The sequence below is a fragment of the Corapipo altera genome, unplaced genomic scaffold, assembly GCF_003945725.1.
Source record: "Corapipo altera isolate COAL_440 unplaced genomic scaffold, ASM394572v1 118, whole genome shotgun sequence".
NCBI classification, from domain to species: Eukaryota; Metazoa; Chordata; class Aves; order Passeriformes; family Pipridae; genus Corapipo; species Corapipo altera.
In genome coordinates, this window is record NW_020884991.1 from 803201 (window position 1) to 947379 (window position 144179).

At 40.3% G+C, this 144179-nt stretch overlaps 1 protein-coding gene and 2 long non-coding RNA genes across 4 annotated transcripts; 2 read left to right on the forward strand and 1 right to left on the reverse strand.

The window, feature by feature from the left end:
* Positions 1 to 1545: 1545 nt before the first annotated feature.
* FOXQ1 (forkhead box Q1) lies at positions 1546 to 3742 on the reverse strand. Its single transcript, XM_027666310.1, has one exon. It carries the CDS (start codon positions 2950 to 2952, stop codon positions 1738 to 1740), a length of 1215 nt encoding a protein of 404 aa, XP_027522111.1. The 5' UTR covers positions 2953 to 3742; the 3' UTR covers positions 1546 to 1737.
* A 1473-nt stretch (positions 3743 to 5215) lies between these two features.
* On the forward strand, positions 5216 to 59278 carry LOC113958207. Of its 2 annotated transcripts, XR_003531450.1 has the most exons (4): positions 5216 to 10556; positions 13075 to 13222; positions 57625 to 57706; positions 59156 to 59278. It is a non-coding gene; the product is annotated as an uncharacterized LOC113958207 (long non-coding RNA). The 2 variants fall into 2 exon arrangements; XR_003531451.1 differs by lacking the exon at positions 57625 to 57706.
* Positions 59279 to 60998: 1720 nt separating this feature from the next.
* LOC113958208 lies at positions 60999 to 117400 on the forward strand. The gene is made up of 2 exons (XR_003531452.1): positions 60999 to 61167; positions 117278 to 117400. It is a non-coding gene; the product is annotated as an uncharacterized LOC113958208 (long non-coding RNA).
* Positions 117401 to 144179: the final 26779 nt, after the last annotated feature.

Genomic DNA, 144179 nt, shown 5'->3' on the forward strand with positions numbered 1-144179 from the left:
GATTTTCATACCTTTTAAAGGTTTAATTAAACCAAACCAACAAACAAACGAGCCCTGAATTATCATTTCGGCACTTGTATAAACTCTTCGAGTGCGGGGACGCCACTAATTCGTAATTCAGTACCACGGGCAGCTAGAACCCTCACTTTCCTTTTTCAGACTTAGCCTTTACGAGGCTTTCCTGATCACTTCTGACAATACGAATCAGCATTAACGCCTGTCGGGAGAAGGCAACGCGTGCAAACTGCTTATTGCCAGCAAATACCCCATAGTCTTCATTCCCCTAAGGTTTCACCCGCTTCAGGTGCCTCCACTAGAAGCAGCTGGAGCCCGGTAGTGCCAATGACCTTCCTGAAGCGAGTTTTCTTTGGACTGAAAGATGACAACAGGATCACATGTCGTCTGCTGTCCTTCGTAGGGGAAAAAAAAAAAAAAAAAGAAAAAAGAAAAAAAAAGAAAAGGCGGAGAAGAAAAAAAAGGCAGGCAGATGATCAGGATTTCCGCAGGCTGCCCCCAAGTCGGGCAGCCCGCCGCACAAATCTACCTGCCTGCAAATCGCCAGCCTTTCTGGAGGGCTGAGCTCCGGCGCCAAAATCTGACCTGACTCGAGGAATTGCAGAGGACTTCTAAAACTGGCGGCAGCTCAAGAGGAGAACCTCTCTCATCTCCCGTGACCGAAATAAGGCGGGTCCGTACGAGGCATCTCTACCCCCTGGCAGGGATATAGATGAAAGGGCGGGCAGCCCGGCTGCCCCTGCAGCCAGAGCCAAGCTTCTCGGCCAAGGTTGTCTCACGACAGGCTTCCCTCCCTCCACGCCAGCACAGACATTACGCTCTTCTCTTTACTACTTTATTTAGTGGGCAGCTTTTATTCGGGGGAAAGGGAGAAAGGAAAAAAATGGAAAAATCATGGCCGAGTGTCAATAAAATGCATACGCACATATATTATATACAAACACAGAAATAAAATACGAAAAAAATTACTTTTCTCTTTCCAGTAGCAGTGGTCTTGGCCATAAACGTAGAACGCCAGCCAGTAAAGGAGACAACGCCTGACATTTCCTTAAGCCCTTTCCCCTGTCTCGCCCCGCCCACCCCCCCAATAATTAAAAAAGCTGCACTCTCTTTTTGTTAAAAACACTACTTTTATAAATAATTTAATGTCCTGCCTTCCCACGAAATGCTAGTTGCTGGACAGGAGAAAAGATTTACTTTTGGCACAGTGATGCATTGCTTTGCAGTACAGACCTACGGCTCCACAGCAGCCCCCGGCCCCCTCCCTTCCTCTCTCCCTGCTCTTCCCGGCAGGCTTCCCTGGCCCCGTTCCTCCACCCCCCACAAGCGCACAGCGCATTCCCTGCGGCCGCCACCGCACTCCTCCGCGGGGCACTCCCCGTTGTGCTGCCCAAGGCTTCGGTAGCAGATGTGGGAACAAGACGGGGGGAATAGAAAGGAGGTGGCTGAAGTCAAGTAGTCTCAACGAACAGTAAGAAGCACTTGAGGCTCATGGCTATGTCCAAACCGACAGTTGTTTGATTTTTTTCTTTTTTTTTTTTTCCTTTTTTTTTTTTTTGGTTTAAGTTAAACCCACTGTCTTTTCACTAAGGCACAGTCACCGAGGCTTTTGCTTGGAGGCTTTGGTCGCCTCTGGAGTTAAAGTGCGGGATTCAGAGCCTCCTCCTTCCCCCCTCCACGCCTCCCCGGGCAGGTCCCTCGCAGGGGAGGAGGGGGGCTCCATTAAGCCAGGGGGGTCTCCACGGCGTACGGCTGGAACGAGGCCGAGCCCCCCGCCGCCGGCGGCAGCGGCCCGGTCAGCCGGAGGGGCCCGTACAGCGGGGAGCCGGGCGGCGGCCCCCGCCCGCCCTTGACGAGGGCGGCGGGGAAGAGCGGCACCCGCGGTCGCTCTGCCGGCGGCGGCTCCCCCGGGGACAGAGCCTGCCGCCCGCCCCCCAGCAGCAGCGGCGACGGCTCCCCCAGCCCGTATGCGCAGAGCTGCAGGAGGCCGCCGCCGTAGAGGGCGGTGGCGGGCGGGGGCTGCGCGGCAGGCGGGTAGGGAAGCAGCGGGTAGTGGCCGGGCAGCAGGTGCGGGGGCGCGGGCGGCGCCGGCCAGAGGAGGCGTGCGTGCGGTGTCGGTGGCGGCTGCGGGGCGGCGCGGGGTCCTGCCGGCCGCTGGAGTAGGCTCTCGATGGCGAAGGAGCTGGAGAACTTGGCGCTGCCGCCCGGCGCCCTCGCCCCGCCGCCCCCCACCGCTGCCTCCTTGGCACCCGGCGCGCAGTTGCAGGGCGAGGAGGCGCAGCAGCACCGCGGGGAACCGCCGGGGGACGCGGCTCCCGCTCTGGCCGCCTCCTGCGGCGCTTGCGGCGAGGAGGCGGCGGCGGAGCGGGCAGGCTGCGGCGGCGGGGCGGCGCGGCTGAGGCGCTTGCGGCGGCGGCGGAAGACGCCGTCGGCGAAGGTGTACTCGCTGCTGGGGTTGAGCATCCAGTAGTTGTCCTTGCCCCAGGGCCGCGCCGGGTCGCGCAGCACCTTGACGAAGCAGTCATTGAGCGAGAGGTTGTGGCGCACCGAGTTGCGCCAGCCGGTGTAGGCGCCGCGGAAGAAGGGGAAGCGGCTCATCAGGTAGTCGTTTATCTCGGCCAGGGTCAGGCGGCCGCCGGCCGAGTCCCGGATGGCCATAGCAATGAGCGCGATGTAGGAGTAGGGCGGCTTCGGCCGCCGCGTGTAGGGTTTCCCCTTGGCGCTCTCGGCCGGCGGTGGCGGCGGCTGCGGCGTCCGTGGCGGCGGCGGGGGGTGCCCCGATCGCCCGGCCCCGCCGCCCGGGCTGTTGGCCGCGCAGTCACCGTCGGAGCCCAGCTCGCTGTCAGCCGGAGCCGGAGAGAGCGAGCCGCTGCCTTCCTGGTCGCTGCCGGCGCTCAGCTTGTCCTCATAGTGCTGCGAGAACACCTCCAGCTTCATGGCGGCGGCGCCGGCGGCCCCCCCGCACCCCGCGGCTCCGCTGGGTGGGCGCGACCCCTGCCCCTCGGCGCGGCCTCGCGGAAGGCGGCGAGGCGACCCAGGGGCTTTCTGACCCCGCGCCGGCTTGGACAGCTCCGCGGCGGCTGGCAAGGCGGGCAGGGCACAGCAGGGCAGCGGGGCTCCGCGCCCGCCTCAGCCAGCCGGCCCGGGGTCGCTGGCAGGGGGCTGCCCCTTTCCGGCCGGTGGGCGCCCGAGGACGGGCGGCGGTGCCCTGCCGCCCGATTCCTCCGGCTTCCACCTCCTTCTCCTCTACTGGGGCGCTCGCTCTCTTTTCGCCCCCCTTTTTGTCCTTCTCGCTCTTTACTCTCGCTGCTCCATGGGGCTGAAGGAGAGGGGCGAGCTGGTCCCACTGGAGCCGGTGCGAGAGGACGGGCGGGCGGCTGCTGGAGCCGGCTCTTCTCCGCGTCCGCCCGAGCCCGGTTCTTCTCGGGGGCGCTGCCGCTGTTACCGTTCGGCGCTCCCCCGGCGCGGGGAGAAGCTCTCTCGGGCCGTCGGCGTTACTCCGCTCTCTCCGGCTTCGGCTCCCGTCAGTGCCGGGACGCCGGGCTGGCTCCTCGCTGCGACGCGGGCAGCAGCCGGGTTATTAGGGTTATTAGTGTTATTGTCATTATCTCTCCATTCCCCTGTGGTTCTGTGTCTCTCCACCACTTTCAGACCAGCGCATTATAACGCCGGCGAGAGGCGGAGCCAGGACAAAGATCTGAAAGGGTGGTGGGTGGAGAAGCAAGGTAGCAAAGGTGGGTATGCCCTAATAAGCCGTATCAGAGCCGTAATTAGCCAAGATGACAGCGCGGTCTTGTTGGAAAGTTATTTTACGCAACTTGTTTGTATTTTCTCCTGCCAGGTCCCTCCCCTTCCCGGGTATTTCGAACGAAGCCGCAGTTCCGCGCGACTTCGCAGAGCCGGCCCGCCTCCCAGGTGTAAAATGCAAAATGACTTATAGGTGGCAGAGCTGAACCTGTTACGTGCAGTGATTTATTTTAATAGCGCCGTATAAAGCAACAAGTTGTAATATGACAGCTCGACAACCTGTTGGAAAATAATACATGGCTTCGCAATTGTGAATTCCTAATGATTTATGTAGTCTGACAAAATAGTTTCAGTCCTGGTCCCTCTTTCTTTCTGTCATAAGCACACCTGGTGCAGAGGTAGAATGGGGACAGGTAGGCAATGCTTTGGGATTTTGCTACAAGGGATTTAGTCAAAACCTTAACCTTAGTTTTAGGTGTGTTATTCTGCATATAGTAGTGTTGCTTGATCTCTTCTGGATGATGTGTTTGTAACCTCTCTCTTACAACTGTCACTCTCCAGTAAAATCTTTTGTGTGTGTGTGTGTGGTTTTTTGGTTTTGTTGGTTTGTTTGTTTTCTTTTTTAAAAAATAATAACTTTAACATTTTTTTTAAACACTGGTGTATCTATAAATTTTCCGTAAAACCTGAGAGAAAAAGTGTTCTGTAATTTGACCCAGACACTTTTGTTTCTAGAAAAATTAGTTATTGGGTTTGGGTTTGTTTTTAGGTTTAAGTTGTCAGGGTCTTACCCTCAACATTACGCTAGAGAGAACAACTCAATGAAGAGAGCTATATGGCAGTAGCCTCTCTGAAAACTCCCTGTTCTGCTCACTGTTCAAAGTCAATTGCAAAATGCCGTTTGACTTCATAGGGCAGTAGCGCTAGCATCTGCAAAACAGTAACAAAAACATCAGCAGAAATCTACTGGGGTGCTTATGTTTTATTTCTCGTATGTACACTTTGAATTTTGTGTCCTGGAGTAAGAGTTGGATTGCTCCATATTTTCCAAAAGCAGTCTTTCTAAATCCAACCTTATTTTAGCCTAAATACATGATGCAGAGTCACTCTGGTTAGGACAATGCTGTTGTGGTCTGACTTTCACAAAGTGTTGGAGTTGAAGATGAAAAAAAGGCAGATTTAGAAGACTAAGAGGAGAAACAGACTGTGCTACTTTCTGTCTCGATCTCTCTTGAATGGAATATACGTTTCCACACACACCTACATTTTGTTTCAAAGTGTTCCCATTTTTTCAGTCTGCATGAGTCTTATATGGTAAATATTGAACAGTGACAGGTTCTTCTGTCCCTCTGGTTGCACTTTTGACAACTTTAATAATAACAGTTTTGCTGTTCTCACTCTACCAGTTCAGAAAAACAGGCAATTCAGTGACTTGAAAGACAAAAATAAGAGGAGGGAGACCTCTCTTGGTTCCTTGTTGTTGTTGTTGTCTCCATGTAATGTAAACCAAAATCTTTCAGTAAAGTGTTGCCTTAGCTGTAGGTGCCAATGTTTGTGTTTAAGGGTATGGGAAAAAGGTATCATTCCTTCCAAAACTCATATTTTCTAAGATGATGCCAATGGCAAGGGTAGGTTTTTTTCCTCTTCCTGCTTTTGTTGTAAATAGCACTGAAGTAGTGATGATTTGCTAGCTTGCCTTTGATGTTTATTTTATTACCGTTCCACTATTTGTGTGGAAAATGTACACATTGTCTCTTATCTTTATTCAAAGAACTTAAAAAGTCATTCAAATGCTGTAGGTAAACACGTCAGACATAACAGAAGCTTTTTCACAGCTGTACTTCAAGACTAGGAGTGGATGGCAAAGCTGGTTTTGCAAGATTTAAGAGGGGACAGAAGCTTGTACTCAAAATAATACTAAGATAGCTATTAATGGCTGGGAGGAGGGAACCTTTCTAAGATCAGCACTGCTTCTTGTTGCGGCTCAAGGCCTCTTTGGTATCTCCGAGCCAGTGCATGCTGTAAACTGAACCTTGAAATCTGTGGTGACTCTTAGCTGAGAAAACATACAAAAGTGCTTGTGAAAGGGCCATGCATGGTTTAAGCAGAGCCTTCTTGGCCCGAGTGAGAGCAGTGTCAAGCTCATTGCTGTTGCTGCCCATGAAACAACGAGCAAAGTTGTAAGAAAGGGTGAAATAGTACAACTACTCGTGTCTCTCACCACTGAGAGTATATGTAACCTCAAGCCTTTTCCTGCCATAGTTTTTTAAAAGGCACAGTATCGCCTTCAGGTTTATAAAGATTAACACAATCATCGGAAAAACTGATTCTGTTAAGTAAACTTCACATCAAAAGCACTTTGATGTGCTGTATTATAGCAAAGCCAAACACCCCACCCCCATCACCCCAAGAAAAACCTCCAAAAACCTCCAGTGAAGCAATGTAAAAAAAAAAAAATCTAATTCTTTGTTCTAAAATGAAATGTCTCTTCCTCTTTAGATCAACAGAGCAGGACTTTTTGATGTATGACCCCCTCTTTTCCTACCCAAAACAGTACCGACTTAAAGACAAATGAAGAAATGTGAATGGTTGCTTGAAAATCACGTGCTCAGCTTTGCATCCCATTTTCTATAGTATTTGACTAATTTATTTCAGAAATAGTAAGAGTGTTCCAGTGGATATTTGGAGATAAGGTAGTGTAGTCCTTTGCAGTTTGTTCGAACTACAAATTATAAAAACGTTTGTTACTAAATGTAGCAAAATGCTACACTCTCTGGTGGTTGTGGATATATTTTTGGTTGACCCAGTTATGTTGTCTCTGTAGTATTTTAAACCATGGAGACATGGATTTTTCAGTTCAGCAAACATCGTGCAAAGGTGTGTCATAATATGGTCTTGCTTTTAAATATTTAAAAAATGATTTCTTTTAATTCTTTTCACACAGTCCTTTCTTACCATCTTTTCTGCCTTCTGTCTCTCCAGACCACTGACTAGAATAGAGAGATTTTCCAAGTAAGCTCCTATGGGCACAACTGGTAAATAAAGGTCATGCTGGTGACCGGGAAAGTCCTATGGTTAGTGGTAGGCATGCGTATTTGTGCATCTGAGATGTCCGGCACACCAGCTGGACAAAGTGCTTCATCATCTCTTCTCCTCATCCTGTGGCAAAGCTGCAGGAGGGCACTGCCTTGCCAGGAATGATGAAATTGGACAATGCAATACTCTACATGAGCAACAATAGACCAGTTCAAAGAGTTCACTTTGGATGGGCTGCTCACAGCAGGAGATGTACCTAGCATGCATAAATGAACTACAGAGTCTGTGAAGGTTGGCTAATTGCACTATGTATATTTTTATAGTTGAAGGAAATCCAGCTGGAGACTGAGCTGTAAGAAGGGAGGTTAGTGGAAATTCCTTTAGACCTTGTGAGGAAAAGTTTGATCACTGAAGCAGAATGTATGTCTGTGTGAATTCCCTCATTGGGAAAGATTGGCACTTTTTCACAAGGACAGCCATTCCCTGTGGGTAGAGATTCTCTCATGTCTTTGGCAGGTACTAAGAGCTGAATTTACAATGGGGAGTTCCATTTCAACTTTGTTTCATGCAGTCTTTATTTTCTTGGGAGCCGTTGCTCAGAATAAAATTTTCCCATGCTGAGAGCTTAGTATCACTTCCTCCCTATGCACACTTCATGTTCCATAAAAAAGTCCATCTAAGCAAATTTTTTTAACCAGAGTCCTGGATTGTGACAGAATGGGCAGGGGAAGACTTTCTCCTGTGAAGACAGTGACATTATTGCTCTTGTTACTAATGCTTAGTGCTGGAGAAATAGTTCCAGGTTCCTACACCATCATTTTCACCCAGAGATCTCAGAGCTCTCCCTTCTTACAGGCAATGAGGAGTGAAGGGGAGTCCTGTTGAAAATAATTTGGTAAGTTGGTTGCCACCCCATCTGTAGAACTGAGCTCTTTGGAGCCCTTGTCCTGCACTATGTCCACTGAGGTATCCATCACAAGGCATCATCAGAAAGCATTGTATCATTTGGCAAGGAGCTGTCAAAATGGAGATTGTTATGTCCTGAGACTCAGATAATTTATAGCTAATTCTCTGTTTTTACTAGTGCTATGTTAAGTCTCAGGAGCTTGAATGGAGTTCCACACCAGCATAAGATGAACCTCTCTGGAATACATTGCTGGTTTGCAGTCTGAGAAAGTGCATGACGTAAAAGAGTGCAGGGTGAGGTTAAATTAACATAGTATTTACAACATATTTTGTGATGACAATTCAATAACTTTCCCTGTAGGCTCTTCTCATAGCTGATTGCCTGCTTTCATGTAACTGCACCGAGAGAGAAAATCCAAATGGTGTTGGACTTACAGGATTGTGGATCTCTTCAAAGAGATTTTTCTTATAGCAAGAAAGAACTGGTATTGGAAAGGCAGCACATGTATTGATAAGTCTGGAGGTAATTGTCAGGACAGAATTGCTTGTGAAGAGACAGACTCCACCGCAATTAGAAGTTATGCTGCGTTATGTTTGTTGTGAAGTTCTGATGCAGAAGCCATTTGGTGAATTCTGTGGCTCTCTGCCAGGAATAGTGAATATTTTTTGCTAGTGGTGCCAAACAAACTTAAAAAGAAACCATCATAGCTTGTTATTGTTGGTGCCAGACCAAATATCTGCTGGCGCCAAACTTGGTATTGATGCCAGAGGCTTGCTGTCACTGGCCCATGATATGAGGAAACACCATGTGAGCTGTTACAATAGCCTCTTATTGCCTTCAAGCCCATGCATTGATGGAGTAGAGTGAACAACTTCGTAAGAGAAGTACAGCAGAATTAACCAAGAAATGAAGGGCTTTGAGTCATTGAACTTTGCTAGCCCTTCCTGGAGTACACCTAAGCCAGCTCAAAACCACATATATTTTACATGGGTAAACAGTGACTGGAGATATGAAGGATATGTTTCAATTCAACTAAAACTATTTTTAGCACTGTGGATCAACAAATTAATCACATTGCCAATAATATTCCAGTTGAACAGCAATAAGTATTTACCGTTCTTACTTCTGGATTGGATTTCTTTTGTTGTTTCTTTGTTTTCAAAAAGCTATTTATGGGTGAAATCCCATGATTTATATAAGCACTAGCCAAATCCATAAATAAATAATGGTGTTAAAATCTTCTTGATTTTTTTTTTCTAAGACCAAGTCAACTGCTCCATTGTAATGGAGCTATTTGGGAGCAAGGTGCTGACACCCAGACCTTCCAGTGGCAGGCAGGATTTTGCAGTATTGCCTTCAAATTATATCTCTCTTGTGTGTCTTTTGTCCCCTATTTTCTGTGTTCCATCTTCCTTCCCTGCAACGCCCTGGACAGCTCCAGAACACTACTAGTGTCTTTGAAAATCTGGTCCATGCTGCTGCTTGCTTACTCCTGGAAAATGTAGCATAGTTACAGGGTACATCCACTACACTATACCTCAGCTGGTGGGGGATGAGGATTTATATTCTCCAAACTGTGTTCCAGAAATTGGGTATGTTTTCACCACTTTTTGGATGGCAAAGAAATGCAGTAAAAGCTGAGGGGGCTGGTTCTTCAGTTGCTGCAGATCTAACAAAATCATTAGTTTGTTGAGTTGCATGCACTGTGTATTTGATTTCCAGCTCCTAGGTGAGTTCTTAAGGGATTAACCGAGTTTCAATCTCTTGAAGGTGTGAATAAACATCCTGTTGCCTCACACCCATGAAATTTCTTCCCTAAAGATGTCAAAGTGCTTTGTGCAGAGTGTTGCTATTTTGGTTCTGTAAGTAAAGGTTCGCAGGTTCCAAATGTCTTGGCCAAACTTAAATGATCTAAGATGGGAATAGGACATGGGTTTCCAAATTCCTCCACTACTGTTCTACCCACTAACCCTGTTTTTTTCTCTGAACCTTTACATATACTTTAATAGATTAATAATTAACCTCCAAGTGGGGCACTTTGAGGCAAATGTAAAATGAAACCAAACACTTGTCATGGTTTTTAGTCATACCAGATTTGTAAGTAGGGTGTGTTTAAATGATGCAGGTAGATAAAGTCTTGTTAATTTAGATTAGAGTAAAAGTCAGTGCCTTATCAAAGCAAGTGACTAATTAGGAAAACTATTACCTTTTGGAAAAGAAACAGTTGAACTATCACTCAAAATTATTTTAACTAATTGAACAGTACTAGTATTTATGCTGAATAAAGGCTCTTGCAACTGCTGGGAAAGGAGAAATACAGAGAGCTTTTCCCAGAAATTGCTCGTGTTTTGGTGGGTTTTTTTGATAATTTTGCTTTTAGAAACTTAACAGTACTTGTCATCATTGTGTAAACATGGGGAAGGGAGGAGAGTCCTGTGAGTCATGAGGGAGCCAAACTTAAAGAATTTAGGTGAAGAGCTGGAGCATTTATGTTAAATATACTACCTTCGGTCTCTTCACCTTACCAAGCCAACAGGACAGCAAAGTTCTCGTGAATGGTTTGAAATGATGCAGTGAATCTCACGTCTGTAATAACAGACATTGGGCATTTGAAAACCTGCAAGAGTGGAAACACTAGGGCAAATTCATGGTGTGAAAAGAAAGATTATGATCAGACTGTGTTTATGTTCAGACAGATACATGCAATTGTGAGGAATCATTAAATAACTGTTAACCACACCTGCACAGAGCCTCTGGCAATGCTGGCTTATACAGAATCTCAAGAACTGCCATGTACCTGACATCATACCTTTGCAAGGAAAGAAAAGTCCTAGGTGTTAGCCCAAGACTGGTAAGTAAAACATAATCCACAGACTTGCGCCAGTTTAATGTCTGTAAGTGATTTTTTGGTGTGTCACACCCAGTACCTTCTGCCCTGTAAACCTGTCACTAGTCCTGATTTGTTTGCTTATGACCAGGTCTTACTAAACATCTCCAAATCTGCTTTAATGCAATTGCTACTTACCTCTAAGTCAGTCAGGACCGTGAGGAGGGAGTAAGTATGCGTGTACATAGGGAGTCTAACACAAACAGTATCTCGACTTCTCCGGGATTGTAATTGCTGCTGTGACACACAGCTGCGTGTTTGGGTTTGTTTTTACATGGATCATTTTCCTTTTTAAGAACATCTTTTGACATCTTTTCGTGATGGTAATGACATTTCAGAACCTTTTTACTGTTAAAAAATAATTAAATGGAAGCCTATGGGGAAGGGAATCAAGCAGGGCAAAGGTAGCAGAGGAAAAGGGGGCTGGAGCAAAGCTGAGATGAAGAGATGGAGATATGGAGAAAGTTGAAGTAAATAGCTCCAACTGAGAACACATTACAGAGCAGTTCCTTTTAGACTGTAGAATATTTTCAGGATACTCAACGATCTCCAATTCGACTGCTTCTACTGGTGGAATTTTTTGGACTGCTCACCTCTACAGCTTTCCTCAGGCTAGGGAGTTCTCTGGCTTTTCATTTCACAGGTTCTTTTGGAAGCAATTGTCTTTCATCTGCATTTTCTCTCTTTGAGTATGCTTTTCCTGTCTTTCATGGCTAGGGGTGGTTGAGGAGTGGGGGTTTTTTTGTGATGGTTTTTTGTTTTGTTTTAAATTGAATAAAAATGATAAAAAATGCAAAAGTGAAGGTTGTACATCTGTGTGTAATTCCTGAAAGGGGCTGGGTGCATCAGTTTGATATCTCTTTCTACTTGCAATTTCTGTACAAAATATTTCCTTCTATAATCTTTTTTTCGTAATGAAAATCTCTAGCAACTGTGAAGAATAGGAGACTATGAAACAGAAACAGAGTATGACTATGCACAAAGGGATTCAAAGATTTACAGATTTCAGTATCTGTTTCTGAGAATTGTGAGCTCTGGCACTTGACATTGATGGATCAAACAATAGAGATATTTACTTATCGCTTACGAGAGTCCTTATTCATAACTTGAATTATTTATGCCATAAGGCTTTGAAAGACAGTCCATTTTTAATTTCCTTAGCTGTCATGCAATCAATGCTGAGAAACTTAGCAAAGCCCAACATATATTAATGCTTTTTTAAGAGTTATCAAAGTGTTGTGGGAAAAAAGGCTTCCCTCAGTTCTACTTTAAAAACCGGTAATCTCTCTGTAAGTAAATCTTGGTGATTTGGACAGATTTTATTTTGAAGGCAGGATGTGACACCTTGTACCCTCTTACCCCTACTTTAGCCTTTAAATGTACTGTCATTAAAGGTTGGCCCCTTGAGGAAGATAGGTGTAGTCTGATGCAGAGGCAAACTGAATAGATGGGGCTTTCACTCCAGTGGGCCTGCATTCAAACCTTCAAAACTTTGGCCAGACTCATGACTATTCCCAGTTGAGACTTTAATTAAATGGTGTTGGATATGAGCGTTAAATGTGGAAACTGTGTTCTATTATACTAGCTCGTGTTGCTGAAAGAAATAGAGCCACGCTTCTTGATTGAAGAGACAGAGTTAAGTGAATAATTCGCAACAAATAATTAATCTAAATGTTTCTAAATTATTTCTTACAGAATCTGATTATGGTTGAGAAAGATCCCTATTTATTAGTGCCATGGGACTCCCTTTCACAAGGGGAGAGTTTATTTATATAAGATGAATGAGTTAAGGTATAGACTTGCAAGTTCTTCCTGAGTCATCAGACCCAGAAAACATGTCTTTTATATTAAGGTTAATACAATCTTTCAAACAAAAACATTTATGAGTGTACTTTAACTGATGTGTATATGATGACTGACATTCCAAAACCTCTTCTGCACACACCTACGCTGGCATTCTTTTATACATAGGAGTAATCCTAATTAATTTGAGAAAATTACTCTTGTGCATGAATGTATTCATCAGTATTTGAAACATCACAGTGTGATGTGTTCTAGATACAATCTTGACCTTACACTTAAAGATGCCCACAACGTCCCATCCGGTCTTTATGGCTACCTTAGCCCTAGTAAAAACAGACCAGTACCCAGTGCTTGCCCCTGAGGGCTTGTGTCCACATGGCCAAATTCTCTTACCTAGAAAGAAGTGGCCTCACCTGTACTGTCTAGAGGCAACTGTCCTTTGTCCATGTTATATTCTGAATATAGGCATCTGTGTTGCATGAAAAAGTACTAGGTACAGGGGAAGGCCCATGTTGGGAAGCTTGTTGGTAGTTAAACAGTGTGGACAATCACATGCCTGAGTCCATGTCCTGGCTCTTTTGAATTTACAAGTGCAAAATGTAACTTACATGAATATTTGTGTTCATTTCACATCTGGAAGCTTTAATAAGGTATTACTGCTCTCATCTGTTCTTTACAGGAAAGAGCAATACTGTTGTTCTCTTCAGCAGTGTACTTCTGGGGATGTGTTGGCTGGATTTCTGTCCCATTAGCACTGAAGAGTTTTGCCCAAGAACATTGCAGGGAATCTGTCTTTCTCAGTGTGTTGTGAGTCTTCCCTTTCAGAGGTAAGATTTGATGCAACCTAAATAATATTTTTTTTTATAAATACCATTTCAATTTGTCACAAGGAAACTATTGGCTAGGGCATTGAAGGATTGGAAAGGTATAGCACTAAGGAGAGTGGCTTTATTTTGAATAGTGGAGAAGGTTGAAAATTTCAAAAGCAAGAAGAAAATAAAATGTATGAACCAAAGGCATAATAAGGAGTTTGAACTGAAAACTTCTGTCTTTAAAAATTGCCAAGTATGTAGATTCTGCTTTGCAGATAGTGAGTTCTGAGAGCTGCTGCCTGAAATTTTAAGTGCCTGCACATATTGTCACACCAGGGAATTGTTATAATCTCATCCCAAAACAGGTGCCTGTAGTACGTGTAGTGGTTTTCACCTTGTAGTGTTCATTTCTGTTAGCTGAAAGGAAGTCTAAGGCTTCCTGAGTGATCACCTGGAATGTATTACAGAGCTCTAAAAGTAAGGTGAAGTCAACTCTGTCTTCTCTTAGGAAGCACCTAAAATGCAGTTGCCCCAGTTTTTAGTGTTTGAGACACTTTGATTATTTATGAAGAGATTAGTTATGTAAGATAATTGATTGTGTAAAGAAAAGCTACTTTCATCATTAATCAAACTTCATCCTGAAGTTAAGATAGGATTTAACATAGTGAGCTAGACCAAAACATTGTGTAAGGTAAGAGGGATTGCCTCTCCAAAATTTATTTACTGTTAAAAACTTCACGCTGTGTTCTATCTCGAGCATTGTAGTTACTCTCTTCCTTTACCTGGCTACAGCTCGCTTATCATCCTTCTGATATGACTTGAGCAGAAGGACGTTTCACATTAGGCTGTTTTGTAACATCTTTCTGTGAAATCCTAGAACATTAGTGCTTGCTCCAGGAAAAGATGAGTTAATATGTGGTTTTGTGAGTCCTGATAGTTGCCTTGCTTAATCAATACTGGAAAGGATGTCTTTATTGACACTGAGTGCTTTCCAAAAGTGTTCTTTCCACTGTTAGTGGTATGTTGCTTAACAGAGCCAGCTTAAGCTTGCCACACTGAGTTTTGTGTTGTTTGCGTTGCATTGGTTGGTTACCTCTTTCTGTTAACTTTCCATGTACAATTTAATTAAGCTGTGAATAATAGGATGTTTTATCAGATGGTATGGAATTATTAACTTCAGTGAAGTGTTGTGTGATGAACCAGCTAAAGATCTGGACAATAATTTATACATTCTTCATATTTAATGTCTGTGCATTTTGGATGAAGATAGCTACCAGCATAACTGATTGCAACCCTGCTGCCGAAAGAGGTGTGTCTGTTTATGCCTGTGAAGTGCTTGACTGTTGTTATAAATATAATGACATGGTAATTACTGGTTATAGATACAATAAAGATCAAACTTTTTTTTTTAGTTCAGAATGCTTTTATTATCCTGGAAGCATGCTCCCTATCTTTTCACATAAAGGATGAGTATGACATTTCAGAGTTAGAAAACTGAGTGAAAGAAGTTGTAATGATTTATTTCTGCAAATATTTTTGTGTGTATTAATTGCCCATGAGCTGTGAACAGTGTTCTCTGGTGTCATATTACACAAATTAATCATACTTATTTTGGCCAAAAACACAACAACTAAGAGAACCCCTTCATAATGCCTGTAATGCTCATACTTGCTATTTGTGTAAGAAAAATGCTATGGTTTCTTTTCTCTGATTAGATATCTTATGGAATAAATTAATCTGGTGCATATGTGAATAATATGAAAAATTGTAAATATGCCAACAATATCTAGTTTTAAAGTTGCATTTCTTATGTATCTGCAAATTTAAATAAGTCTAGTCTGATTTCTTAGCAAAGCAAATAAAATGTTTTTATTGATAGAAATCAAACTGTTAACAAATGTTTTCAGATGGAAGTTGGCTTTCAGCAGCAAATGGTAATCCAAAGTTTTCCTACTCTATTTAGTTCACACTTCTCACTGAAAGGTGTATTCAGTGTGACACAACATGTTGTCACTCCTCAGCAAAATGTTGCAATTCATACTGGTCAAAGTACGTAGTATTTCAGAGCTATGCATAATTTGTGATTGCAACAATCTCAAATAGGATTCAAGCAATGGGAGCATAAAATGTATTCGGTGTTTCCATCTCATTCATAATTTTGGCTCAGCAGATCCAGCTGATTATTAACAGTTTCTCCAACTAGCCTGGATTGACTAAGGGAATTCACTTTAACATATTGAAGTGTTTTCATTAACCTTGACCTATGCAAAAGTGGCTTTCTAAATTGGATTCACTGCACTAAGCTTGGTGCCTGCGATATTGTGTATTGCACCAAGCAACAAAATAAGCAAGAAACAAAGTGGTAAAAGATATTATTTAAACTGGAAGTGAGGCAGAATTCATTAAAAGGAGAATATGGACCATGCTCATTATAGGATTTGCTAATGCTCTCAAGTTCTTCCAGCTAAATTTAATGTATGCAAATGATTATTTATGAACAGTTATTATCAACAATACTAATAACTTCAATAGTACTAATAATAGCAATCTGGACTAATTAACTGTTTTAAATAGAATTTTGTAATATTTGCAAATTTTCTCAGTTTTATGGGAACTAAATAAAATCAGCCCCATTGCTTAACGTAAAACTCCATGTCATACAAAACGATTCTGGTTTTGGAGACAAGATTTGAAGCAGAATGAAATGACTGAAGTGGTGGTGGTGAAGAAAGTTTCTGCTTGTGCCAACAAAATAGATAGAGGAATAAATGCAACATAAATACACTGAGCATGTTTTCCCTATTTGTATGAAACCAATTCATTCTAGTCAAGTGCAAAAGCCTCAGTTGAGAGTTTTGTGTTGGAAACACTGTGTTTGGATGGTTACAAATAGTGTGGGGGAATGCTGCTCTTGTGTTGGTTCTTTTCTGTTTTTTTTCTGGTTAAAAAATTACTTTATGATCTATAAGAATGGGGATTTTTTTATTCTTTCCTGGCTGTGAGGGGAAAAAAAAATAAAGAGAAGAAATATCCTGACCTTGCTATAAACAGAAAGTAGAAGGCAAGTTCATGGGAGCACAGAAAAGGGGATCTCCTAGCTTTTACAATGACCTGTTCAAAATGGTTTAAGGAGGGCAATATTGTGTGTTAGTCTGCAGATTCCACGGGACCTTGTTCTGTCTGCTTGGGCAGTGAGGTACCATGCATATGAGTCCTATTCAAGGCATAAAAATAAGTATGAATGATAGCAATGCAGATAATATTGCTTCTTATAAATAATAATTAATGCTAATTAATGTTGACTCTATATGTTGTGGCTTGGATGAAACTCCAGCAGGAATTGGCAGACATGCTGATATGAAATCTCCACCCACAAAGATCTGCTGAAAGAGCAGTATCTGGTGTAAAGGGATCTACCCTTGTAAGTGCAAAGAATACAAAGGTTTTCTAATTGTTTTTCCTGTCTACAGAGAAAACAGGCTTACAGCTTTAAAATCGGTCTGCATGCATGTCTCTAGGAGCTACAGACGTGGTACTAATGCAAGATCAGATCGTGTTCTTTATATAAGTTTATAAATAGTGTTTCATGTTCACCGAAAATAGCACATATAATACAATGTTCTCCAATAGTACTGGCCCCTTCCTATGTGAAGCTGTAGATGCCAATGGAGTTGTTCAGGACTGGCGATGCCCTTTCCTGAGTCGAGTGGGAGGCTGCTGAGCTCTGCTGCTGTGTGGCTCTACCACAGAGTGCAGGAAGACATGCTACACAACCTAGTGCTGATAGGGAGGCTGACGCCTCCTCACCAGGCTTTGGTAAATCTGTATCTGCATATGTGTCCACATATATGCATATGATTTTTCCTCTACCACTTCCCTCCCACTCTGAGCTGCTTTCCTTTCCACACTGCTCTTGAGCCAAGAGGTCAGTGCTACCACTTCTTTTTTGCCAGTCATGATTTTCTTTCTGTATTTTATCCTCTAGTTGTTACTTCCCTTCTTATCAGTGGAGGGGCAGCAAGAGCCATTTGGCTGATTTAATGTTTTTCTAAAAGGAAAGGATGAGACTTAGAAAAATAGGTTGCTGATTTTTGCCTTCAGGTAAAATATGTAGAGGGGGACATTCTTTCTCTTAAGGGAGGATATTTTTATTACAAGGGAGAGAATTCGCCCCAACAGAGCAGTTTTACCTGTGTTCATCTGAGACACAGGAGTCAGTCTGCGTGCTGTTGATGTCATGGGGGATCTGGGACTGAACGACCAGTTGCCATCACAAAATAATCCAGCTTCCCAGAGGGAGAGAAAGGGCTTGTGTGTGACCTTGAAAACAAGAAGGAAAAGGAGAGGAGGAAGTACCTGGTTGTTCCTGCCTTGATAGGGAGAGCTGCAGGGTCCCTGGTCACTGTGTGACCAGCAAACATCCTTGCTGAGAGCTGTAGACCAGGCCATTTGATAGAGCAGCTCTGTGACTCCATCGGCATATACTCACGGGGAGTATATGCTAGAGAAGAATATGGAGCTGTATTAACTGGCATTTCAAAGGTTAGATATTCTGTTTTCTTGTTTGTTTATTTGCTTCCTGCTGGGGGATCAGTTATATGTTGAGATGACTTGACTTGATACACACCTCCTTAGCAAACACGTTGATTCAGCATTTAGAGGATCGTGTTTCTTTGTGGTGCGGAGTTATTTATTACAATATTTGTGGTAGGCTGATGACACTTGTGATGATCAAAAAGAATAAGTTCTGTATTTTTTTAAGAATGTGTTAAACTAGTTCTGTCAAAATAGAGATAATAAATACCAGTAATTGTTTAGTCAGTTGAAAAGGAATAATTCTCCACAATTTTTGAAAACCCTGTGGATAATGATTTGGCTGAATGTGTATGAAGAACCTATACTTACCTCTGCATTTCTGAAACTGTGTGTAGAGTACTGTACTTGTTTTGTATGACTCTGGAATCTGAAAAACTAGATTTTTTCCATGATCATGAAAAAGAGTATCTGCGTAAAGTAGGCTAACTTTACGTGTTCGGATTTCATCTGCAGAACTGCTTTGGCAGGAGCAAAACGCTACGATAGCAAAGATAGACTCGCCTTCCTTCTTAAACCAAGGAAGGTGGTAGGAAGGTGGGCAGGGACCAGAGAGATGGCACAGGTTCTGCCAGTTTGGTGGAAGGTTATTAGTGGAAATCCTAACAGACCAGCCTGTGACTGATCTTACTTAACATTTTCCTTAATGCTTTAGGTGTCGAAGGTTGGAACTGACTAATGAAATTCTGTGCTGACACAAGACAAGGAGGCTTTATCAAGGTAGAGATGATGTCCAATTCTTCCCATACTGGGAGTGTGAGGGCAGGAGCGATGAAAAAAGACTAAATGTTTAATAGCTGAGGGCTTCTGCCTGTTAACGGAAGTTGTTGGTCCCTAGAAGACAAGCAGCACAAGGTGGGAAAGAAAGTGGTAGAGAAAGACTTGGATGTGATAATTGGCTACAGAATAACTGTGAGCTTGTGGTGCAATATGGGAAAAGACAAATGGAAACAGAGTGGTCATTAATGGATTAGGTTTGCACTTGCAAGGTTATTAAAAATGAGATTCTCTAATAACCTTCCAGTGTGAGTAGGAAGAGCAGCAAATCTAACTGGAACTTCATGAACTAATGAACAGGGCTCCGGATGCGGAAATTAGTAGTATCAAGGGATAGTTTAATGACACAAAGCTAACTCAGACCTTATTTCCAATCAAAAAGGCAGGTGTGCTTTATTTAGCTATGTAGTGCCTATAGAAAGGGAAATTACTGTAGACATTACTGATTAAAATTCTGCAATCCAATAAATAATATTGAATGGTAATTATGATGATGATGTACCATTTTATTCATCCTAATTTTCATTAATTTCTCCATATATGACATATTTTCTACTTTATGGAACTCATTATTTATAATTAGTCTTGTGTCAACAAGCAGCGAAGATCAGGCTCTCTGCCTTTACTGACAGTTGGCTTAATTTAGTAATAGTACTTAGCAGTTATGTGGTGCTTTGAAATTTCAAATATTAGCTAATTAGTCATCACACCAATTGCTTTAAATATTATCAGCCTTCTATAAAGATGGGTAAATAGCTGTCGTTATCCGTATTTCAGAGATGAGCAAACTGAGACATAGATGGGCTAGTTATGTCCCTGTGCATATTTTTATATAGGTATTTCAAAGGCACATATTGTTTGAAGGTCCAACAAGTCTATCAACTTGTTAGACTTGATTTGGTGTCCACTGGAGCCAAGGGAAATGAACGTCAAAGGTTCCCCTTGCTGCCTAATTGAATTACCCTGCAAAATCCAGCTTCCTAATATTACCTCGTTGGTATGGTACCCTTTGAGATTGGTGTATGAAAAGCAAATCTGTCCTGGCAGTCAGCACCCTCACTGTGGCTATGGGGGACAAACAAGCACCAAAAATGATGAGATTTGCTCAGCACCCAGTGAGTGAGTCCCAGAGGTGACTCCTGGATTCTTGGGGGCTCTGTTTTCTAGGAAAATAATTTAAGAGTTTGAAAATATTGACTATATGATTATGAGATTTGTCAGATATTCATAAGGAAGCATCACCTGTTGATTTTTGGAAGAAGTAGCCACTTATTTTGGCAGTCTCAACATATATTTCTCAGTCTATTGAGACATCCAGATGACTTTAAAAACCTATCCCTACTCTTCAGTGATATGTGGGAGTTAAAACTTAGATAGACACGTGGGTTGAGCTTTTCCTGAAAACTCTAAAACTCAGCAACATGTTTTTTATATTGCTTTTTAAAACCTGAAGTTCTGTGGAGAAGAAAAAAGGAAAAGGAAGGAAAAAATCTTAACCTCAAGCTGAAGTGTCATAGAAATCCTTTACTATAGCTTTGTAATGTCACCTAAGTGTGACATACCTAGTTACAGTTTGACCAGTTATGTGTAGCCTTATGGTTCAGCTGTGTTCCTTGAAAGATGGAAATACCCCTTGACAAATTCAGTAACATGTTGTCGTGTATTAATTCAGAGTTTTCATTCCTTGAACATTTATTATGTTTTACATAAGAACTACTTGTTTCTGCAAATGTTCCTGCCCTTCAACTTGTTAGTATTTGTGTCAGATAGAATAAAACAAGAGTAAAAGCATATAAAACCCAGGTTTTTATCAAAATATTTAAATTTATTTTAATGTTCACATTTACTTGGATCTGCTAGTCAATAGTGTAGTATAGCCCAAGCTTTGAAAGACAAGCTTACGGAAAGTAGCACAGACAACATTTTCTTTGCTATCCTTCCACATGCTGCTAAATACATGCTTCTTTTTCCTGCCTTCCCAGCCAGAAATATGTTGGTATATAAGAAATATTGCAGTAACAAGAACATACAGAATAATCCTCTCTCTGGGTGCAAGCCTTATACTGTGCTCCTAAATAAAACTTTTCCTGTTTGTTACTTGTTACTCAACAGCAATTGGAAAATGACAGACATTGTAAGGAAAACCCCTCCTTAGGCTTATTTCTGTAAAGAAAGAAATTATGAGAGTCATGTTCCTCCCCATGCTTCAAGGTGTCAGATATTATTGGGGCATTGTGGTCAAAACAGCGTGTTTACAGCAGATCAAAGAGGTGAAATGAGCCAGAGAGATGAAGGCTGCTAGACCAAATTCCTACCTGCTCTTGGCATGTTAGCTGCCTATGTTATCAGGCTTTGTACTCGGCAATGTCTGATTGATACTAATGCAGCAACATGGTAGCTGTTGTACTCAGTTTCTGTTTCCAGGTACCCATCAGTATATGAGGGGTTGTTTCTTTCTGACCTTGTGAATCTTGTTAAGAATAATAGAACCATAGGGTTGGAAGGGACCTTAAAGACCATCTAGTTCCAACCCCCCTGCCATGGGCAGGAATAGCTTCCACTAGACCAGGTTGCTCAAAGCCCCATCCAATCTGTACTTGAAGACTTCTAGGGACAGGGCATCCACACTTCTCTGGGCAACCTGTTTCAGTGCCTCACCACCCTCTCAGTAAAGATTTTTTCCCCTAATATCTAATCTAAACCTACTCTCAGTTTGAAGCCATTCCCCCTCACCCTGTCACTACATGCCCTTGTAAAAAGTCCTTTTCCATCTGTCTTGTAGGCTCCCTTCAAGTACTGGAAGGCTGCAATTAGGTCACCCCTAAACCTTCTCTTCTTCAGGTTGAACAATCCCAATTCTCTCAGGCTTTTCTCAGAGGATAGGTGCTCCATTCCTCTGATCTTCTTTGTGGCCCTCCTCTGGATTCGCTCCAGCAGGTTGGTGTCCTTCCTATGCTGGGGACCCCAGACCTGGATGCAGTACTCCATGTGGGGTCTCACCAGAGCAGAGCAGAGGGGCAGAATCACCTTCCTAGACCTGCTGGCCACACTTCAATGCAGCCTAGGATTTGGCTTTCTGGGCTGCAAGCGCACATTGCTGGGTTATGTCCAGTTTCTCATCCACCAGCACCCCCAGGTCCTTCTTGTCAGGCCTCCTCTCAATCAGTTCATCCCCCAGCCTGTACTGGGGATTGCCCTGACTCAGTTGCAGCACCTTGCAGTTGGTCTTGTTAAACCTCATGGGATTCCAGTGGGCCACTTCTTGAGCTTGTCAAGGTCCCTGTGGATGGCAGCCCATCCTTTAGGTGTGCCACACCGTCAGCTTGGTGTCACCTGCAAACTTGCTGAGGGTGCACTCAGTCCCTCTGTCTATGTAATTAGTGAAGATATTAAACAGTACTGGTCCCCATATGGATCCCTGAGGGACAACACTTGTCAGGATCTCTATGGCCACAGGCACCAGCCTCCAGTGTGGGAGCAGAGGAAGGCCTGGATCTCTTCACTAGGATGGCTGTTTGCTCTTCAGAGCAGCTGCTTTCCCTGTTTCCCTTTACTTCTGGCTATGATGTTCCTGTGTCTCAGTTGCTGTTCCAGAGGGGATCGTGCAGCGGGAATTCAGAATGGCAGATATTTTACACTGTGTCTGATAGAAGAGTGGCAGTTAAGGTCTGGCCATGCTAGCAGTTTTATTGACTGCTTTACCACTTCTCCCCCTGTTCTCCTTGTTCTAAGCCCTGGAGGGGAGGTCCCCCTTCATCCTTTTGGGTCCACTCAATACCAAAATTCCTCCACATATCTTTGCATTCTTTCCTTGTAACTTATATCTGTTTAAGTATTTTTTCTGAATGGTTCAGAAGTAAATTAGATTAAGGTTTCATTTCCTCACTCCTCCATTCTGCTTTTTTTAAGCCACGTGGGATTTGTTTTTCCTCCTTATGTGTTTTCTCCATTAGCAATATTGTTGTTTTTTGATTAAAAGATATTTTGAAGGACAATCTCATTCCTGCCACCCAGACCCAGTATACGTTTCAGACACCACAACCTTCTTCCACAGTTCTACTCTCCCGTTGTGTTCCTGCCTCTGTGATAAAAGATTTGTCCTAACAGAACACCACAAAGTAGTTGTAGTGGAGAGACTATTTTTAGTTTGACAATGTGATGGAGTACAGATGACACAAGGGAAAAGCATGACTTCAGAACATGGCTAGGGCCAAAAATTTGTTTCCCAAATCTGACTTGTTTCTCCCAGCCCTTGAGCTGAGCACATCGTTTAACTCTGTGCCCCATTTATCCAACATGCAACCTGAGGATAATGGTAAGGATTCACATGTCTCAAAAGACTTAGAATGAAAGTACAATATAGATGGCTCCTTTTCCAGATGAAAAGGAGGTCTCAATCATCTGACCTTTCTAATGGCCAATCTTATGCCATGAAAAACTATTAAAATAAGGCTGATTTTTACTATGAGACCAAAGTCACATCATGAATTATAGAGAAAATGAAAAATCAGGTGGAGTTGTTGTCCTGGAATGTTGTGCAGTTCGCAAAATTGTTTTTTTGAAAAACTTGGCTATTATTCCAAATTGTCCAAAAACTGTAAAGGGATAATAATTTCTAGGTTTCCTTGGAATGAAGCTTGCTAGGGGCAGTCTCATGCTGTCTTCCGTTGTCAAGCAAATTTCTTATTGGGAAAATGAATAGGGGTTTATTGAAGTTATTAGATTGGAGTCGTCAGTTCTTTCTTTTCTGGTAGTCCTTCAGTTCCTCTCCCACAGTGCCTGAAACTGTACGCAAATTTCATGAATCTACATATGCAGAGAGAGAAATGAGATTATTGTGCAAAAGATCACTGTCTCCATAGAATCACACACACATATACACATACTCTGAGATGAATATGCATAAAGAAAGAAAAGATGATGGCTTACTGTAAATTAGTGTAGCTTAATTGAAGTCAATCAACCTGCTAATTTGATTTAGTCAAAGTGTACTAATTTACACCAGCAGCTGAGATTTTGGCCCTTACTGGTTTAATTTCATACAAATCTGTTTATAGCTTTCAAATATTTGGAGCCAGTTGATTGCTAAACTGTTTATTGGGTGTGGTTCCAGGATTACAACAGTAATTATTTTACTGAAGCCCTTTATTTTCAAAAATGCATGTTTCAGATTTACATAATAGGACTAGACAATGACTAAGGGGCAAATTATACCGAGATTATTGCATGCACTTACTCATGTGTTATGTTTTTATGACTCAGAATAGAACTTGTTTGTGTTCCACCTTTGGACAGAGGTCTCTTAGTGGTGGTGGGGGGGGACAACATTGTAGAGCACAGAATTACAAAAGAGTCTCAGCCTGTGGAATTCTGTGCCAAGACACGATGCTAGACGATAAAATATTACTTAAGTGTGAAGGTGAGGGACTTGGTTATGAAATGCCAAACGGTTTTCCACAGCTCTGCTCCTTCAATATGGTGTTTATTCCATCCTGAGAACTGAGGCCTTCAGTGCTGATCCTAACTGCAACACACCTCTTTTTGCTACCTGATTTCAAGTGCAGCCAGAGGAGCATTCAGAATGGTATTTTGGGTGGTGTGTGCCTGGAATTACCTGATCTGAGTGCCTTCCCCCATGCCAAAGGATTGTGTTGATAAGGACAGTGGCATGTTGCTTTGAACAGACTTTGAAATAGTTTTCTTCCTTTTTCTTTGGTATGCTTCACAGAATAGTTTGCATCCATTTGATATGCAGGAAAGCTGCCAGCAATCTTGTCTGAAGAACCATCACAGCAAGAGCTGCAATTCAGTACAGTTCCCAGTGCCTACTGTACTGATGGATCCCACTGCTCCCTCCCTGTGTGGTGATTAGGCTTAGTCCTCTACTTCCCTGTGGAGCCTTGTCAGTCAGTGAGCCACTTACCAGTTACTAGATTTGATGGATGCTGGTGATGGTGAGTGTAGGCTGGATACTCGAATGAACCTGTTTAGCCTGGTTGGTGGTAGGACCTGCAGTCTGAAGGTGAAAGGCTTTAGACTCTTATCTTTTGAGCTCTACAGCTTCTCTCCTGGCTTCTCTCCTGGTTTCTTGGTGTTTACAATAATTACCTTTATGAAACCATTGCCCGTCATCTACTTGATGTCATCAAGTGTGCAAAATGGTTGTTGGAGAGTTCAGGACTGCGAGATTTGCTTTCTTGCAGTAAGGAAAGAAATTAATGAAAACATTGCTCTAATAATCACCATCCCTGACCTCTTTAATGCATCCTCAAAACTAAATGCGTATAAATAATTATCTAGGTTTTGTAAACAGAGCTAAGTAGAAAGATACAACCCACTTTGTGTTCACCAACTTTGACAGCACTTCTTAAAAAAAGAATTGTGTGTGAAACAACTTACTGTAACTCTTATAAGTTTGCAAAATGACCTCAATCTTCATAAATGCTTGTTAAAGGATTTTCTAAAAAGAGCAGCAACACCTGGAGACTCATTTATCACTGTCTCTGCCTACTGGCAATCCCACCTACATGCTGAAGAATGACTGCTAACATAATATTTATGCAATAAACCAGCTGAAATGTGTAAAAAGAAAAGTCTTCTGTAGGGATGGTAGAGATTAAAGAACTATTTGAAGTCATTGGTTATTTTTTGCTGCTTGATAAACAGGGAGGATTCTTTTGGTTTCATGGCACAGTTCTCTTGGAAAGAAAAAACTTCTTGGTATTCATTCTGACACAGAAAGGCCACCTAAGACTAAGAAGATTTTCCTGTTATGAAAAAGGTTCTTTTTCCCCCTCATCTTCATGTTTATAAACTGTACTTTCATCTTCTGTAACTCAGCTATGGAGCAGGGCCACTGAAAATTTCTTGAAGCCATTTGAGTCTCAAGAATCTCAAGACTCTTCAATAACATCCAAAGGCATCCATTGTGCAAATACCAGTGTCATAAATCCTAGAGATCTTAACTTCTCTAACTGGAAAATGCTACCAAGACTCCACCTAAGACCCAGGTGTTTAAAGTGTCCAGTAAGAAGTGCAAGGCTTATAGAGGAGTCAAAGCCACAGGAAGAACTGAAGCCCTGAAGGTGCATTTAGCAAGCACAGGCTCAGCCTGAAACCTACAGATTTGAGTGGAATGGTGTTGTGTTAACTTCAGTCAGTCCAGCAGTTTTGATTATGAATGACAACTGGTTCTCTAAAGTAGTTCTGTCTTTCTATTTGCAAGCATAAGGCCTCTCTCTCTCCTAGGCTTCTGTCTCTCCTGCACAGTGGACCTGTGCATTGAAATTCAGGAATGTCCATGGAAACCAAATTTTATTTTAAATCTCTGGGTCATCAACCCCTGGAGTTCTTAAACAATGAGTCTGTTAGTGGTAGTACAAAATATACAGTAGCTATGTTGGTCAGTATAAATGAAGGGGACTATCACTTCAGATCACATTGGTCAGTCTAAACTATGTTGATCAGTCTAAATAAAAAGGACTTTCTCTTCAGATCTAGGAAGCTGGTCACCACAGGACTATTACTTTAAAACCATGTATGATAACTCTGTTGAGTCATATGGTCATGCCCAGTGCAAGTACATGAATTATACAAAGGATGAGCAATTTGTATGCAAATGGTCAGCAAAGAATGGCTCTGTCAGAGCACAGGACACATTGCCATTGAAGACGAGCTGAGGGACACAGTCCTCATGGCCTCATGAAATTATTAATGACTGACCATGCAGTAGCTATGCAGGTATGTTGTAGTCAGCAAGAACACTGACTGAATGGCACGATTCCTCTTCTGTATGTATCTTCTCCCTCCCCACCAGCCTTGCTTAAAACAAACAAACAAAAAAGCCAATAAAACTAAAACAAAGCACAAACAAAACTAAGCAAAGAAACTTCCCAGAACATACAGAAGTAACATGTTAGATCTCTGCATCAAGGTTTTGACCAGGGTTAATTTGCCCTTTAGTTATGTCACTTTAGTAGTGTTTGTCAGTGAAGAACATCATCAGATCGTCAGCTGGCATGAATAAGTATCTGGGAAATACTTCCTCAGAAAAAAGCCTTGCAGAGGATCACATGTGTGAACATGAGTTGGGAATGTTGTTTAAAAAGGAAAAATAAAAATAGTTGCCAACCTGGGACATACAAACAGGAATACAGCTGACAAGACACATGAAGTAATCTTACTTCACTCAATGCTGATAAGGCATCAGCTGGAGCGCTGGAACTGATTTTGGGCCGTGCCTTCCTAATGAATAGGATGTGAGCTTATTGGAGAGAATCCAAAGCGAACAACAGAATGATCAAAAATCTGCAAAACCTAATGGTAAGAAGAGATTTAATTAATTGATTGGCCCAAAGAATGGAGGATTTCAAGGGGAGAGGGAGTTTAATAAGGATCCTCAAATACATAAAAAGCTCTGGCGAAGAGGGGACTAATCAGAATATAATTATGTCTAGTATAATCCTACACTGTTATTGTTCATATCAGGCTAACTGGTTCTAATTGCAGTATGTTAAACAACTGAGTTATTCAGGAATACTTTGTAGCAATAAGAATAGTGATTGCCTGGAGAAGTAGCAGACTTTTTCTATAAGTGCAAGGAATTATTTTAGAAAAGGTAGGTAAATATCCTTGAAGAAGGATGTAGGAGCAGATGCTTTTGCCTTGGGCCACCAAAATGAAGTTTATTAGGTTGTTTTTATTGTTATTTTTTCTATTATTTTATGGGAAAGTGAAAAAACAGAGAACAAGACTGCCAAAGGCAGTGGTTTGTGCAAATGTTAAGGTGCAATTCTAATGCAATGCCACGTATATAGACAGCTTCATCATCATGCATGGCCGTCCACATAGACCTATCTCCTTGATATACCCAGCTGTCTGTATGGGGTAAAGGAGGAGTATCGCAGGGTGGTAGCTGGCACAGCACAGAAGATGTGGTTTAGGTTAATCGCAGAATGTTGTAGCTCAGCCAGTTTTGTCTAGAGCATCTCCATGTGGTATAACTCCAGGGATTTACTTTTTCTGCGTAAGAAAATAGATAAGGATTCAAGTGAAACTGGTAGAGAAGAGATTGACTAGATACTGGCCATATGTTGTGCCGAAGATGCTACTTGCAAGTGCTACTGGGAACTTGTGTTAAATACATAGAAGCCATCAATTTAATGCTTAGTGCCAGCAAATAAGGGAAAGGCAGAACTCGAAACTAGGCATCCTTCTTGGCAGACAGCATTTAGCTAAGATTGTCCTTTGGAAACTTCTCTTCTTTTTTGTTGCAGGAATGAGGAAGAAGAAGGTGATAAAAGTTAGGTTTTGACTAAAGCAGAAAGAGTTGAAAATTTTCGGAAAAATAATGTTTCAAAAAATTACTAGGAATCTATTAGTTTTCATTTTCAGATAATAACAGCAGATTGACTGAACATGGGAAATATTATGTCACAGTCCTCAAGAAATGTGAGGACAGGTACCTCAATGTGCCCTATTATACATCAGAGTTGAAGTTACTGGACAAATGTTTCTCTCCTATGATGAAATACTATAGGTCAACAGCAAGTGAGACCATCAGGTGTTACAACAGAGGGAGGCTGACCAGACAGTCTGATTGATAAAGGGAAACGCATACAAGTCACAGGCAGTATAACCATAAAGATCAATGTCAATAAGTAAAAATCTTCAGTATTCAGACACAAGTTGGAAGGTTTTTGAAAGACCTTATTTCCTTTAAGGAAAACGTTTTTCTGATCAGCTCTACTTGAGAAGAAAAAATGCAGATTATATGGTTTGTTTGTAGGATAAAAGGCTCCTCCTACATGTCTGACCAACTCCAGTTTTCTTTGGGAGACAGTAAAATGGACACAGTGCTGCACAAGAGTTTTCCACTGGTTTGTTTATCTTGAAAAGCTTGCACAGGTGAGAGTGAGCTGTTCAATTCTTTCAAGTTTTTAACTCATTCTGTATCATGCACTACTGATAGTGGGAAATAACTAGATATCACCTTTAGGTGTCTACTTTGCTGTCCTAAAGAGTTGCATTTGACTAGCCTAAGAGAAAATGTTAGATGGATCACACCTATGACATGGGATCCTGTGGTGGGTTGACCCTGGCCAGCAGCCCAGCAGTCACCCTGCCCCTTGCTCACTCCTCTCTCCTATATTATAGGAAGAAAAAAGAAAGAAGGTGAAAAGACTTGTACATTGAGATAATGACAGCTTGACAAGGAAAGCAAAAGGTGAGTGTGTAGTCAAAGGAGAAAGGAATTCATTCACTACTTCCCATCCAGTATTTTCCTGGGAAACAGGGCCTCAGCATGAGTAACAGTTGCTTGAGAAGGCAAATACCATAATAGTGAATGACCCCTTTCCTCCTCCTTTCCCCTGAGCTTTTATATGCTGACCACAATGTCATGTGGAGGGAATATCTCTTTGTTCACTTGGTGTCAGCTGTCCTGTCTTCATCCCTTCCCAATCTTATGCCCACCCCCAGCCTACTTGCTTTGCGTGGAAGAGAAAAAGCTTTGATGCTGTGCCAGCACAGCCAAAACGCTGGTGTAGATGCAAAAGCATGGCATCACGAGAGCAGCTGTTTAGAAAGTTGACTCCATCCCAGCCAGAATGTAAGAAGAGGCACTGATTCTGTGTGTATATAGCTCCTTTGCATCACTGTTTCAGTTGTTTGATACTTTTTAATTTTATCTCTTTCTTTTTTCTTTTTTTTTTTTTTTTGACAAGATGTCAGTGGAGAGGCCTTGAATGCATGCTAAAAATCTACACGTAGAGTTGTGTATACAAAATTCATTTGCAGGAAGCTCTAAATGTGATGAAATGGCAGTCAAAAGAAAACCTGCTGCAACACTTGTCCTTTAAATAAACAAATGAGAAATGCAGATATTGAAACACTCTTATTTTCTTCAGAGATTAGAATAACTTTTTAAAATACAGAGATTTTTTCTTTTTAAATAATGAAACAATTGTCTTTCAATTATCTTTGTGTAAAAGGAGAAAGAAGCTTAGTTTTAACCTCAGTTTCTCTAGCAACACTACTAGCTTTTCAAATTGCTTGATCTCTGAACATTATGAAATACAATTGTCCAAGGAGAAGCAAAATCATTTCAGGAAAAGTGATGTGTAAATGTTTCCACTCGAATGACAGAATGGAGATGTGCTCAGCCTCAAACACCAGCAATATCATAATGTTATTCTCTATAATTAGGCATTATTGTGCTAAATGTAAGGATTTACTGTTTTGTTCCTGTTTTGGCCTCTCTAAAGCAACTTCACTACTGGGCTGACATGAACTAGTTTATCATATTTTGCCAAAAATCAGCAGAAACAGCCACATTTTCCCCAAAAGAGAGGTTTCAGTAAAACACGAGAGCATTTCAAGTGTTTTTTTCTTTCGTTTCTTCTCCTAACCTTTCTGTGAAGGTGCAGCATGTATTTAGCTTTTGTCTAGAGTTTTTGAAAATCAATTACAAAATAGGGCATCTTTCAATAAAATCTGAGACCTACATGTAGAGGGGGAAAAAAGGCTGGTGGATGCTTAAGGAGCAAGCATAGGACTTCACAGCCTCAAAGCAGAGCCTCTGCTCTGCCACAGCCTTCACCTGAGAGCCTTGTCAGGGAATTTAATTTTCCCATGCCTCTGTGCTCCATCTGTAGATTGGATAACAGCTTTGTTGCCTCACAGTCATCATTACCTGAGTGTTTCAAGGGGTGATGACTAGAAAATCTCACTTGTCCCCCTGAATCTGCTGCATTGCACAAAGATATCAAAACAGTGGAAATATTTAAAGACTCTACTCACCTGTGTGACAAAATGGGATCCTTCTTTTAGAGCAATTTAAGTTTGATAATTGGCCTTCTTTTCATTGCATGATTTAAAATTTGCAGCAATAACAATGGGTATTCTTAGACCATTATTCTTGATGGAAATGTAAACGGGGATATAATTTTAATCTCATAATGAAATGATGACAGATATGCATAAACATATAGTAACACATTAAATATTCCCACAGAATTGTAAGTCAGGTGTCATCTAGAAGGGGCTGAGCTACCATGTTATTACAGGCAGACATGGTAATGACACAGACAATTAAGACTGACTAACTTTTTTCATTATATGATTTTTGTTGCAGTTGCTGATAACACTGCCAAAGTCTAAGCCACTTGGACTCAGATTTTCTCGGCCAGCTATTTGGCCAAGATAAATTTTTGTTGTAATTTTTGAGGAACATTTAGTAAAAAATTATTCAACTCTTTCTGAGAATGAAGTAAGGAGGAAAATACACTGATTTTGAGCAAAGGCTTGAATCTTAACTTTGGAAGCTGGCCTGAGCTGAGATATATGCCTTTAACTGATCTTGTAAGAAGACTAGATAGATGAATAGGTATTAAGACAATCTGCAGTTGGACGCTAAGGTTAGAGAGCCTGAAGAGAAAGCAATGGAAAGAAATGTTCTTAAAAATTAGACTCTGCCGAACTTGTAAGAGTCATCTGTTGTCCTTCAGTGACTGTATAATGTGCCTGCAGAAAGATGCCTAGAGCAGCCCATACTGAGGGCAGCAACCAACCATCAGTTATCCATAACTCCCTGTTAAAATTGTAAAGATTGCTGCTGGTTTGTTGTTTGTTTTTTTTTTCCTGTGGAAGCATTTAGATGCTCAAATGACAAATATGACAGAGAACCCTGTGAATCCATTCATGAATGCTGGTTTTAGTGTTGTTTTAAGAGGTTGTACTTGCAGTTCTGGGTGCTACATGAGGCAGAGCTCCTGGGGAAAATCAGGTACCATCATGTCTTTGCAGAACACACATACAAGGAAGGCTTACATGAATTTACACAAGCAATCATTAAGCCTGGTGCTCTCAATCCTATTAATTTTTGCTCTCTCATATTTTCTTTAATGCATTTTATCGTTCATTGTAGGGCGGTTATGTGAAGTTTTCAACGTAAGGCTGGACAATTGACAATAAAAATCTAGAAAGTTCTCCTCATGTTTAGAATTAATAGAATAATGTTAACAGAGCCTTGAGTGAGGCTTCTCAGCCTGCAAGTGATCCAGATATGACTAAACTACAATTTGAATTGTATGTGATGAGGAGGTAGGGGATGGACTTTTGGAGCATCTCTACTGATTCCACTTATTTCATACAGTGGCTTTGAGCTACATTATGCAACATATTAGATGCATATTTGGTTATAATGCACCCACTGGTGGATTCCCATCCATGTATGTGAGATAGAATAAAGCCTCATAGAAAGCTTATGAAGGCCATTCAAAGGCCTACCTCTACTCATTGCCTTTATATTACTGCAGTTTGCTCCAATGGCTTGTGCTATGTGTGGTAGGAAAACAGTGAAAGGCAGTCCTTCTCTCAAAGATTTTACAATAGAACCAAAAGGCAAAGGAAAACAGGTGGAGACAAATCACGTGAAAAGGGAGGAGTATAAGCAGAAAATGGGGCAATATTGGCTAATATGGTAGGTAGTCTGAAGGCAATTTGGTAGCATCACTAACAAAGCATTATCAATGTTTTGATAGTTTTTGCAAGCAAGTGAACAACAGAGGACAGCTGTGGAGAAAGACATCAGAGAGATCCTCTTAGAAAAATGCAGCAATGTGAGAAAGCCCTAAATGACTCATTTGAAAACCTACCTAGTACAATGATGGAGTCCCATCTCCTGGGCTAATGTCAGGCAGAGTCCCTTTGCATGAGGGTGGTGAGAAATCTGTGGTAAAGCTTTCATAGTCTACTAGTAGCTTGCTCCATGAAAAAGAAGGGGTCTCTGAGACAAACAGCTTCTTTTCTATTTCCTTTTGGAGTTTTTTGAGCTTGCTGCAGCAAGGCTAAATCCTTCTGTTGGTATGAAACATGTAATAGTGGCACTGCTTTTCAGGAGCAATGATATGACAGACCTTGAACTCTGTAGGTTTTGAGGCAGTGCACCACTGAATTGTGTTCCAAGAGAAATGGAGAAGTTTGTAAAAGAGGTGTCAAACAGAAAAAAAAATTAGAAAATATATGAAAAGGGAACAAACATAGAAAGATAATAAAGGGGAAATTGGAAAGAGAAAAAGGAGTGTGTCAGATCCTCAAAGAGTACCATGCATTGTGGAAGATTAGTTTCTGGAGGTAACAGGTATTTACTTTGATGTCTTTCATTCATGTAGAAAAATGTTGATTTTTCTCTTCTCCTTTTAATTGAACCACCTTTGCAAAAAATACAGGATTAAGTTACAAAAGTAAGGCCTATTGTAGTCAAACAAGTTTTGCAGACGCAAACATTACTCAGAAGCTTGCAAAACCTGAAACTGTGAAAGATTCATATGTTCTAAGTGAGGACCTTTGCAGTATTTCTTTTGCTTTCTGAATAGTTTCAACTCCTCTGCATAGTTTTATTCTGATTATCCTGGAAACAGAAAAGTCTCTTTGTACATTGTCTCCAGTGATGACAAACTTATTTTTTTGATCAATCACCTGCACCGTCTGCTCTGAAATAGTTGCAAGTATTATAAATAGTTTTAATGAGCACTAACTTTAGCAGCTCTGAGCTGCATGGGTTGCTTGGTGTCTTAGACCTTTTTTTGCAGCCCCAGCTGTTCCTTTACTGTTCCTCTGTTTTGAATAGCCTGAGTGAATCAGGCCCATGTCAATTATTAGGCACTCAGCATTTATCAATGTCAGGGTGATTTAGTTTCCTATGTACTTTTGAGATCAGCATCTTTTTCTGCACCCAGGAGGACTGACAGGTGTTTGTAAATATATTAAATTGAGTTGACCCTACTTCTGTTCCACAGAAATCAGTGGCCAATCTCATGACTTTCACACACTCAGGTGCTCATGTGAAAAGTTTGTGTTTGATTTACTTCTGTGTCCCATATACTGGCTAGAGGCAAATAAAGCATGAAAGCTGATGTAGGTGACTTGTACCACCCATCTGCTTGTGGAGTTGTCAGAACTACCAGAGCTGCCAAAAGTAATGACCCTCAATCCAGTGTGTGTCGGTTTAGGGGTTCAAAGGGTGAATCTGAGGACATATATGAATTGTTTCATAAGCAGTCTCAAAAATTTCTCATAGAACATGGCCAGACTTTCCTTCTCTCTTTCTCAGTGCTGTCTATCACTGACCTGTATTCTGTTGTGCAAGTGTTCATTTGTCCCTTTAGCACATTCTTTCAACTTGACATGCACCCTAACTTCTGGAGTACTGCAAAAATTACCTGTTAAAGTGGTTGTGGGAGGAGAGCTGAAGCAAAAGGTTTGTGCTTCTGTTTGAGGCTGAAATAGAAGAGGGTAAAGGAGGGAGGGTAATTTAATTAAAATGAGGCCTGATTTTTATTGAATTTTACATGTAATTTAATGAATTGTAATGTGAGAGAATGGGAAGTAAAAAAAGCATCATTTCTTTGTCTAACTTCTTGTGCTTTTAAATTGGTACATGGAATTCTATATGTACAATCTCTAGTATCATTTAAAAAAATTATCAAACCTGATAAATGTCATATTACCATGACAAGTGTAACCAAAATATTATATTGAATTAGAATTAACTGGAGTAGTCATAGGTAAGAAGTAAGTTCTAGAGCTGAGAGCAGAGCTAAATAGAAGGATGGAAGGAGGCACCTCATGTGAAGATGCAAGAGAGAAGAGGCAGGGGAATTATGAATCTGTCCATCCACAATGATGATCTCATGCCATCCCTAATAATACACCTTTGTTTTTCTCTTCAAATATGTCATCACCAATGATAGAATGAACGTGGTATCAGTCAACAGGGTTGGAAGGTTTTTTTGCTCACCTTTCTGCCAACACATCTTTGCTTATGGCTTATTTAGTAGGAACATGGGGAATAAAGCATTCTGGATTTAATTCACCCCAACTATAAATCTGGTTGACATTAAGTGATTTACAGCATGGGTGTTCTTGAGTCAGTATAGCTACTGGAAGGAAATTATTTGTTTATTTTAGACTTATTTTTCTAAGTGCTACAGAAATGCAACAACCTGATCCTGACAGGGGGAGGGAAAGCATGATTCTCTACCCACATAAGTCAAATGCCTGGTTTGGTTTTAGTGGGTACTAACTTGGATTTAATTTCTTAGAGGAAGAAATTCCTTAGTAACCTAGGTTTGTTCATTGGTTTGCTCAGAGGAAAGGTTTTTTTAAAAAGAAATGCTGCCTGCTTCCCTTCTCTAATGTGCTCTGCTATATCTCTAAGCAGTTCTTTAATTTTAACCATCTGTTCTTCTGCCACTACATCAACAGGCAAGGAGAGGAAATTACTTCAGATTTTCGGCTATATGTATTTTTTGATTAGTACATCTGTGTAGGCAGCTATTAAAAGCAAGAAAGAATATAAATATATGTAAAGATACTAATACAATTTAACTGAGTCATCAAAAGAGATGAGTTTTCCCTTAGCCACAAAACTACCTAAAAGTCTTATTTCATTGTAGAAGGAAAGAAAAGAACTGTAAGTTGCTTGACTTCATGAAACAATAATATCCTATATATGAATAATGGGTTTAAAGATATTTATTTATACCCACAAAGAGGCTAGGTACTTGCACAATAGAAACTTCAACTGATGTTAGAACATTTCATATGTGCTACTTAGCTTCTGAGAGATTATTTGATTATTCATCATCATGGCTGGGCTTCGCGAACGAAGATTTGAGAAGGCTTTATCCACGTTTGTTACAGGCACGTTGGTGACTTATGAGGCCAATACGTGACAGACATATCCGATTGCAGAAGGCACAACAGAAAGACTCCTTAGGTGGTGTATTCCGCAAGACACGGTTCTTTCTGCGTTGTCTTTTCTCCTCGAGTGTGATCCTGCGTGTGTTCTCAAAGGCATCCGCAGTGTTATAGATGGTGTGTCTCCAGGCCTCCCGATTTGAGGCCAGAGTAGACCAGTTATGGTGATCAATATGGCCAAGGCTGAGATGTTGTTTCAGGGAGTCCTTGAATCTTTTCTTCAGGGCTCCTGTCTTGCGGCAACAAGTGGCAAGTTCACCATAAAGCAAGAATTTGATTATTACCACATTGTATATTCTCCTTTTATTATTTCCATGTGAATGTGAAGTGTAGAATCTCGTGCTGCCCAGAGGAGGCAAATAAATGGAATCAGATGAGTGTGTGAGCTCTATGAACAGCCAGGATGTGCAGCAATGCTGGTTGCTTCCTTTGGCAGTAAGCTTTTCTAGCCTTTTCTCAGTGCACAGGTCAAGTAATCAAGACTTGCCTCACCCTTTGAGTCTTATCTGAAGTCAGTAGCTTTTAATTTGGTTCTGCATGCCCACGCTCCCCATTGACTCTAATGGAGGTTACAGGTAGTTAGTTTGGGGAACCAGTATTAGGAAGCAAATTTAGTGGTTTGAATTGATATGTAAAAACTAAATTTTATTTGGGTTTATTTGAGAAAGTCAACAGGTTTTCCTGCCTGGCCCATAGATCAGTCGACTGTTTGTCATTTATTTCTGCTGAGGAAAGTGCAAGTTAAACAATTTCAACTGTGATTACTGTTAGTGATCCCTATTAGACTTGTGAATTCATTGGTTTTGCTCATAGATCTGTGGGGAGAAACAAAAAGGCAGAAGACTATACTTTTTCAAGGCACCTTACAAAAATTGTTGGAGTTCACTAAGCAATATTACCTCACTAAGTTTTGGAGGTGAAGTAAGGTGAACCTCAGAGACCAATGACTTGCATACACAATTAAGGCAAAGTGTTTGCAGCCAAAAATAAAGGGTGTCGTCTGTGGTGACTAGCACAATATACCAATATACATGCAGAGTCAGTTTTGGAGATGAGCAACCAGAACAGTTGCTGAAGGCCCTGAAACCTGAGGACATCCCTTCAGGTTGAGTTAAGAAATTATAAGTCATCTAACGTGGGAATGAAAAGAAGGGTAGCCTAGCCTCTGCCTAGAGCCCCAACAGGTAAATGGCTCTGCATAAATGTCTGGATCAATTAAATTGCTTAACAATAACTATTGTGGCATTGCTGCTTTTGTTAGACTAGAGTCAGTTGTTACAGTAATGAGCATCACATACGATTTTAAATCCTGACATTATAAATTACCTCTTGTAGCAGCCTCAGGCTTGATCCAAAGTGAGACTTTGATGCTGCAACACTGAGTGTTATATTGCCGAGCTTTTATGTGGCTGGCCCAAGGTAAGCAGACACCTCTCTTAAGTGCCTTGGCCCCATACAGGTATGTGGGAAGAGTGAGGTACATCAGGATCAAGTAGTCAGCTTTCTATTAGGAAATGCTGAGGATACTGTGGGATCTTCACCAGCACGTAGCTACCTGTTACACCCTTTGTTCCAAAAACAGAGCTTGTCTCTCTCTTCTAAAAACATGGCAGAAGAGTAGGTGGGGGTGGCCTTTTGAACAGCAGCCTAGTGATTAAAGCACTCCCCCAGGTTGCGGGAAATCTCTCTCTGTTATTGCTTTTGCCTGAGGGAACTCAAACTCACCTCCCAGAGAGTTTCCTAAATAGTATGTCTATCTGCTGTCTGCAGTGCAGATACTGACCCTGCTGTGGAATTAAAGAGAACTCAAGGTGAACTAGGCTAGAAACCAAAAATAAGACAGTGCTTCCAAGGAGCACAGTGACCTCCCTCTCCAAGGGCCATTTCAACCAAAATGGCTTTGCCATGCATAGAGTAGGAATCCAACTTCAGAATTTTCTCCCCATAAGAGAAAAGCAAGGGCTTTCACTTCTGGCCCGTTGAAACAACTCCAGTGAGAGAAAAGGAGAATACTATATACTTCAGAGGTTGGGGGTGTATCAAGGCAGATGCTTAATATGTGTTTGAACTCTCCAGGGCTGGCTGGGTCATGGTGGTGGCAGGCAAGTTTCTTCCATGCTAGCAGAGTGATCTGAAAATTGAACTAAGAATGATATGGTGGCTGTATCTAGAAAGAAAACAGTAGCTGCTGCTGCGCCTTATGTGATGCCTTGTGTGTAGGGATGCTCTGCAGACTCTCGATGGATCAAAGCAGTGAGGAAAGAGAAACAGAAGAATGATCGACTTTTGGATTTTGCTTGATTTAGGTAGGAGATACTCAGTGCTGTCAAGGCTGGGGTGCTTCATGGCACAGGGAAAAGCAGAGCTTTAGGTGTCCCGACAACTGGAAGTTTATGTATAGAGGCACCTGTAGAATACTGATAGCAGCTGAATTGGGGGTTATGGATTCACAGTCTTGAATATGGGTGGAATTTAGGTATTTTGGTCCTGTTTGGATCTATATTCTTGTCCTGTATCTGTTAATTTTAGTTACTCTTACTACTGTATAAACAAAATGGTTATGCCATGAGTGAATTTGTACCGTAATGTTTGGGCCACATAAAGCAGCGTAAGCTAACATTTGCTCATGATGCATTTCTACACACACACTGGAGTCCTCAGAGCAGCAAGTGTTGACGGTGGTAAATGTGAGCACAACAAGAGTTACTAGATGAACATGTCTTTGGACAGTCTTTGGGCAGGATGATTACATTTGTCTGTAATTCAGTTGGTTCAGTAACTTTCAGCTCAAAGTCCACTGAAAGTTGTACCATGCTAGTGTCATGAATTTACCATTCTGTCCTCATCTCCTGCCTGTGTTAAGGCATTACCACTACTTTCAGTCCAATATCTGAACACAACCCAAGTGAAGACAATGACATCTCCAAAGAGAATGGGCTGGTCACTATATTTAATATTGAATAGTGTTGTAGACGGAACCAAACAGCAAAGGCTAAATCCACACCTTTGGCCCTGTCCATGTTTCGTTATGTGATAACGTGTCATCAGGTATTTTACTTCCTACTACAGTGGGATCTTGGGAAGTAGAGAAACTTAGATCAGTTCTATCTGGAGGAACTTTTTCTTCATTTCAGCAACTAGAAATTTGTACTGATTTTATAGGGTGAAACCTTTAAATGACCCTTAAAGTATAGCTGGACCAAAGATTGTTTATAAGTAGGGCTGAGTAAAAATAAGTATAGTTTCTCCTTGTGAAAATTTACATTTAGTCTGAGCTGGGGCAAAATAACAAATATTCACAAGTTCTCAAGGAACAGAAAGATCCAGGAAATGACAGTTCAAAATGTTATGTTGCTGGTAAAGAAATTACAATTTTTCAAGTGCTGAAAGGACACAAGGAAGCTGTAATACATTCATCTGTCTGGAATCCAACTGATGATCTGATCTTATGATGTAGACAGCCCCACCTGAGTATGTCACTGGGATCCCTTTTAGCGACTATACAGAGACATTTCTACTATAGCATTCACTTCATGCTAAGCAAACTTTGAAATAGGTTAGATGAATCACACTCTAGAAGCATAGTTGTCCAAAGCGATCTGAGATGGATCCTGCCTCGTATATATTTGCTTTTATCCCATAATCAAGGAGAAGTACTACTCTTGTGGTGTAGGTGCTGTTATGGCTCCAATAGCTCAGTCAGAGGGAGGGACTACATTTCCGTGTTGGAAGGAAACTAAATCTGATCTGACTAAAATTCCAGATCAACTGCAGTTACAGATAAGATAGTAAGTACAAGGTCATCTTCTCTTAGGAAAGCACTCCTAAATCCACCCTGATCCTGCCCACCCCATCAACTCACCATACTAATTGTCAGACTACAGGCCACTAATGAAGATCCTGTTCAAACTATTGCTCTTTGCATTACCTGGTTTTTTTGGCTTTTGTTTATTTGTTTGTTTGAAGGATAACAGTGAATAGCAAATGAGACAGTTCTGGTGGAAATTTTCTAAGAAACTGTCATTCACACTAAAATACGTGAAACCTTTTAAAAAATACTTGGCAGTTGTCCAAATACTCTAAGGAAGGGGGAAAAAAAGAGTAATATGATCTCACAAATCATTGTTGAGCTGAAATCAGCATTCTGGACTTGATTTGATTTTTTTTTTCCTCATCAAAATTATTAGACCTACACTACCTTGCATCTGCTTGTGGTAAAGGCTCAAACTCCCTTCTTTCTAGTGATTTCTACATTTCAAATTAGTGAACAGCTGCCAGGCACACATATGTGTGTTTGCATGAGTCTTTGATAACTAAAATCAACAAATATATTTGAAATATAGAATAAATTCATCAACAAATATCCTGCTAGTTCTGTTAGATCCTTTTAACCCGAGAATTTGTTTGGTTGGATCTTGTTTAATGTAATATTGTTTGTGAGCTTATAAGTAGTTAGATGTGAATGCAAAAGTTTATGATTACATCCTTGGAATGGTACCTTTCCATTCACTTGAATAAAAACCTTGGATTAAAAGTAAGTCTTTAAATGATCTGCACACTGATAATATACAGACAATTACAGTGGTATTTCTTGTCCATACTACATAGTTAGGAATATTCAGGTACAAATTTAACAGTGGAGAGACTACCACCTCCTGGCATTGTAGACAAACAGACAAAATCATCCAGTCTGGGTGGCTTAAGTTATCTGGGGCCATATGTAGACTACTCTTGATCAAGTGCATCATTATTAAAAACATTAAAACACAAATGCGTTTTTATGGGATGCTTGTATGCAAAAGCCTTTGGGCATTTTACAAAATACAACCAAACACAAGAGTTGTTTTCCATTAAAAACTGCAACATACTCTAGTGAAATTGAAAACTGGCAAGAGAGCAAAAACTGCCTACTAAACAGCTAACAAAGCACAAAAGATAGAGAAATCACCCACAATTCATTAGATTTCTCTACATGCCAACCCCTCCTGGCCATACTGATATCAGAGAGAGATTTTTCATGACATCAATGGGAGAAAGATCAAGCTCAAAGTGAACTCTAGGAGAGGTCTCAGTGAGGGAATACGGACAGCAGTGCACTCAACTGTGTTTGCACAGGTTGAACTGAAATGTATCTTTCTTGGAGTCAGGAGTAACTTGAATAATGATATTGCGCCCTTTTAGAATTTAAATTTCTTTTTGCTGGAGGATGATGATGAGATGGGAGCACTCTGTCAATATTTAGTCCTAGATTGAAGACAGAGATCTTTATTTGAAATATCTTGTGGTGCAAAAGAATTCTGTACCACCTATTTATGGTTTTCCTTGATGTTTTGCTCTTTGTACATATTCTGGCAAACTCTTCTTATCTCAGCCAAAAGGTCATCAAAATAAGCTTCGATTTTTTAAGGGAGTTCTTTTCCAATCTTTAGAGTCGATAAAAATGATGGTTTTTCAAAAGGGTTAGCGCAGTGGAGATGTACCTACCTTTTGGGTTGGGTTGAAAGGGAGCTAAACTGCTCAAAAAATCTTGTGTTACTTTTAAGATGTCTGCGATTCTTCCTTAGGCTTGTAAATCCTCATTTACGTAAACCACAGTCTTTTGTGGTGAAACTGCTCTCTGACAGAGTTTTTCAACTTTGTAATATGCTGTTTCTCTCACAGTTGTTTTGGGTGAGGATATGGTCTGAATTACCATGTTATCAAAAAACACCCCCACAAACAGCTTTCACTTCCAGCAATCATAAACTGAATAGTTTTTCCTATTTTGGCAGACAGTACTTTCACAACATTGCATACTGGATCAGATCAAAGCTAAAAAACCTCATCGCTGCCATGGAATGAAAAGGAACAGATATCACAAAGCTTGCGTTTGTTCAATTCAGGAAGGGAGAATAAAGATTCCAAATGAATTGGAGAATAAAAGCACAATCATTAAGAAGGGTGGCCTTTGGTGTGGTCACCTCTTTAACATTCAGTCTAACAGAATGTTGTTGTTGCCTCTACTTGTTCTGTAATGGCCCCACCCTATTCATTTCTGTAGAAGAATGGATCAAAGTGTGCTTGAAGATAGACAAAGTTTATAAAAACAGAAAACTCATTTTCTCATACGTTCTTCAGTGCCTGAGGCAAAGGTATTGATTGTAAGGCAACCGAAACAAACTAAGCTATTCTTGCCTCCTATATGTTTGAACACTTGTAGTTGTGCAATGTGCAGTGAAACAACCCAGAGTGACGCACAAAGTGTAGTACAAATGAGAGACAAAAGGAGCTGAATTGTTTAAATAAGTCAAGGCGGTGGAACCAAGATTCAGATGGGATTTCACCTTGTAGATGCTTCACAGAAAGGAAAAAAAAAATCATTAACTTTCTGAGTGTTTTTGTCTTAACTGTCAATTCATATGGCAACTCTATACTATATAAATAAAAGTATGTTTGGGTTTTTATTGTAATGTGAAAAGTCAGTGCACTTTGCACAGGCCCATTAACTTGTTTATTACAAAACTGGCTTGTGCTAGATCCAGGTGTAGAATGTTAAGGAGAACATGAAAAGGATCTTTCGTAATAGAATGTGACTCTCTTGCTCTGCTTAGGGCCAGTGTGAGTCTTAGGCACAACTGAAGGCTCAAAGAGGGACTTTGGTGATTTCGGGGGACTCTAAATAAATAGGTTTTCTTCATTGGGTAATTGTATTTCCCTTGAGGAGGTGTAGTTCAAGGTTGTTTGCAGAATCAACTGCACTTAAAATTTATGGGGCTGACCCATTATGTATGTATTGCCTAATCCTAATTGATTTTTACAGTTTGCCTGCACACCATCTTAACTGTGGCAGCACGTGTCTACTGCTCATCCCATGTCCACAGGACTGGTTTGTGGACAGCCTGTCAGACATGTCTGACAGTCCACTAACCTCCTTCATGTGTCCAGGCATGCTCAGGTCTATGTGTTTCATCTGTGTCAGCACCTCTGTATACTGGTTTGCTGCTTGTATGGTCATGAAGCTGGTTTTGAAGAGGGCTTTGAGGTCACCCTCTGTGGGGTGAGTAGTATACACATGGTGGACAGATCTGTCCAGAGATGAAAGTGTTTCTCCAGGGATATCTTATTCTGTTTGAGGGAGTGGAATAAGTTCTGTGTGTGTGAGATGCCCTGATTCTGGTGTAACTGTATCCTTGCTAGGACTGGTGTGCTTCTGCTGCTGGTTTTCTGGTACTGACCAACAGTACAGTGACTTGTATTGCTGTGGCAGCACAGAGGAACCACAGTGATGGAATAAATGCTGTTTACACCCAGCTGAAGGCTTCTGTTTAATCCTAACACAGCAGGGAGCAGTCGGAGCGTAAGGAGAAACAACGCTCCCAACTTGTGCAAAGAAGGGTTCATTACCACCAAGCCTCTCCAGCTCATTACCAAGCCTCTCCAGATCCTCCCTTGGATTCACCTGGACACATGCTTCTTCAGTAAGATAAATTGTGTTCACTTTCCAATGTGCTGACTTTGAGGTAAGGGGGAAAAACAGTCAAATCAGATTTTAATTAAGTCATCTGTATTTGAAGGTGGTGACAACTCAGCTTCAGGCTCCTCTTGCTCATCCCATACTCTGGGAAAAGTTCCAGTCTGATTTTAGCTTTGCTCAAAACAGAAAGTTTGTATTGGTTTCCTAGCCCTATAATAAATTGTGAATTCTGTCATCAGCTCTAATGGTATAATGAAATTTCAACAGTTACACAATGTGCAATTTCTTGTCTTCTAAGGTCCCCAGCTAAATGGCCAGCTACTGCTGGGGAGGGGGAGAGCTCCATACAGCATGGAAACTTTCCTTTGGATAAGAATGAATTTGCTGTTATTGAGAATTCCCATTCCCTCAAAGGGCTTTGCCCTGCTCTTTGTTTTCCCTAGCAATGTGAATTCTGCCATGTCAGTGCAGATCATTAAGATTTCAAGCCTGGTATCGTGCCTGTAGATAAATTTAAGGCACTGTGGTTCACAGACAGCAGAAGTCCCACTGGTTCAATTTTCCACACCTCTGCTGTCGTTAGCTTTGCCAGTGTGTTCTCCACTCCTCCCTGGTCACTGAATGTGCAGGGAATGCTGATTCAAGTGTTACTCAGACTAAGGGGATGAATATGTATCTTAATTATTCATGACTGTGGACAGGACGACCAGCCCTTTCCAAGCTTTTTTGATGGGGGATTGCTTTACACCGTTGGATAAGAAGTCTAAATTCTCTCTGCAGATCCCATGTGTAGAATGATTCCTTCCTTTCTTAAATCCCATCAGTAGCATTTATATTCACATTCATGACTGTAGTGAGCACCATGACAAACTCTGGGATAAATTACCTATTGCATTTTACTGTCTTGTGTTTCCCAGCCTTGTCACTGAATTAATCATGTCATTAAGTTGTTCAATACAACAGGCTGATCAGATTTTGCATCTTGATGCTTTTACTGGGGATTAACAGCATTAGGCACCGTTCTCTCTTACAGTTTTGTCACCTCATGGCGCTGTGAAACACAATGTACAGTTGGCTAAGGAAAAGTTATTCCTGCATAGATGGATGTAGATATATATTACATTTCTATGGAGCATCTCAGGAGATACAGAGAAGATAGTCACAGCCTTACACTCCAGTGGTCCTCAGATGCTGGAGTAGCAGTAACTTTAAACAGCTGTTCAAGTAACTTAATCCTGCACTGTGAATCAAGCCAACAAAATTCCATAGCTGCAGTGAAAATCTAAAGGCCTTTCTATCCTTTTATCCATGTTCTGCAGCTAAGAATCAAGACTATCCTTGTGTTGACTTTTTTAAAAGTTCTCCCTGCATTTCGTTGCCAGTATTTAATGAAATCTCTTTGATTTGTGGAAATCATGTAGTCAACATTGCATTACTGCTTATTAGGACAAGCAGAAGGTAATGTGGATAGATAAAGTGAGATACAAACTGTAGTGAACTAGATGCTTGAAAGCATGTTAGACTTGTTTCAGCCCTCAGAGTTTCTACTTAAGTTTATGGACACAAGAGGTAGGATTAAGTCAAGATTTGCCATTGTAACAACATTGAGGGGAAACATTTATTGCCACAAAGAATGTTGTGGCAATAAATGTAGCGCAAATGTCCTTAGTCTGAAAAACTGAAGTAGAACCTCTTATTCTGACGGAGATATCTGTAAGCTTTGATGATCTTAGTTTGCAGCCATTCTGTGCTCTTCTCTGATGATGCATATGCTATATGTAATACACTAGTACCAAGAAACTGGATCTCATTGTGCTGGATACTGTATAGAAAGCAAAAAAACAACACCAGAAGGTAATAAATTGAAACCTCCAAATATCTTTCTGCTGCTGATTGATAGACTGCTAGAATTCTTGTTCATCACCTTCCATTTTTATACGTTCTATAGGGGATATTCTAGCAAGAAATTCACAGTTGTCTTTCAAAGAAACTTGATCTGTGGAGTTTCTGATGGGTGGTGCAGATCATGTTGGATCCTGTCAAATTTGTGGGTGCAAAGCACCTTCCTCAGTTAAATCCTTGCTGACTAGGTCTCTCTGGTTTTTTCCTTGCCATCTGGAAAGTGCTGTGCATGATGCTCAGTCAGAAAAAAATGCACTTTTTCTCTAACACTTGGCAGGGAGCTGGCAACAAGAAACTTTTGTTGCCAGAATCCATGTTCTCTGTGGGGGTGGCTCAGATGGCACTGAATTAACTGAGAGACTTAAAAATGAAAAGTATTTATGATAATTTTTATTGATGGTAAGTAACTAACCCTACCTCTAGGGCAAGTAAACAAATTAGCTTTAAGAACAGGAAAATGGGCTTCTCTGAATGGCCCTTAGACTTTGTTTTTATGAAGAAATTCATTTGTCTATCCCACAGTAATTCTTCTTCAGCTTATATAATGTATGGTTCTTAAGAATCAAGACTTTATGACAAAAGGCATATCTCTATTTCTTCTATACAATTTTTTAATTCCTTGGTCTAATTAGATAGGGGATAAAGTCTTGGGGCAATAGATAAAAAGATTCTAGGTTTCTATAGTTTTAGTGAGTGTCGATAGCTATTTGGAGAAGAGGGACTCCTATTAATGCCTTATTCCTACTAGAATGCTCTATTCCTTCCTATAAAAGTGAAGGAATAGCATTAATGATCAATCTCTTACCTAGCCTGAACCACAGCCCACTGACCAGTCAGCATGTGTAGGTTCACATCAGATGCAACATGGACTCCTGCTTGTGCAGGCTAACAGATGAGCTCACAGAGGGGAACTGAGGGGTACCATGATTACAGAGGAAAGCAATTTAAGTAGGGAATGTGGGGCCTACATCTGCAGGAAACTCAGCTTCATCAGTTGCGTTGCTCATAGAACAGCTCATTGACCTTATGCCTATTAGTTCCCTAATTCTCCACCCCCTTCTGTGAGAGCTTGAAGAAAAATAGGGAGAATATCAACCTAGTGAATCACTGTTGACTGTGTCCTCCACATTTCCCTTATTTGGGCAGCCATTTTTGCTCAGGTATGCTGAACATCCACAAAGTGGCTAGGTACTAAGCCCTCAGACACTCAGACAGGTGTCTCAAAAGATGTTTAGGAGACTTACTCCAAGGTTCATGAACTAGATTTTTAAATAAGTCTAAAGAATTTGGATGTGGCATTTGGGACCAAACTCCCTTAGGCTTCTTTACTCTCTAAAGGCAAGATATTCAAATAAACTTGTCCAAATTAGGATAATTAGAGTCCTTCATCTTACCCCTGCAGCGTATCTATTATACTTGTCTAGTGAGTGTACTATTTGACCGCGCCAGGGATCTTTGTTAATTTGCTGGGAATAAAGAATTAATCATCAGTATCTATGCTAAGAAGTTTGTGTTTACCATCAACATGCCCAAGAGATGTGCAGATGCTAGTCTGATGTGAAATTATAGCTAGACATCGTCTTCCACTTGGCCAGTTCATTGACCTGTGTCTTATAGGCCTTTGTGACTGCATTTGGCATAGGGTTAGAGATTTCAAGATATGTTACTATTTGTTTACTGTATGTGTTTGGGATAACATGCCAAAGAGAGAGAAGCATAATTTGTGCTTCAGTTTACTTACAGGCTCGTAGTTTTTAGGTGCCCTTTAGGTACAAGTGTTTTCTTGAGTACCTTTCACTGATATATTTGGGACAAAATCCTGTGTCAGATGATGCAGCATTGCCAGACAGCTCTCCCTATTGAAGAACTGGGTAAACTGGGACTCTTTTGTTTACTTGTTGAGTTATTTAACAGCCATAAGAACCTTAAAGCCCGAAGTTCACTGGGGCATCATTTTTGTCTCTTTTTGCAGCAAGACTTGAAAAAAACAGAGGACTGCTTGTTTTCTTCATTTGTCATTGTGATTCCCACATCCAACTGACAGAGCAGGAATACAAAGTGAAGTGCTAAATTGGACAAAGCAGTTGCTTTTAGTGTGTGTGCATGTATTATGCTACACACTCTAAAAAAGCACAAGAAAAACCAAACCCAAAACACCTCCTCAGTTCTATGCTCCATGTTTGTCTTTGGGGGAGTATGAATTACACTGTTGACTTTTCACTCAGCTCTTTTTGAGTGGATTGTATTTGAAAAGCTTTTTGGAAGAGATACTTCTATTTTGTTTAATTTTTTGTGTTGTTCTCCTTTTGTTTGTAAAGTGCCAACATCTCAGTCAGATCCAACAAGAGGCTAATAAACAAATCCTGACTACTCTGTGGCAAGAGCTCCAAGATGAGCAAAAGCTGAGGAAGTCTTGAAACTATTGGCATTGTTTAACAGTGCTTTCAACACCTTTTTCGATTGAGCAAGTCAACTGAGAAGGTTTAGATGGTGGTTTATGAGAAATTATGATAGTTGGTAGTTTGCAACTGAATGTATAGCTTTTGGTTTGAGGAGGAAAAGACACAGAACACCTGACCTAACAGCCCATCAGTGAATATTTGCCATGGGGGGTATCATATGAAACACAGAGATGTTCTGTGGATTTTTTTTTTTGTCCCCCCAAAAGGTGTTTTTTTCATCAGTGGCACGGTTAGTCATAGGTGTTGAAGCAGTATTTTGGAACAACATAATCTAGAGATAGATAATCATCAGGTTAATGAAAAGGTTGAGGGTATAAAACCTCTCTGCTGCTTTGGAATGTCATTTACAAGACACTGGGAGCTGTACCCCTCATGCTGTTTGGGCTTTAGACTGGCTTTATATGAACTAAATAAAAGGCTCAGATATTGCCAACCTTGGGTAGTTAGTCGCATCTGTCTTGGGTCTTATATTTACCTTCCTCAGGATTAATTTACTAATGTCAGTGGGATTACAGTGCTGTGAGGTGAAAAGGTACAAGAGCTGATTCAAGTCTGAGGTGTGCAGAGCATAGATTTGGTCACAAAAATTGTCACTTCAGTTTCAGAAACGAACTCCTCTCTCCCCATCTTTTACTTGTTACTGCCCCATTGAGCATTTATTCATGAACAATCTTTAGGTTTGTAAGCCAGTTTGCTTCTGATGTAATGATGTAGTTACACCAAGAAGAGACTTGGGACATTTTAACTGTACTCAGTCACATGAGCCATGTAAAGACAGCCTTCCCACGCAGAGTATTTGCACAATGCTTTCCTGGAATTTGAGGATGAAACACATCTTGCCTGTTATGCTTCAGGCATTTCACCCAATGAGACAGAGCCCTGCTTGCTCGATCGCATTAGTTGAAGTAGATCAAGAGTGACAGTCCTTCAACTGTATTGCTGTGAGTTTGTCTTCATCTTGTACCTGTTGACCATCATCCAAGACAAGTTATTGTTCTGGGTGTACTTTTCCCAAATCTTCATTCGTGAAGCCTAGCCATGATGACTTTTGCTTGGCCCAGATAAACTATTTTTATATTTTTATGAGCAGCTGGTATGCTTTCAAATAGAACATTTGAGGATATGCCAGGAAAATTGATTTGGAGGTGTCTGAAAAGGATTGTGAAGAAAATTCCTGAAACGCAACTGCTGCTGCTAACTTGTGATGACAATTATCCCTGTCTCAGTAATGCTGCTGTGATCAGTTTTTGTGTGGTCCATTAGGCTGAATGGACCTAAGCAGTTTTTCCCCTAGCTATGCCTCCCAAGATTTCTTTAACTGGCCCTTATTTTCCCCTGAGTTGAATCAGGTTGCTGAAGGATTGCTGTGTCCATTTGCTTTTGTCTTTGACGCTAGAGCTGTTTCCATGGAATTGTGGTGGGGGGACTTATCCCCTTCCTTCCTTGGTGTGGAACTTAGCTTGGAAGCTCCCCAGAGGTTTTGCCTGTTGTTGAGGTCACAGGGGAACAAAACAATTGCTAGCTGTCAGCTGTTTAAATCAGGACTGATCCACAACATAAACAAGATAAAGACTCTTCATCCCAAGAAGTGGAGGACTACTATTTTTTAATAGACTGTTCATCCAGAATTTGAAAGCTGTAACTGATTTATAACTTTTTTTTTCCATTGCACCTATTCTGCACTCTGGGAAACCATACCCTGGGGGATTTGTTTTCCCCTGTGTTGTCTCCCTGAATATTTTAAATACATGCCTTCATTCTTAATAATCTAGCAAAGGGAATTTCATCTTACCTCATTCCTCCTGAAGTCAAGTTCCATCTTTGTCCTTTTGTAGTCAGATACTGAAAAAAAATCTATTTGGAGGCTGACAGGGAACTGTTCTGTTTGATGCATAGTTGGAGGAAATTAGCACCCAGAAAAGAAGTAAATGGGTCATGAGTCTAGAATACATTCAACCCTCTTAATATGTTTCACTTATCTGAGTTATGTGAAAGCATGTGAAAGAATCACAACACAAACTGCTGGCAAATAGAGATGATAAATGATGAGGTGTTTATTTATCTAATACCTGATTTATCTATTTATTTGCTTCATCCCCATAGAAGATATATTTTGGTGATAAATTCAGCTCAGACTTCCCCAGCTATCTCTGTTGGTCACTATCCAGTGGATTGCTAGTGGTGACCAAAATTTTTTACCCCCTGAGTAAAGTCAGTGGAATAAACAACACATTTTGTTTGGGTTTTTTTTTATTGTTTGTTTGTTGGTTTGGTTTGGTTTGATTTGGTTTGTTTTTTTCCCCACTAGGTTGTGGCAATGGAAACAGTATAGGTTACTACATTTCAGTGGTGTTAGTTGATCAGGTTCATGGATCCTACTTGTCTGCATAGTGCTCTTGCTAATGTGTGTGGTTAGTTTGGTCAGAGAGAACAGCTATCCTTTATATAAACTATACTTTCTCTCTCATAGAGTATTATTTTTGCTTGTAAAAAGTATGTAGTCACACAATTTATACTGGACTTCATGCTTCACTTGCTAGCATTCTCATTTATTTTCTCCCCAGTGAAACTGTGAGTTTGTTTGCTTTTTGGTTCGTTAGGCTTAAAACTATGAAACTCACAAGATTCTCTGTTTATACAGGCCTATCTTTAGTTTTGTTTTCAGTTTTTGGGGAAAAAACACAGCTGTAAGTACTCATTGCAAACTGCAAAAAGCATAGGAATAGCCCTGCTATCCTGGAACGAGCACCTGCTCTTCTTCAAAGTCTTTTGAGGTAGCCAGCTGGATTATTAAATACATCAATCAGTATGATGAGTTTTAAGCAGATTTGCTTGTTGTGATATTTGGTCAATCTTTAAACAGAGGGAGAATTCCATTAAAAAAAGTTCTCTGATAAACCAGAGCTAGCAGGTGTACATATGAGTCTGTGCTGCAGTCTAGAGCTCTGAATGACATTGGTAATGAATATTAATAGCTTCATTTGAAAAAATACATTTAATTCCACTCATAATCAGTGGGGGAAGAAACAACCTTACCTAATATTTATGAATTAAAGATACATGCTGGAAAGATTCATACCTCAGTCATGAAAGAAGACACAGACATAAAATAAGTAGAGAGAAAGAACAGCAAGTAGTCATCTCAATACAGACTGCATTAGAATGGCTAGTGTTCCAGAGGAACACGTTAACATTGCACTGCTATTATTTAAGACCCTAAATCTTGAGTTTACCAGCTGAAAATATTTATTTGTTTTTAACATCAAGAATTACAGTAAAAAGTTGGCTTGTATTTTCCGATAGAATAGAGAAACAAAAATGCTATAATGTGACATTAGAATGATTCTCTCATGCAGCTAATCCAGGATAACTCCATATCCTGGCCTTTGTTGTCACATGCATCTCATCTACTGGTGTTCTACATCCCCTCCCTTTCTCCACCACTGACTGGTTCCTCATTCTGGCCCCTAACCATCTGGTGTGATCTCTCCTTCCCAGCTAACCTGATTCTGCTCAGGCCTTTTTCTTTACTGCATTCCAACTCCAGTCTCTTTGCCCAGATGCTCCCAGTTTCCCTCTCTCTCACTCTTATGCTATTTCTTTTCCTCCCCTCCAGTTTGTTTTATTTGGGTACTGGTTTTTTTGGGTGCTTTTCCCCTCCCTGTGTTCTTGTCCAAAAGCTGCTTCTTCAAAAGCTGCCTGGCAGTGAGCAACTGCTAACATGGATAATGGAGGATGCCAAGTCCGATGCAATGCCTATCCATGTTCCCAAGTAACCAGGAGCTTCAGCTGTGGAGGAAAAAAAAAAAAATCTGTATTTTTCCTTTGTACCTGGGCTGAAGGATTTTCATTTGTTCTTTGTGACACGGTCATGAACAGTCTGAACATAATAGGGCTCCATTAGGTTGGAAGATGCTTGATGAAATTGCATCAGAGGGATATAATTATTCAATGTGTTCAGCTAGCAGCTTTACTAAAAATACAGGAAAGATAGAAGGCAAAATTAATTATGTAGAGCACAGTAAATCTTCTCTTACTCAACACCTCCATAGCCTATATATGGCTCCCTTTTTAGGATTCAGCGTGGGCTTGTTGTAAAGCTTAATGGCTGAGTTACCCAATCATAATGAGCCACTCTGTGCAACAGCTGAGCATGATAAAGCACTCCTAATACGTCTACAATGCAAGGTATTTTAATTCCGACATGAGTGCTGCAGGAAGACACGACACTCTTCCACACAAACACATGGGCAGACTTAGGTGGGTGGTAGTGCTGTTGGTGGAATAAAACTCCTCACAAGTGATTAATTTTTTCTCACTGGTCCTAAATATAATATCTGAAAAACCTAATTTATATTTGTCTGGCTTTATAAAAGTGTCAGTTCTTATTTATATTAGAAAATACATTAAATACATTTTTATTCCTTTAGCAAAATACACAATTCTTTGCTCCTTTTTTGGGTCTCTCAGTGAAGAAAATGTTTCTGTTCCTCTTACAAGTTAAGAACTGCAAATTTACAGCATGAGTTAATTCTTCAGAGTAAGTACTAAGGCACCTCTTTAATTTTGGTCATGCAGAGCAGCTTCTCAGATTTCCGTGGTGTGAGATCAGACTCTTGACTCCAGAACTATTCAGGTGTTTCACCTCATTTTGGCCCCTTTATGTTTGTAAGGATTCGACTTTTATGAGCTGCTTTCTAATGCACTCTTCCCAGGAAGAGCATACATCTGCAGCACAGGTCTACTTTCTTTCAGTATCTCTGGGCCACATCTCTTCTGGCACTCTTTTTGTGTCTTCTTTTCCTACCCTATTGTAATCCTTCTGGGTCTCAGGCATTGGAGGCAGCTGAAGTAATACCAGGAAGAATTATTATAGAAGTGGGTTTGGGACCTCATTCCCCCAGGTGTATAAGCCTAGAATAAAACCTGTTGCTGTCCAGCAGGGCTGGTCTAGCTTCTGAAAGGTATTTCTTCTGTACTCTCCACTGCAATATCTGTGTGTTAGCAGTTAGAAGAAAGAGGGAAACAAGACATGAAGGAAGCTCAGGAGCAAAGAACTGACGTACTTTCTCAAATCATGCAGTTGTGACAAACCTGTTGGGTTGTTTAGACTGAGGCTTGCGGAAGTGAGAACTGAAAGGATGCTGGGAAGAATAGTCACAGATCATTGTCTGTCTGGGTGCACTTGCTGGCACCATCCTTGGCTTAAGGAATGACTTTCCATGTCTTTGCTCTTTATGCATCTGTCTGCCTTCTTTCACAGCCTTCTTCTGCCCAGCCATGAATTTAATGATTGTTCTAGGAAAGGACACATATATATTTTTTGGCTTCTGAGCCTCTCAGGTTAGCTCAAACCTCTGTCCATTGCTTCTGGTGCTTCTTTGCCCTGTAGTAACACTTTTTGAGCAACATGTAAATACCTATACATTTGTAAAAGTTCTATTTCTCTGCCTTATAATTTATAGTGTCAAATGGGGGTGCAAAGGGAGTGGTGGTTGTCACTCATCATGGTAAGCTTGCTGGAGGGAGGGCCTGTGACTCTGGCCACATGGAGTGAAATGTGTGCAACTTTGTATGAGGGAACACTCCTGGGCAGCATGAGGCTGAGATTACCACAGATGTATCCCTCAGTAAATGTAATCCCACGTTCACAAATTCATTGCTGTTTACATGCATGGCAAATATGTTCTCTCAGGAGCTGGGGGGGGGCGAACTCCATGCTTACTGATAAAGAAGTACAAAACAGTGTTGGCACAATGATTTCTGAATCTATCTGGCACTCCTATCACGCACTGTTATAATAAGATAACAGGAGATAGTAATTTTGCACTTGATGGAAAAACATATTGAAGAGCTTAATGAAATTTCATCATGCACTTTTAATTGATTTCAGCAAGGGAGACCTTTACAAAGCAAATATAGCTATTAATCTAATTAGTGTTTCAGATAATATACTGAAATTATATTTCTATATCAATATATCAGACAAATATTTGTACGAGATAGGCATTTCAATGACTACACAGCTGAAATGAACAAATTAATTTCTTCTTTTATAAGGACCTTGTTTCCTGCAGGTGTACTTTGCAGTTCATTTTCCACTTTGGATGCTTAAATTAGGCTTGTTAAGTCCACAGTTAGTCTGAAATAATTGGCTTTTCATTTTTTCCCCAAGTGATCTGTGCAGTGGGAGAACTGAACAATATTGCTTGTTGACTCTACAGCCTGGTTTTCATGAGGGCTGTGCTAATGAGTCTGTGTCACTGGGTCAATGCAGAGTATGGCAAGAGCCTTTTGGAATGGGGCATTGGCTGGTATCACAGTATCCTTTCTGGAAAAGATGAAGCTTCTGGAAAAGAGTGCACAGCATGACATGCTCTGTTACCCTGTTCTTCTGACTGTCTGGCATGTGAATCAAATATTTTCTTCTTTGAAGCAACCATGATGGTGTTAGGCAGTAGGTATCATTCCTAGATAGGGCCAGGATGACGCTGAGACCTGGATGATCAAAAGGATTCCAGGGTTTGCTGCTTTGGCCACAGTATCTGTTTCTGTCAATCTCAACTGCTGCTGGACAGCTTTCAGTGGACACAAATACAAGGAAAAATAATCACACATAGTCAAACACAGTCCTCGCTTGGTGGTTGTGTTGACCTCTGTGGTGTGTACTAAGAGCTTCACTGAGACTGGAATGAGTTTGGTTCCATGCCCATTCAAATCTGTGGCAAAGCTTTCAGTGCAGTGCAGGATCAGGCACAGAATCACCCTGAGTGCAATTCAGACCTTTGGTGTCTGGTGTTTCACAGCCCACATAGTAATTAAGGACAGTTAGACTCTTCAGAATCAGATCCAAAACAGACAGCAGGCTTAAGATGTGCCAGGTACCAGCTAAAAAAGGTACTGAAGACAAAAATATGTCTGAAATCTTATCAGTGTCTTGGTCTAGGCACGAAACACAATATTCCGATTAAACATGACTCCCTGCACCCAATTGATATCCTGAAGAAATGGGTCTGGAGACCTGAAGTCTCTCTTGCTGATGGGTATCCACAGTTTTGGTCCAAACTTGCTGAACAAGACTCACTGCTCTCTCTTATACAGCTCTTTCAGTCAAATTTTTCACACCACAGTGGCCTGAGCTCATCTAAGATCTGTCAGCACCAAGTCCAGTTTCCCACTTTGAGATGTTCTTACCGTTGTCTCCCATCTACAAGGGAAATGTGGGAATGTTCTCCACTGCTCCTGCAAAAACTATTCCACTAGTCAGGCAATAATTCATTGGAGTCATTGAAGCCATGTAGTGAAGGCTGTCTATGTAGCCTCAAAGTTAGGGAACTCATACAAGGAGGAATCTAGGATTTTGATCCCTGATTCTAGGACTGTTCATGTGTTTTATTGCTTAATGTAAAGCTTGGGAGCAAAGGCCAGATCTCAGGGCTCTCCTTCTTAGGAAAGTTAATTTCTTCCAAGTCCCACCTTTGATACCCAAATCCCTTATCAGAGCTCTAACAATTTTGGAGTTCAAATATTTTTCACAAGGCTGTGGATCTTCCCTGTACCTCTGCCAGGTGTACCCCTGGAAATGAATGGGTTCTATCTTTAGACAGAAAGACTACCTAAATTTTTCTACATAAACTCAAACTTTATTTTGAATCTTTCTTTGAGTTTTGTATGAAGTCATTCTACCTCAGAGGGCATTAACTGTTTTGTTGAACTTTAGTGTAGTTATGGCAGTTCTCATGGGTCCTCCATTATGACTCACAGTATCATGTTCTTTCTTTTGTGTCTAGTAAGGAGTTGGCAAGTTCTCCTCAGCTGCAGCATAAAGAAACCTTTAATGCTCTACTTAAGCTGGGCAGAATTTAAGATCCACAACTGCTCGTAACTGAGGTTACTGCCATCACAAAATACACTGGATGGGACTGTGTAAAGGGGAGTACCTGATCACAGTGTTGGATAGAAAGCGGAATGAAAGTAAATGAATAAAAGGGATGAAAAGACAAATGTAAAGTGAACATATCTGTACAGGAGCCTAAAAGAAACAAGCCATGCTGGGACTTCTATTTCTTTTTCATTGTGATAGCTGATTTGTTATTTCTGCTGAGAAAGGTTAGAGACACAATTTTCAGGAGTGATGAAAAAACAGGAACTTCTCTGTGTAATGAGGGTCTTGCTGTGGTGTTACAGGTAGCAGTTGCTTGAATTATCAATATCATAAGTCTTTGCACTGGTCTATGTTATAGAAAAGAGAGATCACAAGAAAGAAAATGTACATTAGCCAACTGGTTTTGTGATAAGTTCTGACACCATAGAATGCTTTTTATTTTTAGCAATGTCAAATTACATTTATCTGTAGGTTTTCTTGCTGCCCTCATTTCAGCATGTGGTAATATCAGTAGCAGCTTTCACTCACTGTGTGGTAGAGATGCAGTTCTGAAGTCATAGATGCTTTGAAGACTCTGTATTTTGTTTCTTGAGAAAAACATCTCTGCAGTTGGAGAAAAGGGATGGAAATATTTTTCTGGTCTTATATTTTGCTGGTTTCATAAAAGCCTACATTTTGACTTGAGGATATGGACCTTTAAATGAAGTAAACTACTGCCATTATTAAAAACACCTTCCTGGAAAGAATTCAGAGATGTTCAAGACTATTCTTTTTTTTTCCCCTGGCACTGTATTCTAATTAAATCTCAACCATTTCTTGTGTAATGTTTTTAAGGTCACTAGCTTGGCTGGGTATTTGGTAATAAAAATTACACCCCATGTCTGCAATAGGACCACTAATTTAAAATAGCCATTTGATTCAAACTGACCTGTTTGCCAGCATAACTAATGAAGTGTCACTTTAATATTTAAAGTGCTGTTCTTTCAAGGTAATTGCTATTTACTGGTAATTCTTCTTCATTTGATGGTTTATTAGGTACCTATAGGAATTTAAATTGGGCAACTGAAAAACTGTAATTGTCTAACTAGTGTAATTCTTTGCTATAAATAAGTCTGGGCACCTGTTTAAGGAAGGTCTTCTGTTTCTGTTTTTAAGGAAGTTTTTTGTTTCTGTTTTTTTACACCATGAAAGAATGGGGAAGGCTGATTTGGGAAAGAGATTTTACGTATTAATAAGATATTAGGAAAGAGCCAGCAGAAGGTGCTGACATCCAAAGGAATGCAGGGACTTGTTTTGGCTAATTCTGCACCCACCCACATGGGCGTCAACATTCCACTCAAACATGGCAGGACTTTGCCACTCCTTGTGGCAGGGGGCATAGATTTGGGGGTGGAGGAAGAGGGAGAACACCCAGGAAAGAGTTGGTCTTAAAAGTAATGGTAGAAAAGGCATAAAACCAGCATTCTCTTAGAAAAGAAAAATTGTAGTTGGAAAGAAAATGTAGCTGGTAAAATAAATGCATCACTTACTTGTTCCTTTTCTGTTCTAGCTTGTTAGTGAATGTCTTCTTTTACCCTCAATGCATCATAATGCTTTATTCTGTCCAAAGAATATAGATATTTAAACTAACCTTCTTGCTAAAGAGATCTAAAGAGATGTGTAGTTTTGTCCTCCACAATCCGATAAATGCAAAAGCACAACAGGAAACACCTCTTTCTGAGAAACTCGTGCTTACTTTTGTTGATACTTGCCTCTTAACAAAAGAGCTTTCTGAGTGGGCATTGCAAGTTGGTCTTATTAACCTTTCCTTTCTTCCTACTTTCAACTGGTTCTTTTTGTTAAAGGTAGAACCCCCAGTTTAGTGTTCTTTAACAATTTTTAGGATTGTTTCTTTGACACATGTGTTTTGTTGTTAGCCTTTAATAGCTGTTGAACAACATTTAGATTACATGACCCTAAAAGCAAAAGTTCTTGTATCTTGCCTTCATATTTTATTGGTATAATGTGAGTGCTTCATTTATTTGTGAATTCATCATTTTTGCATCTGTAGATTGGGAGCTAAGAACCAAAGCAGCCCGTGTTTCATTAGCCTATGCAGATTTTTTTTCATAAAATGGGTATCTCAACTTCCCAATATTAGAAGATAATTTGTCTTAACTTCAAAAGAAAAAAAAAGTTGTAAGCAAATCCTACCATGGAAATTTCAGACCTGATAGCTTACATTTAGTCAATTTATAGTAGACCAAAAAGAAAGTACTTAGAATGGGAAATGTTAGGCGACCCTATCTTTTGGTAGCTTTACCAGTACATTTGTTTCTGCTAGAATTTAAAGTTCTGAAAGATAGCAATAGTGTTCCCGCCTCCACAGATACAGGGCGTTAGGCTTGATTTGTGGCTTGTCCACACTTGGGCAATGGGGATCATTGAAATGTCTGTCTGCACCTGAATTCCAGTCCAGTGGTGTATCCAGTGGGTGGTGTGAATATGCTATGTCATTTGCTCCTAGGTGCATCACCTTGTGGAGACTTGCCAGATGACTTCATCATCCCACTCAATCGTGCTACTGTATTCTATATTTTTGCAGCAAGGAGACAAGGAGACAGCACAATATCCTGGCAATCTGTGTATGCATTAATGAAGTGTCTGCCCGCACTTCTTAACGTAGGGTTAGTAACGATGATTGCTAACATAATGCACTATTTAAATGGCCTGTGCAGTCTAATGTAGCTATATGCATGCATAAACCACAAATTATTTTGTCATGGTTGCTATACTTTGTGCAAACATTTAATGAAAAGCACTGTTGCAATACATCAAATACTGACTTATATTTTTCGTAACTGAAGAATTTAATTCCTCATAGCTGTGTTACTACTGTTTTGGTCCACAAGTTTCATAAGTTAATACTGGAAGGCTTAGATATATGACAGATCCATGAAAAGCCACAGTACATTTGTGGTCAGATTCAGGAGAGGATTGAACTTGAATTCAGATTTGCTGCTTAGGCCTATTATTAATTTAGGTCCAGTACTTGAAAACTGGTTCAGAAGTGGATGTTCTTACTGAAAAGTGCTGTTCTCAAAAGTACAGAAGAAACTCCCCTGGAAAGAGTGGTAGTCACTGCCTCTGGGCGTGTGCATACGTGAACGAATATGCGTGTTTGTGTACATGTTCATGCATGTATTTGAACACACATTGCTTTTGTGTGATGGGTCTTGTGTTGATTCACAGCAAAAGCTGTATACTTTGTTTTTGTGATACAGAAGCTTTTCTGTCAGAAAGCTTCTGTACAGAAGCTAATAGTCAATGTGAAGAATTAGAAGAGATTTTCTTGGCACTATAGAACTGTTTTCTCCCCGCTTCCCCATTCTTCTACGTCAGAAAAACCCTCTTTCAGAATAAGAGGGAAACAGTGATGTGAAGTGAACTGCTGTGAAATGAGCCCATGATATCCAAAACTGTTGTGGTGGGGTTTTTTTCTCCTGTCATGGCATGAGCTCACAAATACCATTCTGAGCTCTTGCAGCATTCTTTCTTTGTAGACTTTGCTTTTTTTTTTTATGTGCAGAGTCAATGGGAAACCTTGTGAAGGCTTAAATAAATACATATATTCAAATTGAAACCAAGCTGGCTTCCAACAGTCGGAGTTCCTATTATCTCATCTTGTTTCAGTCAAAACGCTTGTATGAAGCAATCCGATTGTATCAGAGTAAACATAGTTGCATACAAATTTATAAGTACTCTACCTTGCCCGAAACAGTTCTATGCTTGAATAAGAGGCTCCCCTGCCTTGAATGGATATTGTGTCCCAGAGTACTGAGTAGGTGTCATTGCTCTCATATAGGTAGTTTTATCAGCTGTGGAAGCTACTGGGGGAAGGTGCTGAGATATATCACTTCTGTCCATCCTTGGTTGATATGATGTCCGTGTTCAGAGACAGAAAAGTTGAAGGATACTCACTAAGGTGACAAATCCTAGTATGGTGGGCTACTGGAAGATGGTTCCTGGGAGCTTATTCTTCTCGTGCTGAATAGTACAAGTGTCAGGGTTTCTCTCTTGGGAGGGAGTGAGTTCATTAAGGAAATTTGTCTTTACCTTTCCTTTTTCTCTTATAGACACTTGGAGTTTTGTACCATTTCCTAATGGCTTCCCTTTATGTAATCTCATATGTCAGAGGTCTGTGCAATCTTGTCTCATAACATGGAAGACTGGCACAGCTACATTCCTGGAACACTTAGTTTCTGGTAAGTGGCAAGCTGAGATATGGAAGACCTAGTAAACAGGAGGTTGCATGAGGGGTCTGCTATTGATCATGGAGATCAATAGTTTTCCTGATAGTAGCTCCCAAGGAAAGTTTGTGCTCTGCACTCATCCATTGCAGTCTAAATACGTGCTGGAAGGAGAGAGGACATGCTTGGCGTTTGCTGTGCATTTGGTGTTGGACATTCTCCTGCTAAGCACCTGTTGCCTTCTGCTTTCTAATTACTCTCTAGTGCTGTGCTTCTCTAGTCTCTTGCAGAGAGAATAAAAGGAGCTATTATATTGGTAAGCCATTGCTTAATTGTACTTTTCTTTCACCTAAGCACCTGGACCCTTTTTCACAGGATTTCCATGCTTTGATTTCTCACCATTCCTCACACTTGTAGGAGTCAATTGTGTGTCTCAGATGTTCGGCACATCTATGTGTCCTCTAATCCTGCACATCTCCCTCTAATCCTGCTCAGAAGACAGTACTTTTGAATGTCAGCTCCAGTTGCCCAAACTCAATATCAAATTAACTTAACTTGAAAGATTTTGAGGTTTTTTGGCTTGTACGCACAGCAGCATCTCTCAAACCTGACACAGGCAAGTTTTCATTGCAGTGCTTGCTCACAGCAGGAGCATGTGAAAAGAGTGCATTTTGAGAATGACTAAACATCAAAGTGGTTCTGAATGAGCTGTCCTGAGAAGCGTAATGCTTATCCTGGAAAATGGAAGAAGTGTTTGTGTTATATTAATGGCCAGAGGTCTCAATTCACTTTTAGTTTCCTCTCTACCACAGTTAATAGAAATAGAGATGATAAACCTTTCTTATGCAGACACAGATTTGTTGATCTCTCCCTGCTTAATTACAATAAAGAGAAGTCAGGAGTATCTGTGATCGTCATTCCTGTCTGGTTACACTCTATCATCTCTTAGAGAACTGCATTTTTGCAACTCTAGAGAGAAAAGGCTTTTTTTTTTCCCCTATGGGCTTGCCTAGGAAGATACCCATCTTTAATATGAAGCTTTGAAGCATTATTATGGTAATGTCAGGTAACTGCTCTTCAACTTAGATTGACAGCTAGCTATTAAATAAGGGTAGGGAAGAATGTGGCATCTGTGTAGTGAATGATGCATGTGGTTATTTTAAAATGTTTTTTTATAAGCAGAGACACGGCAATTGCAGGTTTTCTTTGCCTTTTTGATTTAACAGCATTTCAGAGTCTTTTGCCAAACCACAAGTAAAAGCAACATGCAGATCAAACTGCTGTCTCAAAATATTTTCCCCACCCTGATTCAAGCACAAAGGATTTAATTTTTAATCAATTGCAAAATGTGCTACTGGAAGACAGTATCTTTTCCATGTGCCCATTTGAGCCTCTGAAAAAAGGTAAAAACATATTAGTTTCTAAAGTCACTTGATTTCTGACCAGTTTTCACTAAGGTTTAAATTGGCTGGTACCTGACAGCTGTAATGGATTCGTCTTCAATAACAAGCTGAGCTCTGAATTGCTACTAGTTGGCACTGGCAGGGATACCAAGATGAGCTCACAGAGCTTCATGTGCTCCTTTTCACAGTCAAAAGGACATGTTCTGCCAACCCAAAGAAAATTACCAGCAGCAAAAATAAAATTTTCCTCCATACCTTGGGTTTTGGGGCTAGCATCTTTTTCCCATACCTGGTTAATATACTTCTTTTTTTAAATTAATTTTTTCAAGGAACAGGACTGGACAATGAAAATAGTGGCCACCTGCACACAAGATATTAAAAACAAGATACTGACAGTTGTTGTGGGACAGGCATTTCTTATGCATCTCTCCTTTGGTTCCAGAAGACTCCTGTGAAGAGCCAGCTACTGCTCGTGTATCACTTGCATAGCCTGGTGTAAGCATTCTCTAAGCAGAGGAATGTAAATTCTGTTCTCATTATTTGGCTAAGAAAATGGTGAACTCCTGAACCTTTTTCTCTTACAATTTTAACAGAACTTGACCTAAATATAAAGGTTGAAAGTTGCATTAACTTTTTCTTCCCTGTAGTTGTGGTCAAGAAAGGGAAGGTAGAAATATCAGACTGACTGCTTGTTCTTGCAGCTCATCCAGCCTGACAGGCTGGTGGGAATGCCCGTTGGTCTCCCACCCAGCTTGCTGGTTCCTTGGGGCAAAATATGAAGCGGGTCTAACATGGTGTAACTTGCATTCCAACCAGCGAGCAACTGCTTACTAAAGTACTCCTGAAGTTGTTTGTTGAGTTTTCCTTGTTTGCAGCAACTTTAACAAAGCTTGCAAAGTCTCCTTTCAACTCTGTAAGTCATACCATTTCAAGTTCCACTGCAGAGCTAAATAGGTATAAAAGCAACTTTAAGGGAGTCTCTCTTGATTTTTAGAACGGGATTTTTTAAAGCCCAGGATTATAGTTAAGTATCACTGCATATATTCACTGCTGAGTCTGGTTCAAGAGAATGGCTTGTGAGAGATCTCAGGCTCATTGCAGTCTAGACTTCTTTCCTCAGGTTTCTTTGATTTTTTGGCATTGCCCATGGATATGGCACATACTTACAGGTCCAAAGACAAGGAGTATGTTGAGAGGTTTTAAAAAGAGATAGGATCAGAGAATTGGCTTTAGGGTTTTTTTCCCCTCAGGAAGAGAAGATAAATATGACCATGATTAAAAAGCCATTTATGAAGAGGACAGTGATCAATCTTTGGCTGCATTCTCTGAGAAAAGGAGAGATTGACTTTGTTAGCAAGAAAGTTAATTGACATTGGTTGTTAGGAGAAATAGTCATCTACTGAGAGATGCTTAAGCATTGCAACAGGCTGCTTGCACAAGCAGTTGGCGCTCTCTGTCATGAGAGAATTTAAGGAGCAAGTTAGATAAACCTTTGCTTGGAATGGTCTTGGAGTACTTGTTCCTGTTTGCTGAAACTTTTTTAGTTTTCTTTTTGGTCTGGTATTCCTGTGGGCTTCAGCTTTAACCCTGTAAATTCTGAAAAGGAATCGCCAACATATGCCAATAGAAAATTACCCAAATAAATACCATTAACACAACAGGGCATTTAAAAGACCTCCCATGAATCCTCATCCTTGTATGGTGAAAAGCGTATCAATGTGTACCCACAGTGCTTAGAATGCCTCTAGAGTTTATTGGAAACTAAAGCAGCGATGGTATCTAATCTGTTAACCCTAACAGAGAATCTGTTCCTCTGCCTCAGATTGCAAACATACCATGAAGTGCTGAGATTGGCATGAGCAGAGTGCATTTTTATTTGAGGGGAACATAAATCCTAAGTATCTTGTTTGTGTATAATTATTCTTGCCCTGAGGTTGCAGCATCTTGTGCACACAGCTGCATTGTGAACATTTTTCCAAGTTTATTTAGCACTGAGTGCAAGTACTTTACATGTCAGAGCTGGGAACGCTCCTGTTTCAGCTGACTCCACTCCTTTGGGGTGTTGTAGAGTGCTTAGGTGACTAAGCGAGAGGCAGTTGCACAAGCCTGGAGAGTCAGGGAGCTTATTTAATCACATTAGAGAAAGAGAGAGTAGGCGCCTGGGAGCAGACAGAACTAATCTGCAAGGAGAAGCGAGAGTGAGCAAGTATGTCTTACGGAAAGGATTTGGAGGTCAGTGGATTGGCAAAGTCAGTGCACCTTTGACAGAGGATTTCCATATACTTTCTCAATTCGCATATGTCCATACTTAAGAACCTATCTAAGGGCCTCAACTCTTGTCAACACACAGCAGCCAATGGTTTATGAGCTAAACAGGAGAGTTTATTCCTTGTTTGGTTTTGCTCTTCACACACCTCAATTTTAAGGAGATTAGCAAATGTATTGGTTGCAGTAGCCTGTGATTTGATTAACCAAGTACCTTGGTGGTTTCCTCTCCTCTTTAAATTTCTTTATTGTTTTTAAATGGTGCAGAGGGCAAAGCGAGCCTGGAAACAGAGATCCCAGCAGTATCATGGGGATTTTTTAAGCTCTCTAGCCTCAGTTTTACTGAGAATATAATGAACAGGTTGAGGGGCTGGGATGTTACTTTATAGAATCAACCTGTATTGTCTGTCCTTTCTGGAAACAGATGCAGGATAAAGATGTAATCTGTGTGATTCTGACTAAATGTATGCCTATACATATATGGTATAATCATCTAGGCAGTCACATATTATGACCCTTGCATCTTCCTTTTTTTTTTTAATATATTTCCAGGAGTAATATTTTTGTAGTAACTGATAAATTAATTTTATTCTTCATTCAGGCCTTTTATAATACATTATTAATGGAAGTACATAATATGGCAAGTCCAGGTGTACCCATAGACCAGGTCACTATTTGTATTGTATATCTACGGCAGGCAAAGATGGCCAGTGCAGAACATACAAAGCAGAAAAAAAGGAGGAAATGCCAAGAGTGTGCGCATATGCTTAGCAATGCTTCTGGTTATGGTTTGTGCTCATCTTTGTTTTCAGTCAGATATGGGACATAACCTATAAATTAACTCCATCTTCCAGTCTCTTTTCAGTGTAGAGCATTGAGGAAACCATTTTGTGTGTGTGTGTGTGTGTGTGTGTGTGTATAGTATGTATTCCTTCCTGACCTGCAATCTGCAGGCAGTCCAGGAATAGTGTAATTGATTTAGACTTATTTGGGGAAAAAATTTGATCATCATTTGATTTGATGAGGTGACTGATTTGTTGAATGATATCAGCATGCCATGGGATCAGCCACATGAGCAAGATATGTTTTAATATGGCTTTGGAAGTAGAGGGAGCGGTCAGACCTGTGTTGGAAACAATGTCATTAGAGCAGCTATGAAACTGAGTCACATGGAGAATTCAAAGAGCTGAAACTCAGAATCTGACTTGTGGCTCTTTACGAACCAGCAGCAGTTCCTTGTAAAAAAGAAATATGGATGGCTACAATGATAACAGGAGTGTAACACACAGTTCTTTAAAAGTTCCAATGCAGTTTTGTCCAGATGACATTATTGGAAAATCCACTCCTATTGCTTTTTTTTTCAGGGAGTCAGAAGGACCAAGGAGGTAACTGTATAAAGCAATTGTTATAAACATTAAAACTAGATGAATCTCCATGTCAGATTTTATTGCAGCCTTGCAATTTGGGCTAGGTTCTCTGAACTTTGCTAACCTTGGCAGATCTACAGGGAAAGCCTACAAAATCCTTGAGTTCAAAGCAGGCAAAATATATGACACCTTTTGAAAGTTTGGCTTTGAGTGTTGAGTTTATTTGAACTTATGTTAACCAAAGCCAATAAAAAATGGTTTGCATGAGCTCCTGCAAGGTGAAATTCCAGCAAGCAGAGGGAATGAGAATAGACAGCCTGTTTGCCAAACGCGGTTATTTTTATTTGTGTTCAAGGAAGAAAGTTGATAAGAGTTTAAGTACTTTTATATTTGAGTTAAAGTAGGAATAAGGAAGACTACAGCTTAGGGATATTATGTAAAAAGTATTATCCCCATGTGAAAATATCCCAAGCAACCTGGACTGTATCTATTGGGTCATAACCCAAAAGAGTCCTCTTTCTGGACAGTTTATATTTCATTATGCTGATACCTGGGACTACTGAGGAAGACAATAAAGCATAAGGCAGAGATCAAAATATGAATAGTTAATAGCTATATTAAAAAAAAAAAGATTAAAAAGAAATAGAAATGCCAAAATACAGTGCAGTTTGCAGTGGCAGAATCCATGTATGGACATCATGCTTAAATGAGGTGCTAAGGTTTTACTTGGTAAGAAATGAGCTTGAATAGCCAGGAGCCAGGGCTAGAGAGAGGTTCTATGGGTAAAGAATTAAAGGCTGGGGGAGAGAAGGATTTTTTTTTTAATTATTTTTATTAAAAGCTCTGGGAAAGGATGATAGATGAGGATGACTACTGAGGTGCAACAGAGATAGCAAAACAATTGTGGATATAACTAAGAAGGTTGCTGGTTGCATGTTATCCTCGAGTAGGCAATTCACATAAAGTATCCGGGTATGACGTATCAATGAACCATGTCCCATAAGAATAAATCACGAGACTGCAGTTTCACCTGGAAATGGTGGGAGAAGTTTAAGTGAGTATTTAAGGATATGACAAAGGAGATGGGGCAGGGGTCTGTGTGTGTATTTGTAGATTTGGAAACAATTACTGAAGGAGAGGGTGGGGAAGGAGAAGAATAGCCAGACTAGAGGTACTGGAGCATACCTGACTTGTGAAAGATAGACATAAAGGTAAACAGTGTGATGTTACTGTAAGCCTTTAATGAGATAAATAAGGTGAGATAATATGAGTTAAATAACCAACTTAATAGAGCCAAAGATATTCTGGGGAAGTATGATTGCTGAGGCAGTGTGGTGTATCTGCCAATGACCTCAAGAACTGGATTTGGTAGATACAGATCTTGCTTATTAGAGGTCTGTCATTATGGGAGGCTTTGACTTCCTTGATTATACAGGGGAACAAATAGCTAAATTCAGGCATTTCTCAATGCAATAACCAACAGCGTTCCTCACCAGTCACTGAAACAGCAAGAGGCAATACTTTTTTTAGGTCTGACACTAAGTTGTAGAATGAAGCAGAAAATAACTGGGCTTTGAGGGATTTCAGTTTCAATTAAAATGAAGGGGAAACAAGTGCAGGTCTATAGCTGAGCTTTTCAGCTCCAGGTGGATGGCATTTGATACATATAGGGAACTAGCTAAAGCCTGAAGAGCTCAAGAGGACTGGATTGTAAAGCAGGTCTGGCCCTTCTTTGAATCAAAGGTGCAAAAACTGTCTGAAAAGGCATATCTTGTGAAGTGAAAAACATGGAAGAAAAGTTAACAGGTATGACTGAATAAGGAGTAGAAAAATAAACAGGTCAGCAAAGAAAGCCACATGTGAGAGGTCAGGAAATGTGTGGGTAAAATAAGAATTGGCATGAGTCAAGCTGAGTTTGACTCTGCAAAGGAAATTAAAACAAATAGGAAAAGGTCCTTCAGCCAGATAAATAAAAGGGAAAACAGAAGGTAATTGGGCATGGCCCAATAATTTATCAGTTACTTTGTTTCTGTTTCAGTTAGGATGCTGATTCTGACTATTCAGGCATAGCAGGTTTTTAGTGCCTATGGAAACCTGGAAATTGAAATGGCTTCAGCCAAAGTGGGAGAAAAAAACTCGAGTTAAATAATGGAGAAAGACTGGATCATTGTCGCCTTGGTATCTGGAAGGAACTGACGCGTAGTTGCAGGCTAGAGAACAATATTTTCAATAGGACTTAACGCGGAAGGAAGACACCATTCAGCTGGATGTAAGTCTGTCTTTGATGAATGGGCAAGGACAGCCCTGTTGGAGTGCATGCTATTTGTAGCAGCTGTCCTATGCTTTTAAAAGGTAAGAATAGGGCATACGGTAGCAGAAAAAGGAAAGATAACACAAGAGGCTAGATCTAGCTAGATTAGTTAAACCTAATCACTTTGATAAAAGCACTGGGGTTTCCAGGCATGGAAATGCAGTCCTCCTTGCTTAGCTTCTAGTATGCTGTACCACGTGAAACTGAGAGACACGCTGGGTAATGACAGAAAAATTGTGACTAATAGGAAAGCTAAAAGGAAGGTTTAAGTGAAAAAAGACCTTTCTGACTGGAGGGAAGTTGCTAATGAAAGCTCTTGATGATTGATTTTGGGACCCGTCTTCTGTGCTAATTTTACTAGAGACTGCTACTTAGAAAATGGAAGTGTGCTAGTGAAACTGGCTGCAACAGAGTTGGGAGGTAACAGTAGAACGACTAAGCACCTGGAGAACACATCAAGGCATGAGAAACACAGAAATAAGTGTGAGATTAGTTAAAGTAAAAATAAATGCAAGGCCCTTGCTAAAAGAATTTGTGCTGGAACTGAGGGTTCACCAGTCTGGAGTAGCTGAAGAGGAGGAAAACACTGCTACAACTGAATGTGTGTGCTGCATGTGTGTCAGTGAAACAGCCATCCAGGTCCTGGAGTGTGTCAAGCAGGTTGTTTTCAGTATGCACATGTATAAATGCTACTATGCTACACAGTCTGACTCCTAGGGTGGGATACCAGCTGAGGGATTTCTTTAATGGCAGGCATTTCTGATTTGTGTTCAAATATGAATGCAGCCATTTACATGCGTTACTCACCCTGTTCCTTCTCCTTTGATGCTGATCCTGGGATTTAGAAGAGCATGGATCTGTCCAATGTTTCTTAGTTTGAAGTTTGGTATTGACTGTCATTGGCAAGTTGTATTTTTAAGAAGCCTGCTTTGAAGTGTCAGATCTTATCCTAACTGAAATCCTCTTACCTGTTATGGGATTTGTCAGACCAATTCACTCAGGATGTCTTGGCACAAGAAGATGTACCATTGTTGACAGTGGAGAGGAGTTCCTTGGGCTCTAGCTAGAGGCAGATAAAGATTAATCAGCTTTAGTGCTATACCCATTCCTCTTCTCTGCTGTCCTCTCTTCTTCACAGGACATTTTTTTTTCCTTTCCAGTAGTAGCTATCAAGATAATATGAAAGACTGATAATATCTAGAGTTTATCTTTTCAGTGTTTCATCACATTTTGAAATACTAGAATAGAAACTGTCTCCACCTCTATCTCTCTCACTGCTGGGCTGCATAATCCCTCCCCTTGGGCTAAGACAGTTCACAAGATCAGTTGCAAAACCAGATTCTGCCACATGTTGAAAATTAGCTTCCATTTGTACCCCTTTTCTCTTGTATGTGGATGATGTACAGTGTAGTAAATCTGGTCAAGTCTACCTCACTGCTGGTTTTGATTTTTCCTTTAGATAAGCAATAGATTATGTTCACCATAAACATTCTGTGTTTGGGCAAGAGTGGTTTCTTCAACAGGAAGATGAAAGTAATCAAGCCTGGCTTGTGGTGCTGTATAACTTGCAGCCATAAGGCCTATGATGGAAGGGGAGAATTCTGAGTTAATTTTTGATCCTCTTGTGCTTTTGAGAGAGGAGGGACGTTTTCTGCTTTGGCTGAGTTAGCACCCAGAAGTGTCTGTCACTTTCTCTATGTTTTGGAGCAGGCCCATTTGTTCCCAGTCTGATCTGCTGCCATTGCATGCAGAGTAGGTACAGCTGAGAGGAATGCAGAGGATTTCAGTTGTTTGAGAACAGGTGGGTGGGGGCCTTCATAGTCCATGAATTCATTAAAATTCCACGTTGTGTTGCAGTGTAAATGCGTGGGCCTTAATATGCAGGGCTCCAACAGGTAAATACTCGAATCTTGGATACAAGACATAGCAAGTTTTTACCTGCCCTTTATCCAAAAAGCTCACCAAGTACTCTATACCCACCCAAAAGGCAGTGTTCACCGCTACCTGAATATAATGCAAACTGATAGACACAAGCACAGATTAGGGGCAGCAATTCACCTTTAGATGGATATCTGCCACGAGAGTGTGCATTGTTTACACTTAAGAAAACACATTCTCTGTTTTGAAGAAATTAGACACTTTATGTTGCTGTTCTCTTTGAACACACCTTGCTTTGCTAACAGCATCTATTTGTGCTGTGAATTGTATAAACAACTCTCAGTACCTCAAGCCGCTTTCTCAAACTCCTAAAGTCACAACGTATCCACTGGGCAAGTAATCCCACTGATCAGAAGCACAGAGAGTAGGGGCCAAAAACTGCCTGCAGGCACCCTGCCTTTTTGCACTCTGGGTGAACCCTGAGAGGTAATTTGTCCCTTTTCAGGCGCAGTCTGCTCCATATGCTGCGATCCTCTCATACCGAAGCTGGTAACTTTGCTCAGGGCAATTTCACTGTAGACCTGACTCTGCAGTCACCAAGCCCACAGCAGTGCTTCTTGCAGCAGGCGTGTGACTGAGGGAGCCGTGGTGCTCTCCATCCAGCCTCATCATCCACATGCAGTACAACAACTTGGGACTGAATTTGCTCTTCTTGCCAGCACGTACCTGAATGTGCAAAAGTGGCTCCTGAATCCGTGTGGCACAAAAAAGGCACAAAAAGGTACCCTCAGGAGCTGTGCCTGCCGTAGCTCTCACAAGTTCATCTGTAGCTGCAGTTTTCCACAACTTGTGAGGTATCTGGAGACTTGTTCTTCAGTCAGCATTCCTCTTTCCTAGTTGGTTGCTCCTTTCAGTGGGACAAGTCAACTGGGGGTTGTGAAACCACACGCTTTTAGATCTCTTCCATTTATTTCTCTTTTTAAAAATAAAATATTAAAAGAGAGCTGTGGTCACAGAAAAAAAAATAATTTCTCTACTGTAACAAGGGAATGAAAACATCTGCATGAAGAGAAAACACTGAAAGTAGAGGGCTATGTTATTCTTTGGAGAGAATGTTGGGATTAAGGTTTAAAAAAACTTTTTTCTTTTTAAGGCATCCAGTTTCTACTGCTCTCAGTTACTTCAGGGATCAGACATTTAGAAGATATTTTCTTGATCTGACTTTTTTTGCAGGACCTGAGTATTTTGAAAGACTTCCTGCACATACATGCCAGTTATTTGATCTGATCATTGTTTTAATAAAACTATTATTTAACTAACCACGAGTTAATTTCTTTGGCCCTCTGGGAGCCAGCCACAAATAGTAGCACGTTATTGTGTAACCTGGCTAAAGCTGAGCTCCTTGTCTTCCGTGCCAACTCCCACCATTGACAAAACCACTTACAACTTTTTTTTTTTTTTTATTAATGGGGTTAGACTATTAAGAAAAAAACCTTGCAAGATCTTTTAAAGTTGTCTTCATATAACCTTTTCCTAATCACTTGCCATTTGATTTTTTTGTGTCCAAGAATGTAAATAGATGCTGTGTAAGGACAGAAGGGATTGTCTGAGATCTGTTGTGTTGAACAGTTGGCAAAAAGAAACACTAACCATAACTGGAGTGTGTCTGGCCTCTACTTCAGTGAGAGGATATTAGAAAACTCACTGAAATTGATTCCTTCCAGTAACCTGCAAAATGGTCTAACTTTCAACGAATTTTCCAAGAGGGGAAAAAAGTTAATCGAAATAAAAGGGTGCTTTATTTAAACTATTCTGGAAAATTTTGGAATTTTGGTCTAGGAGTGGGTAATTTTATTTTGCATTCTCTTTGCAATTCTGTTTCCATGAATGTGTCCATCTGTGACAGACCAGGACCTGGCAGCAGTGCTGGAACAGCAGATGAGATGGCAGCCACAGCCTCTCAGTTGTACCCATGCCAGCCATGCTGCCGCTGGCAGGGGCAGTCCAGTGGTCAGCAGCTGGCAGCTCTTCCATTCTTAAATAAGTAAGAGTAGCTGCTGCTCAGCACAGACACCCACAGTGATATGAAGTGTTTCAAAACTTCCTCCTCTCTTGGTCATAAAACTTTGAAACCAAAAAGATGCCCATGCAAATAAGCCACTGAGAGAAGAGCCATATTTGTTGGGAATGATTGTGTGAGACTATTAAGTTCCACAGTGATGTGTTAGTAAATGCCTGACACTCACAAGAGGCTCTGTTTCTAGCAAACACGTTTCCCTGCGCACAAGCATTAGCTCTGATGTTTACTGCTCACTGAGTCAGAATGATTGTAGGCTATAGCTTGATTTTGCTGGGACATCATAGCTGTTGCTCCAGTGCCATGGAGACCAATGCTGGCTTAGATATTTAGTGTAAATGCAAAAAAACCTAATAATTTCCAAAATGATGAGACAGCTGTTGTGTGAAGTGTAGACAGCAAGTGTCTAGTGTAACACAGGAAACTGTGGCTTTATTTTAAGGAGGACAAGGTGCACAAAATCACCAAGACCTCTTGGGATGTAACAGCCTTGCACTTGACTACAAGCAATTGCCAGTGAATGCACCTGGGAACAGGAAGTGCTGGGCCATGCCTACGAAAAGAGGTTTGGGGTCGGAAAAGGAGCGACACATATCCTGGGTGATAAGGGTTCTGCAGAGGATTTCAGATCAGCGGGCAACTGGCTTCAAAAGCCTTCCTTGGATGGTGTCATGTCCAAAAAGATTAAGGCGGTCTTTGAATCTACAAAACAGGTAGGAGCAGTAAACAGAAGCCTAATGCTTGTTTTTACCTCAATGAAGAGTGCCTCACTGGTGCAGACCACATGGAATGTGAAGTCTTCTTCTGCAACTCACATGCAAAATAAGTTGAAAAACAGGATAGAGTCAGACAAGACCAAGAGAACACCTGTTGGGATGGGGAAGTGGGAAATACTCAGGAAAGATTTTTTTATATTTCTCTGTGGTTCAGGTCATCTGATGACCAAAAAATCTCAGAACAGTGCTGAACTCTTCTTCCCAAGAAATGACCAAATCAAGACCAGGAGATCAGCTGTTTCCCAGAGATGTGTTGTAGTTGAACACAGCACTTACCCGCTTAGTCCAGTGACAACAGAGAAAAACTTCCCAATCTTTTCTACAAAATACCATTTGCAATAAATATTTTTGTCTCAAGAAATATGTCAGCTCTACAGATGGAGCTAGTAAATTTAATTATGCTAGTTTTATCAGGATATGTCTTTTGCAAAAGTAGCCTGGAAGTATTTTCAAATAACTGCATGGTAAGGCCTTTATTTGACTTGTAGCTGACCCAGTCAGCCACTACAGAAAGGACTTTTCTGTGACCATTTGTCAAAGCTAGGCAGGCCTTCCTGCCTCTGTGCAGTAGATGAAGCTGTTCAAGGAAATGCAAAAAAAGAGCAGTGTTACACAACTTGTCCCGATACCACTGGGCTTTAAGTAAACCATAAACATTCCCAGGAATGGCTTACGAGTAGGCAAATGAAACAAAAACAATTTAAAGGTGATAAAACTCTGTTGACATGAATACTATTCAGGTAAACCACCTTGGACATATTTCAAACAGAATCCAGAACGTACTTAACTTTATCTCAGGTGAATGAAACTGTTCACACAGGAGGCTTTGCAAGTATAGAAGGTCTAATTCACCTGCAGACTCTCCTGCCTGACAGCTGTCCTTGACAACAAACCTATGTTTTTCAAATCAGTTCAGGAAGCTCTGCCTCCATGGAGATTTTTGAACCTCAGTCAGGAGGGAGATTTTCGGAGCCTCACAGCTTCTGCACACTATTGTCTGGGGCCAAGCTTAGGTACTGGAGGGATCTCTGCCACTGGACCTGCTCTTGTTGGTGTCTCTGAAAGCTTTGTTTGGATTGTGGGGCAGAAGCAGGAGTTCTTTGACAGATAATTTATATGAGAAGAAAGGAGCCAACCTCATAGTAACTCTGTTTGAGGGTCGTCCAAGGGCTGTTTGGGGGACTGAAGGCTTTCCAGGTTTAGTAGCACTTTTAGGTATTACTTCATTGTTACAGAAGTACAGAGGAACAAATTAGGGATGAAGATGCCCCTTCTGGGTCCTTCAGCTTGTAGGAGAAGACCCATCACAGTGACAATGTCTGTAAGTTTTCCCTCCTGATAGAGTAGAGCTCCTAGTGGAGTTTCCCACTCTGAAGGAGCAATGGTATTTTGCTTTACAGCAGAATTCAATGCATTGCTCTAGTCTTCAAGTGAGGCTGCTTCTCTGGTGAGTGCATAGCTCCAATTCACACCAAGGAACTCCCTACACACTGGGAAGCATTGATATATTTTAATCTTTTTTCTCTTGCAGGTAGCATGATACATGGGGGTAGAAGTTAGAGCCCTGTTTTCTGTTAGTGTTTGTTCTTTCCCGGGGTGAGAATCTAAAGTAGCTTTGATGTTGCTAGGGAATGAGTCTACAACTCATATCCAGGTAAATGGATTTGTCTTAGGATGCTTTCCTCTGAAAAAGATGCTTGTACTGAAAGGGTGGGATAATGAATACACAGACAGTAGCCTATACAGACTGCTCTCTGCACACATTGCTCTGATCTCACTGGGTTATGAAACCCAGATAAACAACCAAGAATTCACCATCCCTGTAGGCACCATGAAAAATTAAGAACAACAAAAACATGGTCTCCTGGATATACAGAAATTCCAAGGCTAACTATTCCTCAGTGACAGGAATGACTGAAGGGTGAAGTTTAAGACTAAAAGGGCAAGGACATTTTTAGACAATGAAGAAATTCATTTGTGTAGTTCACAGAGAGCTTGTTTTCCTCCTTTTGGACCTGCTCACCTCTGCTCATCAGTTCATTATTTATCATGTTTTGAAGGGATACAAAACCAGCCTCTGGGAAGACATACGTCTTGTGAAAGAAAGCTAGAAACTGAAGTGAATGCAGAATTTGTAAATGCACCTACCATAAAGACAAAACTCTACTGATGCACTGGAACGTGTTTGGCTCTGGGAGATATTCAGAAGTCTTTAGGAGCAGACAGAGAGAAATACATCCAGGAAATTACCCCACCATGGGGTACTGAAATGACTTGTATGATTTCTGGGGGTTCTCTGAAGGTCTGTTCCTCTCCAACTACCAGCAGAATTGTCCAATGATCTTCTCAGTATCTGAAAATCTCCACCTAAGGTAATGAGGTGGCCCTTTTTCTTTTAATCTTTATATCTCCTGTTTTCATGGTAAAGCATTTTGTCCTTGCATACTATATTTCCTCATCTATACAATGGAGATATTTACATTTATTGTCCAAAGAGCTTGGACTAATGTCCTAGAATAGTCCAAACTGAGCAGGGATTAGAGACCTGCTCACAGGCTATGACTGCTGCTGACCAAAACAGGGTCAGGGAGCGAGCTCTAGGCTGCTGATCACTCACACTGCTCCACTCTTAACCTCCTCCTGGGCTCCATTTGGGCTCACACAACCCATCTGGGACCCTCTGGGACAAGTCCCTGACTACAGTCCTAACTGCATTGCCTCTGCTTATCTCTCACTGAACTCGTCTTGAATTTGATTCACAAGTATGTTAATACAGTTCAGCTTTCGTACAGGCTTGCTGAAGTCACCGATTTGGAGAACGTACTAGAGAACAAAATTTTTAACAGGTTTGCTTATAATGCTGGCCAATACTTACTAGGACAAATATTTTTCAACATTTTTTGTCTGTGAATAGCTAGCCACAAATAATTCTGATAGTACTATATTCTGGATTTCCATAGCTGTCTTTTTAGTGTTGGTGGTATATTCAGTCCAGAAGTTTCTGGAAAGAGCTGGTGTACCCTATACACTAAACTAAACGGAAAGACTGGAAATCATTTGGCTACAAAAGTGTGCCTAACACAGCTTGCAGTGAAAGCAATGCAGCCAGTGCTGTATAGCTGGTCACCTAAAGCCCATGGCTTTGTTCATCTGGCCTTGTTGGCTAGTAAAGTTTTGGAGGATTTATACTAAAACTCTCTTTTTCTCTCATTTTCCCCTTTGATTTGATACTTTCTGATTCTGACAAGAGACAATAGGACAGTAGGCAAAATATTTTTAACATGACACATTTATATGTGCTTAAACATAGTCAAACGTGTTCTATTGTGGACATATGTATCAAAATGTTACGTGGATGTTGAAGGCATTTAAAATATATATGGAATCCAAGATAGTAATTATAAACAGTATATAAACAGACTCACAAAGATACTTATTTGCCTACCTGTCTGTATATGAGTGTCTGCAAATTTTCAGGTGAAGAAAAAAAATATTAATGTCAGCATGCATGTGAAGAGAAGATATGAAGGGTGTCATGCAAAAATGTTGCAAATTTATTAATTTTTATTTTGTGCTATTTGGAAAATAGTAGCTACAATGCATGTATTAGATAGTCTTTATATAATATAATCCAAATATACTGCCATAATATTGGATTGGAGTTCATAGGTAGGTTTCTTGTTCAGTTCTGCTACTGTAAAGAGACATGGCTGGGTAATTCTCTAGAATTCCTAGCTACATTTAAAATACTGAAGTACATGAGTGTTCATATAGTTTGTGTGTGTATGAGTATCCTGAAGTTTTGATCTTGGGTATTACATGGAAAGAAGGTGGGATCTGCAGATATGAAAAGGCTATGGGTCAGAAAGAAAGTGAGGAAGAAAGTGAGCTATCTGTCTCTCTTCTTACTTAAACCAGGCTGCTGTGAACACAAGAGGCTATATATGCAGATCAAGTTTACCAAGGAACATAGACATCTCTGACTTAAGTTATTTTCCTTATTAAACTGGCAATGGAAGAATTAAGTGATGTAAAATTCTCTAGATCATCTCAAAAGCACTTAAAGATCATCCATGCCCTAGAAAATTAAATTGGCTTTATGGTCAGACAATGCCCAGCAGTGTAATCCTGAGACACAAGAGGATTTGGATTTTAAAGTACTCAAATTAAAGGAGTGCTTGTATTCTGGGAATTTGATTTTTCCTACCACAAGTGGTGTTTGGTTCTGGGATTTTTGTTTGGACCTGTCTGCGCCTCTTACAAAACCAAAACAAGCAGGCTGTCATTTTCACAAAAGCCCAGATGTATTTTTATTTTTTGCAAAGACAGAAAAATGTCAGTAGTAAGGGATTAAAAAACACCTACTAAAATGTGTTGCAATTTTTTCTGTTTGTTTTCCCCCCATTCTACATTTGCCTGCTTTTTTGTGCCGTTCAACTTGTTTGCTTGTAAAATCTTCCTTGGAGCCACATTCGTGCAGACAGACTAAAACATTTTTTACTCTGAATGAATCCCTTGAGGTAAAATTTACTCAGATAATATCTTGGTTACTACCTAACCTGTTTGGGTTATTTTTGAACACTATAAAGCGGTAGCACCAACAAAGACAAACTCTGTATGGTACATACCAGTAACAGCTCACTTCAAGTAACTTACGATCTCTGCTTTTGCAGGAATACCTACATTTTGTGGCTCTCTGTAGATGTCAGAAATTAGAAACTGAAATGTTTGAGATGATCCCCCTAACTCCCTATCCAACATTTTAGTTCCTTTGCACAAAACAAAAAAAAAAATTAGATTTACCTCATCACAGACACAGCAGGTAAAGGATGCCAAGTATACATAACAGCACAGAAGACAGAGGCTACAAGATGAATGAACTGGACAAGCAGTGCTGAGTAATCACTTTATAACCAACTGTGATTAGGCACAGGGCCCAAAGCAAAAGCCAGGCTCTGAAAAGGCCTGAGTGTCTGATTTAGATCAAAACCTCATGCCTCTTGGTTTCTATAAAGCATTGAAGCAAGTCCCTGCTTCTTCAACTTAGAAAAAAATTCGGATTTTGATTCCAAACCTGTAGCTTAGCTTCATTTCTAATAATGCTGATGTTCCACAGATTTGGATTTCCAGCCGTTCGTCCAGATGCCTGTTGTAAGATGGATGCTGTTCCAGCAGAGGCTGCCAACCTGGCAGTACTGCTCCTTCTGCTGTGCGTTACACGAGGGCTGAGAACAGCACCTCTGCTGACAGCTCTGCCAGCACTCCATGTTGGGGGAAAAGTGGGAATAGAGATAAGCAAGGATTTCTTTGTCTGATAGAGAAAATATATTTTTTATATATATCCCTGCTGCTGTAAACTTAGAAGAGATCATAAATCAAAACTTATCTGCTTTGGGAGTGCAAGACAGGCCCTAAAATGGTGGGAAAGTTTTTAAAGGACAAGCAGGTTAGAAGAAAAGCTATTGGGCATAAGAAAAGACCACGAAGAACAAGTCTGGACACGTTAGTCAGAATGAATTGAATTATTGCTATGCAAATCTTAAAAAGAAAAAAACCTCTATTAGGCTCCACAGACCTATTCCCTTAGAGGAATTTCTGTTGTGCAGGATATTTTGGGTTGTGTTAGGAATACTATAAAGCATAGTTGTCTCCTCTGTGGTGCTGAGGTCTTTACCCGTCTGCTCACAGAGAAGAAGCCAAGGCCTGGAGAGCTCAAATGACTTGACAATGTTCATCTGCTGAGTCCTGCTGGGGCAGGTGCAGAGAACATTCCTAGGGCTCTGCACAGGAACCCTCCTCTTTGGGGGCAGCATGGGCACCTTTTAGAACATCAAACACGTTCTGTTGTGTAAGGACGGTGCTAGCGAAGTTCTCAAGGAGAGCTGCTGTCTTGGCTGTGTGTTTGAACAGTGCTAGCAGGGTTTAGGAGAAAACACCTTGTTCCTGCAGCAAGAGAGGTGAGTAACAACTAGGTGCATGAATAGCTGCGTGCAATGACAGGAGCTGGCCTAGCCAGGTATGAGGGCATGTCAGCTGGGAAGAAGTTGGAATTTCACCTTTTGGTGAGCTTTGTGAAAATAGGGGATTGATTCTACTCTTGGTTCAAATAGTTTTTAACTTCCATTGATTTAAAGGCTGGAGAGGCAGGACAACGGACATAGGAATTTAGAGTCAGCTTCCATTTCTTTTCTTTCCTTGTATAAGGACTTTATTTCAAATACAATTGAGGAACAGTTCACACAGTAAGAAACTGTTCCTCCAATAAGTTGCTGGTAAGATAGGATAAGCTGTATAGTTTTGTATAGCGAAAGAAACTTCCAAGGATGAAGTTTACTAAGAGAAATTCAGAGACAATTCTAGCCCAGGGCATTTTTTTAAAGCTGCTTTATCTATCAAAGCCTGTAAGCAGTAACCCTTCCTGGACCAATACTGGTGCTATTTTTAAGGCCTTTGCTGTATCTTTTCCCTGTCAAATGTAAATAATTTTTTTTCTTCTTATGTATAGGTTCTTTTACACAGGTTCTGCACTTGTTTCCCCTCCAATTCCAAAGTGTAATTTTATTTTTCTTCTAAGGAGTCTAGATTGGAAGGACCAGGACCTACTTTTAGGACTGGAATGCTCTTAGGATTATTTCAGAGAATTGTCAAACTGATCCTACTCACTAATCCCTGTGTGAATTTAGGGAGTTAAATTCAGGTGCCCATCATAAAATACAAGAGTCAGCACTAGCTAACAGAGTAATGACATCAGTTTTTTAGGCAAACTCAGGCACTCTGAAGTTTCACAGAACATCTTGTTGAAGGCCTATAGTGTGATCCAAAGCAGAAAAGTAATTTAAAAAGAAATGTATTTCAGTTGATAAAACGCTTGGTGTAAACACTAAACTATTGCAATTTGCTGAACAATTAAGCTCTAATTCTTTAAAGCAAGTAAGTACATATGTGTTTTAGGTGTCATTGACCTTAGTAAGTGCTTACATGCCTTGCTTGTGTCTGTTATTCAATCAAGACCTTATGGCTGTTTTTTGTACTGCAAATGTGAATGCCCAATTCAGCAGATACACTGACAATCTGTGCATGTGCATGCCTTGCTTACTAATCAAAATGGGCTGTTTTGTTTAAAGCTGAATTAAATTGTATCAGTTTGGTTTATGCTTTCAGAAGCGGTCAGATGTGTGCAGAGTGCATTACAGACATTGACATAGTCTATAATTTTCTTTCTTTTATTATTTCTATCTAGTTAGATAAATTCAGGGTAAACTCTTCCTTTCTCTTGGGCAGTTCCTCAGATTGCTGCTCCTTGCTTTAGCTGGGTGTGCCTTTAGTTTTTAATTAACACTGTTAAATAAACAAAACAATCAACAAACAAATCCTGAAGGGAAATAAACCACAAGAATGATGTTGAAATAGTCATAAGAGCTGAACCCCAAGTTCCAGGAGATGCAGTGCTATGGCTATGGCTCTGCCCTTGACTTGTCCTTTGGATCTAAGTAAGAGGAGGTGTTTGTTCCTGAGCAGAGAGGAAAAAGTGGTATAAGCTTCAGCATAGGAAGCAGCAAGAGCTACTCAGTGCTGGTTCAGGTACAGACTGTGTTTTGGGAGGAATAGAAGGGTGTCCCCCCACCTTCTCCCCTTGCCCTTCTGCTGTGTCAGGTTGGAAGGCAGCAAAGGTAGTAGGTGTCGTTTTAAAAGTCAAGGAGAGGTGACTCCTCAGGCTTCCATTTCTCTCCAGGTGGATCTGTGTCTCCCACCAGTACCCCATGTCAAGAAAGAAGTTCCCAAGGCTGAACTTGTGTCTGTACCTGGAGTGGGAATAAATCCCACTGACAACCTGAGTTTTGACTGTTATTAGGCACACTGAAACAGTGCATGAGAAGCAATGGGCCTGAGCACTGCTGGGGCTGGTGGCAAAATCCTGGAATAAAGGGGTAGGCTAAAGTTCCCAAATTAATTACATTTAAGTAGTCTAACTTAAAACCTTTAGCATGTTGCTAGGATGGATTTTCCTTTGTTTAGCTTCTTTTGGTGTGGCTTAACAAATTTTAACCGTCTAAAACTGACGCTTGGTTGGAGGGACCATAGGTGGTACAGCACATATCCTTTAGTGGAATAATGAAGTGTTTACATTATGCAGTCCTATTGTGAGATCAATCAGGCTACAAGGCTGGATATATAAACAGAATCTGCAGGTGGTCCTTGCGTCTCCTTGCCCAGAAGACATGCTTTAATCCTCAGGAAGTAGGCAGAGTAGAGGTTCCAGGAGGCAGCCAGCCCAAGCAAAATAAAAGAACAAAACCAGCCTGAACAATGCAATGCATGTCAAGCTCATAGCACAATCACTACAAATAGCAGCTGACAGGAGACTTTATGACAGTTCACCCATCAACCAAAATTGCTAAACTCAGGATCCTGGTATTAATGAGCATCTTACTCAGGCGGTACAAGCATGAAATGTGAGGCAGAAAGGGTGGGTAATGCATTTCATGTGGCCTCCAAATGCTTTGCTCCCTTTCAAGCTGTTTGTTATTGGGCAAGTTCTCTTGTGGAAAATCTCTTGCTCTGTGTCTTTGCATCTGCTCTGTTTTGCTCAGTTGTTAAAGCCCCTAAGTACTTCTGCTCCTTGATGATGCAAGCAGAATGCTAATTATTGAGTTACTTGGACCACAAGGTGGGAGGCAAATGGGAGAACTGAGCATTCACACTAGTACCTTCGGTGTGGGGATTATGCTAATAACTCTCAGGCACTTAAGCACTCAAAACAGGTAAACAAAAAGAGCAAAAGAGCATAGCTCGAGCTGGTTTGAAAAGAGAGATAAATGAATGTCCTCTGAAAAAGTTTCTAGAAATGTTCTTCCAGGGCTCTTTGCAATGGAGGAAAGTTTTACTGGAGTAAGGGCAGAAAGATCTGACTCAGTAAAAAGAGGTAGAAGATTTTCAGGCCATGGAATAATGAAAGAAGTAAACATCAGTTCAGAGGAAAAATAATAATACTAAAAAAACCCTAAACCCACATAGTTGAGTTGGCTTAAATGTAGTTTGCTATAGGGTTGTTTTAATTAGACTTGTGAAGCAGGAAAATGCCAACTGAGATGTTCTGCAGTAAGGAAAAAATAGTTTTCAAGCTGAAACATGGCACATAATGGAACTGAGTTGTCCACATGGGTGCATTCTCTTCCTCTTTTTGAAACCATCGCCTAAATCAGTTGAGTCAGAAACTAGTGAAGGGTAAAGCTCAAGATGTCTGGAACTCTCCTGTCGCTTTAGATTCTTATCTAAAGTGTATTTAAGCCTTCGGAAAAGGCTTGCAACCTCATGAGATCTTGGTTTTTTCTCACCCCCCAAGTGTTCACACATTTCCTGATTATGAAACAGCCAGTCATACCTCAGGAATGGGTGGGTGGTGGGAGATGAGGACAGCTTTATTAAGTTATTTATTTATTTTAACACCTTTGCGTTTCATCCTGTCCAGAAGCAGGAGTCGGGCATTTACAGTGTGTGACAAAGGGGAAAAATGTAAGTCTGCTCCTTTGCTGCTAAACTACTTCAGGTAAAATTACCTGGGAAGATGTGGGCAGTTCTGTTTGCAAAACAAGTCTATCTCAACTGTGTGCAGGTGACCTTTTTCATGGGCACAGAGATGTTGCCCATACACCTAGCAAGATGAAACTTACCTGATTCCTTAGGGCGGATTTTTGTTGACAAAATTAAAAATACCAAACTCTACATCAAGACTTATTTCCACTTTCAGCTACTCTTAGATCTCTCTGTCTAGCTCCTGTTTAGCTATGTCTTCCTCCCTGCACCAGTTTTATTGTATGCAGGCCAAGAAGTATGATGGGAAGGTAATATCAATGCAAACTGTGTCACCTCTTCCAGGGTAGCCTTGTATTTCTTTTCCTATGCTAACCTATATACTTAGCTATCATATAAAATTTGTTCTTTTCAAGCCACTTCAGAGCAGCTTTAAACCAGTGAAGTTTTCCAGTGATCTCATTAATTTCTGGCTCATCCATATTCCCCAAGCCTAGGGAACGTTTAGATTTGAAATTCTCTAAAATTGTGTCTTTCTTGAAAAAAACGCATTAGGAATTCCTCATTACATAGAAGTTAGGGAAATCTTGCATGGTTTAACATGCAAATTACAGGCATAGTTTTGTTGTTGGTGGTGGTGAGTTGTTTATTTGTTTATTTGTGTGTTGGTTTGGGGTTTTTTCCTCTGAAAATTCTTGTCCTTGCTATCTATTTACTTAAAGGAGAATTTATAGCATCTGAACAACCTTACCCCAAAAGCTCTCTAGGACAAATCTTGAAAATGCTTTCTGTATTATTTGTGGCCTTCTACTCTAATCCTACAGGAGTGTGTGAAATTTCTGCTTTTTGAGCCACTTTGGGGAGACATTAAAACTAAAAGTTCATACCCTTTCTTTGTGAAGATTTTCTTCAGATTTTATTCTGCTGATCATGGAGACTGTATGCCACCATGCCCTATGTTAGTGTCATAGAATATACTGAGCTTGGTTTCAGATAGGTTGAGCGTTTCTGCTAGCCATTCTGACCAAAAAGGAAACCGTGTCAGGTGAACAGGGTCTCTCAAAACAGTGGCTTTATGGGGATCTCTAGAAATGATCAGGCTTAAGAAATTGTCTAATCGTCTCTGGAAGACTGTCCCTATTGCTCACATTCCTCTCAAGAGAATTTGTATACAGCGCCTGCACAGTTTACACTTGGCTTTTTGTTCCTGGTTGTCCCAGAGCAGCTCAGTTGTTGTTGTTCTGTTACAGAAGGTCTTTGATGTGTTTGGAATGAATCCATCAATGGTGACATGAGAATATATTCTCCTGAACTAGTGATGAGAACATCAGGTACATACACACACAAAAATGACAGCAGATTATTAACTGAGATCCTAGCTTAACATCTGCCCTACCCATTTGTCACAGAGTAAGCTCTGAAGGAAGAGGAAGCAGTAGATTTAGGGACTTTCTAGAATGGCAGAAGTGTACAAAAAGGTTTTCATACAGTAGACAGCATAAAGTTAATTTTTCAGGGACTACCCAAGTTAAGAGTCAAGGCAAAAGAAGGTTGTGTGTGACAGATGAGAAGTGCTAGGTGAGCAGGGGAATGACATGGGCAAAGCTGGGGAAGTGACCAAGGCAACTGTTGAGACAGATGTAGAGCACAGACTGAGATAGGAGTAAAGGTAGGCTAGGTCACAGAACAGATGCAGGACTAACTAAACACCAGCTGATGAAGTTTGGGCTTGGGACTCTGTAGGGTTACAGACAGGAGACAGAGCAAGGTGTACTGTAGCTGTGATCAGAATGTGAAGCACAAAAGTTCCAGCATGGGGATCTGAATAAAAGAAATAAGGCCATCAGAAAGTTAAATTGGCCACATGGAGAAGTGCTGGCACTGGTTTGCTTTTTGCAAGAGCTCAGAAATGAGGATTTAAGCTTAGAAAACTAACACCAGAGTCAGTGTAGTACAATGTACCACTTTACTGAACTGCTAAATTGTCTGTTGTTTAATTAGCTTCACTTGGGAACTTCAGTGAGATTTGGAAAACTTTATTTTGTTTACCTGTTTTGTATTTCTTAACCATGGAAGTCTGAAGATGCTTGGATTGTCTTAGTTTAACTCATCTGAAAACAGGGGCACCAGTCATCCCTTCCTCTTCATGCCCCCCTGCTTTCATCTTAATTAAGACACAGAGCATTATTTCACACAATATCTTCCACAGCAAACAACCAAAAAAACTGTGCTAGTGTGAAGAGGCTATATTTGTTTTAGCAACATTTTAGTGCTTATGTATTTCTGTCATTTAGTAAAGGTTGAGATAGATCATGAGGAAGAAGTCAGGGACTATGTAACCCAAAAGATGACGTGCAGCCCCCTGGGTTTGCAAAGTCTCCAAACCACAGATTTCCAAAATCCAGAAAGATAGCAAAAAGAGTATTATGTTGCTGTATGTTTGCCTTACATTCTTTCATAAATAATTGCCACTGGCTATGAGATACAGCACTCTGATATTGTGCTATCAGATAGAAGTTTGCAGCTGAATGTCACACAGCTTTTGTTTCCATCTCTGTACAACTAATCCAAATGCACCTGACCAAGGAAGCACATTAAGTAGCATCACATATTTTTTTAGAACAGTGCACTGGGGAAATCATCAAATTCTTCCCAACTCCTATGTATCATGAAGAAGAACATTAGACTAGTAGCAGATGTGGGTAATTTCAATTTTAGCAGTTAGCCCCTTTCTCTTCCCAAGCAACAACATGCTTCTCTAAGGCAAGATCATTCAAGGCTTACAGTTGCCGTGTAGCTGCCCAAGCAGAGGAGGAAAAGAAACCAGTGTTTCCTGGAGGGGTGATCCATGTGAGGAAGTGTGTACCTAATGTAGCAGCTGGTTTGACAGCCTGGAAGCACCACTACACAATGGAAGGCCCCCTTTCTAGTTTTTCATGGAGAAACCTGTTTGGGCTAAAGCACTCCCTGGGACGTATAAATGGAGGCTGGTTAGCTATTGGTTATAAGTCAGTCTTATATGCATTAACAATTCTTGAGGAAAAATGGTAAGAATTTGCCACCACATGCTACAGGTGTGGAAACATAATCACATGGAACTGAAATGGCTAACATGAGAGCACAAAGCATATGAATGATTGGACTCAGTTCCTTCTCTAGAGCTGTTGGCAAAACCCAAATAAGTGGAGAACTTTCAGTATGCAGAGAGCCGGAAACAGCTATTGCTATTTGACCCATAGTCAGTTTACTATTTTCTGCTTCTCAGTCAGACTGTTTATTTGTTTCTGCTGCTTTTCAGGATGACGAATTGTCTAAGAATGTGCTGGTGTTTAGCAGGAAGGGGGGTTGTCTTATAGCATGCCCAGCTACCTGAGGAGAAGTACTGAAAAGTGAACTGCTCACTGAGCTGAAACCTTACCCTGTTGAACAAAAAGAATTCAAACACTAAGTAGCGTCTGACCCTGCATCTGTAGGTGTCACCTGTTATATGACTGCATTGAAAGGGATCACCATGAAATTAAATACAGTTTGGTAGCAGGGCTAGGTCAAGGAATTATCCTATCTATCTGGATCCATAATTTTTAGAGTCTGATACTTTTAAATCTTGTAGTAACTTTGTTACCTAAATGATGATGACTGCTTGGGCAATGAGGTTTATGGCCTTCAAGAAATTAACAGAAAGAAAAATTATTACCATATTGTTAAGAGAGAGGTGAGTCAGGCTCTGTAAGTACAGTAAGATCTCTTTATATGTAAGTAGATATTATGAATTGGGATACAGAATCTAAATCACTCAACAAAACTCTCTTGCTGAAGAACCAGGAAGAGACTGTATAAACAAAGATGATTAGGTGCAACCACTTAGACTAACGACTTCTGAATTCTCTGCTTGCCAGTCAGACTGTATTAACTCCTTTTTTGCTCTGAGTAGGTTTAGAGGAAGGAGCTGTGAGGAATAGGGGTCTGTGATCAGTACAGTAGATGTCACTTAGAGTCACCACAACATAAAAGCACTCTGGCATCTGCTATGAAGTGATAATAGCCTCCCAATGGTTTCAGTTCTTGTTGCTTCTGATTACAGCAGCCCTGAAATCCTTTTTCATTTTAAAGGAAGAGGATTCTCCAGTGCAGAAGGTTTTAATGGCTTCAGGCTATGTTGCATTAATAACTTTCTTCCGTCATTCTCCTTGTAAATAGAGCTGCCAAGCCAGCCTTAATCACAAGATACACAGGGTTTGTCTCCACCTCCTGCAGCCCCTCCAGAGCTCCCACAGAGCATGTATGAACAGCCCCATGTCCTGCATTTTCTTTGCCTTTGGGCTGTGTCTGGTGTCAGGTCAGAAAAAGGATGACTCTTGGGGAAGGGTCCTCTGCCCAGGCAATAGCATGGCACTGCGTGCTTTCCTCCTACTTGGGACATGCTGTCCAGGAGGGAGTCCTGTGTGTGACTCAGCACTGGATTCCTCTCAGCTGACCGGGACTCATTGGCATACAGAAAGAATGTGAGATCTGGGTAAAGTTAGCTATGGAAACTTGGAGACCATTAGCATTACTTCTTGCTTTGAGGCTTTTAAATGCAGGCTGTACATAGGGCAGTGGAGTGGTCGGGAAATAATGGTGATCTCCCCTTTCTCAAAAAAAGTGCCTGTCCAACAGAATAGTGATTTGCTCCAAGAAATCCTCTGAGTTAAAAAGAAAGGAGAAAGGAGGCTTTTTCCTATAAGTCTTCTTTTAAATGCTAGAGAAGAACAGATAAATATAACTTAGCTCAAAGGTGAGACAAAAGAGAACGTATTTCAAAGGTAGTTTCACTTGCCAGTTTATTGTCATTACAGATAGTGAGTGCCACTGAGGATACTTCTGTCAGTTTAAAATGCTTCACATCCATACAAATAAGATTTTGTGCTGCACCAAGTATGACATGCTGGCCACTGTATCCTGGACAAGAGCAGTTGTTTTCAGAAATATTTGGACCCTTTTACTTGTAGAACAATTTCTGCATAATTGCTTGTTCAGACATTAGAGTCTTATTTCCATTACCTGTAGATGGCAAAATTTTCTTAGAAGCAGAGTCTGAGAGAAGAGAATTACAGGCTAACTTGAGTCTAACCAGTCCACAAGTAGAAAAAGTGTATGATTTTCAGTAATCAAAGGAGCCAAATGAATTTATGTGGCCAGAATCAACTCAGGGTACATTTGGTTCTTGAGCATCAAAATAACCGTTTACAGGATCATTGATTTAAGGTAGTTTTGATGTGAGCTTATAACATGCCATTTGATTTCCAGTTGCTTAAACCTGCTCTACCTTGGTATTTGCTTAAAGTACTGTGAAAATTCAGGCCTGATGGTCATTATGATGATTTGCAACAACCCTTGAATGACTGAGAACAGAGTATATGGAAAACAGACAGTTTTCCTCTTGAAACGACTTGAGCTTTTTCTGGTGTAACTATATTTTGTACTGTTTGCAGCCTATTTGTATTCTGACTCACTCTGGCAATAAGAAACCTTGTAAAAATAATAAATACATAATAAATTAAACACCAACAATTATTTAAATACACAGGTGTATTGATGTGACTAGGGTCATTAAATTCTCCTGTTCTTTCAGCCCCATTTGTTCTATTAGCAGTGTATTTTAGCACACACCAAATAATGTATTCTTCCATGTCATACCCTGTGCGAGTGGAAAGAAACAAGGTCTACCTGGTGTTTTTTATAAGCAGGAGTGGGTGTGCAGAAACCCTTTTACAGTTCGGCAGATGTTGTGAACTTTGTCAAGCTTCCTTCATGTGTTGTGCCTGGGTTCACGTTTATATTCACGACTGCTACTGTTAAAGTGCAAAGCAGTTCTTCTCCATCCAGTAGATCAATGCATTAAATATGAGTTAAAAAGAGTACTTCAAGGTAAAAGTAATGGAACCACCATAAGTTTATTTCTGATTTGAACCGAACACAAAAGTGAAGGCCTGGTTTTAAAATGGAGTAAACCAAAAACTAGCTATTCATATTAAAATCAAACACCACCTCTCAAACACTAACAAAAAAATACACCATGAATGTGTTGTGATTAAAAGAAGAACATTTGTTATCCATCCTTTAGGTCTTAGTCTTGAGATTTAGAAACAAGGCATTAGACTTTATAAGCTCACTGAGATCATCACAGAGTTTTTAGACAAAGTTCTCAAATCCTTAATACTAAAAAAGGATTAAAAAACCAAAACAAAAAAAAAAAACCCCAACAGACAACCTATCCTCTCCTCTGTCACCACTTCAAATGTCTGCTAATTACAGGAAATAAAATCACCTTTTTTTCTCATAGGCAAGCTGGGTGTGGGTTTTTCCAGATTGATCCTTGCTCTCCTGGCCACCAGCCAGGGTGGGGAGCATGCTTACTGCTGCACAGCACCCCAAGCTTACAGCTGTCTTAAGAAGTTATAATAAATGTTTCTGCATGATGTCTCCCAGTCTGTAGAGGACTGCTGTTGAGAGAAATCTCTAAATGAGGTGAATGCCGTTTTGCTCACATAAGTGTGCTATGCTCGCGTAAATCTATGTAATCTATGTAAATGTGAAGTTGAACATACTACTTCTATAAAACTGATTTCAGATTGTCACATATTGCCTCAGAATCACTAAGTCTCTCAAACAAATTATGCAAGTGTAAATTAATGCAGCTTCACTGACAGAACTGCACTGATTTATACCTACACTGCTATGGCCCTAAAGCATTCTTTTTTTTTCCTTTTTTTTTCCTTTTTTTTTTAAGGTAGTTAAGCCTCTAGCCTACTCTCCAGAGAGATTTACATGAAATTACCTTTAAAACATTGTATTATAAGGATTGAGAAATCAGTTTTACAGTAGAACAGTGTGAAATTTCCATTACAATGGAGAAAATCTAAATATTTTATAGCTATTTTCATTACACAGATAGGTGTGGTTCTTACAGTGCTGTTTCCCCGTGGGGGGAGGAAAAAGCTGCATAAGTTTTTTAACTACAGAACTATGAACATGTGCAGTGAAATCAGTTGAGAGATTTGAAATCCATGTTTCCTTTTATCTTTAAACAAAGCAATTAAATTAAACACATGTACATTAATATAAAGTTACAATTATGATCATGAAGTCTTTTCATATCAGTGGCAGAATTCCCATTCTGTAATGATGAAAGGCAACACTCAGGATAAAAAATAGCAACAGGCGACTTGGCAAAAATCTCTGTTTTCCTCCTGGGACTCTAAGGGAAAGCAGCCTGAAAGTGCTATCACTCTATAGCAATGATGGATAAAAGGCATGTTTATGCTTGCAATAATATGATGACTGATTTTTCTGTTGGAAGTGTTATAGAAAATTGTTGCTGATTACCACCCCTTCCCCACTTCACACACACAGTTTTAGGTTGGTTTTCAGGTAGTTCTTTTTTTCATTTTTTTTTCCTCCATGAAAAATGCTCAGCATTCAGGTTTTTTTAGAACTGTTGTACTTGTTAAGAAGATGATTGCTCTTTGGAAATTTGTAGCTTGTGAGTTCGCGTTCCTGTTCTCTTGGATGGATCAGGCACTAAGTCTACTTCTGTCCTTGCACAGAGTGTTACCTCCATATCCAAGACTTAGTCTGATCAGGAAGCTCAATCAGGGCTACAGAAAAGACATGGGAGCAGTCTTCTGGCTTTCTAGAGTACAGGGCTTTAATCTGCTCCAGGAGGTAGCTCTCTGCACTGATTAGAGAGGGAGCCTGGACAGCTAGTTTAACCCAGACATCTTTTAAATGGCTAAAGCCAGGTGAGATGAGTCCCACTATTAACCTCATCTGTTTCTCTCCCTGTATTCCTGAGGGGAATCCATTTAGTTGAAAAGCAGCTGGCTACAGAGTGGGGAATGCAGTGGCTTGAGGGATGGAACATCTTCTGACCAACAAATATTTTTGTATTGAGATTTCATACAGGTTTATTGGGAAGAATCTTCTCTAAGATTGTAGCCAATTGCAGCCAGTCTGATGATGCAGAGGGAAATGTGGATAGAAGTGACACAGCACTGGGTTTCTTGGCTTGCTGCCCAGGAGAAGAGCCTCAGTACCAGCCCTTTCTTGTGGCATTTGGGTGAGTCAAACTAGAACAGTTTGATATATTATTTGTTGCAAATTAACATCTACTCTGTGGTACCACCTTAAGGTCTGACCAGGTCAGGAACTCAGTGTGCGAATCATAAACATGAAGCAAATGACTTTCCTTGGTTCAAAGTCTCATTAAAAATTTTCAGTAAATTCTTTCTTTGTGTTCCAGCTCTCCAGTGAGTGTTTACTGGCAGGAATGTTTAAGAAAGCTGTGAGTGTTCAGCACAGATGACGAATGCAGAACCATGAGTATTCCCCCCCAGAAACCAACTTCTAGAAGTTAATTCATCAGGGAAGAGAAGCATAACATTCCAGATGATCTGTGTATATAGTTTGAATTACAAATACCAGCTAGTTGTAGCAAATTGTTCAGGTGCTCTGTCTGAACAGGGCAGGGAATACCCATGAGTAAACCACAGCCTGTTTGTGGGCAGACCAGTGTAAGAGGTAAAATCAAATCTAAATTTCTCCCTCTTTTATCACTTTATTATTCATTCATTATAGATCAAAAAAGGAGAATGGCCAGGCTTCAGATGCCTGTGGGCACCTGTTGCTGGCTTTGTAGTATTAAAAGACACAAAGAAACTGGACAATAAATGCTAAAAGCTTTCAAGACTACAACTTGCTTTCTGTTTGTCTATCCAGGGAAGATAGTGGGAGCTTTTTGGGTGGACAGAACTTAAATCAAGAATTCTGGTAAGGTGGCAGAGCAACCCTTGAGGAAGGATACGTATTTTCTGAAGACCAGAGTTAGGAAGGTAAAGGTTATGGTAAGTTTTGGGGTGGCAGAACATGTTGTGTTTGATGTGCTGTCTAGGAGAGTGGGGTTCCTAGCGGTGACAGAGATAGATACTGCTCTTCAGAGCCCAGTCCCTGAGCTTCCACCCACTCACTTGGGAATTCATGCTCTTAGAAGGAAGTGCAGGATCATATGTAGCTTCTAGGAGAGCATAGTCTTTTAGGCAGTTATTATAGATTAGATATGCATTTATATGTACAATTTATGCATGTATGCTTGTTTGTCTATTTCCTCTCTCCCTCCATGTTACTATACCTTCTCTATGATGTCTAGATTGCAGATCCCGTCTTTGGACAGTCTTTGGACTGAGTCTGGGTCAGAATTCATGGTTTTGAACTTCTAGCCTAATGCTGTCACCCCAGTTTTCTACCAGTTTTTTTGTTTCCAAAAAGAGTTGTGGTGTACAATAGCTAGAACAACCACTTGTATGAGCTGTGTTTAGTGGAGTGCATCTGTGGAGTAGTCCAAGGATGATTAATATTCATGTACCACAGACTGGAGTTAATTCTTTTGTGTATATCATAACTGACCAAATAAAACAGTCTTTGTAAGTCCAGGAGATTGTGTTGTAAAGATTGGAAAGCTGTGGAACACATAGAAGAATTCATACCATGAAGAAACGTATTTCTTCAGCTCTTTCAGGCAGTTAAAAACACTTCCGTCCTAGATGAATCTGAGCATAATCTATCAGTTTGCATAAAGATTTTAAGTTTTTACAAAGGCTTGAAAATCTGCTGCTGAAAATCAGAAGATGGATTTTCTGCTATGGCAGCCAATGCTAATATTTGTCTTTTTATGGATGGTGAAATATTGTGCACAGAAACAGGTCATGTTCTTAGGCTGCAGAGAAGTAGTTCCTCCCTGTGGTCTTGCAACGTGTAGTTTGAAACACTAATTCAACATGCCTCTGGAGCACATCATAGATGGTTAAGCAATGACATTTCAGGCAGTGAATTGGGATATTTAGATGTCTATCCTTCATTGTCAATTGTGTGATTTTCTCTTTTAATCTCTTGCATAGTACTCAGATACAAACACAAGACCTTTCACATATGTGTTTGTATTTTCCTTTCTCTTTTGCAGAATGCCAAACTAGAACACAAGTTTATTCAGGTAATGATGGGTTAGTTTCTGTGAAAACCTTCATAAAACGTACCTCAAAAGAAGTATTGGATACATTAGAGAAGTCTCTAATTAGACTTTGAAATTAGAGGCATTGCTGCTTTTTTTTCTTTCTTTTTTTTTTTTTTTTCAAGACTAAGCAATTGAGTTTCAACTGTTTGTTCAGGGGTTTGAGATCTGGGAATTCGTTCTCCCCTACTGTACATGTTTACTGTCTTCCTTCTGGTTTGAATTAATGAGACTTGCATATCATCATCCACAGAAATGTACTTTGTAGGGATTAAATCAATAGGAAGGACCAGTTATTAGCTGTCATTTGAGTTAGTTTCCTATCTACCCTGTGTTTCTGCCTACCCAGTAATTTCACACATCGAACTAGCAGTGGAAATACTGCTGCCCTGTGACACTAAGTGGCTGTACTTTGTGGCACAATGCCACAATGAGAGATCTGCTCTGTTTCTGACAACCCAGTGTAAAGTCAAATGTCATAATAAGCTGCTTAATACCATGTTCAAGATGGACTATTCCATATAATTTATTCAATATGACACAAAATATGGAGGAGTTTTGCATTTAAAGATATTTTTTGCACACTCGTGAAAGAATCACAGAGATCTGCATCTGCTCGCTGAAAAACCTTGGAGATCATCTACATGCTCATGACTCATCCTGCTTGATATTAGACACTGTGTTTGTTTAAATTGCACAACATACTGATCCCACCATGTACCGACTGTTTCCTCGTGTTATCCGTCTGGATCTGTTGTCGTGCCTCTTCATGCATGCATATTGAACAGTGAAGCCAAGTGACACTGTAATTACTAATTCCATTCTCTGGTTTGGCATGTCACTCTTATATTCTGCCTGTGCAAAAAAAAATAAATTAATAAATGGTGCTAATTTCAGCCCATACCATGTCAGCATGTTTAATGTTGTGGGTAAGCAGTTTGTGCTAGAACTTGATTTGGAGAAACTGAGTTTCATTTCATTGCAAATCAGACGCCTGAATATTCTACTTACCTGCTATATTAAAAAAATTTTCTCATAGGCAGTAATCATCAATCTTGATTCGCAGCTGAATTCTCAGTACCAGGAGTGATAGGGCCCAGGAGGTACAGCTGAGTGCTGAGCAGAGGCCTGTTGTCAAACTGCACGGCAGGCAAGTGTCTAGAACTCAGACCAAGCCAAACCTCTGTGTCTAAAATACCATGGAAGTTTCGGTGCCTGGAATCCATTGCCAAGCTACGTGGTGAGGGTTTAAGTGGGTAGGCCAAAAACTACCCCTAGGTGCAAGAGGAACAGTAAACCCACTGGAACCTGTGTGCTTATGTTCAGCACTGACAAACTCCAGGTCATGTTGGCTCCAGTTGCTAAGGACTTATTTCAATATTCAAGTAGGCCAGTGCATGTTTTCCTTTCTCTCTACTTTGGAGCAGAATCAAGCCTTGTAGAAAGCATTTTTTCCCCTTCTGAGTTTATATTAGAAGTGTTACAATAATCCATATGCAATAAGGAAACACTATTGCCTGAGAAAGTACCCATGAAACAGAGTCTTTGAGGTGTTAGCATGGAGAATCCAGGAAGTATCACTGGACTCTTTTCCTTAGGCTTTTGGTGTCCACTACAAGCTAATAAGAATTTTAACCATTGAGGGCGTTCCATTTTCTTCTGTGCTTGTGAGAACAGATTTAGCATATCTTTAACAGACATCATGCTGTCTGCATTAGTGTTACTAAGCATAACAGGCAAGTGAGCCTTGTATACTGTAATCCTTGACTTATTCGAATTGTACTCAGGTTTTCCTGAGTTGCTTGTAAGAGTGTTTTCTTTTTATGGTGTACTTCACCAGACGAGCATACAATGCAGGAGGTTAATCCTCACTGCATCAGAGAACAGTCATACAGTCTATTGCAAATGTTTGGGATCTAAGGCTAGCCTGAAGATAAAGCAAAGTCTTCCATAAACCATGCAGGTTTTGCCAAAATGATTTTCACTGAAGTCCTCTAGTTCTGTGTTGAACTGTTCCAAACAGTAAGCACAACAATCATTTTTTTTTTTTTTTTGGCATATAAAATGTCTCCGTTAGATAACTCAGTCCACAAGTGAAATTGTTTTCATACTCAGAGAAAAATTCTTGATGTCTTGTCATTAGCATAGTTCAGAGCTGGAGCTGTTCTATAGATATTTAGCATTTGGAGCAGTGTGTGGAACCAGCTGGGGATGAGAACATAATGTACTTCCAAAAAAAGAAATCTTTCTCCTAAGCAGAGGATAAGTTAATTGCTGGGAATTTCTTTCTCAAATTCCAAGTGTTCTTTTTTTTTCTTATTAAAATTACAGAAATGTCTTCAGCCTCTTTAAATATCAATATCAAAATGTTCATAAAATGTTCATCTCAGTGAAATTTCTGACTCAAATGTCAATTATTTGTGTTCCAGTGAGCAATTCTTTGTTGACTAAAAGGCATCTGTAGGGTGCTAAAATTTGTTTTAAAGTTACTTACTTGATAGGGCAAGCTGATTCATATTTTCTTTGCTAGGGTCATTCTTCATTTTCTTTGCTGGTATATAAATGTAATACTGCTAATGCATTTATGTAACATTAATTGCATTTTGCAGTGGAATGGATATATGTGCAATGTGTAACTGTAACGATATCCAGCTTTTCTTAGGATTGATTATTTGAACAATTTGTTGTCTTCACCTTGGTGAACCTGAGGTGGATTATGAGGCTGATAGTGAAGATGATCACCGTAACATTGAGGTTTATTATTAATCAGGTAGAAACGATCTGACAACTGGAAAGTCAGATCCATATGACAAGACTCTGGTTGTTACAATGGCCTTCTCAAGGCATGCCCTGAATCAGAAAGTCTCAGGGAAGCTGCATCAGCCCCTGCATCTGCACAGACTGGAGCCTCATTTTGGGGACTTGCCTTGCAGGCTGTAGGGCTATTACTGGCTCTGTTCCTCCCCTCAGTGGGAGATATACATCCAGTCCTTCCCTGCCCTTCCTCAGGGACACAGGCTCAGGTAGCATGCAAAGTGCTCAGTAGTTAGGGCAGAGTGGGCTTCCTGAAAAACCCCTTGGTATCTCCCAAGAATATGGAAACAGTCTGGCACAGGTATGGTGGAGCTAAATCAAGAGTCTAGGTGCACTGGACAAGACAACCTTTAGCTAGCTGTTGAGTTGGTATTTGTTCATCCAGTACTAATGTATCCCACTGGAAACCACTGTTAAAGAGCAATCTCCTCTGTGTGGATGCCATATAACCAACACGTGGTGTTGAATACAAATGCTTTACCTCCATATACTATTGCCTTTAGGCAAGTGACAGCTGCAGGCATATTTGGCTTATCTCCAGAAGGAGTATTAGGGATTTACTTAATCATAGTATAGTTTAGGTTGGAAAATACCCTTATGATCATCAAGTCCAACTGTTAACCCAGTTCCATAACACCAGTACTGCCAAGTCTGTCACTAAACCATGTCTCCAAGTGCTACATCCACATGACTTTTGAATGCCACCAGGGATGCTGACTCCACCACTTCCCTGGGCAACCAGTTCCAGTGCTTGATAACCCTTTCAGTGTGGTTAACAGAAAAATTTATCCATGTGAAGAAAGTATGTTTTGGAGTATTTCTCAGCTTGAAGTCTTTGGTCTCTGTTAGTGATTTGCTGTGTGTTTGTCCCTTCACTACCTCAGTTTCCAATAAATGGGTTAAACAAACATCTGACAGGAGTGGTTTAGGCATTACTGATCCTGCTTAGATGACCTTTTGGGGTCTATTTCATCCTTGTGCTCTCTGATACTGTCACTTTCCAGAATTACTCTTATGAGCTTCTAAAAATGAAGATTAATGGTTAGCAATGAAACTTCTACTTCCACAAAGCATTAAAGCAGTTATGATACAGTAGGATTGCCAGCACCTTAGTGTATATGGAATTTAGAGAAAGTAAATTGCTTCTTATAAACCTTACTGCTGTCTAATTGTCTAACACCTTTTAAATAATGTAGATTGGTTGTTTTTTTTCCTTTTTCTGTGAGTTAAACTGAAACTTCTAGATAAATTACACAATACTAGTTACATAAGGTAACAAATAAACTTGTTATTTATGAATTTTATGTAAATAGTAGAAGTCTTGCAGAAACTGTCATTGCTTGCAATTCAAGTCACAGAATTAAAATACAGAAATGCCTGCTCATATTTAACTGTCCAGGTGAATGGAGTTAAGGGACAAGTCATCGAAAGGCAGTAGGACCCTTTGGCAGAACTGAGGCAGAACTGCTTGTAGGCGGTTGCCCAACATTTTTTCCCCCCCCAAGAGACTTGCTTTGTGTTGCCATTATTGCTGTGTTACGTGACTTCGCTGTTCTTATCTGAGGTGCCCCCACCTCCCTGTTGTTTAATCGGAGGTTTTCAGGTAAAGACACATTACCACATCCATAAAAAATGTTTTGCTGCCATGTGATTTGGTAGTCAGTCATTACCTTCCTATCAGATAAAGCCTATCTGATTTGAGCATTTTATTCACTGTTGGATAAACATTTCTGATAATTTTATTTTTTTAATGGGAATAACTGAAAGAGTAAAGCTCAGTTATTACCCTTTGGAGGCATGCCAGTTTAAAAGGCACCATATTACTTCCTTCCAGTTCTCCAGCAGGATGCAGGTTGAATTTTCTTGTGAAATCTTAGGGCCATTCCTAGCTGTCGCAGAGACACTTCTTTCTGCTCTTCCTGGTTGGTCATTCCAGGCTTAGGAAATAGGTGTTACTATGAATACTGTGAGGGTCGATATGGGCAGAATTAGGTCAGATTTCTAATGCCTTTGAACCAGAACTCTAGTCAAATAAAAGGAAATAAAAGGAAGTAGAAAGTATGTAGCAATGCTCTGCACATTAACTAAAAGCTCCAGAACTTCCATAGAGGCACCAATTGCTAAATAATTCTGGGTTGGTTTCCAGGTCTCTTCCTCCTGGTGAGCAACACTATACTCTTCAGTGAATGCTGCTGCTTTTATAGGAAGGTAGTACTGACATGTACAAAAAAAAAGCCGGGAAAAGCAGCACCAGTGGCCCTAAATTGTGTAGGACACATCATCTATGAGGGTGAGCTTGCCGTCTGATGGAGATCCAGCATTTGCTTCATCAGAGAAGTTAGTTGAGCAGACTGGAGCCCAACAAGCAAGAGTTGATGAGAAGAGAGATTTAAGCAGGATTTCCAGGCTGCTACTGTGAATGGCCTTATCTTCTCTCCTCCTCCTCATATACAGCACCTCAAGATGTCAAGGATGCTGCAATCTCTCTGCTCTCTTAAGAGTGAGGAGGAGGGAATGTGTGCAAACTGAGGCCAACAAAACAAATTGTTAGAAGAGTGGTTAGGCATGAGGGAACATTTTTTCTTAAAAAAAAAAAAAAAAAAGGAAAAAACAAGTATCTCTAAGTAACAGTGTCAAACTTTATTTCTGATAGGAAAAAATCAATATGAAAAAAGGCACTTTTTTGTTGAAGGAAAGTATTACTTTTTCTTCTCTCCTTTCTTTGTTTGCATTTTTGTTGTTTGTTTTGTTTTTTTGTTTTTGTTTGCTTTTTTTTTAGTAACTACCTCAAAAGAATTTGAGGGAAGGAAAAGACAATTTTCATTTTTCTTGCATATTTCTAAATCTTTCAAATACCACTTTCCAGAAAGGGAGGCAAAAAAAGAGGAATTTTTTTCTGTAATAATGCTCCAAGTCTTCTCTTTTAGGTACAGTTTCTTTAGCTTTTTAAATTTGGAAAAGTTTTAAGAGGAAAAAATTCTGGGTTTTTGTTAAGGTTTGACAGAAAACCGTCAATGATCTTTGGCTGGAATTATAAATATCATCATATACTCAATGTTTCCTTTTTCTTTATTCATTGCAGTTCTATCTGTGAATCAGCTTATTCTTTCAGCAGCATCGCATTAACAGAGATTACCAACTTCTTTGTATTCATGGCAGAACTGCTCTCTTAATCTAATTTTCCTGGGACAATGGGCTGGTACAAATATGTAAAGAAAGCAAGTACACAAATTTTCAAATGAACATCAATAATTATAAAAGCTACAGCGTTACCTGCACACAGAATGCATCCTATATTATTTACTACAAGCACTACCTTCAAGGTTGCCTGGCTGTTTTTGTTCAAACCCGTTCTGTTAGTTGGCCACAATCATCTCTAACTTTCTCTCCTGTCAAAAATCTTCCAATCTTGATTCCTGTACAAATCCTGTATAATACCCGGTGTCTAATGTCTCTATCTCCCATTCTAACAGTTAAGCTGCAGTTCTTTTTTTTCTGCCTTTTTAGTGCTGGTATGATGCAATGAAGTGATAATTTCTTTAGCGCAGTTAGACGTTATGTGGGAACACGTATAACAAATCCATTACACAGGACTGGAGACAGGAGTGAAGTGTTGACAAAGGGCAGGGCTTCACGACACTGTTTGTGTTAGCTCATTCTGCTGCTGGTAAAATTCAGTTTGCCATTTCCATAAACTGGGGCTGAATCCAGGTTAGTGATTGCAATCAGGCTGGCTGGCGTTAATGCTGAATAGTATTGTCTTTAGAGAGATAGGCTGGGCTGATTGTGACATGGGATGGTTAAATTCAGGTTGGATAAACAAAGAGCCCTAAGGCAAGACAAGAGTGCTTGTGTTCTTTTCTTCCTTTTTCTTTTTTATGTTTTCCATAAACTCTTAGAGCATTTTTTTAGCATGTTGAATGTTCCCATTATGAATAAATGCCCGATCTCTGAAGGAAACTACTGAAAAGAGAAGCACTATTCAAACGACGTCTTAAAGAGTAACAGTGGCTTTGCAGATTTTTATGCAAAGGTTCTTCCTGATACTTATGACTGAAAAACTTTGAAATACTATAAAATATATTGAATACATTAAACATTCACACTATGGGGTGTTGAAACCTCTTGCATTCTCAATGCACCTCTAGGTTTTCTGTACCTTGGTTTTCTTGTCTGCTGAAGGGGCTAATATTATTTGTTAGCTTCTACAAAGTGATTTGCTGTGAGCACATTAATATGCCAAGAGCACTGGTGTTAATACAGCTACAAACCCAAAACCTAAACTTACTCAATGAGATTTTTAAGACTTTATATAAAGATTTGGTGAAATAAAAAGACTCCAGAAAAAAAGCTTGTTTCTATTTTCTGAGGGATCACCTGGGAAACCTTTTCCTTAATTGCTGCTCTTCAGTGAAGAGATTTACAATATGTTTGTCTAACTCGGGTAGGTAGGAACGATGGTGATCTTTCTTTTACAAATGGTTCTTTGAAAGGTGATAGATGTTCTACTGAGGTACAAATCAGATAGGAATCTGAAGTCACATGGCAGCTTTTTCTTGGAGTGATGAACTCTCCTTTTGTTAACTTTTGGATGCCTGTGTAGTTCATCGGATTGGATCAAATGGCTGTATCTGATCTCTGGCAGTGAAGAAGCATCTGCTTTATGATGACCAAAGGGTAACAAAGTCTCTAATCAGGTGAGAGAGTGCTGGTGGACAGGTGCTTTCCTGTGTCCTCCAACATCTGTAAACTCTCGGGTCTTAAAGGAAGTTTACACGGAAGTTGCATATACAGATTTTTCTTTATTCCCCCCCACCAGCTCCTTTGAAAAGCTGTGCTTTGAAAGTATACCTGTGAAGCTGATAATGCTGGTTTTTTTTAGAACAGGTCTTTTCTCTACCCCCCTAATATCATTCTCTTTTGCAGTTTAGGCTGCTCAAAGCAGTCTGTGTAGTCGTGTCTCCCAAAGATACAATTATCTGCAAAGTATCTCCTTAAATAAACAGCCCCCTTCTACAAAAGGCAGGTATGCCAAGGGTCTGTTAGGTTGTCCCCCGCTACACACTCTGCGGCCAGCTGGAAACTTCCTGTATGAGATTTGCCTACATATACATGCATATACACATAGCCTAGTTTATTACATATATATATAGAGAGGGAGAGAGAGGGAGCTAAAAATCTGTGCATACTTGTATATGTACATATATATGTGTTTGCATATATATGGACTTTTGAGCTAATCTATAGGCTACCCCTGATAGATGCAAACAAAACCCAATAATTCCCCAGACAGCCTTACAAGAATGCAAAGTCTTTTGCGTATTAAGTGGATGGAGTAAAAGAGGTCAGAGTTTATTGTTAGCTCTAGGGTTGCTTGCTCAGTTTTGCCAGGGTGGAAGAGAGCAGCAGGGCGGATTTGGAAGGTGGAGTAACTGGTAGAATAGGTCTCCGATAGCACATGAATTAGGAGTGAGTACCTTGGGATGTCTGTAAGCAGAGGCATTGTTGGTTTTGGTTTTTTTTCTTTTAGCAAAGGAGTGTTGATTTCTGGAATATGCTCTTCTTCATACCTGTTCAGAGTCTCACTTCAGTGTACACTGGGGTACTTGGAAACAAGTTGTTTCCCAGTGTCACTGGTAGCGCATGTCAGTATCTCAGCAAGAGCATGGTGGCAAATAGGCCACAAGCACATCAAGCTCTTGTGATTACAAAGAGAGCTGCTGCCCTTGTTTCTACCCGAGCACAAAACCCCAAGTATTCACCTATGAGGCAAAATAAGGGTGTATTTATTACCATACTAGTTGCTTGAAAGAGCCAAAGCATTTTGCTGGGGGAGCTGGGCATGTGAACAAACCCCACTCTGGTATGTTCCCTCCGCTCAGTGCATCAGAAGGTTGTTTAGAGATCTTGAAGGAGTGGAAGGTGGGTTGCTTAAGTCTCTATAAGATCTGCAATTTATATGATGTTACTTGGACAGCAGGGTCAGATAGAAAGATAGGAAAGCAGGAGTGTTAAATCACTGAACTCTTCGCTATTATGAAAAGAATATGAAATGAGCTTGTAAACACCTGTATAAGTATTTTTCTTTACATGAAGGGCTTCAATGAGCAGTTATACCTGAAGAGTTTCATCAAACCTCGTAAAGGTGGACTGTTCTGGCTGAGAGCAGAGTTTAGCTCACTTGCTGTTCTGAGGTGTATCAGCAGACTAGGAGTTATCAGAGGAATATGAAGGAGGTGATCAGGTGAGCAGCTGTGTGCACCCCTTCCCATCAGCACAGGACTCCTTTGCAAATGTATTTTATTTAATTCCTGCAGGTCCAAAATAAGAACTGAGAAGATGGGAATGAGGATGTGAGCAAAGAAGTGGTGCTAGAAGCTCTGCTGTGTCCAGGGAGGTGTAGTGATTATATTTTCCAATTCAACAGCTCAGGATAGAAAGACAAGAGATTCTCATTTCTGTGCTTGTGCATGCATATGCTTTCCTTTTAGGAAGGACTAAGTGGGTAGTCCTTGTTTTCCTTATTGCCAGAGGGATTTGGAACTGCTGGAGGTAGGAGATTTGTCTTGACAATATAGCTCTGTAGAAAATGAAAATCCAATAGAAAATCAAAATTTCAAAGGTGGCTTTTCTCCCCTCTACCCTACTGCCATCCTGAACTTCGTCTTTGGGGGAAGTTGGTTTATTTCTTTCTCCCTCTCCAAAAACCAGTGTTTTCTGCACCCTGTGCACCTGCCTACTCAAGCACTTCTCTGCATTTGGGCCCCTGGGTCACCTGTAACTGCAAGATGATGAGAGAAAAGTGTTCCATCAACTTTGAGCTCTGTGGTTGGTGTTTCTCACTTCTTCAGTTTGATCTGATATCATTTTTTTAGTGGGTGCTGCTGACAGCCAGAAGAGTTGCCTTTCCCCTGCTCTCTTTTGCTGCAGAATGTGTCCTGCGAGGTCCATTTTATCCCTTGAGTTAGCAGGCAGGAAAGCATCTCTTTTGTGGCAAGAGTATGCCAAAACCTTTCTGATTTTTCAGGTTATTTGGGAGTGTTGGCAAGACTGGCACTTGTTAAGCAATAGCTGGTATGTGAGACTTCTCCATAGCAGTTTACTTCAAAACACAAACATTTTTCTTTCAACGAACATCTGTGGTGGTGAAGATGAAAATTAACCTGAATAAATCAGTCTGAGTAGCACACAGCATCCTTTCAAACCTTTTTTGAGTCAAACACTCTATAGCTGAGTTATACCTGCTTTCATGCCATATTTAATGACATTGATTTCAAGCTATTCATTAATTTTCTGTGTAAATGAGAGAAGAATCAGAAGAACTTCTGGTAACATCTTACTAAGTGAGTAGAAAGTGATAAAAGCAGTAGATAAATGCCTTCAAAAGAACAAGAAGTTGCTTATTGAATTGCTTATTGATCTGGAAGAATCAGTAGCCTAACAGCTGCTAGTGTCTGAAAGTTGTATGCAGCTACTTTTAAGATACAAACAAGAGAAGATTTTGATTTGAAGTGGTGGACTGAACCCTGGAACAAACTGAGAGTACACTGGTCAGTTCTTGATTTCTTCAAGTCTAAATCAGAAGCCCTTCTAGAAAACATGAGTTAGTTAAAAGTAAACTTTTAATTTTATAATAGTATGAAATATAATGACTTATGAGATACTGGAGGTCAAATGTAGTATTCTGGAAGGATTTTTAAACGTAACATCTGTACATCTATGAACAAAATCTCTTAGGTCTTGGGCAAACCAAAGTTAAACAAAACAAGAGGAAAATCAAATCCAGGTTGAGAAACAAAAAGATGAATTGTTATCATCCACATTTCTGCTTAAAATCTGTGAAGTTTCTTTGTTGCTTTTCCAGATCCAAGGTTGTGTGAGTAAAAATTTTTCACTGTAGTGTCTTGTACCATGCAAGTAAGTTCCTAGTTATCATTCAGGCAATTTGAAACCAGAGGTGCAGCATTAGATAAATTACATATATCAAAAAGCAGGATGAATTCTCTGCAAGGACAGATATATTCTAGTTTAATATCAGTCCAAATATTGGTTAGTGGCAAGATAGCTCTCCTAGCTCCCTACAAAAAACAGGGCTGATTACAGACCTCCACCCAGGGATTTTAAGCTCATCTTGGTTATCCAAATGAGGACCTCCTTCTCTGAGAGCATGGGTGGGGACCATGTGAGAGGTCCTGGAGACTCACCATCGCTGCTGGGGGCTCCTTTCCTCTGGATGTATTGAGGAGAGCTGAAGGCATGCTTGTGCTTGCAAGTAGCCCCTCTTGATAGTGCAGCATCACTGTGGTGTCTATTGCACAAGGGGGTTCCTGGGGTGACAGGACTTGTATGTACAGTAGGCTTTGATCCAGCCAGCACTCCTCTCAAATCACTACAAGGACCAAATTCAATTTATTAGGAAGGAAAGTTTTAAGCAGTGTACAGAAAAGCACCACTGCCCCACATCAGAAAAACATAAACAGAGAATAAGCCTCAAGCTTTTTTTGGTATGGGAAGCCTGGAGATATGAAACATCACTCAGTGACAGCTATGAGTTGTTCATGTGTAAGTGGGTTATTATAAGTCTGAAATGAGACTCCTCAGGCATCAAAATAACACCAAAAGCAATCTTGGAGAAGGTAGGAGTGGTGCTGTACATTCTCATCACTTTCGCAAAAAATACATCAAGGAAGAGAATATATTAAAAATTGCTGAGCGTTTGGGAGGAAGCAAGGACCTCAGGAGAAATTTTACAAATGGAGCTCACTTGACAAGACAAAATTGACTCTCCCACTAAACCCAAAAAGGATATCACTACCTGGGATCTTGTTACAGCAATGTACTTTTCATAATCAACAGTTTTTGCAGCATACTTTTACATTTAGAGGTGTCCCACTTGCTGCCTGTGTGCTTATCACCATGGTTCTGCTTTAATTGACTTGTGGTGTGGACTTTAATGGGACCTCAGCTGTTTGTCCCTGAAGAGAATTTTGCCTGTGGCTTTCACTCCGGACATTTGAAAGATCCTTTGGATCTGTCTTTCTGGAGCTTGGAGTCTTAATTGCTGTGCTTTGAGTAGATTTACTGGAGAGTAGAGAACTCCATGTTTTAAGAGTGAACGCATTGTTCACAAGATGTGGCAACTCAGGAGCAATTAATTTCAATATTAATGTTAACTAGTTATTTCAAAGTCAAATCTGGATGGTGCATGTCAGACTGTGCACACATCAAGTGTGATCTGATGCAGATGCTCACCTTATTTTGCTGTAGCTTGGCTGACTTGCATGGACTGAAAAGTTGGTCTGTGACATCTCTGGTTTCTGCTTTGAAACCTCAGTTATACCTTTGCTCGGCTGTGCTGACTGTACATGTCTTTTCCTCTCATGTACTTGCCAAGATCTTGCCTTTCCCATCTGAACAAGATAGAGTACTCTTATTGTAGGATAATGTTCCTTTGCCTTACCAGCTCCAGATTTTGACTTCCAACAACAGGATGTCTGCAACGGCAAATTATAGATGAGAGAGAGATTTTGGCTGTAATGGTGAGATATGTTTAACTGAAAAACTCAGCTTAGAGTTCAGATTCATTTAAGTGAAGGCTTTTCCTCCCCATCTCTTGTCCTACCACTATCTTTCCTGTAAGCAAGAGAGTTTTTGCCGTTAGTAACTGTGGTGAAGAATCTGACTCTCTTGTTCTCAATAGGGAAAGGAGGGGTTTGTTTATCACTTCACCCCATCTACAAAGTCTGGCCCGCTAATGTTGTTGCTTATGAAGTTGAGTGTGAGAATATATTTCACAGCTCATATGAGAGTTCGCTACTTTGACTGTTGAGTTCTTGTGGCTGTTGGTGATGCAATCTTGTTGGGAAGGTGAAGCTTCAGGCAGAGCAACTTTTCTTTGAACTCCTCCTGCTACAGCTATTAAAAATAGGTCAGGGTAGAGAAAAGCAGGTCTGGCTTTCAAGAATATATTAAGCTAATTTATCATGCATTGTAGACTGATACATGTTCAAGGTGATGCCTTAAGGTCCATCTGTTTTTTTGATTTTTCTAATTTTTATAAGTTTTATAAGTAGTTATACACCAGAAGTAGATTTAGAAGCAGCAGCATTTCATTCCTTTACCCTTAACACAGAAGCTACACACGTTCTCCAACCCTTTTACCCCATTCTATGCTCCCCATATCAATTCTACCCCTGGATTCCATTAGAACATGTTTAGTCTCACTCTAAGATAGGCCTGTTCTGTATGGAGAATGCTTATATCTTAGCCTAAACCGCAGAACACAGTCAGAAACTAGGTGACCGTGTACCCCTTGTACTCTGAAGAAGATGAAGATTGATGAAGAGAGGGTCTCAGAGACCCCAGCCCCAGTTCCCAAGGGGCATGACTGAGGGTGATCCAGAGCAAAAGCCAAAGGGAGGATAAAACCTCATTGGACAAGCAGTATTATAAATTGTAACATGTGTACAAAGGGACTTGCCCGCGCATCTTGTAATCTTATGCCCAGGCACAAATTAAAATCCTTTCCTTATCTCACCTTCAAAACTAAATTGTCTCAGAGTTTTTTCTCCCTGAATTTTCTTTTAGGCATCAAAGGCAATAGTGATAGAGCCAGTCTCATAAACAGTAACAACCTTAGTCAAAAAGAGTTGGATGTGCAAAATACAGTTTCATATAATGGGTGAGAAGGGTTAAGAGTCTGACGTTTCTCATAGCTAGTTCCTTTTTTCCTATTCCCCTCTCCAGCCCCCAAAAAAGAAGACAACACAAAAAAGCCCACAAACAAACAAAAAACCAATGGTCTGCCTGCCAGCTTCTGCCTTTCTTTAATGAATTACTTCATACAATTATAAATTAAAAAAGAAATCACACAATAACAAATCAAGATGAGCAGGTAAGCAGAGATTTCAGAACTAAAAGGAAGGATTACCATAGACTAAGCCAATACCAGATGACAGAGAAATTAACTGTTTGGAGCTACTGTTTGAATGATATTAAGGATATTGATTAACCAAATGATGTATGGATAGTTTCTGTGAGATGTGCATGCAAGAAGAATTTATTTCTTTATATTGGGTTTTACTTTTTGCCTGTGCCAAATTGTGCTAAATGAATGAGCTCAGCTCAATTGATTTCATATGTGTTTGTGGAATTTGTATCTCACATTTTCTGTATGTTTTATGTTGACTCCATCTTCATGGAATCACAAGCCAAATTTTTTGAAGAAGTATCAAAGAAATGGGATCTAGATGCTTTTGTTATGAGGCTTGTACTCATAACATAATGAGGCTTGTCATTGTACAGTAACTCAAAATGTTATTTGAGTTTCCATTTCAGAGTAAAATGATTTAGGGTGGTGCAAGAGATTAATGCTGGCTTCCATCTTCGTGTTTGCCCATGCTAATTAGAGTAAAAGAGCGCAACAAAAAATGTTTGTCTTCTTGACTGGACTCAAAAACTCTCCCTTGTGGCCTTGTATGTTCTTTCCCTGTGGTGGGATCTAGGATACAGGCACAGAGGGAAGAAGGAAGCAGGCAAGTAAGTGCATAATCCAGAGGTTCATACTCTGGTCCAGAGGAGGTCATGTAATTTGGAATGGCTTTAGCTGTGTTATTTTGTGGCAGCTAGGGTAGCACCACCCACCATCACGAATGAAAAGGAGTCCATGAGGCATAATTAAAAGCCAGGTGACCCTTCTTTCTTCAAGAGGAATAGAAAATAAATAAATCCTCTGGAGTTGTCATAAAAAGTAAATACAGTGGGATTGATTCTTTGTTTATCGTGGTGCTGGTAGGAAGTTACTCTATTGTGCTTGGTGAGGTTACCCCAGAGTGATGTGAGCAGTGACGACTGCCCAGTTTGGGGCCTTGTCAGTATATCATTGATGCTTTCATAAATCACTTTCAGAGTTGGTGTTACATTTGGACGCCCTCAGGTAACTTGTGAAGCAGCCCTCTACTTGACCAGGTACTTTGATCAGGTAATAAAAATATGTATTTAGTAATTTCTAGACTATCACACTATTTTCCTTTCTAAATTTACAGCAGCTGGTGTAAAAAACCCAAACAAACAAACAAATGAAAAACCTGTCCCAACATCCCTTCTCCCTGTATGACTAAAGAACTTGCATGTTTTGGTGAGGATGTGTTTTGCTAGAAGCATTATCCAAAGGTACTTTCCAGAAATGCCGGCAACCATTTGACGCATTGTTTTAATTTGTTGTAGCCATTATGGTTGCTATGATTTTCTTGAAGCTCCCAAGGGATGACCCTGACCTGTGTTTGAGCTTGGACAGTTCAGGCATCTTTTTGGTAGGTCTGGCAGAATTAAACTTGCTGGCCCAAGGTAAAAGAGCTAATGCCTGTCTGCTCCTGCCACTAAGCTGGGGAAGTACCCTGAAGAAAATCTAGGCTGCCTGCCACTTGTTCTTTAGTGTGATGAGAAATTTGGGGAAAGTAACAACTGTTTCAGGAAGGCTGCTCTTTCCTCCATCACCCCTGAGTGACAGTAGTTCTGCACATCATCTTCCTTCCACAGCAGCAAGCTTGGCTTTCCCAGGCTCTGATGTAGGCAGCTGCTGCCTTAAACATCTTCCTTTATTACCTGGGCTGAGACAAAAAATTCAGTAATCCTCACCATGCCACACATGTCTTGAAATGACTTGGACAGATTGTGTCACTTAGTACGATTGTACCCTGCCCCAGAAGCTTTGGTATCCCCATGGCTTCTCTCTCACACCTCACAACAGGAGCGAAGAGGAGGATTGTGTAGTGATCATGCTGTGAAAGGAGATAAACACAGGGATTTTTATTCTTTTTTGAGATTCCTGGATTGCTCCAGAACATTGTTGCATGGGGGAGAGGGGAAGAAAACTGAGAGACAGGTTTTCTGCCAGTAGTTATTTTACATAGTCTAAGCAAAGGGAAACTAGAAGGAAGGGAAGGCAGTGCATACAATGATCTCACTGAGGCAAAAACAAAATGCAGAAGCCAGAGCTTTGCTTGGACTGGCCCTTTAGCTAGCCTGTTGTAGGGTTGTCTCCAGCTGAAAAGCAGTCTGTTGCTCTTCTCCGCTTTTATTTGAGGCAAAGCGATGGCTGAATGTTGGAAGGCATGGCAGTGGCCTTGTTTCCACTTTAGAGATTAGAGTCCTGCCAGAGTGAGTCCAGGAACAGCACAAGTATAACTTCTTCATCTCACGTTGGCTGCAAGGGTTTGATTCTCTGGGAGGCTGTCTTCCAGGGACTTTTCAGCAAACAATAAAATTATGAAACAGCACTAGACTTAATGGTTCTTAATTGACCAGATCTCCCCTGGAATGAGTGGGTTGTTTACTGCTTTGCAGCCCACAGAATTTGTTTTTGAACTCTCATTTTCTCAGTTTGAAGGAAAAACGGAAAGAAAAGAAAAACAAACACTCAAATTGTAGAATGAATTTTGAGCTGAATTCTGCTCCCTAGTGCCTTTTTTTTTTTTTTTATGTTTCTAGTGGATTGCAAACAAAGAAGGAAATTTTCCTCATGTGAGGAGTTCTTACTCAGCATACCATCAGCATACCCAACTCCCCTCTTTCCCCATCTCTTCAGCATCTCTTGTATAGGAGAGAAGTATGTGCAACTGAGACATGGGGTGCAGGATACCAAGAGAGCTTGGCTGCCAGGCAGGTGTTTCAGAGCCAATTCCACCCATCATTGTCTCTGAGATGGACAGAGGATCTTGGGACACAAGGAGATCATGATTTCCCCATGGGAGTGCGATTGAATCCTTATAGCACTTAGGTATTACAATTTGTTGAGCATAAGAAAGAAATGATAGGTGAATAGAACAGAATGGGGGGAAATGAAATTTACATGATCAAGTTGACACTAAGTTTTATACAGAAAAGCTTTTCTTTGTGCTGAAAATACAGATAGATGTGAATCTGCCTGAAGTGGTTTGGTTTTACCCTCATGACCATGAGAATTAAAGTTCCCTATTACCCCCAGCAATCAAGAAAGTAGGAAGCAGATAATGGAATGTTTCTGTCACCACTGAGGAGGGCTCCCATTAAATTGCTTGTAGGTCTTTGGAAAGGTCAGTCAAAGCTTAAGCAACCCCCTGTTGTTTGACAACATCAGAGCTCAAACACCACTATCCTGGAGAACTCTGCTCTTTGAAAGAGGGGGATGTTTAATTACCTTTTGAAAGCTGGCAGCAGGACAGGATGCAAGGATGTTTTCTTTCCTTTGTGTCAGTTGAACAAGTTGCTATTTTTGTACATGAGAGCAAGTAACCCACCGCACTAGAGGAGACTGTCCCTTCCTCTGGCCTGCTGTTGGGAGAAAAGCAAAGGCAAGAGGATATTAGTGAAGGTGAGCCTGCTACAGGAAGGAAGCCTTGACACAAGAATGTTTGTGGAAGGGGAGACGGAGGCTTATGATGCCTTTCTTAATGCTGTATCAATGTGTCGATTCTGTTTGCCTTTAAATATATACTTATTTATTGGCCTTGTTTTACAGGAAGACATTGGTGCAGTTTCAGGAAATCGACTGCTGTCACTTTAATGAAATGTGCTTTCATCATCAAAGGATCTGGCAAACTGTTTGTGGGAGTTTTAATTTTTAAAATTGCAATGTATCTGCTCCCTCCCAGGGGCAGTCTTTCACGACATTGGCTGTATGCACTTCAACTACATCATTTTTTTTTCCAAGGGTTTGGATTTGTGGCATCTCAACAAGCTAAACAGAAACTGTGCCTCAGGGAGAAACATCCTCTTAAGTAACTGAAAATAAACTTGGATGACATGCCTTTTGCAATATACAAATTCAGCTGTGCACATGGTGGGAATGGAGCATTAGACATAGTACCTACCATTGTAAAGAGAACACAAATGTATGTGTAACATATGCTTGTGGTAAACATGAAAGAGACGTATGAGAGGAAAAGGCCATTTAGTTTGGGTATCTCCAGCTAAACCTGGCCAAGAGGCGGAGTATCCCTCATTCTAATTTCATGTACAGTACATGAAGTAAGAACAAGCACTTACTGTGCTAGTTCTTCGTTCCATCAGCATTCACAGGGATTTGACGTTTGGTGGAAAGGCCTGGATCGTTAGTGCTCAGGGATTATGACTGAGTACAAAATCTAAAGCAGATTTGTCTCAACCAGGGCATGCTGCCAGATCAGCAGGCACACCAGTTCAGTGAACAGGGAAGAGTTCGTGCCTACCAAGGGTTTAGTGGGGCAGTGTAGCCTTGTGTGGACATGATGGTCTCATCATGGTTTCATTAGGAAATGAAAGCTTGTCTAGGAACGAAAGTTGGTGCTATAGATGTAAGAGGTGCTTATCCTTGGTGGAATATATACAACACTAGAGTGGAAGAGTCACATCTAGGTTTGATGTAGCTGTGGGTTTATCTATTCATAATGAGCAAAATATATGGTCTTCCTAAACTTTATTCTGCAGCTATGTACTAGTTTTTTCTTGGAGAGAGTTAATTTTTTTCGTAGTAGCTTGCATGGTATTCTGTTTCAGATTTGTGATGAAAAGTGTTGATAACATAAGAATGTTTAAGTTATTGCTGAGCAGTGCTTGCATAGCACCAAGGCCTTTTCTGCTTTGCATACTGCCCCACCAGTGGGCATGCTGGGGGTACAGAAGAAGCCAGGAGAAGACACAGCTGGTACCACTGACCACTGACCCCAACTGACTGAAGGGATATCCCAGTGCCACATGGCACCATGCCCAACAATAAAAGCTGCAGGGAACGAAGAAGGTGGGGAGGACATTTTGAGCTATGGAATTTGCTTTCTCGAGTAACTGTTATGTGTGACAGAGCCCTGGTCTCCTGGAGATGGCTGATGAGAAGCAGTGAATTAATTCCTTTGCTTTACTTGTGGACACAGCTTTTGCTTAACCTTGTAAACTGTCTTTATCTCGACGTATGAGTTTTTGCACTTTTATGCTTCCGATCCTCTTCCCCATTCCACTGTGGCTGTGTGGAGCTGAGCTGCCTACTGGGTTTAAACCACAACAAGCTAGTAGACCACAATATTCACTGGCCTTTGCTAACCTTGTGGAGATCTATTTACATGGTAACCCAGAGCTCCTTGTGCCTTCAGTACCCATTGGCTCTGGTACTAATGGTTAGCTTTGCTGTGGCCAGGCAAAGCAAGTGATTAAGGATTCAAGCAATATTACAAAAGGTCAGCCACTCATCAGCTGTTCATCATCCTTCACTGTACTGTACACATGCAGTGACCAGTCTCAGAAGCCCCAGGCATGATAGGTCTTGGCAAGCTGGACATAGCCACACCTCAGGTTACTCAACTGGACTCCAACGGTAACCTGGAAAACCCTGCCCAAACAACTGCTCATTAGGCTTGGAGGTGCTGTGAGTGTTCTTACTGAAAACTGTTCTGCTGACAGTCATTTTGGCTAGTATGAAGGATTTGGTGGTTAGGCAGTGTGTATCCCTGAACTGGAAATGTGCTATTTGTGATACTTGGGTGATTAGTTTTAATGCCACATATTAGGCAGAGGGATATTGGCTAAGACAGGTAGGCAGTGCTAATTACATACTGAAAGAGTGCTGCAATCCTAATAGGTGGAAACAGGCATGTGATATATCTCAAATCTGTTGTTGCTGCTCAGAGCTAGTGCAGATTTATCCTTTGTAGTACTGTGCAACTTTGGCTTCACTCATCTGTGACAATGCAGTTCTTGTCATGTCCTCTGCAAATGTCACTGACAGCAAAAAGAAAAATCTCAGCATCTGACTTTATATACCAGAACCCATATCAGGAGGTGGTATAATTATATAACAGGAGTTGTCCTGTAGTATTTAAAACATTCTGTGTAACACCTATTCTAGGTGTTACACACCAGCGTTCTATAAATCCTCACCCATTTTCATCATCAACTCAAGCCTAGCTTAACAGGGAGGTTTGCATCTTGATTGCCCTGTGAACAAGGATATAACCCTTCAATCCTTGCTGGAACTTCTTGCATTATAGTTTGTTTCTGACAAAGTGAACATGTAAGTAAAGTATTTTTTTGCTTTGCCATGCACACTAACAATTTTTTGATGACCCTGTTTAGCAACTAATTGGCTTCTTACCAAAAGTGAAAACACTAGACATCCATTTTCAGCTGGGAAAGCCACACTCATTATGTACCCTGGGCAAGATAAAGCATTGAAGCAGCATTACACAAAGTACTCCAAGCTCCCTCCATGGCTTTTCTTACCAGATCTGCTGATCAACTTGCCTTTTTTTTTCTCCCATGTCTCCTCTCTCTTAGGCCATTTACTATTGACTGAAAGTATGTTTTCCTGTAGTCTGGAATTTTCTTTTGCACTAGATGAGTATTTAAGTGAGTATTGCTTCTTGAGAAGAGACATGGAGCTATGCATGTTACTAAAGGAGGTGTTCACAGAGTTGATGAGAATTTCGGAAGTCCTGACATCATGAAAAAATGTTCTTAGCTAGACTGAAAATGAAACCTTAGAAGAATGTTTGACATGGCTCTAGCTATTATTGTTTCCTTGATGCATACTGTTGCTACATTTAATATGTGGAAACTGGTGAGAATAAAACAGATTGCTAGAAAGATTACTCATACTTGAAATGCTAACTGCTCTAATTGACAGAGGAATGGTAACTTAGAGGAATGGTAACTTAGCTTCACATATGCCAGTGGTTAAAAGAGAACAGTAATTTGACCTTAGAACACTTCCACAGATGTATTCAAAATATGCTTCTCAGACATGACTAAAGTTGGAAAAGATTTTTCAAAATCTCCGTTTGTGGAATGAAAATGCATATGTTTATTCTAATTTAGAATATTTTGCAGTCTTCCATTTCACCTATTCTTTGTAAATGCAACAGTTCTATTGAACTCAGTCCAGGCAGGATGTGTAAGGACAGAAGCAAAAAAACAAAATTAAAGTGGGTTCTGCTCCAAGCATCTTTTGCAATATCTATATGTTCTATGTGAATTTCAGTTTCCTTCCTCAGTAAAACAGTCTTGATACATAATTTTTTCCACTTTGCCCTCCCTCCTTGCTTTTTCTTTGCCAACCACAACTGCACATGAAGCAGATGCTTTCAAATGTTCAAGCTCACAAGGTTCCAAGAGTATACATAGTATACATGAGTCTCTTGGTGCTATACTAGCATCTTTCTGAGGAAGGAGGTACAGCAGCAGAGAAGGAGCTCTGTAAGGCGAGCTGGCTGGATCCCACTGCTTATGGCTCCCTGACAAGTGGGGAGAGCTTGCATTGCCCCTACCATCCAGCTGTTTAGGATTGTTTATCTTATACTCCTGATGTTTTGTTTAGTCAATGATGATGCATAAGATACAACTGGTTTTGACTTCCAGGTAGACAAAGCCTATGAAGCAATCAGGAGTCCCAAACATTTGTTTCTGGCAGAATACTAAATAAACAGTAGCAACACCTACCTGTGTGGGTGGCAATTAATCACATCAATCAACAAGATCAGCTAGCAAAGCCTTTTTCTTTTCTTTCCTTTTGTTCCTTGTCTCCTCCCACCTGCTTGTTTCCTGGTTGTTGCTTCTGCTGGCAGTAGAGCTGGGTTAGGTAAACCTTGTATCCCCTCTTCTCTGATGGCCTGACTATTTGATGCTCTCAGCCCAATTTAGCCTATCTCAGCCTATCTTTGGGCATGGATTTCTTTTCTGTCTGTATTTCTTAGAGAACTGAGCCAAAACTACTACCTGTGTGTCTGTAGACTTGTGTGCACCTGTCCATTTGAACAACCCTCCTGGAAACTTTTGAACTCACTGTTTTAGCTAAATTTCATGGAGGAATAGAATTTTAAAAGATACTAAGTTCCTACAACTTTTCTAAAATAAATGTGCAGAGGAGAAAATAATTTTGTCCTAGGGAAAGGTACCATCACAAACTCTCCTTTTATTAGGCACCTGTAATAAACAGGGAAGAAAGACTTTCTGAGGCATGGGACTATTGGAAAATCATCCTTCAAAGCCTGGATAAGCACCAGTGGTAACTGATTCTGAGACACAAGTCTGTAGTTTTGTTTTTCAGGGTTTTCTTATTTATTTAGCCTTTTTTTTTTTTGTTTTAATAGAAAGGTTATAAAAAATTTGTATCAAAGCCAAAAAGCATTCTTTCTCTTAAAATTGGAGGAATATTTTTGCAGTCCTTCAGCTTTTCTTTTTCTTTGTACTAAGTGTTAGTCAAAGACTTGCTGATGTGAAATGTTAGAAATTGCAGGAACTGGTACTTGCAGAAAAATGCAGACTCTAAGGCAGTAGGTGAAGTGAGAGTGGCAGGTGATGGAAAAGGTGACCAACTGAAGGAACTGGATACGTCTTTATCTCCTGTCAGACACCAGCTTGCCAAGAAGTTGAAAACATTGAATAACAATCATCTTTGTTTCTTGGTGGATTGTTATTATAAAATGCCTGAAAATTTTATGTGGAAGAGGTAATTAAACATTTAAAAAAAATCTCAAGATCAGGACAGTGCCCAGTTTTCCTTCCCACATATGCTGTTTCAGGTTCCTTCATTTCTTATTTCATAATGAGATCTTAGGACTGGGGGTTTTTGTCACAATATCTGTGCTGTCATTTTTCCTAGAGCTGAATTCAGCCATTACTAGAATCAAGAATTTGGCTGTGTATGATCTAGTGGGATCAAGCTTCCAGTTCAGTACAGTAACCTTTCCTCTGACTCTGAACCCACTTTCATGTTTTACACCTGTACTGGGCTGAACCTGGCTGGACACCAGGTACTCACTGCAGCCACTCTCTCACTCCCCTCTGCAACTGGACAGAGGAGAACAAAAAACAGCGAAGGATTCATGAGCTGAGGTAAGAGCTGGGAGAGATGACCCACTGATCACCATCATGGGCAAAACAGACTCAAAGTGGGGATATTAATCGAATTTATTACAAACAAGATCAGAGGAAAAGAGTGAGAAGTAAAATTATCTTAAAAGAACCTTTTCCCCACCCCTCCTTCCTTCCAAACTCTACCTTCTCCCCCGCAGCAGTGCAGGGGGACAGGGAATGGGGATTACAGTCAGTTGTTGTTTCTGCCCCTGCTAAGGGAGAGGAGTCCTTCCCCTTCTCTCATGGGGTCCCTTCCACAGGAGACAGTCCTTCACAGGCCTGTCCAGCATGAGTCCATCCCTCGGGCAATGACTCTTCCCAAACTGCTGTTCCATGGGTCACTCCTGCATGGGATGCAGTGCTTCATGAATGAGTTGTAGTGGCATGGGTCCCCCATAGGGACCACAAGTCCTACCTGGGATAAACCTGCTCCAGCATGGGCTTCCCTTTCCACAGGCTGCAGGTCCCCAACAAGACCTGTCTCCATCTTGGGCCTCCCATGGGGTCACAGCCTCCTTTGGATATCCACCTGCTCCAGCAGGGTCTTCACCATGGGCTGCAGGGGCCTCAGCTCTGGTGCCTGGAGCACCTCCTGCCTCTCCTTCTGCACTGGCCTTGGTGTCTACCTTGTTGTTCACGTGTTCTCACTCTGCTCTTTCCTGACTTGAATTCTTCTCTATGCAACAATCTTCTGGTCTTAAATATGTTGTCACAGAGGTGTTACTATCACTCCTGGTTGGCTCGGCCTTGGCCAGCGGCAGGAAGTTTGTCCTGGAGCTGGCTGGCATTGGCTTCACCAGACAGGGGAAGTTTTTAGCAGCTTCTAACAGAAGCCACCCCTGTAGCCCCTCACACCCCCCCACTACCAAAACCTAGCCACAGAAACCCACTACAACACCTAATGGACGAGCAACCTAACAGGAACAGACATTTGGAGAAAAAAAAGTAAATAGTGTAAAAATGTCCTTCTGAAGCTGTGCTCTCTTACACAAACAAATGTTTTCTTCTAGCCTTGAATCCTGTCTCCAAAGGTTTTAAATGTGGGTGTCTAAGGAAAGAGTGAACAGAGAGGGCAAGGAACAGTGATGCTCTTCCATGATTTGTGGTTGTGAGATATCCTGAACCAGAGATTAAGTCTTTGTATAATTATATAATGCTATGAAAAAATCCAGCTGTAAAGGAATATCTTTTATTTGCATACTAAAACATTAATTAATTATCCCTGCAATTCTCCTGTACTTGCCAGGAAAGAGCTGTTTTATTTCCCTGGTGGAGGTAATCGATTACCACATAACAGGCTAAGAAATACCAGAACAAGAAAGAAGCATGCAGCAAATGTGCAGGTGGGAAACTTTTGCTACTATCTGTAGTAGATAACAGTTTATTTCCATGCAGACTAAAAGCTGTGAGCAGTCTTAACTTGTCTACAATATTCATGCATCTTTTGCATAAACTTAGGCCAGTTTTACAGTTGGCCTGATTTGTGGGTACTTAGGGAATGTAAAATCATGGTATTATGTGGTCTTTGTGTGGAGGAAGTGCAGAGCTTCACTTGGTGGTTCAAGCTTATAAGAACTTCATGCTTAGGCTGGAAGGCTTGAGGTGCATGTTCCCACGCTGCACGCAACCAAGGGAGGGTTTCACGCTAACCTTATCTTCATACAGCTGTAATAGACAGGTCATCTTGAGGGGCTGCAGAAATTGTTTCTCAATAGCTCACAGGTTATTTTTGAAACTCAATCCATCTAATTTCTTTAATGGCATAGGCAGCAATTGACATTATGGAACATTGTGGAGTTGCAATACAGTATGCACTAGCTTTTACTATATTAAATAGCTCATTTTAACTCTGTCTTAAAATGGAATCCTTCTGCATCTTTCATTTAATGTTCATTACATAAGAAACAACCATAAACCATGACTTTAGTCCTTGACCCAGTGGAAAGCATATTGAATACATATCTTTCTTCGTAGCGGTCCTTGGCAATAACAGGTTTAATTTAGTGAATTTAGAGTTGAAGTTTATTCCTGTATGAGTCATAACAAAGGCTTCATGTTCTCAAAGCCTTAAAAGCCTTTTCACTACAAAAAAAAAGAATTTCCTAGATTAAAATAGTTGATCCAAAGCATAGGAACTTCTTTATCTACTGTATAGATCTTGCAGTAGATCCACTTAATGCTACAGGGAGAAATAACATAGTCAGATGAAAAGTGGTGAAGTAATAGAGAGTAAAACTAAGAAACTCCATGTTTTCATCTCTTACGTGTATTGTTAAAAGTCAGTTATTTTTCCAATGATTTTAAAAATTTCAGTAACTTATTGCTTCAGGTCAATTCCATAGACAAAGATCTATGGATTGAATGGAAATGGCTTAAGCAATCAGCATGATATTTTAAACTCAATTTGCAAACCAGAGTTCAAGTTAAAAAAAAAACAACAAACAAACAAAAACAAACAAACAACAGCAAGAAAAATTATAAAAACTCCAAGAAGCCACTGGTTTAAGAATTACTTCAGTCACACAAGGGCTCAGCAGCTGCATCCATGTTAGGTAAGACACTTACTGTTTTGGAATTTGTTGTCAGCAAAATTTATAAAAACAGCTATATGACAATGCTTTAGCAGATTTTTGTCCAATAACTCTGCAGTCTTCTCCTCTCTTTGAAATGGAAGTCTACCAGATGAAATTGGCCAGGTTGTACTGTCAGCCTGCCTAGTACTGAGTCCTTGAGTTGTAGTTTCCTTCAAATACATTGGGCTGTCGTCTCCTCTTGCTCTTCACCTCTGTGTACTTTTTAAGACCATTTGTTAAGTAAAGAATTTAGAATCTCATGTCTGCAACACAGCATGTGAGGCTGCTGTACTGTTGAACTAGCTTTTTGTATACTGGGTTTTTTCTTACCAAGATTGGATGACGTTGCTTCCACTAAAAGGTTGATTCACTTCAGTGATTGACAGGAAGGTGACCAGGAGATTTGAAAGCTTCAGAACAGAAATCCCTTTACTAAAACAGGCTTGTTCTACTTTTTACAAAATTAGCTCCTCCAGCTCTATCAAGGATTAACATTTTTTTGCAACTCAGAAAATGGTGTACAAAAAAAGAAATTCTTCGTGGTTCTATTGACAGCTAGCAGTACCAAAGTAGATTATGCCATTAATTAGAAGAAAAGTAACACTTGCAATATGGCTTTAGTGATGTATTTTTACTATGTTCAACTGTTGAAATATAAGATCAGAACCTAACTACCTACGTGTTAAAATGGCGAGCATTTACATCTTCTATCAGTTTAAGTACTGGTGTGATTTTTTTTAACAGTTTCTTCTCCCTTAAATTCCAATAATTCAAAGAATTTCCATGTCAGAGTTTTGCCCACTGATCTAGCAGCAGTATTTCTGTAGAAATACAGGTATGTTTTACTTATGTCCACAATGGAAGGCTAAGGGTCTGAATAACCAGTGATAAATGTGCTGCTTTAGCACTCTCCTCATTCTCACCTTGTCCTCCAGCACAGCCAGCAAAAGTAATACTCCTTATAAGATCTCCACTGCTTGCCAACATGTATGACAGAAATTTAATGTATATCCACAGTATCTTTAGCAGAAATAATTTTTAAGTGATGAAACTCTACCAACCGCAGATCTCAGGAGTAAGGATGTTTTCATTCTATCAATCTCTTTCTTTACAGGCTCACAGAGAATCCTAAAGTCCATTCTAAGACCAAAGGGATTTCAACCCTGATGAGTAAATAGAGAAGAGATTCAAAGACAAGGGGCTTCAAGATGCTGTTGATTCTGTATGAACATGAAGGTAAGCATTATCTTGGCATTATCATTGAGTTTTTGTGTTCCCTACTTCGTCCTTTCATTTTCTAGAACAGAGAAAGATGAACATGTCCTCAAGCAGTGGCATTCTCAATAAAGCAGATCTCCTTGTCTCTTGTCGACCATTTATTTCTTTTCTGCTTAAAATGCCCACACTCTTTTCAATGCATATTTATATTTAGAAGGTAACATTTCATTATGCCTTATAAATAGCTATTTTATCTCTGAATAGATGTAAGATAATATGTATAGGAACACACTGTTTCTGTTCTTCCACTCATTTTTAGTACATAAACAGATCTGGCCATCATTTTCTTTGAAAAGGTTATTCAAAGTGTCCTTCTCAAGATATTTCAGGCCTTAATTTTGAAAATACCCTGGTGGACTTGCCTTCAGAATCTTTATTGCTCTCTTCCCCATGTAAAAGTCACTCATGTGGACAAGTTTTCCCTGTTTTTCCAAGTTTCCTTAATATTCCAGAAAGATGGAGCAAGTAGTGGTGGGAGTTTGCAGATGAGGAGTAAACAAGGAATTTCTGGCACCTGATGTTTGAGAAGGAATTCTGAGGATTAATTAAACTATGAATTCTCTGATAGAAAGGTACTCTGGCTAGGTTTTTCTATGGGCACAACTTCAAGCCTCGGTTTTATTATCTGCAACCATTTTGATCTAATTGCTGAGAAAATACAGGGAAGACTCCTAATGACACAAACCCAAGGAAATATATCACTAGAATAAGAACATTGAGATTTACGTTTAGTCTGAAATGCCACCCAAAGATGATTTTCCAAAGGCTTTCTGGTTCTCTCTTGGAAGCCTTTCAAGCATTTGTTTCCCCTTGGGACTTCTAGAATTTCCCTGTTTAGACTGGAGGGTCTCTGAAGCAGAGGCTGTTTTGATAAACTGTGTGTACAGCACCTTGCACAATGGACCTCTGATCACAGCCTGCATCTCCATGTTATGGCAATGCAAATAAATATACGAACAACTGTCCTTGAACAGGAAGGAAAATAAAAATCGGATTCCCTGGAGAGTTGACGCATATATGGTAACCAGTCTCTTATCATAATAATGTTGTATTTATTGAAATCCAAGATTTAGTAGACGTTCAACTTTCTTGGCATGGCAGAAGTAACTCTCCCATTTTGTCTTATATCCCTTGTGCAGAAGTTTTTGCTTGTTTGCTTTCTATCCTGTTTTGCCTGACACTAGGGGAGACTTTGTTTTACTAACATTTGTAGCCGTCACTTTGATCTGCAACAGGAAAGCTCCAGATTGGCTTCTTTGCCCATGGGGAAACAAATGAGATCAGAATATGCCAGTTTTAAAAACCTCAGTGGACTGGCTCTAGAAGAAATAGTTCTTGTTCCTTAGCTAATTGTGAATTACTTCTTTATTTTTTACAAAAAACACTATGTTTTCTACACATGGTTATTCATTTGTGAAGGCTGGAGGCTGATTTCTATTTATTCCTGACACATATGAGGTTGTTTGTTCCTTGTAAATAAAAGAAATATTATAGTTTCCAAAGTCTTTCATTTACTGCAGGTTTTTGTACTTGCTTGTTTTCTAATGTTCCTCTCTCCTAGGAAAATTGTCACTCTTGACAAGTACTTTCAAAAACATATGTCGTTATAGACCAGGGTAGTGTAATATCAGATGGGGTGTGGGTAACAAAGGGTTCCCTTCGGTTCAACGAGCACTGTGCAATTGCACCAGTGATCATGACTAAGCTGAATTCAGACCAGCTTCCCTCTTCGCTAACGAGGGAGGAAGGGGGATTTATCCAAGGCATTTTGGAGAATCAAAGAGGGGAACACCAGAGTAGCAGATGAAGGCCATGCCAAATCTGTCAGTGTCTCCTGCCACAGCGTTTGAGGATGGTGGTGACAGGGGAGAGAAGCACTGGCAACCATGTTTTGCTCTCGGTGTTCAGCCTTTGGAGCAAAGTGTACTCCATCACTTGCTCTGGGATTTTGTAATCACACAGGAGAGGCTCAAGTAAGGGTGTCTCTGTTACTTACTGAGTCTCCTGGTGGGTGAAAAAAGTCTGGATAAAAGTCTGAATGTACTAAACTGCCAGGCTTTTTGGTAATAGCTGCAAGTGACTGGGTATTGCAGCACATCTTAAGGAAAAGGTGACCGTGTAGCCCGCTATAAAGGACTGACTTGTGCAAGGCAATGTGGTGACTCAGCCATATCCCCTGCACACCCCTCTGCACTCAGTTAGACCTGCTAGGCTCTTCCCTGTTTCTGCTTGTTTGCACTAGAAAGAGAGGGAAAAGTCTGCCCATGTTCCTCCCCCGTTACACTGTGACTGTTCAAGGGAGTCTGGAGTTTCGTGTGATAGGTGCGAATGGCTGGAGAAGGATCTTCCTCGTTGCCAGCTTCCCCCTTGCAGATGTTTCTTCCTTGCCTCTCTGTGTGAAATGAGCAGTTTGCAGGAGTATAGAAAATTCTAGGCCCTATAAGGACTCAGCAGGTACTGGGAAGAGTTTTACAGGAATACGTATTTAAAGTTGAAAACAAGTTTTCTTTGACCTTTTTCATGCCCTGTTTGTGCTTGTTTGCCCCTGTTGTTCATGTTGGTGCAATTTCAGGCTGGGGGGTATAGGAGTGGTCATAGAATAATAATTAAGTTCGAGTATTTGCAGCAAGGCTTTTCATTACCACCAGAGAAGTGACTGATTGTAAGAGAGAACCTTAAGGCATTGTGAAAGCAAAACAAAACAGTTATGTCCAGTCAGAACAACTCCAGTTTTAAATTTAGCTTATAACAATCCTTACAAAGTGTTCAGTCATTACTAACAAAATGATGTAATAGATAGTTTTGCTTGAATAAATATGAGAACTCTGGAGTAGATGTCTGACAGCAATAATAACTTCTCTTTTTTATTCTGTTTTCATCAAATGTTATCATGTTGAACATTAGCTAGCTACCAAGACAGTTTATGATTATAAAAAGAAGAGCTTCTTTATCCCATCACAGGAAAAAAAAGGAAGTTATCCATAATTCTTTTCACAGTCTATGGACTATATAATATAAATGGTTGAAGTGAAGCCCTCTAAGATGGTACCTTTTGGTCTTCTTTCTCCCAAAGCAAGTGCCAAACATTTAGATTTTTGTTGTGTTGGGAAACTTCAGAACATACCCACATAACTTACTCAGAATAAGAAATGTGTCATTTTTCTTTGGAAGAACGTTGTACTTGCTGGCAAACTTTGTCCTGAACAAACATTGTGAAATTTTGACTAGGGCAGCCATTCAAGAATACCTCACAACTTTGTTGATTAGTGGGAGATTCCTATATTTGCACAGTAGTTTCTAGATCGAGACAGTTCCTTTCAAGAATGAGGATATTTTTGAAGGTACCTTTAGAAAATCTATCTAAAAATTCTAACTACTCTAATTCTAGAATCCAGAAAACAAATAAACCAGCTGTTAAGGAGTGTGGCTGGCAGGTACCAGCGAGTTAGATGGTAGCGTGACATTCACATGAACTTCCTGTAGATAATTCAGCCTTACAGCAAATCCTATAATTCTCTCCTCTTATCCATCTCAAATATTGCAATTATTGCAAATATGACTTGGCTATTTCATGAGGCATTAATCATCTTTATCAGATATTTGGCTTTAGAAATTATTTTGTAATGTTGTTTACTTTGTTACTCAGAGATGAGTTATTGCAGAATAGTAGTGTTGGCCATGGGAAAAGGCTGAAAGGAGGTAAAAGGCTTTATCCTTTACATTAAGAAACAATTGTAGAATGATTATGTGGCTAGGTGTGCACTTTCAGAGGCAGCTATGCCTACTCCTTGCTATCAAACAGTGAATAACGGTTCCATGGTTTGCTGCTAAGTTTGGTTTTCCATCCGATTCTCCTTTCTAGCAAAGTCAGCACACCTCTAACGTGTGACTTCATTGGGGAAAGCAGTGCCTACCAGGTGAACTTTCTACAAAAAAAAAAAAAAAAGTAATATGACTTATGACTTGGTCTCTTGCGTCTTGTATCCTTGTTGAATCCTAATGCTGGGCTTGAACTGGGGGCAGATGCAGTACAAATCCCCATTGTTCAAATCCCAGCCAGAGTCTATGCCCTGCTTGCAACTGCAAGGTTGCTTAATTGAATTTAATGAGGTTGTCCACGTACAACACAGTTGGCAAGTAGTTGCCAGAAGCCTCTGATGAGTTCTTCTGAAGTTCTAGTCCATAGGGCTAGCTTTTTGTAACCATGACTGGGTCTGGCTACTGTATAGCTTCTGTGTAGAGGGTATTGTAAAACGTGATTTCCCAGGGGAAAACCAACCCAACTCTGCTCTTGAAGCAAGCTATTTAGCTGACATAGAAGAGCTGTCCAGACTTTTTCCCTGATATCCCGATTTACGCTTGCAGTTCAGCATGTTACATCAAGTTAATATCTCTATCAGCATGTGGGTGGAGCATCCTCTGATTTTTGATTTTTTGCTGCAATTGAATAGATGGGCATGTTGCAGCCCAGTTGCATTTAACATTACTTTTTATGTAGCATTCATGGCTGAGATGTCCAGCAGTGAATTGACTTCTAGGAGAGTGTGGTTTATTCTCCATAGCCACACAGTCCTCCAGCAGTGTATGGAAGCCGTGAACTAGACAGTGAAGCTGAATCAGCCTCTTCTTCAGACTGCACTCCTTCCCCACACTTGCCCCACTATGGATGAGTGTCTGAAAAATTAATTCCCCAACAATTCCTCCACAGATGAAAGTGGTACTAAAACACCTTAAAAATAAAAGGAATCATTGTTCTTATCCTCTGGAGATTAGTTATTAACCTGTGTGATAGGTACAGACTAGAAAACACAAGTGTTTTAAGCTTGACATGTGGTTAAACTGTGAATACAAAGTATGGTGGTTTGGTTTTGCTTTTTTAGAAATGAATTTTATCTAATCTTATTGATATTCCAGAGTTTAAGAGTAGGCACAGAGAAGTGAGAAGCATATGATCTGTAGATGTGAATATTTTCTCACCTTAAAATAGAGATGGCTGGTTTCTACAGAATTTTTTGGTTTCAGATTCAGGTGTCTTCATATAAAAGAATTCTCATTGTCTCAATTCCCTTCCCTTCTTGGTTTGTTATTAAAATAAAGTAACATATATATAAACAGCTCAATGAAGGAAGAACTTTTTCTCTGCTGTAACAGCTCTGTATTGTAAGAAAATGAGATCAGCCTTGATTAATGGGTTTGGGAAATTTACAGATAGGGAGAAGCAAAGGCTGATCCCTGGTGGACTTGCTTGTGTGACATGAGCTGGCCCTGCAAATCTGAGACAATCTTGCATTACTCTCCTGACAGTGAAGTTTGTAAAGCTTGGCTGATTCTTATAAAAAGCTTCTTGCTCAAGGTTCATAGAAGTTAACATATGAAGAGAAGGTTCTTTATTTTAAAAACTGTTATTTTTATATTAAAGAATGAGCAGCTGCAGTGTCAGGAAGGCTTCTTCTGAATGGTGGGATGGGGTCTAGGCTTGAGGGAAATTCTCCTGTCTCATCTCTGGAACTGCCTTTTGTTACTTGAGGTTAGGAGTGTGTCCTTCAGGATTATTCCAATCAGATGAGACCTATTGAGGAATCACTATGATTTTAGCATATTGGCTCTATTAATCTCTTTAAGAGAGGACCATGAGACTAACTAAGCAGTCTGGGAATACTTTCCTGTAAGAAACAGCATGGTTCTCGCGTCTATGTGTGCCTAGTGTCCTGCGTTCAGGGATGATAAAGTAATTTCTGCCTCTGAGAAGGGATAAATAAATGCCAAACCCAGAGGGAAAGAAACATGTTGTAGAGCTTGACTGTAAGAGGGGTAGTTGCAGAAAAAGGATGAAAAAGAATGTCTACAGCTAGGACTATTTCTAAAGGAAGATATGGTTGTGCAAGAAACCTGCATACTGGAGAAAAGTAGATCATCCAGAAAAAAGTTCAGTTCAAAGAAGCAGGTATGAAAACAGAGCATGTGGATCTAGCCTGCAAAATGGAAACAACAAAGTTTCCCTCTGCCTTTATATATATATATTAAAACATTTAGAATTGTGATGAAGTCTGTTAGAGAAGTTGATAGTGATGGTGTTTGCTTGTTTATAGGAGGAGAGTAGAAGGCTGGAAGAAAGCAGAGAGAAAACAAGTGGGTGTGATAGTGCATCTCATAATTAGATAAATGGAGTTTTTCGTTCTGTCTCTTGCTGCTCCTCCACTTCCAAATCATGTTGCACTTCCAAATTTTCTTGCATCCTCTGGCTTCTTCTTACCACATACCTCTCTAGCCTATCAAATATTTGTATGAATTCTCAGTCCACTATTCCTGAAATTTCAGTCCCCTGAGAAACTTGTGCTAGTGATGATCACAAGCCAGTTATCAAAACTAGAACCTTACTAGGCAGGTTGCAGGACCAACCTAAAAAAAATCCCAGTTTAAATTGATAATCCCTGCCTCAATAGTATACAGACTTGTGACACACTATGATAAGTGAGATCAGTAACTGTCTTTTTCACAGTCAGTTTGTGTAAATTAATCCTCATTAATCCTCCTTGAAAGAAACCTGCTTAAGTCATAACATTAATTTCTACATCTGGGCTCTCTGCTGCAGTCGTAGGAAGAAAATTTAGCAGTTGCAGTACAAATTTGGAAGCTTGGTTCAACATGATGAGCAAAGCTTGGTGAATAGGGCCAGCCCTGGATACGCAGATTGCTATATATATGAGGCCAAAGCAGAACTTCGTAACTTTCTAGTGTGACTGCAGCATGAAATAAAATGCTGTCTGAGGATTTCCTGCAGATCATTCACTAATTTGTGATTATACAAGTGCCTTTTAATACCTGTAGATTTCATTGGTAGTGAGGTGTCAAAACAGAATTTAGGATCCTATTTGCCTTTATCACAGGGTTTGGCACTTTGTTAGCGTTGCAATCATATGCTAAGTTTTTATCCCCTTTTTTATCAGTGAATTTGGAAATTACTTGTAAATAAATATTTCCATAAAAAATATTTTTTCTTTTGAAGTTTTTCAATTGGAAAGTTGAAATTGAATACATAAAATGGAACAAACATAGGTCGTTATAATAAAAATGGACATCAATTTAAGTCAGTTTTGGTGAGGTTTTTTGTTCAATATTTAAGCTGGACACTTCTACAGTTTCCAGCTGGCTCCCTTCAACAGTTATGTGTTGTAGTAATCAAGCACTATGACATCTGAAATTCTATGAAAATGCTATCTAGTCCCAACTGGGAGAACAATATCAGGTATTTCACAGACTTTGAAAGGGTGACGTGCCCATACAACACTGGATATAAGGCAGAGAACCGAAAGTGAAAGACAAAAGGAGATTTCTTCCCCCCTTCGATGGAAAATTCCACATGTTAATCTCTAGAGGAAGCAAAACACAGGCAAACTTGCCAGATTCTTATGTCATCTTCGAAAATTTCTTGTTCCTGTTCTCCGCTTTCAGAATTTGAAATTGTTGCAAAGGCTGACCTACTATTCCCAAATGAACAGAAACATGTTATTTTAATGTGAGTTTATGATAAACTGTGATTTTTTTTTAATTATTATTTTTGATGTTTCTTGCTTTTGGGATTCATTTTTGGGTATTGCCCAAAGGTGGTAGCACTGATTCAGAAAGTGGCTCTCCCCTTTGAGTCAGGATTCAAAAAGCCATTTTATTGTTGCCCCTTTGGATGAAAAAGAAGTTCCAGTGTTTAAATACAGCTAGCTACAGCTAATAGTATAGGCCCTTGAGTGCAAGTGACTTATCTCTCAGTTTCAAAGGACTCCAGATATCCTGCGTAGCATGAAGATGAAACAAGCATTACTGCACAAACAGTGGGGTTAGCATAGATGATTACCCACAAAAAAGCATACGAAAATTACTGCTTCTCTTCCCCCTCCCTCCAGGTTCCTCCTACATTGCAAACAGCGCATGAAGGTCACCTGCAGAACATTGTGGCTGGGTTTTGGGTAAGGGGTTTTTTGTTTGTTTATTTGTTTTCCTGTATAGAAAAAGCAAACAAGGAAGAAATATTTTTGCCCACTGAGGGCAAAGGAGTTGAAATTCTTGGTTTCTGCCTGTTGCTGCTTTTGGTTTCAAAATCCCACTGGCAAAATTCCGAGGTCTGGCTCCTACTTCTAAGCTCATGGTGAGCCCAAGTGTCCTTTCCAGTATATTCTACTTAGAGAAAGCTAAATGTCAAAGAGCAAAACTGTAATGGAACCGGTTGGTTCCTATTAATGATTTTTTTTTTTTTTAAGTGTTGAGTGGCCATTGCTAGCCACTGCGAGTTTTTTGCTTTATTCTGCTAATCATGTATTGAGATCCACCTTGGTATGTTATTTGACTTGTCCCACCCTGATTGCAGGTTAATCATAGCTGTGGGTTATAGAATCAGTTGTCCAACAGAACTTCAAATGTGCAGTCACCGCTGACATTTAAAAGCAGACTGAACAAATTAAAATACCTTCTACACTATTAACTGAGTCCTCTCCTTAAATACTGAAATATTCTCATAAAATTATTTGCCAAAAAATAAAGAAAGTTCCTGCTCTCTAGAGCACTTTTAGTAAAAAGCCACACAGAGAAACAGATAAAGAGGGAGAGCTTGTGGATTGGACTGCAGTAAGGATACTTTGTCAGTACTTGTTACCATTATATTGATGCTTGCTCAGTGCACATGCACATAAATACAGGACATCTTAATATTGTTCTGTATTGACCAGCAGCTAGCAAAATCAGAGATGAATGTCACCAGAATATTTGGCATTCATCCTCTCCCTTATTCATTACGGTGTGATTGACAAAACCAGATGAATTTCCATTGAAGCCCCTGTGATAAAAGATGAAGATGTGCTTGCCTGTGTGGAGTGGTCCTGAGCGTGTGCAGATATTTCAGTCTTATGGACTGCTTGATCATCCTTCCTATCCCTCTGCAAAAATGCCACTTCACTCTTTCCTTGAGATGTTGACATTTGTTGGCTTTCTGCAAGTGGATGCATGAACTGGAGATGGGCACTTTCATAGGCAAAACATGGTTAGTTGTGTAGTGGTTTCCCTCGCCTGCAAACCCTTCTTTTTCTGTAGCATATATAGAAACTGGTTGTGAAATACTGTCAAAATGCAACTTCCTCCCTGGGTAGCAAAGGCCTCCTTACTTGTCTACAGCAGCAAGCATCTGTAGAGGGAAGGGATGCACACCTGGAGGCTGATATTGCCTCATATCATTGGGAACATTTATGTTGTACCAGGCTGCTAAAGGGGCAGTTGTAGCTCTTTTTTCTTTCTAAGAAATCTACCTGACTTGTATATTTGTGTTGTACTTTTAGCATAAAACATGTTCTCAGATCTCTAGGACTTTCAACACACAATCTCAAGAGTAGGGCTTCTTAACTCTCAGCCCTTGCAAGACACAGTGGTGTCAACCAAGTGCACATTATATCCATGGTGGATATGGGATGCACAAGGTGAATACCAAACCAACATTGACCCTGGCTATATATAGGCTTTTCTACTATGTGATCTTTGCAAGAGTTTGTATCAAATACAGATGGTTTCCTACTCCTGCTGTTAAAGGGATAAAAACTCATGGATATCAGCATATATGGTAGAGTCAGTATAAAGCACACTGGAAAAGGGAAAGTCTGTGTCTGATTTCCATTTTTATGAGAATCTCTGTTCTGTGCTAACAAAAGGCACCATAAACATGGTGCACGAAACTCCAAATATTTGGGTTTAGTAAAAGAGCACAAGAAGCAGGAGCCAGCACAGGGTTATCTAAAAATCATGAAAGATGTGGACAGTAGGAGAAGCTTGCTGTAACACTACTAAAGGAGCTTCTTCAAATGCAGAAAAAAACACCCAACACAAGTGTTCAGAAAAGCCTACAAATAGGTAGTAGAAAGAAATAAAAAAACCAAGAATTGCAGATTAATATCTGTCACTCCTCATTGCAACCAAGTGAGGTGACTCAGCACCTTTAAGGGATCACCATTTATTTAAGGACCCATAATTTTAGGTACACATAATTCTAAAGTTCCTGTATCTGTATTGTTGGGGAATGCATGCGAGATGCTGGTCTCTAGGAGATGAAGATAAAAACAAATTAAAGTTGCCAAATATGAGCAGCAGAAGTGGCCCAGGGATGTGTTTTTAGCTCCTGAAGAGGATTAGAATTCCATCACCTGATTCGGGTAATGATAAAATATCCCAATCCAGGATATTTTAGGATATTCAAGAAAAAGGCCTTGGGCTTTTTCTGCTATATATTCATTAACATGATCTAAAACCCTCAAAAAGTTTAACCTAAACTCCTGGATCAAAGATGCTTTTGCAAACTGCTGTTTCATTGCACTCAGTGATCATGAAGACTGACTTCGTGTCTGCCTGGGCAAGCCTTTGTATTGCTAGCTTCTGCCCATCAGGCTACTAAATTTATTAGCAGTGGTGATCCCAAATTATCCCAGATAGTTGGAAAGCATTCAAAAGCAATGGTAACTGTCTAATTATAGTGAATTCCTGATCTGGAGTTTTTGCTAAGGACATCACTTTATAGTCAACTGTCATGAGGGCATCTGGTTTGCTTAATTTAATAATTTTGACCATGCAATCTAACCCTTTCTGCCTTTTATAAAAAAAATTATTCTGAATAGCAACCAACAAAAAATAATTAATTGATCGAGATTAAGTAATTTATAGTAATTAGTACTAGAGTTCTCAGTTGAGTTCTCAGTCTTCAGAACAATATCCTGCTGATGAATATTGTTTGGGTACTGCCCAAGCACATTTTCAAGAAATTTTGAAACTCCAGGGTTCATAAATAACCGGAATTGTTAATTTTTTACAGAAAAAAACATGGTAGAGGGCATGGAAAGGAAAGAACAAACAAAAAGGAAGTGTCTATCTAGGAATTCAGGTGAAAGAACAGTACATATTAGGCAGAAGACTAGGAAGGAGCCAGAGACTGAAGAGGAATTAAGGGACATAAGAGAAAGGACTGGAGGAAAAAAGGCTGAAATGGAAAATTAATGAGAAAAAAAAAGTTCTTTTGTAGTCTGACTTTTGAAAAAACCTTTTTGGTGCTGAACATCAGCTAGATTTTTTTGACACATTAATTTTCTGAGCGAAGTGTTTTATTGCGTGTGCAGTCCTAGTAGCAATTGTCTCTGGCATGCTTAGCTCACCCTTCCTTTGTACTTTGGTTGGAATTATTAGCTACCAGTATGCCACTAAAGGAAAGTTCAGCACTGATCAGTAATAAAATCTAACTTGCACTTATATAGAGGAAGGACTAGATAGGCTCATCCACAACTGCTTCTCTCTATTACTCTGAATAGATTTACCCTAACAAATATATCTTCCTTTCATATGAACAGTAGTCAAGAAACAGTAACCCTAGTAACTTTTTCTAGCTCGATGTTTTTTTCCAGTTTACAAAAGTCCCCAACATGTTGAAACACAGAAGAGGTGACTGTACAACAGAGCCCAAGGCTAACCTTTGTATGCAAGTGTTAGCTTAATCATGGAGAGAAAGATTAGGAGAGGAAAAAAATGTAATTGGATGTGTTTTATTCAGTAATTTCATTTTGCTTTTAGAAGAAGGTTTCAGGCAAAAAGATAATGACAGCAATTTATTAAATTTATCCAATGAAATATTTCAGATTGTGTTAGTAGACTGAAGTGATGTTTACATGTGTAGTTTTATGTATAGTTTCCTATGGAGACAAGCTCATTAGGTGAAGATTACATGTCTCTAGTTATTCTCCACCTATATGCAGTCTACTGAGATGGGTATTGCAAAAGGACAGGACTTGCATAATTGATAACGTGGGCTGGAATTTCTTCAACAAACTGCCTCTTCTTTGGGGATGACAAACTCTGAGACAGCTTGTCAGAGCCTCTTCTCTTAGGGACAGACAAGCTGTGGTTTGTCAAAACCAGAGTAACATGTGTGAAGTCTTCAGATTTGATTTCTTATTCAAAAAATGTTTTGGAAAATTTCTAATTTTGTCAAAATGATGCATTAGAATATTCTCAGGAAAAAATGTAATTGTGAATTTAAATTTATCTGTCCCCTACCTAAACCAACCACGAAGCAAAAAATGAAACTGAAATGAGGAAATGCAAATATTTTGAACTGGGGGCAGTGACTTTTTGTGCCCTTTTTTTTTCCCCTTCCCCTTTGGCTTACCAATTCAGAAAGTTGTTGAGGTTTTTTGTTTCCCAAATTATGAAACAGGATAAATTTTCTTAAGTTTCACGATCTTTTAGGAAAACAAAAATGTTTTTTCTGGACTCTAGCAATCAGGACATGAAACTTGTTTTCCATATGTAGCAATGCAATGTATGTAAAATATGAATGTCTTTCACAACGTAGCTCATTCTGGCATGTGGCCAAAGTGTAGATGTCTATCAGAGATGAGCTTGGGAAGAAATAGATGAGGAAATTTTATGCAGTCTCACGTTTTCTCTTAGTTTATGTGGGGGTGTTTTCTTTTTATATTTAGTTATTCCTGTATTAACTGAAGGTAGTTACCCATTAGTGGATGGAAAGGAATAGTCCTGTTCCCATAAAGGGTTGCATTGCACTAACTTGTACAACAGGGTTGTACAGCTGTTCAAGGACTTGGCAAACTGGGGCTATGTATGTTTAGATGAACCCCATAAAATTTCTACATTTGCATAGCCAAATACACATGCCAACTGTACTTGCACAACACCTCACAGCTGTATGCACAGGTAACCTGCAGCAGCAAACGCTCCAGTAATCTGTTTGCTCATGCAACAGCCACTTAGAGACTCTTGAATATTGAAGTTCAGGGTTAGAGCTGGTCCATGAAAGTCTACTGAAGTGCATGTGAAGCCTAGTAAGCAGTTTGCAAGGAGCCAGACTGAAGCCCTACATAGTCTCCCTGGAGTGCAGTGCCCTGGTGGATTGCTGCAGCAGCTCTTTGGAACCTGTACTAAGACCGTTCCTTACAATGTACAGTTAAAAATCCAGGATGTTTCCAATTAACTTTGATCTCTGGAAGAATAGGCTGTTGAACATACGTTATTTCAAGCTGGAACTGCAAATGCAAATTACTGTGAAGACAATAAATGGTTTTGAAGTAGGTTGACCAGAAAGTTCACGTTCATATTGCAGAGGTGGCACACGTGGTCATTCATGCTGACAGCTCAATACCATTCTGCATACATGAATATAAAGGGAGGCGATGTCCTTCTCGGCATTCTATTTTTGTGTCCAGAGACACCTATCACACCTCCAGTGCCCTCTACTTGTTTGTTTGGGGTGGAAATCATAGAATGGTTTGAGTTGGAAGGGACCCCCCTGCCACAGACAGGAACACCTTTCACTGGACCGGGTTGCTCAAAGTCCCATCCAGCCTGTCCTGGAACCCTTCCAGGTATGAGACATCCACAGTTTCTGTGGGCAACCTGTTCCACTGTCTAACCACCCTCATAGTAGAGAATTTCTTCCTATTATCTAATCTAAACCTACACTCTTTCAGTGTAAAGCCATTCCCCTTGTAAAAATCTAGGTGCATAGGCCAGAAGAAAGGAGCAGATGATGGGATGCTCCAAGCAAATCCCCTGGGTCACAATGTAGGTGCAGACTCAACTAAATCTCATTACCATAGAAATACTTGTCACCTGCTAAGTGGAGATTCTTCTGCTTTGGACCACTAAATATTATTCTTACTACTTTTATTCCAGTTCTCAAGGCTCTTATAGCCTCTCCAATTTCCTTTGTGTCATTGAGTTCTCTCAGTTTTCCCTTTCAGCACTGCATACTGCAGTATACCCTTCTGCCAGCGCCTTATCTTCCTTATAATTCTGCTAATCCACATCTTCTCTAGTTTAAAACAGCAAGCTCCTGTATGCCACTATATCAGATATCTTGCAGGACTTGACATAAATCTACCACAATTCCAAAGTCAAGAAATCAGTTCTGAGAGAAAGATTAAAACTCGTGGCCCTGTTTCTATCAAACCAAGCTGTATTTTATGCTATTTTCTAGCTGCTTCCATGTGTTTTCATGCAACAGCAGTCAGACTTACAGGTAGTGGCTACTGAAATACTGAATTACACCTTTCACCTTTTTTTTTTTTTTTTTGCTGTACTCCAGTCATACGGTTGTACTTTCACAGAATCACAGAATATGCTGAGTTGGAAGGGACCCAAAAGAATCATTGAGTCCAACTCTTAGCCCTGCACAGGACCATCCCCAAGAGTCACAGCATATGCCTGAGGGTATCATCCAAACCCCTCTTGAACTCTATCAGGCTTGGTGCCATGACCACTTCCCTGGGGAGCCTGTTCTAGTGCCCAAACACCCTCTAGGTGAAGAATCTTTTTCTAATTCCAACCCAAACCTCCCCTGACATAACTTCATGCCATTCCCTTGGTCTTGTCACTGCACACCACAGAGAAAAGATCATGCCTGCCCCTCCTCTTCCCCTCACTAGAAAGTTGTAGACTGCAATGAGGTCTCCCCTCAGTTTCCTCTTCTCCAGGCTGAAAAGACCAAGTTTCTCATACAGCTTCCCCTCAAGGCCCTTCACCAGCTTTATTCCCAACATAGATACACAATATGGTAGAGATATTTAAAAGAGGGAAAATCAGTAATAGCTCAAATCCTCAAGGAGTTCTCTATGTGAACTATGAGTATTCAGGAGGAGTTTGTTGTACAAATCCTTTCAGGATCAGGTTTGACATAAGTAGTCTATCAAGCTAGCAACTACACTAACATGTTTTTCAGTGCAATAATAATTCTTTACACAAATAAAATGGGATGCCACAACACACGGCCACTAGGTCCAGTTGCAGGAAATCAGCATCCACCCCTTTGAAAATATCCGAAATGCCTGCTAATAGTTAACCAGTATGCATAATTAAAAGCTCTACTGAATGCTTGGCAAAACAGTGGCCATTCCTCACAAAAAGCTATGAATAGAAGGAATACTGGAAAAAAAAACCCAAGCCAAAACTACCCAGAGGGTCTTTTCAAATGCCTAATTTTTGTAGGAAACTTTATTTATTTGAAACAGTAGGATACCAAAGATACCTTATAAAGCTGATTAAACTTCACCATGGGTCATATACCCAGTTGAAGGATTTTTTTTTTTTTGCCTCCCAGATCAGTTCATGTGAATATTACCTTGCAATTACAACCCTGGAAATGACCTAGCAATACCTGGGAGCCAAAGAGCCCTGCAGCAAGAGTGGAAACAGTAATATCCTCTTCAAGCACACTTGAGGATCGTTTGGTAAGATGCCAGTTCTCTGGTGGAAAGTACCCACATTTTTCTGGATTAACCTGCATCTCCAACCTCTTCTCTCTTCCTAGCCTCTAGCTCAGCAAACCACTTTCTCCCCAGTCCTCCCTCTACAACATCTCCTGTGCCAACACAATTTCTGAGCCTCCTGGGGGAGTGTTTTGGCTGCACTCTCAGGGTCTCAGTGCTTAACCGTGGAGAAAGCAGCTCAGAAGCAACTTTTGGGGAGTGACTGCCATGCTCAATACTAGCAGGGCACCTTGAGTTCTGCACTGAAGGGGAAAATTGCCTTATGCATGGGAGCAGCACAGAGTCAGTGCCCTGCTCCCAACCCTCCAACGCTGTGATTGCTGACCATTCAAACCCATTCCTGATAGACCAGGTGGCAAGGGACCCATGAGGGTGTTTGATTTCACCTTGTAGAAACCAATGAGACTTCTTCCTTATAACATACTCTTTCATGCCCTACATGTTGAGGACACTGTAGGACAGATTCCTAGAAGAGAGTGGATGCAATTCATGACCTAGCAGAGGAAATAACATTATGCGTATTGCTGGCACTAGCCTGGAAAGACATTAGAGAGAGAAGACTCACCGAACAAGACAGTGAGAGCACTGGAAGCTACAAAAGTCTGCTTGCAAATTTGTGATTGTGCTTGCAAACAAAGGGGTGGATGCTGACTTCCTGCAACTGGACCTGGTGGCTGTGTGTGTTGTGGCATCCCATTTTACTTGCTTTTCCTTAGGGGAATGAGACAGAAATCAAAGCCAAATAAAACAACACTGACAACGTTGTTTGAGCAAACTTGGATTCAGAGAGAGCATGTGGTTTTTGGCTTGTCAGTCTAAGCATGGGCCAACTGATCTTTTTCTAAACATTATTGACTTCTTTTTACATGAAAAAATGTATCAAATGCAACTATTCGTGTAATTTAAAAAATTAATTGAAATACATGACTTATTTTAAGCATGGAGACAGATAACATTCAAGAGAATAAGCCTATAAAGTTCATACTTGCACCCCTCTGCATCTTCTCTAGACATCTGAATGATATTTTCTGCTCTGTATAATCCCTGAAGTAGCTGTGCTCTGCACTTCTCCCTGGGTTATGTGACTGTAGTGAGCTCTTTTTGTTTGCAAAGACTGCGCAAGCTGATTAGAGAGGTAGGTGTGTGCCCTGTAAGGACACCAACAGGGATCTGATCCTTATAGTTCTGTGCAAACCAATACATAACTTTGGGCATTTTGTAGTAAAATACATTTTGTAGTATACGTTGCATTTATGATCACTTAGCATCTCTTGCTTTACTTAAGGGTATATTCTACTGAGTTCTCATGTTACTGTATTTATTTGCAGAAACTGTTAACCATTGCCATTAATACCCTCTGAAAATAATTTGCAGATTTGCCAATTAGGTGGTGAACTTCAATTTTGTGTTCTGTGTGTGAAATACATCATTATAAGGTGCTTTCTTGAAATGTCTTCTCTGAAAAATTTCAAACCGTGTTTGATCTTGCTCAGAGGTTCAACACTGTAATTTCAAGTTCAGCTTGCAGTTTATAACTCTGCAATCCTTTTTTTGAAGAGCTGCTAACCAATTATTCTCCATCCTATGACTTAAGAGTTGCATATTTGTGCCAAAACCATAATACTTTGTTCTTCTCTCTGCTAAACAGAATGGTGTTTTTGCAGAGCATTTCTCCAATTTTCCTACAGGCATGCATATTAATAAGAATAAAGTTGTGCCCCTAAATCAGCCTTAACCAAGTCATTTAACAAAGGTCAGGCTTGTTTAAAATGTAGTCACAGGAGTCCAAAGAAATGAATAGATGTAGATGGTAAAGAGGAGAGCTGTAATACAAAAGCTAAAATTATGAAGCTGTGAAAACATTAACCCTTGGAATAATGTTTGTATTATGGTTCTACAAGCAAATATAAAAAAGTTTATTATTATGCCAATGAACACAATATTATGTCTATTTTTGCTAATGATCTGAATAGCCAGAGTTAAATAATTTTGAAAATTAAGTGGTTTTTCAAAACAATCAGCATGTATATTTTTATAGAGATGCATACACATATACGTTTTCTTTAAGAGTTATGGACCTTTATTCCTCATAAACCTTTATTCAGGTTTGTTCCATAATTTCTATTCCTCACTGTATATGTGTGTGAAAACATACAATCAGTAGTTGGAAAAATATTCGAAGTCCCATTGGGTCCCGCTATCATGTCACTTCTCATTACAGAAAGTAACAGTGTATGTGTTTAAAAGTGCTGATGTGATCACTGGAGTGACTGTTGCAAATCAACCTAATTCAGCTTTTCTAAAAAACCTGCATAAAATCCGAGTGTTTATCATATGCATGCCGGTTAAAATCAGTACAGATAATTTCAGTTGTAGGAATTCTTCAGGCACAGGCTCAAGGAAGCTTTGTACATTTTCTTTGCATGTATTTTCTTCTACAGAAGGCCAGCTACAAAAAAATACAATGCACAGAGAATACAAACACTAATGAGGAATATTAGATCAAGTTGGCATGATAATGAAATCCTTGAGGAAATTCCTCATTTTTCTCTCCCCTATTAATTTTTCAAGTACATCTTCTCATAAACTACTCTGATTGCTTGACTACCGAGATACTATTAATTTCTTCTCTTTCCACAAGAATCCAAGATTTTAAGGGTAGATACAGATAATATTTTTCCGCATGCATGGAACAAGGCATAAAACTGCACAATGTGATTTTTGCTCAAACCTAGACTGACTATTTGAACTGTATCGTCTTTTCAGAGAATAAGTCAGCTCCAGCTTTAATCTACAAGTGATGGCAAGTCTACTACATCTATGTACAAGCTGACCTAGAGGTTAGATTCTGATACAAATGTCTTCATCCTGAGTTTCAAAATGTAAACTGTCATTGTGCATTTATTTTCCATAGCCTCCTATGTGAAAAAGATGTTTGCTACTGAAAACCCCAAGTTTTCTTTAAGAGCTTTCTTCAATTTTAGCATTGTCAAGCCATTTCCACACTTTCATAACTCCTCAGAATAATATGGTTATTACATGTGTATAAAATCCATTCATTTGCTTCATTTAAAAGGAAAGAATAAAAGTATTAAAATACTGAGTGATCTTTCCTGCCCCACACAGCCCAGTGTAAATTATCAGTCATGGTTCTGACACCAAATTGTATTCCTATTCTCAAGTAGAATCCCCTCTGGATTAAAGTAGTTATAACTTAATTTTGAAGCTCCGAATGCAAGCTCCCTATCAGAGAATATTGTCTTCTAATAGCATCTGGGGTGAGCTCAAGTTATACTCTGTGCTCTGATCCTTACTCTACAAGCCACTGATACGTTTGTGTATTGCAAGATTACTACAATATTCATCTATGTTTGTGAAGGTAAGTCAAAGCAGAGGCCATTAAAGTAGAAAGTGTTATTAATTAGTAATTAGATTAATAAATAACTGAGTAGGAAGAATTCTTTAATTCTGCATTGAACTTTTCTTTTAAAATAGAGTATGGTTTCCTTACAGCAAAACCATAAGAAAAAAATCAAAATAAATACATGTTAATTATACTCCTGGACCTGCTTACATGTCAAAACTATTTTTTCAGTATTGCTTCATTGTTGAGGGTTAGTGTACTTCACCAGCAAGTGGCAGAACATGTCCTAAGTAGGGATTTTCCATTGCATGCCACAATTACAGACAATTGACACTTGATTATAATAACCAGCAGACTTTCATGAAATAAATGACACCTGAGTAAACTTCATAACCTTTTGCCTCGCCCTACCCTGGAATGTATCTGTGCTGTGTGAAGGCTAGGAACAGTTGTGGTGGTTACAAACAGAATTATTTGAAGCTGGGAGAACATGGACGTTTGCTGAGATAGGTTATATTAGCTAGCTTATACACCATTTGTAATGGCTTTTAGAACTATTTACTTGTGTGTGGTTCTGAGTATGCAATATGGTAGTCTGGTTATACACTTGCATTCAAAAGTTTCTCTGTTTCCTGAGTCTGATTCAACCATGTCCAGTGTTATACTAGCTCTCTGCTTACGTCAGTGAACATGAAGTTGAGGTGACGCTACCAAATCAAAATCATTTTGTACAGAAGTGCAGGAATTGTGCCACTTGTTTTGGTGCCTGTGGTTTGAGCAGCAGCAAGCAAAGCTGTTTGCCTATGCAAACTCATCACTTCGTTATGTAACTGTCTCTTGTAAATTTGCTTGCTTCATGACCACATCCAGCTAAACTACTGAGAGCTCACAAACAGTGTGCCAAGAGAGTTTGGGTTGCAGGTGTCTCTGGCTATGAGTAGTAAGGTGTAAAATTGCAGTGCAGAAAAGATCCATAAAGGTACAGCTTTCAGCAAGCGTGGTGGACTGTATTCCTGTAGACTGAGAGTTTCTGCTTGAAAGGCCCATCAGCAAACACACTTCTGTCACCTACATGGTGAGTAATGTGAAAGAAAAGTTTTCTTTGTTCAAAGAGCAAAAATTAATGACTGAGAAAACAGATTTGTACAATCTTGATGCTGGCTGGAGTGGGACATGCTGCTATCGCGCTATGTATTGAGACTTGTCACCTGCATGGTTGCCTCTCAGTACCCTTAAAACTGTTCTACCTGTCCATCCTCCTTCACATTCATCCACTCAACTCCTGGATCTTACTTCAGAATCAGAGGTACATCTGGAGTCAAGAAACCATCCTTTAACATTTCTTGTTCTTCTTCCATTCTGCTGGGGAGGAACAAACCCTGACAACTGCAGCAGCCCACTTGACTGATGTGTATCTGGATCACAGAGAAAGCATGGGCAGTGTCTGTTAGATGTTTCAGATACTTAATCGTTGCATAGTGTTGAGAACATTTTTACACTGTAACAGGATGATATTTAATATGTTCTTAACAATATCATTGTTTTCGGCCCATTCTCAGTTTTGTTATTTTTTAGCAAAGGTTATTAGACTGTGGAATTTGTTCATCTTAAACGTAGCAACTAACTTAACAGTTCTGACATCTGAACTTTAGAGAACCCTTAAGAACTCTTAATTGCTTAGCTTAAAAAAAAGTCAAGGCCCAGCACAGAACAGATGTATAGTAATAAACTTATCTCATAATGTCAAATGATTAAACAGTGGATTCTTTTTTACATTTAAATATACAAGACTTTCCATTAAGGGACTTTGTTGACTCTGATAACAGTTTCACAACCATTAAGTTTATTTCTACAGCTATTTGTTAAAAGCCAATAGGGAAAATAATAGAAACTAATTGAAAAGCAAAGCAAACAGAGCAGAGCCTAGAATGTTTCAGTTAATAAGCAATAGAGATTGTATTGATTTCATTTTATAAACAACATTAATCCTCAATAACAATTAAAGTGTAGACAGGTTGCTTGTTTAAGTTATCAGATAAGATGGCCTACTCAGGTATATATCTTGGGTAGTAATTTGAAAAGGATATGAGGATTCAAGAATCTATTGATCTATCCATCATGATCCTGTCTCATGAGAAATGTCCTTGGCAAGGTGCAGTAGTTCTTAAAACATTATAGACTGGCAGTGCAAAATTCCTACTGCTGGAAAACTTTGCAAGCCTGAATGAAAATGGTAGAGTTTCAAAACTAGCTTTATGTATTTTCCCCAAATTATAGGGATGACTGAAGTGAGGTGTCACATCTTGTCTGCTCCTAGTTCAAAGACCGTGGAAGTGAGTGCTTGTAGCCTTAAAGCAGAATCTGCATTCAAGGCTGTGGGAAGCTTTGGTCCTGGGTATCCTCTGCTGGCAGAAAACTGCAAAAGCTGTTCCTGAGACACTTCTGCTCCCAAACCAGGAGCAGAATATAATCCCCCTTCTAGATGGTGGCTTTGAACTCTAAGGAAGGCTGGAAAATAATGATGTGAGTGCAAATCTCTAAAAATACAAAGGAAAGCTTTTGGTGTTTTACACAAAGGATAGCAATGCAATATTCACAGCTCAGGTGTTGACAGGTATTTATTTGCAGTTGCTCTGTGACTTTGTGTGCTAAGTGGTGACTGAATGCTTCTGGAGGTATGTTGGTGTAGCTGCCTCTGGAGGTGCTCCTTTTGTTTACCTGATGGTGTAACAGCAGCTGGGAAGAGCAGCAGGGCAGACCCCAGTGTGGCCAGGCTGCCCTCTTTTATTGTAATGGGAAGTCCAGAGATGTAGCTGGACTGCTAACCTGTGCCGAAGACCACACTCTCCCATTATGAGTGCTTGTCAGTTCCTATGCAAGGTTGCTGAAACTGGCTTGGGGAAATGTGTTGCGTTGTCCTATTACCTTCAGCTGTAGTGCAGACATGAACACGGAGCTGTGCTACTGCAGGTTGATCTGGCTTTGGCTAAGGGCCTCCAGCACAGAGTAGCTGACTTGGTTCTTATCCTGTGCTTAAGCTGCTTGTGGGTTCATGAATAAGCTGCTCTCTTCATCTCATGGTGTGCAGGACCTGATCCAGTGGCTTGCTATCAAAATGCCTAATTGGCCACAGTCTGCACACAGCTTCATGTGGAAAGGTCACTTAACCTTTGTTAAACCACATATGTTTAATGCAGGGACCTGTGGTACAAAAGTGGATGTTTGGGCTCAGGTTCCTTCTCTGCCCCAGGGAACACTGAAATTGTATCTCGTTCTGCTGGCAGTGGTACTAGAAGTTGCTCAAAGCCTCATCTAACCTGGCCTGGAACACTTCCAGGGATGAGGCATACACAGCTCTTCTCTGGGTGACTTGTTGCAGTGTCTCATCATCCTCACAGCTTTTCTCCTGCTGAAATTGGGCTGATTTTTAGGGACTAGTTCAACATCCCTTAGATTAAAAACGAAGGAAATTAAAAGGAAGAAGGAGGAAATTGAATGTGATTCTATGATCTCATGTTAACAACTCACGTGGGAGAGAGGACAGTTTGATGTCAGTTCCTGTTTTATTAAACACACTGCACAAAAATGTGAAATAGGCAGTAGAATAAGAACTGACACACTGCTTTCCTCAATCTAGCTGAATGTCCAAGAGCCTACGCACTCTCTCTGGCGAAGATAATATCTGCTTGTTCCAAATAGGGTGGAATAGCTTCCACAGGAAGGAACATTGATCCCAAACTGTCTAATGGGCTCTTCAGGGAATTCAAATTCTTTTATGATGAGGAGAATGAGTCCGTTCCTCTGTGGATATGGGTGAAGTCTCTGGTTCTGAGCCAGGTGGACAAAGCAGGAGTAACCTCCTCTAGCTGTACATTTTGATAAACAGTGTGCTAATACCTCCAACTGTACCAGAATCTGACTGCGGCACCAGGTTTTGAAGTTCGTGGAGGGTATCCCGTGTCCTAGAAAAAGGTAGGATTTAAGACAAGGTCTTCTCAACAGCTGAAATGTTGTCTTTGGGATCAAGTTTATGACTCTAGAGAAGTAAAAGTGAATAGTGCCATGCTAGAAGCTTGTACTTTAACGTTCTTTGTTCAAGTTAAAATGCATTGCACTATATACAAATATATATATGCACAAATTGCTCCATTTTAAAATGGAGCAGTATGACAAAGATGTTAAACAGCACCAGTCCCAATGCCAACCCCTGAGGAACACCACTCATCAGTGGTCTTCACTTGGACCAGTGAGCCATTGAAAACAACTCTTTGAGTGTGACCATCCAGCCAATTCCTTATCCACTGAGTGGTCCATCTGTCTAATCCATGTCTCTCCAGTTTGGAGACAAGAATATCATGTGGGACAATGTCAAATGCTTTGCACAAGTCCAGGTAGATGATGTCAATCACTCTTCCCTTATCCACCAGCACTGTAACCCCATCTTAGAAGGCCACCAAATTTGTCAGGCATGATCTGCTCTTAGCAAAGCCATGCTGACTGTCACCAACCACCTCCTTTTTTCATTGTGCCTTAGCATGGTTTCCAGGTGGATCTGCTCCATGATCTTGCCAGGCACAGAGGTGAGACTGACTGGCCTGCAGTTCCCTGGGTCTTTCTTTTTTCTCTTTCAAAAAGTGATGGTAATATTTTCTATTTTCCAATCAGTGGGAACTTCCCTGGACTGCCATCTTCTCAAATATGATGGGTAGTGGCTTAGCCACTTCCTTGGCCAGTTCCCTCAAGAACTGTGGATGTGTCTTGACATAAGTCCCATGGACTTACGCACCTTGAGGTTTCTTAGATGGCGTCAAACCTTATCTTCTACAGTGAGTGTTTTTTCATTCTCCCAGTCCCTGCTTTTGCCTTCTGCAACTTGGGCAGTGTGGTTGTATCACTTGCTGGTGAAGTCTGAGGTCTTTCCCATATCCTGGGTAACTAGGTCTTCCGTCTCCTTCTGGAGAGGGACCAGATTTTCCTGAGTCTTTCTTTTATCACTGATTTACCTATGGGAGCTTTTCTTGATGACCTTTAATATCCCTGGACAGATTTGATTTTATCAGAGCTTTAGATTTCCTAGCATGATCCTGGACAATTTCTCTGTATTCTTCCCAAGCTACCTGTCCTACTCTGTAGGACTCTACCTGTTCCACTCTCTGTAGGTGGAAGCATATATATGATTAATTAAACAAAAATATATATAATAATAATAAAAGAAAATTAAAATATAAGAAGAAGAAGAATAGATATGATTAATTAAAGCAATACAGATAGTTGGAAATAAGCGATGATTGAGAGATAAACTAAAAAAAATGAGATAAATGGAAGCATTTATTCCAAGTACATTTCTGTTTATGATATAATTTCTTGGTTTTAGCAGAGGAGGCTAGAAAAGATGGCAACAAAAAGGAATTAACAAAACTGCCTGTCTTAGGGGAGAAGCTTGCAGTTGCCTCAGGTAGAAATTTCCTGTTAACTTTTGTAGTCCTTGGAGAGTAGCCGACTGTCATCAATTCCTGGTCAATATTTGAGTAATGCTCTTTGGCAAGTCACACCATTTGCTATTTGCTCGATCAATGTATAATAGCCCAATGACTCAATATTATAAAACTCAATGACCTGTGAAACTTCAACATTTACATTTCTGTTAAAATCTCAAATAGTTCTTTATTAGTAGGAACTCAAGCTAAAATGCCAAACAGATAAGCATGATGACAATTATTAGCTAATTTCTTAGTCATACTGAGACAAATTCTAGTGCTTTTACTAAAACTGAATACTGTGAAATGAATGAAACTACTCATTTGGAAAGACAAAACTCATCACACACTTGAGGGATTAGGAGATGCAGAGGTCTGAATCTGTCTTGGGCAACCCATCTGAATGTTTTTGTTTTATTTGTCCTGCTTACCATGGCATGTTGTAGTTGTACCCAAATGGGCATACAATATTTCCTGACTTGTCATGGGAGTCCAGTGTTTCACAGGAACTCTCTGCATGAACCACAATTAGTTATCTGGTTGTCAGTGTCTGTGCAGCTTAGCAGGTTTTACAGTGGTAAATATATTATGAGATGAAATCCTGACCCCATTGAAAACGAAGTGAAACTCCCAAGGGACCATATCCCAGTCCTGGTGGGGAACCTTCCATTTACAGCCTCCTGAATACTGCAGTTACAGCCCGTTTCCCATATTCTCACTGGCTCCTGACAGCACAGGAACAGATCAGAGGCAGAGAGGACTGAGGCTTTTACTGCTAGCTGGGTGCTCACGCAGACACCGCGTCTCCATGCAGGAGTGCCAGCCTCTGCAAACACGTTTCTGCTGACTGGGCACTCCCATTATGTTCCTGTGCAAAGTCAAACCTCAAAACTTAAACTGCTGCTGTAGATGACTTACACTGTTTAAGGCTATGTGTTCAACTGTCCTGAAAGCATTAAAAACACTGAGGTGGGCCATGAGGTCTGAAAAACCTATTAGGATCTTGGTCCAGTTAACAGCTCCAGTTAACGGTGGTGAGTGGTGTCAGCACTTTAGTGCATTTCAGTGCCAGATCAAATGCGTAAAGTTAAACTAGTTACTGCCAAACACAGTTTGTAGACACCAGAGAACAGGTGCAACAGAGATGCAAGCAAATATCTGCCTCTCATCTGTTGTAATTCACAACCTCTAAGCTCAGAGACCGGTGTTGTGATACTGTGAATGTCCTGCATCAAACATGAGTGCTGATTTGACCCACTGGCTTGAGTTAGAAAGTTCAGATACATTAATACGTTAGTGTATCAGACTTACATCCTAGAGTGGTAATTCTGTGTTAATAAAGTACCTGTAGGTGCATTTGGATATTGCCACAAACTGAGATGCTTCTTTTTTTAACTTCTTTCATTTCCACTTTCCTTCAAGTACAGTGAATTGAGGAATCATCAGTAAGCTAGCTCACAGACACGTTTGCCAGAACAACCATTTCAACAAACATTAATTTTTCCTATTAAGAAACTGGCCATCAACCTGTCAAGATTGGATTCAGTTGTGAAGTGAAATTAATAATAAGAAAAAAGAAGCTCTTAATAATAATCTTACCTAATTAACAGTGAGGGCTGGCATAAGAAACGTTCTGCTGACCTTTGAGACACAGCACCTGAAAGATTTAAAGAAAGAGAAAGCTAGCAGAAAATGTGAGAGAGAAATGAGAGAAGCACTCTGCCGGCCACACCTAAGTCTCCAGGGCAGGTCAGTGGAGCACATGTAGGTACCCAAGTAAGCAGTGGCCACAGCACGTAACGTCCAGGTCAGTGAGCCTCGAATATTGCTCCCATACATTGCTCCCCAAACCTTTGTGGAATGGGTTGATATAGGCAAGGCTTTTCAAATAACACACTAGAGTAAAATACTATCTGGCTGCAGAAAGGAGAAGAAAGATAAGATTTACAACTCTCCCAGTATCTCCAAAGAGCCTTTCGGACAATTTCAGCTGATTCTGACCATATTGGCCATGGTATGGCACCTCTATTCCAGCAGCTCTGTGTGTCCCTCCCTTTGCACAATGGGATCTGTTTACCTTACACTGTATAAACGCTCTGTCAACATATGTGTATATGTAAGTGCAGGTTGTTACATGCACTTACTACTTGAAGCAACTAAGAGCAACTGTTGGGTCACTATTTGCATGAGGAATGTGTGTGGGTTTATCATTATGTAAAAGGTATCAGACACACCTGCTAGAACAAATGAAACATTTCTAGAAAAAACAAACCTGCCTTCTACTGTAGTGAGTATCTGCAGTGTGTTCTCTTGCGTATTACGCCATTTCACCACGTTTGGAACGTCAATACTGGCTTGGGAAAGTTTGTGCTACCCCATTTCGTGCAGCTCCTGTAACAAATGCTAGGGAAACAAATTAAATCTGAAGCAATGTGAACACAGGCTAATGAGGGAAGCGGGAAAACTAAGGTTATGTCAACATAGTGCAATATTGCACAGAGCCAAAATATTAATATTCCTAAGCAGCACTGTACAGTTGGATGTAGCAACATGAGGTAACTTCTTAAACTACATCCATACCACAGGTGTTTGCTTGTC

Excerpts from the sequence above, each read along its gene's own strand:
- FOXQ1 (XM_027666310.1), bottom strand. The coding sequence starts at position 2,952 with ATGAAGCTGGAGGTGTTCTCGCAGCACTATGAGGACAAGCTGAGCGCC.